Source organism: Mya arenaria, chromosome 7 (genome assembly GCF_026914265.1).
Source record: "Mya arenaria isolate MELC-2E11 chromosome 7, ASM2691426v1".
NCBI lineage: Eukaryota > Metazoa > Mollusca > Bivalvia > Myida > Myidae > Mya > Mya arenaria.
The window spans coordinates 30,669,146-30,813,324 of record NC_069128.1 but is presented as its reverse complement, the minus strand read 5'-3'; the positions used below and the strand labels follow the sequence as shown (position 1 = coordinate 30,813,324).

General features: G+C 35.8%; 6 protein-coding genes across 10 annotated transcripts; all 6 read left to right on the top strand.

Annotated features, from left to right (window-relative positions):
* The first annotated feature begins 5,915 nt into the window (after nucleotides 1–5,915).
* LOC128241067 (heat shock 70 kDa protein 12A-like) lies at nucleotides 5,916–7,664 on the top strand. The gene has a single exon (XM_052958051.1). It carries the CDS (start codon nucleotides 5,916–5,918, stop codon nucleotides 7,662–7,664), a length of 1,749 nt encoding a protein of 582 aa, XP_052814011.1.
* Nucleotides 7,665–35,232: 27,568 nt separating this feature from the next.
* Nucleotides 35,233–36,303, top strand: LOC128241066 (heat shock 70 kDa protein 12A-like). Its single transcript, XM_052958050.1, has one exon. The coding sequence runs from the start codon at nucleotides 35,233–35,235 to the stop codon at nucleotides 36,301–36,303; it is 1,071 nt and encodes a 356-aa protein (XP_052814010.1).
* Nucleotides 36,304–49,872: 13,569 nt separating this feature from the next.
* On the top strand, nucleotides 49,873–51,618 carry LOC128241065 (heat shock 70 kDa protein 12A-like). Its single transcript, XM_052958049.1, has one exon. The coding sequence runs from the start codon at nucleotides 49,873–49,875 to the stop codon at nucleotides 51,616–51,618; it is 1,746 nt and encodes a 581-aa protein (XP_052814009.1).
* A 5,371-nt stretch (nucleotides 51,619–56,989) lies between these two features.
* Nucleotides 56,990–63,009, top strand: LOC128239784 (uncharacterized). 2 transcript variants are annotated; one of them, XM_052956220.1, is made up of 3 exons: nucleotides 56,990–57,147; nucleotides 60,532–60,664; nucleotides 62,069–63,009. In XM_052956220.1, the coding sequence occupies exons 1-3, from the start codon at nucleotides 57,145–57,147 to the stop codon at nucleotides 62,263–62,265; spliced, it is 333 nt and encodes a 110-aa protein (XP_052812180.1). In that variant the 5' UTR covers nucleotides 56,990–57,144; the 3' UTR covers nucleotides 62,266–63,009. The 2 variants fall into 2 exon arrangements, with proteins under 2 accessions (XP_052812180.1, XP_052812179.1); XM_052956219.1 differs by lacking the exon at nucleotides 56,990–57,147 and having other exon boundaries at nucleotides 60,523–60,664.
* A 2,042-nt stretch (nucleotides 63,010–65,051) lies between these two features.
* On the top strand, nucleotides 65,052–130,218 carry LOC128240685 (uncharacterized). 4 transcript variants are annotated; one of them, XM_052957405.1, is made up of 27 exons: nucleotides 65,082–65,136; nucleotides 65,969–66,066; nucleotides 66,954–67,073; nucleotides 71,332–71,499; nucleotides 80,956–81,051; nucleotides 86,063–99,360; nucleotides 100,004–100,185; nucleotides 100,921–101,049; nucleotides 101,231–101,282; nucleotides 101,690–101,766; nucleotides 102,739–102,940; nucleotides 105,299–105,396; nucleotides 106,265–106,415; nucleotides 107,194–107,328; nucleotides 109,477–109,587; nucleotides 110,019–110,786; nucleotides 110,995–111,106; nucleotides 112,778–112,865; nucleotides 113,490–113,631; nucleotides 114,228–114,354; nucleotides 114,818–114,921; nucleotides 115,355–115,450; nucleotides 123,084–123,262; nucleotides 123,640–123,736; nucleotides 127,763–127,858; nucleotides 128,169–128,270; nucleotides 128,634–130,218. In XM_052957405.1, exons 4-27 carry the CDS (start codon nucleotides 71,346–71,348, stop codon nucleotides 128,796–128,798), a joined length of 16,761 nt encoding a protein of 5,586 aa, XP_052813365.1. In that variant the 5' UTR covers nucleotides 65,082–65,136; nucleotides 65,969–66,066; nucleotides 66,954–67,073; nucleotides 71,332–71,345; the 3' UTR covers nucleotides 128,799–130,218. The 4 variants fall into 4 exon arrangements, with proteins under 4 accessions (XP_052813363.1, XP_052813365.1, XP_052813361.1 ...); XM_052957401.1 differs by having other exon boundaries at nucleotides 80,956–81,060; XM_052957403.1 differs by lacking the exons at nucleotides 65,969–66,066; nucleotides 66,954–67,073 and having other exon boundaries at nucleotides 65,052–65,136; nucleotides 80,956–81,060.
* Nucleotides 130,219–131,961: 1,743 nt separating this feature from the next.
* On the top strand, nucleotides 131,962–134,493 carry LOC128239897 (uncharacterized protein SCO4629-like). The gene is made up of 3 exons (XM_052956341.1): nucleotides 131,962–132,046; nucleotides 132,865–132,988; nucleotides 133,912–134,493. Exons 1-3 carry the CDS (start codon nucleotides 131,987–131,989, stop codon nucleotides 134,376–134,378), a joined length of 651 nt encoding a protein of 216 aa, XP_052812301.1. The 5' UTR covers nucleotides 131,962–131,986; the 3' UTR covers nucleotides 134,379–134,493.
* Nucleotides 134,494–144,179: the final 9,686 nt, after the last annotated feature.

The following is a 144,179-nucleotide window of genomic DNA, read 5'->3' as shown; positions in this document are numbered from 1 at the left end:
TGTAACAATAATTTTATAAACCATCTGTACTATGATTAAGTGAAACATGTCGATACGTCCCATTGTCATATAGCTCTTCGTGGTTCTATATCTTTAACGTATATAGCAAACGTGATTAAAACCTTTATCACTGTATACAAGCTTAGTCCGTATTTTCTTTTCGATTGATTATAAATGGGAGATAACCGTGTTTTCGGGTAAGTATGAATGTACCTTCTACTTACCTGCCTTGCGCATATACGGATGTATAATGTCAATATGAAAAGAGATATCATTGTTTAATTTTAGTTTTTTTCTCAAGTTCTTACTGTGTATGTGTATTTGTTTATATTGATTAAACTAACACTTCACCAGCAAAACTATTGTCCATACGGTAAAAAAACTGAATATTATGTAATTTGCTGACGTCCAAACGCCTACTTTCTTGTCACACGTTTTGTGTTTTTTCATATAATATTAAGACCGAGCAATGACCGAGCAATGGATATGCACTTTCATACTAAATTGAAGGTATATGACTATGAACAATATAGTTGTGCATTAAATATACCGTTGTCTAAATGAATTCAAATTATGTATCATTGTTTTCTTTATTATCTTCATTATTTTATAGACCATATTAATCGAGGAAAACTACATCATTGTTTTCTTTTGGGCCTTGATTTTAATTAATATGAGATTGCAAACAATATGCATTAATACTTTACGGATCAGTTGAATACCTGTTTATATTTTCGTTTTCTTTCAAGAGAGGACTTGTAAATCCCCAGTCCTTAACATAAACTGATATTTACTTTTAAATTGACACGATCGATCTCGGAGAATAAATTATAAAGTTTACAATTTGGCAAAGGCTCAAATCGTGAATCTCTTGAATACCATACTTCTTTTCTGTGGTTTTAAAGCTTCGATAAATAAACTGAGCCTAGCATATATTCTAATTGCTTGCTTTTATAAACAGCTTTTGTAAGGAAACTCTATTAAAATACATTCGTGTGCTTCATACCACGGTGTCAGATTTCTAAATCATATAATTGCTTTCAATAAATATATTCTTCTATTTTGTATAAACCATATTTGAATAAACCATAGACTCTACTCAGTTTAAGTAATTTTTTCCACCTTGACTCTTGTATAGTATTGCTATCGTCACTCAAATAACAAATACACATTAAACACCTTTGTGCGCTTTGAAAACATCTTCAGTAAGACAGGCTTTGTTATTCAATTCGTTTTAAGACCTAAAAAGAACATAAACTGTATAAATGAAAAATACAAAAAATGATGTTCATCAATCTTTTAAGAGTTTCAACAGAACGTCATTTTTAAACGAAGAATATATTAAAGTATCAATGGTCAATTTGCTCTTTTATTTTATGTTGCAAAACATAAACCCAAATGACTGAAATATTGAGAATAAGAATATTAATATTTTCGAAATGTTAGACTAACACAAACAATAATGCTTCAATCGTTGTGGAAGTTTAAAGAAAAATTCTACGGGCCTTCGTTTTGAAAGAGTAAAACGTATAAAAGAGAGAAATGATTTTTATGGGATATACGATGAAATCTTCTTTCGTAAAATACGCTCAACTCCGATTTACAGCTACACATTTTGCAACGGATATATGTATAATGCCTGCTCAATATTGAACTTTAAACTAATTTAAAAAAAAAAATACGTTTTTAAACATTCTTTTGTTTTGGACCTTCAAACTTCGAACAAACATACAATACAATACAATATCACGTAAATATCATTAGATAATAATGTTCTTTCGATGTTCCTTCAACATTCAATGCAAATTACAGACTCTGTTAAGAGGCATTAGGCAACCCATCTAAAACATTTTTGCAACATGATAACCTACAACTCACCTTTCTTAACCTCGACGTCAAACAAACTGGAACACGCTGAACCAAAAGAAATAACGTTTTCTCAATGCTTTGTATCGATTCACCAAAGAAGACCCAAAATATTGCAAGGACGAGGAGTGAAGTGAGCTAGTTTGGGGAATGGTTTTGAACCCGATACACTTGAGTTTGACAATCACCTTATTGTAGATGAAACTGAGTTTACTGTTTAATCTAACAACAAAAGAACTAAAGACAAAGCTTGCTTTCTTTGATCATAATAAGAGTCGCAACGCTCAACAGCAAAAACGACGACTACTTGTGTAGAATTCTTTAGCCTGTAAATGGATGGTTGAAGTAATGAAAAAAATTGTAGGCTATTATTTGTTTTATATCGGTTTCAAAAATATGTGTGATGAAATTTGCTTGAATAAAGTTAGCTAACAAAGATATGTTATATCGTTTGATAAAGCTAAGAAATGAATGCAAATATTTGCTTATCTGTATGCTGCGTAAATAAGCGAACATTTGTCAATCAATATTACAAACCCGGTTGGAGTTTAAACGCTTATTCAGATAAATGATTACATGTTTAAGTTATTGTTCATTTGCAGATACATATCAAATATAATTGTTTAAGTTCTATATACCTTCAAATAACGTTTAAAATGGTTGATATTATTTGTCAGTGACAAAACCCAGACTCCTTGACCGCTTGTCGTTTATATATTTTGTTTCTACCACTAAACATGTGTTAGTTTAAGAAACGATAAATTAAGATCTTAGGTATTTATCTAACATGAACATGAACCCTGTTAGTGTACTCGTTAGTTTTTAACGTTACATTGTTATACGTTTACCCTGTTACACGTTACGTTGTTATACGTTTACCCTGTTACAAGTTACATTGTTTTACGTTTACCCTGTTACACGTTACATTGTTATACGTTTACCCTGTTATACGTTACCTTGTTATACGTTTACCCTGTTACACGTTACATTGTAATACGTTTACCCTGTTACACGTTACATCGTTATACATTTACCCTGTTACAAGTTAAATCGTTATACGTTTACCCTGTTACAAGTTACATTGTTATACGTTTATCCTGTTACAAGTTACATTGTTATACGTTTACCCTGTTACAAGTTACATTGTTATACGTTTACCCTATTACAAGTTACATTGTTATACGTTTACCCTATTACAAGTTACATTGTAATACGTTTACCCTGTTACAAGTTACATTGTTATACGTTTACCCTGTTACACGCTACATTGTTATACGTTTACCCTGTTACACGTTACATTGTTATACGTTTACCCTGTTGCACGTTACATTGTTATACGTTTACCCTGTTACACGTTAAATTGTAATACGTTTACCCTGTTACAAGTTACATTGTTATACGTTTACCCTGTTACACGTAACATTGTTATACGTTTACCCTGTTACACGTAACATTGATATACGTTTACCCTGTTATACGTAACATTGATATACGTTTACCCTGTTACACGTTACATTGTTATAATTATGTTTTGACCGTTTAACGTTTACCCTTTTGTATTTTACCTTGTTATACGTTTACCCTGTTATACATTTACCCTGTAATAAATTTACCCTGTTTTGTGTTTACCCATTTTTGTGTTTACTCTGTTTTACTTTTGCCCTGTTATTTCTTTACCCTTTTTTTACGTTTACCCTATTTAACGTTACTCGTGTTTTACCTTTACCCTGATATACGTTTACCCTGTTATACGTTTACCCTGTTATAATTTTACTCTGACAAACAATTAGCTTGTTTTACGTTTACTGTGGTATACGTTTACTCTGTCACTTGGTATGTGCATCTATACATGTATAAAAACACTTAGAGTAAAATGTTTTTGTCAATTTATTCATTAAAGCAATTATGAACGAAAACCTACAGAGCCTTAAATGTTAAAACTTTTGTGAAATAAAGCTTATCTATGAGAATATCCAACGCTCTTGAAACAACAACTACATATACTTTCCCGTCCATCTGTTCCATGGTTAAGCAGGTCTTTTGTTTGTTGATACATCGCATTGTTATATAACACTTTGTGAAGTATATTAAACGTAATAGGCAAACGTAATAAAAACCTATTAATGGTAGCATTGTTAACAAGCTTAGTACTTGTTGTTTTCTTCGAAATGAATTGGGGGGAGGCTAACAAATTTAACCTCAACTTAAAATATGATTTAAAGATCTCAAAATGTAATCAATATTCAATATGTATGACATCAAAGTAAAATACATGGTTATATCACACGAAGCCCTATCAATCAGTTGTAAATAAATTTAGATTGCGTGTCCTTTACTCGTTACGATACTTATGAGTTGATAGACATTGAATATAAATTGTGTAACTAACATTCTGTTTTCTTCTTTGTCTTACAAGATTTCACTATACTATTCTTTATTTTCGAAACAAAGGGTTAACATATAAACTTTAGTGGTTAAGCCATTGTTATGTAGTTTGTGCAAATAGTAGGTTTTAACCCATAATATCTGATTCTCAGATCATCATGTACACCAGACTTTCAAAATTGCCAATATGGTGTGCTTTGAACAACAGGAGTTTGTAGATGATCGAATCCAGAAATTCTTCAATAACACTATGCTTGATATTTTGCGAAATGATAAACCGGATAGATGTTAAAGGTTTTTGGAGTTTTTATAATGATCATTTATAATCGATCATTTTATATGCACTTCTATTCAAAGTAAACGTCTATTAATATGAACAAGATTGCAACTTTGCATTTTGATATAACCCTTTCTTAAATAATTGAAGAAATAAACCAGTTGTTTTTTATCTTTATTTTGATTAATCAATCGACTATATTTATGGTAAATGTGAAACACTGCTTATTCTTGTGCGAAACTAATTTGTTCTCATTGTACATAAGATATCATAAGCATACTGTTACATTGATGATTTGGAGAGGAAACTATTAGGTTACACATTTCTAATGTCCCAAATCTAAACCAGCATTTAAAACCGTGAAATGTTTGATTACATGTTAATCATTTATTTGTGTGGTTTCAAACTTAAATGTTTTATTAAATATTTGATTGAATATTTGAACAACGTTTTCCTTGAAACGTTATTGTTTTGTAAGGACATGTATCGTCACTAAGTTTGTACTGAAACTATATATAAATCCATGTAATTGTCGTAAAACCATGGTGTCATATGTCCAAAGCATTGCTCTCGTATTGATCGATAACACCTGTCGACTATATTATGTTAAAGGTAGTTTTTCAACTTAGACTTAAGTATAGATTTTCTTTCGTCTCTTCACTAGCCAGAACGTATAAAGTAACCTTAGTGCGCTTTGACACCGCATTATGTCAGACATATTTTTGAATTTGTTTTAAGAGATAAGTACATTAACTAAATAAATGAAGAATACAAAAACTTGTAGACGACCTGTTTCACCAAGCTTATATAAGTGTTAAAATGTCCGGTTTTTCTGGGGGGTTTTTTTAAAGAAGCAAAACAAACTACATGGTAAATCAACAATATCTAAAAGTTTCTGTAGTATATTTGCTCGTTTTTTTGTAAATGACCAAATAAATTGTGAATTTGAAACTAGTAAATAAATAATGTCTTTTTAAGTTATAATTATAGAATATATCAAAGGAAATAAGAAGGAATACTTACAACTGCTATGTATAGATATTTGACTATGTTTTATGAATACGTATCAGGCACGAATAAAACATAGCAGATAGACATCACCAATGCAGATATTCACGCGAAATCTCTTTCAATTATTTAAACTAAAGAAGAATTATAAAGGTCTAAACACAAACAGTTGTTATCTGTGAACATACCCCAATGTAGACATAGATCGATCTCGGCATAAGACATGATAATGCTAATTTTTTAATATTTAAACCATGATAGGCTGTTTATTAAGCAAAACCCAGAAAACGCGATATAGAGCCTTTAAGATATTCGCATTATCAATTTGGGCACGACTGAATCATTTTGTGTTTTCTTCATAGGGGATAAGGCGATCAAAATGGCGTCGGGAAATAAGTGTAAAACTATTCCAAATATTATTGTTTCTTTGGATTTCGGGACAACATATTCTGGATACGGGCTTGCATTTCCTGTGGAAAATATTGATTCTCGAAATGAACTTACAATCTATACAAATCCAAGTGAAGAAAAGGTTCCGACGTGTGTTTTGTTAAACGAAGACAAGAGCTTCCATTCCTTTGGCAGTCAGGCTTTAGACGAATACATCGATATGGACAATGACGAAAGAGAAAACGTATATTTCTTTCAAAACTTTAAAATGGCATTATACGAGAATCGGAATTTGTCTAGAGATATCGAGATAGAGGATGAAAAGGGGAAGAAACTGCCAGCCAAATTAGTATTTCAGCTTGCAATTTCAGGTTTAAAATGTATTGTCATGCAGAGAATTGATGAGCACCATCAAATACACAAGGATGAAGATATTAGCAAGTTAATTCAATGGATGATCACCATCCCTGCAATATGGACAGATTCTGCGCGTCAGTTCATGCGAGAGGCTACTGAAGGCGCAGGAATTCCAAATAACCGCGTCCGATTGGTCCTTGAGCCAGAGGCCGCATCCTTGTTTTGTCGGAAACAGAAAATAGTTCTTACGAAATCTGGAAGAAGAACGTTTGCTGAAGGACAAAAGTATATAATCGCTGATTTGGGAGGGGGGACGATTGACATATGCGTGCATGAAATTTTAGAAGACGGTCATTTGAAAGAACTGTATAGAGCTACAGGTGAGGACGCGGGAGGAACAAAAGTCAACGCGCAGTTCGAATGTTTCTTGGCATCCTTATTCGGAAGAGATGTTGTTGATGATTTACGCAAGACGTGTTACGAGCGATTTATTACGCAGATGAGGGATTTTGAAGAAAGAAAAAAAACGTTTAAAGGCACTGAGAGAAATATCAAAATTAGACTCGATACCATTCTGATGAAACGTTTCGAAACAAAATCTGGGAAAAGTTTACAAAATGCAGTCCAGGAATCAGATTTCAGTACAAAAGTGAAGTATGATAACAATAGCGGTCGTATGACATTCGATACATCCGTGATAAAAGCATTTTACAATGGTTCTGTACAGAGTATTATAACAAAGGTAAAGACGATCATCAAAGAATGTGCAGGTGACGAATTAACAACAATTCTTTTGGTTGGCGGATATGCGGAGTCTCACTATTTGAGAAACAAAGTTAGACAAGAATTTCCGACCATTGACCTTGTGTTAGTAGAAGATGCAAAGTTGGCTGTGATCAAGGGCAGCGTTATGATGGGCCTGGAAGAGAGGAACATTGTACAGAGAAGATCCAGATTTACGTACGGGTTTAGTATTGCAAGAACTTTCATTGAAGGTGTTGATCCCGAACGTTTAAAGTTCTATAGAGATGGAGAAGTTAAGTGTTCGAAAGTATTTGACAAATGGATAACGAAAGGGCAAATGCTTACCTACAACCAAACTTTCAAATGCTTAACGTCAAACAAACTGGAACAAGCTGAATCAAAGAAAATGAAATTTTCCACTGCTTTATATCGCTCCACCAAAGAAGACCCAGAGTATTGCACGGACGAGGAGAGATGTGAGCTGGTTGGGAGAGTAAATATGGAACCTCCAACTGACGGGTGGCCAGATTTACTGGAGGCTGAAAGCCACCTGATTGTGGGAGAAACCGAATTTACTGTTAAAACTTACAACAAATACTCGGGAGAAGAACTACAGGCAACGCTCGATTTCCTTTAAAAGTTCAATTAGTTTGAGTCGGCCTAATTTATGTTACAAAACAATGCAGGCGAGAGAATTATGGGATACAAAGACAAATGAATGGTTGGAATAATAAAAAGTCTATCAAATGTTTGGTTTGGGCATTATGCAATGTGTATAGTGTGAACAGTGTATATAGTTATTCGAAGCAAGGCGGTAACGGTCAATTGTTTGATTCTTACACCATTCACTGATCTTATAACAAACAGTGTGTATCAGATTTGGTTATGTTCTAAACTCTGTGTAACAAGTGTAAAAGCAGTATACGAATCTCCGTCATTTGGTTTCAAAATAAATTTTAATCGCTTTATGTACTTTTCTCAATAAAATGTAATTATCATATTTTGTATAATAAATATGTGTCATGTACGAGTGATGTGTGATTCAAAATTGTTATGATCGTATATGCTAAAGAAAGAAATAAAGTAATCTAATCACAATGTATCACTTATTACTTTTAAGGGGCTAGAAACCGGATGGTCAAAAAACGGCAAAAACAGTATTTCCTTAAAACAAGCATAGAATTGTCAAAGCGAGCTAGAATAATAGGGCGATAATACATCATTTTACATGATTGAATTGATAAACGCGACAAATATGTTTCTGTCTCAGTTATGCTTTTCTCGTTTAAAATAGCGCATAATGGTTTCCCAGTTTAACTCACATCTGATTATGAGTAAAGATAATTATACCGAAGCTATTTTTAAAATTACTGGGATTTACGTGATAGACAACCTCAGTAAAATTCGAATTGGAACAATGCGCAAAAACCATCAGCAGTCAATTGTATAAAACTGGATAAGTTATCCTCAGCAATCAACAGCTAATTGTAACAAACTAGATAAGTTATCCTCAGCCATCAACAGCTAATTGTATCAAACTAGATAAGTTATATAGAGCCATCAGCAGCCAATTGTATAAAACTGGATAAGTTATCCACAGCCGTCAGCAGCCAGTTGTATAAAACTTGATATGTTATCCACAGCCATCAGCAGCCAGTTGTATAAAACTGGATAAGTTATCCGCAGCCATCAGCTGCCAATTGTATAAAACTTGATACGTTATCCTCAGCCAATTGTATAAAACTGGATAAGTTATCCAGAGCCATTATCAGCCAATGGTATAAAACTGTATACGTTATCCATACCAATCAGCAGCCAATTGTATAAAACTGGATAAGTTATCCTCAGCCATCAGCAGCCAATTGTATAAAACTGGATAAGTTATCCACAGCCATCAGCAGCTAATTGTATCAAACTAGATAAGTTATATACAGCCATCAGCAGCAAATTGTATAAAACTGGATAAGTTATCCACAGCCATCAGCAGCCAATTGTATAAAATTGGATACGTTATACATTGCCATCAAGAGCATAATGTATAAAACTGGATAAGTATCCACATCCATCTACAGCCGAATGTATAAAACTAGATAAGTTATACACAGCCATCACCAGTCAATTGAATAAAACTGGACAGGTTATCCACATCAATCAGCAGCCAATTTTATAAAAAGGGATAAGTTATCCATAGCCATCATCAGTCAACTGTATAAAACTGAATATGTTATCCACAGCCATCAGCAGCCAATAGTATTAAACTTGATTAGGTTATCCATAGCCATCAGCATTCAACTGTATAAAACTGGATAAGTTATCCACAGCAATAAGCAGTAAGTTGTATAAAACTGGATAAGTTAGTCACAGCCATCAGCAATCAATTGTTTAAAACTGGATAAGTTATCCACAGCCATCAGCAGCCAATTTTATAACACTTAATTAAGTTCAGCAGTAAACTGTATAAAACTGGATATGTTATCCAAAGCCATCAGCAGCCAATGGTATAATACTTGATTAAGTTATCCACATCCATCAGCAGCCAATTGTATAAAACTTGATTAAGTTATCCATAGCCATAAGCAGTCAACTGTATAAAACTGGATAAGTTATTCACAACCATCAGCAGCCAATTATATAAAACGTAATTAAGTAATCCATAGCATTCACTAGCCAACTGTATAAAACTGAATAAGTTATCCACAGCCATCAGCAGCCAATTGTATAAAACTTGATTAAGTTATCCATAGCCATCAGCAGTCAACTGTATAAAACTGGATATGTTATCCACACTCATCAGCAGCCAATTGTATAAAAATTGATTAAGTTATCCATATCCATCAGCAGCCAATTGTATAAATCTTGATTAAGTTATCCATAGCCATAAGCAGCCAATTGTATAAATCTTGATTAAGTTATCCATAGCCATAAGCAGTCAACTATATAAAACTGGATATGTTATCCACAGTCATCAGCAGCCAATTGTATAAAACTTGATTAAGTTATCCATAGCCATAAGCAGTCAACTGTATACAACTAGATAAGATATCCACAGCCTTCAGCAGCCAATTGTATAAAACTGGATAAGTTATCCACAGCCATCAGCAGCCAATTGTATAAAACTGGATACGCTATACATAGCCAATAACAGCCTAATGTAACTTTCAAATACTCTACGTCAAACAAACTGGAACAAGCTGAATCAAAGAAAATGGAATTTTCCACTGCTTTATATCGCTCCACCAAAGATGACCCAGAGTATTGCACGGAGGAGGAGGAATGTGAGCTAGTTGGAAACGTGCTCAAGAATCCTCCACCTGGAGGCTGGCCCGATGTCCTGGAGTTTGAACATCACCTGATTGTGGGAGAAACTGAGTTTACAATTAAAGTTTACAACAAACACTCAGGTGAAGAATTACGGGAAACACTCGATATTCTTTAAACAAATTAGTTTGAGGCGGACAGAACAATTTAACATCAACCCCACCACACGAAAGAATTTGTGTTGCAAATTAATATCAATGGTTGAATTGATGACAGGCAGAGATGTTAATCATGCTTTCGGTTTAGGAAAATGATACAATGTATTTACTGTGCACAATACTTTTGATGTGTAGTCGAAGACGATACAAGTCACTTGCTTGATTTTAACACCTTTCATTAATCTTAATACAAACAGTGTGCATCAGATTTAGTTTTTGTATGATTTTCTTGTTATTCTACACTCTTTTTATAACGTTAAGTTAATATTGTTGCAAATCGCCGACTTTGAATTAAAAATCGATTTAATTCATTTCATGTACGTTTCTAAATTAATTGTATATATATCGGTATAATAATTATGTGTGATGGATATACTAGAAGATTTAATAAAGAAATCTTACAAAACTTATTATTGTTTACTTTAAATACATTTTACAAACGAATTATAAAATGCTTATCTATATTCAGCATTGCCCCAAAACAGTTTAGGATTTTCGGGATTCCTTTCTTCTACTTTTATGTTTATGTAAAACTGTGTCTAGATGAGGTTTCCACAGTTCAAACCGGTGCCATTTTGGTCTGGATTTACGGTAACTTAACCGTTCATAAACACAGAACATATACGTTTATCATATATCAATACACTTACAAAATAAGATGTTTGATTTGCTGACTGAAAAATAATTTTCCACATTGATAATCTCCACCTGCTGTTGGGCTTTTATCAATACACACTACATCAAAGCACTGAACGTGCTGAGGGACGGTACTGCTTAACGCTGGCTGCAGTAATACACACTACAAAATGTGGATCGGGTGTCTTAAATGACATTAGCGGGTTCAAAGGATAGCGAATTCATATTGCGAATCTCAACTCGCGGTTTGGCTTTTATAAATACACACTACAAAATGTGGATCATCTGTCTAAAATGAAATCAGCGGGTTCAAAGGATAGCGAATTCATATTGCGAATCTCAACTCGCGGTTGGGCTTTTATCTATACACACTACAAAATGTGGATCGGGTGTCTAAAATGACATAAGCGGGTTCAAAGGATAGCGAATTCATATTGCGAATCTCAACTCGCGGTTGGGCTTTTATCTATACACACTACAAAATGTGGATCGGGTGTCTAAAATGACATTAACGGGTTCAAAGGATAGCGAATTCATATTGCAAATCACAACTCGCGGTTGGGCTTTTATCTATACACAGTACAAAATGTGGATCGGGTGTCTAAAATGACATTAACGGGTTCAAAGGATAGCGAATTCATATTGCAAATCACAACTCGCGGTTGGGCTTTTATCTATACACAGTACAAAATGTGGATCGGCTGTCTAAAATGACATAAGCGAGTTCAAAGGATAGCAAATTCATATTGCAAATCTCAACTCGCGGTTGGGCTTTTATCTATACACACTACAAAACGTGGATCGGGTGTCTAAAATGACATAAGCGGGTTCAAAGGATAACAAATTCATATTGCAAATCTCAACTCGCGGTTGGGCTTTTATCTATACACACTACAAAACGTGGATCGGCTGTCTAAAATGACATAAGCGAGTTCAAAGGATAACAAATTCATATTGCGAATCTCAACTCGCGGTTGGGCTTTTATCAATACACTCTACAAAACGTTGATCGGGTGTCTAAAATGACATAAGCGGGTTCAAAGCATAGCGAATTCATATTGCAAATCTCATCTCGCGGATGGATTTTTATCAATACACACTACAAAATGTGAATCGGGTGTCTAAACTGACATATTAAGCGGGTTCAAAGGATAACAAATGCATATAGCAAATCTCAACTCGCGGTTGGGTTTTTATCAATACACACTACAAAACGTGGATTGGGTGTCTAAAATGATATAACGGGTTCAAAGGATAGCGATTCATATTGCGAATCTCAACTCGCGGTTGGATTTTAATCAATACACACTACAAAACGTGGATCGGGTGTCTAAAATGACATGAGCGGGTTCAAAGGATAGCGAATTCATATTGCGAATCTCAAATCGCGGTTGGACTTTTATCAAAACACACTACAAAACGTGGATCGGGTGTCTAAAATGACATGAGCGGGTTCAAAGGATAGCGAATTCATATTGCGAATCTCAACTCGCGGTTGGGATTTTAAACGATTATTGGGCATATAATGTGTTAAGCCGACCAGTCATTTCATTTTATGTACAACTATTTATGACCTCGTATACGTTAAGCTAAACAATAGCGGTATAACAGCTCCAGTTGACAGTAAGCTAGAAACACTCTTTTGAATCAAAAGAGGCTAAAAATAAGGGACATGAGTACTGAGTACTTCATAGGTAAATACCCTGTACTCAGAAAAACGAACAAAACTCGGCATTATTCGGTTTGCTGACTACATAACCGGGGGCTATTTCTGTATAATTTGAATTAAAAGCGTTTGTGAAAATTCTGTTCAGTGGATTGCTCTTCCTTAAAGCAATTGCATTACAAAGTAAAGGAGGTAGGTCAAGAAAGAGAACCTTAATGCTGCCATGTTAAAAGATTCTCGTTGTAGATACTAATGTCCTTAAGCTCGATTCGGAAAACAGCTAAAAGATGATATGAATATCTCTATGGTAACCAGTATATACATCATTACATAAATCATTTAATATTTGGAAATGTAATAAAGGCATGTTTCAAACACCATTTGCAGTAGTAAATAAATCATGTAACAAGTGAAAATGTATAAAAGGAGTGTTATCAAACAGTAAACAATGTATACATCATAACATTAATCATTAAGCATGTTGAAATGTTATAAAGGAATGCTACCAAACAGAATTTATAGTAAAGCATTAATCATTACGTTAATCATGTAACATTTTTGGAGTATTGAAGAATGGGTTAATTGCCAGGAGTATCCATAAGGGAAAGACTTATTTGATTTGCCTTGTTATTACAATCTATAAATTTTTATATATATTATTGCATACAATTGTATACATAATTGTATTATTTGTATCATTTAAATTAACGTCAAAAGAATGCAAACACTACTAAATATCGAGCGCAGATTTTTACAGTCTTGTTCGCATTGCAAACCTCAAAGCTTAGTATGAAATAGTTAACTTGAAAAGTGTTGTTTTAGAGAAGTAAAAGGAAAGCTCAAAATTGGAAAAAGAACTCAACGTAACATAGATACAAACAGCAAGCTTAGCATAGGCAAGATCAGCATTTAAAACTATAAAAAAACCTCGTCATTTTATGTTTAACCGATGATTGAGTTTACAATAAAAAAAACTTCCTATTGCATGTAATATAACACACAATTTTGTCATGAATATTACAGTTTAATGGAGTACTTTAGAAGAAGTTATTTAAAACGACCTTTTTAATATTATGGTTAAATTACTTCAATGGTTTGGAGAAAAACTATTTAGCAAATGCGCACATGCGGATAAAACGTGCACACGATTTTAACCTTAACATAGTCACCGACATTGTCCCTGTACGAACATTCTATGAACGTTCATATTTTGGCGTTCTATTTTTAGATAATTCTTTATTATTCGAAAAACCTACTTAGCAAATGCGCACATCAGCTGAAACATGCACAAGATGATGGCCTTGACCAGGCCACCGACATTGTGCATGAGCGAACATATTATAAACGTTCGTGTCTAGCCGTTCTACCTTTATATAATGCTACATTTCGCCATTGATAAAGGTTAATACTTTGTTTTCAAATTTGTTTTACTGAAGCCATTTATTTTATTGATTTGCTCGCAAAACGTTACTCCAGCTCATAGTTGAATTTGTATTGGCATATATAATATGTTCAATACATAAAAATATTACCTGTTTGATAGACACAATGATTATAAATATACAACACATGTAATCTTCAACATTAATGTTAATCGTGGCCTAATTGCTGGAAGTAGTATTTTGTTTTACTCTTTTTTTTTAATTCTCATTATCCATGTCATCTTATTTTGTGAATGAAATTATAATACCACACTAAATTGAAATACAAAGTGTTTTCAACATCTTATATGAAAACATGAGCAAAAATGTGATGGTGTAACATAAACGCCTTTTTGAACACTGAATTATTTGATACGCAACACATCGCAAAATATTTAAGCAAGAGAACGTGCAACATGTAATTGTCTTAAAAGCAGATGTCCAAGTCAGAACGTAAATTGTACAAGTTAGAACACTAGATGTACAAGTCACAACGCAATATGTACAAGTCATAACGCAAAATCTACAAGTCCGAACGCAAGCTGTACTAGAAAAAGTTAACAAGTAAGAATGCAGGATGTACAAGTCAGATGGCATAATTTACAAGTCAGAACGTAAGATGTGCAAGTCGGAACGCAAGATGGACAAGTCAGAACCCAAAATGAACTAGTCAGAACGTACGATGTGCAAGTCAGAACGCAAGATGTACCAATCAAAACCCAAAATGTACAAGTCAGAACGCAATATGTACAAGTAAGAATACAAGAAGTACAAGTCAGAACGAAAGATGTACAAGTCAGAACGCAAGATGTACAAGTCAGAACGCAAGATGTACAAGTCAGAATGCAATATGTACAAGTCAGAATACAAGAAGTACAAGTCCGAATGCAATATGTACAAGTCAGAATACAAGAAGTACAAGTCAGAATGCAATATGTACAAGTCTGAATGCAATATGTACAAGTCTGAAGGCAAGTTGTACAAGTCAGAATGCAAGAAGTACAAGTCCGAATGCATGATGTACGAGTCAAAACGCAAGATGTACCATTCAAACGGCAAGATGTACAAGTCAGAAGGCAATATGTACAAGTAAGAAGGCAAGATGTACAAGTCAGAACCCAAGGTGTTTTCGTCAGAACGCAAGATGTACAAGTCAGAACGCAAGATGTGCAAATCAGAAAGCAAGATGTACCATTCCGAAAGTACGATGTACACTACAGAAATCAAGATATGCAAGTCAGAACGCAGGATGTACAATTCAGAATGCAAGATCTACAAGTCAGAACTCAAGGTGTTCTAGTCAGAACGCAAGATGTACCATTCAGAACGCAAGATGTACAAGTCAGAACGCACGATAAATAAGTCAGAACTTCTCTACAGCTACCAATCCGGTTTTAGGCGTGGCTTCTCCACAGACACATGTCTTACCCATTTATCTGATTACATTCGTTTTAAGATGGATGAAGGTAAAATGGTTGGAATGGTTCTACTTGACCTTCAGAAGGCCTTCGATACCGTCAATCATGGTATTTTACTGATGAAACTTGAGGCTATAGGTCTCCATGCTGACGCTGTTAGATGGTTTCAATCCTATCTCTCAGATCGCCATCAGATTGTCGACGTATCTGGCACATTGTCCTCCGAGGCCACTGTCACAGGTGGTGTCCCTCAGGGTTCCATCCTTGGCCCTCTTCTGTTTCTAATTTATGTTAATGATATGGCCGCTGTGGTTAACAATAAAATATTACTCTATGCTGATGATACGGGCATCTTAGTAGCTGGTAAAAGCATATCAGAAATTCAATCCATTCTTTCAAGTGACCTGGAACTCATTAGTGAGTGGCTAGTGGACAACAAACTGTCTCTACACCTTGGCAAGACAGAATCAGTATTGTTTGGTTCAAAGCCCAAACTTAAGTCTAATCCCCAGCTTAATGTGTCTTGTAATGGGGTGCCAATTACTCCATCAAGTTTTGTCAAGTACCTTGGTGCTAAAATAGATCAGAGTCTGGCTGGTGAGTCCATAGCCAAGTCAGTTATTAGTAAGGCAAACTCCAGGTTGAAGTTCTTATACAGAAAAAGTAAATTCTTAAATATGCACACTAGAAAACTCTTGGTTATGTCCCTTATACAGTGCCACTATGACTATGCTTGTTCCTTTTGGTATCCAGGTCTTACCCAGTCACTTAAAAATAAACTCCAGACTACCCAAAATAAGATGATCAGGTTTGTTTTAAAGATGGATAACATGTCTCATGTTGGTCAAGAGCAATTTCTAAGTTTAGGTTGGCTACCCGTGTCAAAAAGGGTAGAGCAAATTATGCTTTGTCATGTTCATAAGATAAAGAATGGCCTTGCCCCTGAGTATCTTGGTGAACATTTTAAACCGCTAAGTGATGTGCACGGTTGCTGTACAAGGTCTAATAAGGTAGCTCAGCCAGTGTCTGATCATTTTGCGGATAGTTTTACCTTTGTTAACACTGGTCGTTTCTCCAAGCCTAAGGTTGGCAGTTTTGGGGCAAAGACATTCACAAATAATGGCATAAATTTGTGGAATAGTCTTCCTCAAAATATAATGAATATTTCAAAACCTAACCATTTCAAGTCTGCCATCAAACAGTACCTATTGCAGTCTTAAAGATCATTTTAATTTTTTATATTTAGCTATCATAATAATTTCATTTTTATTAGCATGTAGGGTTCTTATTCATACGTATTTCTTTATATCTTATCATATCTCATTGTGATATTAATAGAATAAATTTTTATTTTTAGCTATCATAATAATTTCATTTTTATTAGCATGTAGGGTTCTTATTCACACGTATTTCCTTATATCTTATCATATCTCATTGTGATATTAATATTGATTTACAGTATTGCCATTTTGAATGGCATTTATTTATTCCATACATTATGATCTCAAGTCTTCTGTTACAATACATAGGCCATGAATGCAGTGTAATAGGCTATGAATGCAGAGTAATAATGTTAATGAGTTCTGTGATATAATTTATGCAATTAATTATCTGTGATATAAGATTATAACTTGTCTAGATTTATTATCCTTGTACTTAACAATTTTGCTAAACTACATGACTATTCCATGGTTACTGCCACCAATTTTTCAAGGACCACAATGGAAATAAGTGAAAATCATTTTTCTCTTTTTTGTGTCATCCTTGGTATTGTGTGTGCATTTCATGGTTTCTATTGTCTATGCATTGATAATGATATGTTATAATTTGTCTGCATTATGACGTGCCATGTAATGTTCATGTCTTTTTACCGAATAAACCTACTACTACTAACGCAATAGGTGAAAGTCAGAAAGCAAGATGTAATATTTGCTTCAATACCCTTCTAGAAGTTTCCATGTCAAGAGTTCGAAAAAAACACTTCAAATGCTTATATCTAACCAGAATGTATGAAGTGTCGTTAGGATATTTAATGTTGAGCCGCATTAAAAAGAAAACACTGAAACGAAAACGCAGCAGAAGTTCACTGCTTGACGTTTATAACGCAGTTTCTTTTCCGTGTTTGTGTATTATACATGTATTATATGTTTGCTGTGAAGTTAACAATAAAATTCGGGTGTCCAACAATGGTAACCTTCATGCTTAGAAACTCAACTAAAAACACGTACTAGTACTTGATTACATCCGGTTATCATGAAATTGTTAACAGACTTACACATTTAAATGATGATGGAAGGTATGCTATTCACGGCCGCTATTAAAGTTAATTTAGACTTTAGTATCAAGTTTAAAAGTGGTCATCAAAATATTTCAGGAGTTAGCGGACACATTGATTATTTTGTTGACGCCCTACGGCGACGGGTTTGCTTAATTACCATCGCCACTCGGCGAGCAAATAGCCTTTATATGTGTTGTCGTGTTTATTACACACTTAAAGACTATGTTTCTTTTATTGCAATAAAGCGTAGTCTGAACCACCGCAGATGATAAGACATATGAAAAGGTTATTACCCTCTTTCAATCGAAAATAAGATCATCACTTACTAAACAAAAGGTATATTTAAGTCTGGGTACCAATGAATTGATCTGCCTACGATCAGGTTGAGTCCTAGATACTCTATTTAATGTCTCAAGTAAAGTTTAAGAACTTTGATATAATATCTTTGTATGCTATCAAAGCTATAAAAATTAGAACGAACAAAATCGAGTTGAAAATGTTATAGTTCAGGGCAGTATCGAGGAGTGTACGCAGTAGGTCCTTTCTAATGCATGGTCCATATATATATATATATATATATATATATATATATATATATATATATATATATATATATATATATATATATATATATATATATTACTATATTTATAGTTTTGTTTAATAATTCGCATGCATAGTCTGCATGCGCTGTTCATGTGCATAAGTTAGATGCATGCAATATGAGAGGCACCGCATTAAAGCTATTTTAAAAGACCATAAGTTCTCATATGTTATATTGCGTTTCCTTCAACTCATTCAATGTCATATTTACTTAACTAGGCACGTTTTGTCGCAATATGCAGACGATAATGTCATGGTCATGGTATGCAATCAGTCTCCATGAACATGTAAATAAGCTGTTTTTGTCCAAACTGCTGAAATACTTAAACGCATTAAATGTCACCTGATCTCCTTTGTCGTAAACGGGCATGCAATCATGGTATCAAAATACGACCCAGTTAGTTTTCTATAACCTTATATAAATTATTCAAATAACGTGGGCCGATATTTAAGTGCACCTGAGCAGGTACTCTTAGAAAACTAGATCCGTTTTCGTGCGTAAAATTCCCTGGTGATATTAAATAGATTTTTTGCAATCGTAATACCATGTCGAGTGGTGAAAGCGAAAAGGTTCTATCTGCTTCTTTATTTAATGTCACTTAGAACCTTTTCGCATTCACCCCACGATGTTTTCATGCTATTGTAACAACGATAAATGGGAAATTTTCAAGTTAACAATAAATGTTCGGTTCTGTTCTATTATGTTCTCTTATTACACAGTAATAATAAATACCCGTACCCAACTTATATTCTTCCTAAATATCTTTTCACATCCTATTTAAATATCCTTTATACAATAACCTGTGTTTTTTTGTATATATTACATATCGTGTTTGAACTATCGAACCTATATCTAAACACACAATCCTTGGTTATATTTTTAACATTAGTAACATTCTTTCTCGCATAAAACATGTGTATCGTCCAAACGTCAATCATAGGCGTTTTTTTGGTAAATGAGTAGCTTATTCCTACAGGAAAGAACTCTATTAGCTATGTTTTCGTTCCAATCCATTTCAATATTGTAGACTGACTACTTTTGTGTGTGTGCATATTCTGTGTAGTTTGTTTGTATTTGTTGAATAAAATATGTTTAAATTAAGAGGTAATTAATTTGTTTTAAAAGTGCTAAAGCTTGCTCTTTCCAATTCAATTGGTTATCTCCTACTTTTACGCATTGTAGACGCATTAGTAAGTATGAAATTATAAGCTAATGGCTAGAATCAGAAAGATGGTATAGTTTCAAACAGTTAATAATGATTATTGTATACATATTGACCAATCAATAAATGTTTCTGCTCATTTTGACCAAACCAAACGATTTACCAGTTTTAATCAATTGAGAGTAAAACACTCAAGTGTGCTGAAAAAATTGTGTTCGTGTAATCGGTCTCTATTCACGAGGTATGTTGTCTAACCAGGTGTTTCCGAAATAAATACACCTCATGTCAAATAAAGAATTATGTGTTTTAATGATTTTGATATACCTGTATATCGCTATGTCATGTTCCTCATTATATTAAGTAATATATACTTAGAACTATTCTGCAAAAATGAGAGTTAATATTAAAAACTAAGTCAAAATGTGTTTGGCCTTTATATTTCTTTCATTTATGTGAACATTTTAGTGCTCTGTGTACTCTTGTTTGATAAAGCTACTGCGTCTTACCCTTGTGTCCTAAATCAATGCCTCACGCTAGGCAAGTCACGCAGGTTTCTATTTCAGATTTGCAGTTTCATGTTAACAGCATCCGGTATAAGTTTTTTTATTATTTAAGATATTATCTTCAAAAGTGGCAAATAGTAAGGACAAAGTAAATAGTGCATGGTAAATATAAAACAATCAGTAGATTCCAAAGAAATGTTTTAATATCTATGAAAAATTTGATTCCAAAATTACTTTCTCCCGTCAGCCACTAATTGGATTTTTGTTCCCCGCGGGATTTCGGAGATTTTTTAATATGAGCTGAAATTGGAGATATAATCAATATATGGAAAAAATTATGAAATATTTGAATTTGGAAAATAATAATTATATTCAATTTTTAGTACTGAATTATTTAATTTTATAAAAAAGTAAGCTGTAACCTGATTTCGCGTATTCCATCGGCGTTTTAACTCGTGTGCAACCTAAACCAGTTTCAATGCAAACAACTGAGTGAGATGTATGTTCTTCTTATCTGTTTTCTTTCAACTGTTGCTCATTTAACTTACAAATTTAAAAAAAGTAAACTTCTTGCTGTGAGTTTTGAATTGTTAATCAACGTCCTGGTATACTCGCTTCTAAAATTAAATTGATTATAATTTAGAGGATAATAAATGTACAATATCTTTAGATTTTGCGGTCAGGGAAAAACATGAAAGAACAAGCACTTGTTTATAACAGGGTCCTTTGCACTAGCGGATCTAAGGCCTGAGTAAGTGCACCCGGCACGCAAAGCCCCTAAAATCGCCCAACTTTTCAATATATGTAAATTTCAGTGAAAAATATGAAACGCGCTCAAAATGCATAATTCCGGACTAGAAATTGTAAAACCCGAACCCCCTTGCCAATATATTATACTATTATTTATTTAATTTCGGTTCGGAGTGAGAGGCAATGTGAAAAGGTTATGCCCCTACGTTTCGCCCCTGTAACGCCATTTCCTGGATCCGCCCGTGCCATGTATTGACTATAGGAAGAGCAAGCGGAAGGAACAGTGGTGGGATGCAAGATAGTCCGGGTGCGATACTCTAGTTCTTTTCGAAGAAACCCCTTTATTCTTTAGCTTTCTTGCTGTAAATCACCGATACCCGGTGAACTACTTACCTGGATTTAATCAGTACTGAATAAACTACTTTTCCATTCACTGCCCTTTGAATGCCAAACGTTGTCAACGTATTTCGGTATGGTGCGGCCACGGATCGAACCCACGACCTTCCGCTTTGTAGGCGGACGGCTTAACCACTAGGTCACAGTTACGGTATTAATGCATGACCTCGCTAGCGGATTCGGTGCAGGGGCCGCAACCATTGCCCTCCACTCCTATCCCTACACCATCCATATTTTTTCAATGTCACTATGGGATAAAAGGGTAATAAAATAATCAGAACATGTATAATTTAAGTCTGGAAATTGTTAAAAATGCTCGGGGATTACCTCTGTCAACATTTTAAACAATTTAATATTTGGAGCTGAGGGCGGTTATAATGTCAAAATGTTTTGTTTCTAAGTTACGCACCCTCTAACGTCCATTTCTGGCTACGCCTCTGGTACTTGTAATGCGATTGTTGAGTCATAATTGGCCAGTTTTATGGTATCAAATATCGAAATAAACAATTTCGTGTGAAATATAAACGTACTCTGTACACAACGTTTTAAAGCTCTGATTTATAAAGTTATGATCAACTGTGTATCTGCCAAAACATTGCCGTTTAAAGGAACGCGCTCATGTTTTGGCATCTAAAATAATGTTCCCCGTAATGCATCTAAAAACACTTATAATTATTTGACTCGTTCATACCAAAATTGTAGCAGGTACAGTTAAGAAAAGTTAGAAAACTGATCTATTATTCAATCGCCCACAGGGACTCATACTAAGATAATGGATTATTACATTTATTGAAAATATTGGTAGCATCACGTTTTAAAGTCAATCAACAAATCATGCTACTCCCTTTGCAAAAGGTTATATATACTCACAATAGTGCTGCAATGGACACATAAATATAAAACTAGTGTTTAGTTAGTACAGTTAATCAATGGAACTGAGCATAATTGTTTAAGAATGTAGACGTAGATACTCGTCAATGCTAAGACTCATAAATCCTGAAAAAAACTTTAACAACCGAGAAATGGCTCCTTTTTACACAACCATTTGAAATGGGCAAATTCTAAAATAAAGTATGACATTTTAGCTTCGTTTTTTCACGAAATATTGAATGATTACACATTTGAATAGAACACTCATAAACTACATCAGGGACCTATACAGGTTAGTGATAGCATACATATGTAAAAACTTCAGGGATAGGGCAACATATAAAAAGGAAAATAATATACCGTAAGTGATGAAAAGAGAAAGATAAAAAGAGGCCACTACTGCTTAGGTTTAAAGATACTAAGTTAAGTCGGTTTGGCCTTATACATGTCCGTAACCGACTACATAAGAAAACCAGGGTTAGTCGGTATGACAAGATACAGTTCAATAGCCGACACAACAAAACTAAGGTAAGTCGCTATGGCTTAATACAGTTCATTTAAAACATTATACTAATTAGCATAATAGCTAATCTGACATTGAATATCTTAAACAAAGGTTTATATCAAAGTCAGTATTAAATATAAGACATAATTCCTTTTATGTTAAACGTTACAAATATAAACATGGAAAGGTCATACCGTAGTTTGAGCATACTTACATAAACTTGTAATGTTACACCCTAGAACGTGATTTCGCAAGTTAAATGTAAAGAATATTTACCTATCTGTTTCATATTTACACTAGACAAGCGGGTAAAGAGTAAAACGAGTAAAAAGTATCTCGTTTAGAAATAAAGTGTAAAGGGAGGAAACTAGATTGTATGTAAAAATATGGATATAATGAGTAATATGCCCTGTAATCATTGTATTATTTTCATCTACACATTCGAGTATGTATCAGAAGAACCGTTTTCGTGGGGTTGTAAATGATTCATTTCCTCATGATATTAAAAACGTGCTTACCGTTCATAACAGCGTATGCTCTTATACAAAAAGACTGGGGTAGAGCTACTGATATTTAACTGATTGGATAACATAAATAACAGTAAAATATATAGGATATATACACTTATAACCATCAAGGTTGGCTATTGTTTTGAAATACAGTTTAACTAATATATATATTCATTTCTATGAATGAAAAAATGATCGTTGTATTGAACATGCAATGCTTATAAAGAGTGTTCGACAATAAACTTGAACCATATATAATAGGTAATAACACAAAAACAAGCATACAAACATTAAATATTATTGCGAAATTTGCGAACATTAAATGTTATATCTATACACAACTTTTAAAACATTGAAATCGAATTCATAGCAAGTTCAAATGATAATATATTGGTGCTTTATACTTAAACTTGTTAATGAAACGTCGTCTCCCGTTACTGAAATGACTACACTCTAGCAAATAATGAACCTACGATTAGTTTAGTTTAAACTTAAACTTTATTTTGTTTAGAACGATTGTGAAACAAGCTTTTACAACTTATAGTAATCACTCTCGTTGGCACGATGTTGCGCGAGAGTGTGGTCTTGTGTTGTGGGGGAATTCGGAATACTCGTAGGAAACCCACTTGTCCGACTTGGTGACCACATACTCACATACGCCTTGGCCGGGAATCGAACCCAACACGATTATCTTCACGGAAATAAAATTTCCTGTCAATTAAGTATATATGTCACCCACTACCTATTCCGACTAGCAAATGGTTGTTTCTTGATTTAAATATTCTAGAATTATTTATCGATATTGGCGTTTTTTAATAAAAAGGATTATTCTTCAAACAATATTTAACCATAATTGTATAATGCACACATTAACTTTAAGATTTGACAGTAGGGTACCATTCGTTCAAAATCGTATTCAGAAAGTTTCTGCTTCACACTCTTGCATTACTATTAGATATATTTGGCCATATACTAAGTTTTTTTTTATTCAGAAATGATATTATTCACATTATTTGTTAAAATAAGATCAATATGGTCCAGGATTTGAACTTTTCAATACATACAAGATATGCAATTAATTACAAGTTATGGACAAACAAAATGACATAATGATATCTTCAAACTTGATATGTACAACCTAATATGTTGTTTGTCAGATCTAGTCAGGAATTATCAATAAGTTATACAGGTTATGTAAGGTTGTTTTCATTTATGTAGTTCATCATCTACACTTTTGCGCACAGTTGTCAGAAAATGGCTCATGGTGAGCATTATTTAATAAGCTTATAGAGAGCTGAATTTTCTACCTTCTGTACCCTGTACGTAGGAATGTCTAGTTATATTAAATTCGATCTTACAATCAAACATTCTAATATATTTCAGACATTTACATACAGTAAGTAGCGATTACAATTATACATTTCACTACATTATACAATATGTTCATTTAAAATACATTGCATATTTCTTTATCGATACTTAACCTACAATTTGTTAACATGAAATGATATCGACCCCTTCTAACAATGCTGCGTCGAATGGAAGGGGGGGGGGTACCCTTCCATTTAATCAAGCCGTTGTCCAATATAATTATGTCGATTTACATCCCATTCACTATAGTCTAAATTTGAAATCGAAAGAGTTTTAGACTATTACATGACTCGTTAAATAACTTATTTTGTAGGCATTGAAATTATCCCCTTCTGATCTTAAATAACGTTTTCTAAATATATTATTGCGATAAATTTAATAGTTGTACAATGAAGAAGGATTTATTCGTTCATATAAATTTCTGGTAAACAATTTAGAATACAGTAACATTCCGGCAAGTGTGGTACTGGAGTTTGTTTTGAAGGCGATTATTCAGCAGTTGAGAATTATATATTTTCTTTCTATGAATGAACAACGGTTTAATATTTAAAGTGCATTATGTTGCCAGGTAGGCAATGATACAGATCCCGAGGTCATCGAAGCAGCTGCACAAACCGTGGGCCCATTCACCAGACTGTTATCTTTAAGATGTATATTTAAATCAGTTCCAAGTACAGATACCGCTAACAGTCGCTCACGTGCGCAAACAATTTTGTTGTCCATCTCTGTTGCATCGCAGCGCATACGCTCTAAGCGGGAAAACAAAAAGCAACACCTCTAAATAGCTTTGACTGAACCTAATGCAGATGCGATATTTGTTTTTTTTGTAAGGTTCTAAGTTTATTTTGCGCATGGTCACATGCATACTACTTACATGGCAGGCTTTTTAGAAATCCTACAAATAAGCTGTCCTGTCATATCCCATTAACGATCATGTAAAGTTTTGATGCCTGGATACCCTTAACAATTTTGGTGTTATTTAAATGGGTATTGCTAGCTGACTACTTACATGCTGAATTAATGACAAAAGGTACATTAGACATAAAGATATTACAGATATTTTCGGCTCAGCTATAACCAGAGCCGTAACATAGTTCAACAACGCCCAATAGGGTCATCACCCAATTTAGGATCGGCTTAGGTTCATGATCTGAGTGATATCGACGGTATATAGTTCAGCACTAAACGATCAAACTCGTGTACGTCAATTTTACAATGTTTAAGAGCGTTTTGTGTTTATGTTCACTCAATGTAAATCTTGACAAAAAAGTCAGATAATATTCTTTATCAATGATTGCAATGTATTTTGCAAAATTTAATTTCTTTATGAAAGTAACGTTGTATTTTAATTTACTCTGCAATTAACAATATCAAACCATATTTAAACATACTGACGAAGAAGTCCTTGTTTAAGCATGGGAAAAGAGAATGTTTCATTGTTATACTTTACCCAAAAATATAACTAAATCCCATTCCATCAAGTCGTCATTCAATAGCTTGTAGTCCTTTATTACATTGACGTTTGAAAATGAGTTGCCTCTAATAGCATTATTATGTACTGATTTTATAGAAGGTTTCGGGGAATTCGTTACTTTACACCAAAACGTAAGCTCCCTTGTAAACATATAATGAGAATTTCACTTAAAACAACCGTTTTCGTGACGGACACCCAACATATATGTTCACAATTTGTAATGTAACTTGTCAACCTCATTTATATATGCTTCACAGCTAAATGTCATAAGAATTCTTAAAATAACATATTATTCGAAATATCAAGCTTAACTATGTTTTATATCGATATGATAATGTAAACACATTTAAGGTTTTTATAGTGTTATTTGAAGGTACCATTGTAGTTAAATTTGATTGCTAAGTACGTAAAACGGTCAACTAATTCAGTAAATTATCATCATTTAAGTGACCATACAAAATTTACAACGATTGTCTTTCTCTTCTGTAAAAGCGATCTTTGGGTTAATTAGCATTGTTGTTAAACTCCACTAACGTGATTATTTGTTTACACAGTTGAGTTAAGACCATTTATAATACTCTGTTTATTCAACAGCAATGTTTTTTTCTATCAACAAAATTAATAAGCGTTTTTCAAATGATATCTTAACTGCATAACGAACAGCTCCTTAATACTGAAGTGCCACTTTTAACTGACGATCGGAATACATTTGCTGTTTGTGTGAGTATTCTGTAAAAATGAAATACTCATTTTAAGAAAAACGTTATCTTATTATACTTGGCCTGTATTCATCTTATAAATGTCCTTTGATTGTGCGCTTTCCCATAGATATGTCTCAGTGAAATAAAATTAATATTTCACTGTTTCAGGTGAGAAAAAACATTTTGACATTTGAGCCAGTTCTCTCATTTAATTCAAACCTCAGCACGTAAACGGCTTTTAAGCATAACATAGAAAAATAATGTTAAATTTATGTGTAAGATTGCAATATATTTCACCTCGTTACCACCAAAAGCAAAATCGTGAGATATTGCATTTGGTGCTCAGTCGCTGAAATATATTGCGATCAAGACTTAAACAAACAATAACCCTATGATAACCCTTTTGAAATAACAAAATAAGGGTATATCAATTGCAATACTCTGTCGATAATACGCTATATAAACACAAATGTAACCTGATGGAATTCACCCTGAACAGTTTCTACAACTTCAAAAAAGAGCGTTTTGTCCGATTAATTGTTTAAATTTATTTCAACATATTCATATCATACAACCCGATTTAATTCAAATTCTTATTTTTTGTCGCGCCAATGACTGGATAAGTTGAAGAAATATTTGTGGTTTGTCATATTCATTTATGAATTAACAAGTTATGCTTATAAAACGTAAATTGCTGAAATCAGATATAACATTTATACATTGCTATGTCTAATTTCTCGAAATATTTTAAGTGGACTCGGATATATAGAATCTGACACAAGTTGCCATTTAATACAAGATTTTATTAAACGAGTTCATGAAATTTGTCAGTAAGCGAGGGAGTTGATTAGATATTTATTTGACTATAATCGTAATAAATCTACCTTAAACTGACTATCGTGAGTGTTTAAGGTTTTATACAAAATAAAATAAATACATTCATTAAAAAGAAAATCAATGATTTGGAAATATGACACCATGGTTTGAAACACAATAATATGTTTAAATAGAGTTTCATTACATAAACTGTATAGGAGAGCAAAGCTGTTACGATACATACAGTCTGTGGTAATGGGCACAGTAAAATATGTGAAATGTCCTCACCCGAGCTCACGCGGAATTTCAAATTGCAGACATTTACAATTCAAAAAAAAAGTTAACCGATGACCCGCATTGAGCACAATACTTACCATTTGCGAACTCCATACACGGTGTGCATGTTAAACGTCATATAACAGTTCACTCCACGAAATCGATCTTTGCAATAAAAAAGGACGGCAAACGAACTAAGTTCACAATAAGGGCATACACATGTTTTCTCCTGAAATAATACATAATTATACACATATATTCAACCGATGCGCAACTTATAAAACATATTGCTTTTAAATAAAAACAAATGGTTCATGTATTTAATTCTAAAGTACAATAGTATTTCCAATTGCACAGTTATGTGTTGTTCATAATAATTGATACTCACGTATATATACAAGATATGAACAATAAAAAATAATGATAATTCACTGTTTCAAACAAAGGATATATCAGTTGGCCAGTTTTCACAGCCCACTATGACTTCAAAATCGAACGTCAACGCGCACAGGGTTGGGACAAAATTCCAACTAAGATATTACACAATATGACGTCATTTTCATATACGATTGGGCGCGCCTTTACGGGAAAACGTTTTTTTATCCTTTAAGGCATAAAATGAAAAATACATAAGTTTTTATCATTGCTCTAAGGTGTGTCTTGACGCAATGTGCTAAACGACCTCTCTGTGGTGGTTGTTGTGACTGGCATACACAGCAAAATAGCAATACACAAACAATTGTTAAGATATAAAGCTCTGTTGATAGCATTCAGTGTAGCCATTTATTTCGTTCGTGTTTCCTGTTGTTTTTTAATGTCCACATGACCTTCCATCCGTCCACCTCCCTCGCAAAGTTTGGTTCATCAACGTACAAATTGCGGCAATACGTATTGTAGATAAATGCAGTATCATCTCGGATCAGTTGTTTCACATTCAAGAGCATCAACTTTTTAACCATGAACCTGCCCTGTCCATTCAATAGACTGGTTTCCATCTCTTGTATGAGGTGGTCGACGAATTGAAGATACATGTTGATTCTCGAGTCCGTGGATGGGTCTTGTGCGGGTGCGTTTGGCCTGTTCCGCTACCTTCCATACATACTAGACAAGCCCGGTTCCACATCCACACCTCTGGCGATATAAACACCTTGTTTATACAGTGCCTCCCATACAACCTTGTCTTCGCGCTCACCCTGAAACATGTTAAAGTTAGTGTATAGAAATATGCAGCAAACTCATCAGGACATCCTTATGTATTGTAACAATAATTAAATAAACCATCTGTACTATGATTAAGTGAAATATGTTGATACGTCCCATTGTCATATAACTCTTCGTGGTTCTATATCTTTAACGTATATAGCAAACGTGATTAAAACCTTTATCACTGTATACAAGCTTAGTCCGTATTTTCTTTTCCATTGATTATAAATGGGGGATAACCGTGTTTTCGGGTAAGTATGAATGTACCTTCTACTTACTTGCCTTGCGCATATACGGATGTATAATATCAATTTGAAAAGATATATCATTGTTTAATTTTAGTTTTTTCCTCAAGTTCTTACTGCGTATGTGTATATGTTTATATTGATTAAACAAACACTTCACCAGCAAAACTATCGTCCATACGGTAAAAAAAATGAAGATTATGTAATTTGCTGACGTGCAAACGCCTACTTTCTTGTCACACGTATTGTGTTTTTTCATATAAAATTCAGACCGAGCAATGATCGAGCAATGGATATGCACTTTCATACTAAATTGAAGGTCTATGACTATGAACAATATTGTTGTGCATTAAGTATACCGTTGTCCGAATGAATTCAAATTATGTACCATTGTTTTCTTTGTTATGTTTACTATTTTATAGACCATATTAATCGAGGAAAACTAAAGCATTGTTTTCTTTTGGGCCTTGTATTTTATTCATATGAGATTGCAAACAATATGCATTAATACTTTGCGCATCAGTTGAATAACTGTATATACTTTCGTTCTATTTTAAGAGAGAACATGTATATCTCCAGTCCTTAACATGAACTGATATTTACTTTTAAATTGACACGATCGATCTCGGAGAATAAATTATAAAGTTTAGAATTTGGCAAAGGCTCAAATCGTGAATCTCTTGAATACCCTTTCATACTTCTTTTCTGTGGTTTTAAAGCTTCGATAAATAATTTGAGTCTAGCATGTATTCTAATTGCTTGCTATTATAAACAGCTTTTGTAAGAAAAACTCTATTAAAATACATTTGTGTGCTTCAAACCACGGTGTCAGATTTCTAAATCATATAATTGCTTTCAATAAATATATTCTTCTATTTTGTATAAACCATATTTGAATAAACCATAGACTCTGGTCAGTTTAAGTTATTTTTTCCACCTTGTCTCTTGTATAGTATTGCTATCGTCACTCAAATAACAAGTACACATTAAACACCTTTGTGCGTTTTGAAAACATCTTCAGTAAGACAGGCTTTGTTATTCAATTCGTTTTAAGAGCTAAAAAGAACATAAACTGTATAAATGAAAAATACAAAAATTGATGTTCATCAAGCTTTTAAGAGTTTCAACAGAACGTCATTTTTAAACGAAGAATATATTAAAGTATCAATGGTCAATTTGCTCTTTTATTTTATGTTGCAAAACATAAACCCAAATGACTGAAATATTGAGAATAAGAATATTTGTATTTTCGAAATGTTAGACTAACACAAACAATAATGGAATCGTTGTGGAAGTTTAAAGAAAAATTCTACGGGCCTTCGTTTTGAAAGAGTAAAACGTATAAAAGAGAGAAATGTTTTTTTATGGGAAATCCGATGAAATCTTCTCGTAAAATACGCTCAACTCCGATTTACAGCTACACATGTTGCAACGGATATATGTATAATGCCTGCTCAATATTGAACTTCAAACTAATTTAAAAAAAAATACGTTTTTAAACATTCTTTTGTTTTGGTCCTGCAAACTTCGAACGAACATACAATACAATACAATATCACGTAAAAATCATTAGATAATAATGTTCTTTCGATGTTCCTTCAACATTCAATGCAAACTACATACTCTGGTAAGAGGCATAAGGCAACCCATCTAAAACATTTTTGCAACATGATAACCTACAACTCACCTTTCTTAACCTCGACGTCAAACAAACTGGAACACGCTGAACCAAAAGAAATAACGTTTTCTCAATGCTTTGTATCGATTCACCAAAGAAGACCCGAAATATTGCAAGGACGAGGAGTGATGTGAGCTAGTTTGGGGAGTGGTCTTGAACCCGATACACTTGAGTTTGACAATCACCTTATTGTAGATGAAACTGAGTTTACTGTTTAATCTAACAACAAAAGAACTAAAGACAAAGCTTGCTTTCTTTAATCATAATAAGAGTCGCAACGCTCAACAGCAAAAACGACGACTACTTGTGGAGAATTCTTTAGCCTGTAAATGGATGGTTGAAGTAATGAAAAAAATTGTAGGCTATTATTTGTTTTGTATCGGTTTCAGAAAATATGTGTGATGAAATTTGCTTGAATAAAGTTAGCTAACAAAGATGTGTTATATCGTTTGATAAAGCTAACAAAATGAATGCAAATATTTGCTTATCTCTATGCTGCGTAAATAAGCGAACATTTGTCAATCAATATTACAACCCCGGTTAGAGTTTAAACGCTTATTCAGATAAATGATTACATGTTTAAGTATTGTTTATTTCCAGATACATATCAAATATAATTGTTTAAGTTCTATAGACCTTCAAATAACGTTTAAAATGGTTGATATTGTTTGTCAGTGACAAAACCCAGACTCCTTGACCTCTTGTCGTTTATATATTTTGTTTCTACCACTAAACATGTGTTAGTTTAAGAAACGATAAATTAAGATCTTAGGTATTTATCAAACATAAACATGAACCCTGTTAGTGTACTCGTTAGTGTTTAACGCTACATTGTTATACGTTTACCCTGTTACACGTTACGTTGTTATACGTTTACCCTGTTACACTTAACATTGTTATACGTTTACACTGTTACACTTTACATTGTTATACGTTTACCCTGTTACATGTTACATTGTCATACGTTTACCCTGTTACAAGTTACATTGTAATACGTTTACCCTGTTACAAGTTACATTGTTATACGTTTACCATGTTACAAGTTACATTGTTATACGTTTACCCTGTTACAAGTTACATTGTAATACGTTTACCCTGTTACAAGTTACATTGTAATACGTTTACCATGTTACAAGTTACATTGTTATACGTTTACCCTGTTACAAGTTACATTGTAATACGTTTACCCTGTTACAAGTTACATTGTAATACGTTTACCCTGTTACAAATTACATCGTTATACGTTTACCCTGTTAAACGTTACATTGTTATACGTTTACCCTGTTACACTTTACATCGTTATACGTTTACCCTGTTAAACGTTACATCGTTATACGTTTTCCCTGTTACACGTTACATCGTTATACGTTTACCATGTTAAACGTTACATTGTTATACGTTTACCCTGTTACACGTTACATCGTTATACGTTTACCCTGTTACACGTTACATCGTTATACGTTTACCCTGTTCAACGTTACATCGTTATACGTTTACCCTGTTACACGTTACATCGTTATACGTTTACCCTGTTACACGTTACATCGTTATACATTTACCTTGTTAAACATTACATTGTTATACGTTTACCCTGTTACACGTTACATTGTTATACGTTTACCCTGTTACACTTAACATTGTTATACGTTTACCCTGTTACACGTTACATTGTTATACGTTTACCCTGTTACACGTTACATTGTTATACGTTTACCCTGTTAAACGTTACATTGTTATACGTTTACCCTGTTACAAATTACATCGTTATACGTTTACCCTGTTACACGTTACATCGTTTTACGTTTACCCTGTTACACGTTACATCGTTTTACGTTTACCGTGTTACACGTTACATTGTTATACGTTTACCCTGTTATACGTTTACCCTGTTACACGTTACATTGTTATACGTTTACCCTGTTACACGTTACATCGTTATACGTTTACCCTGTTACAAGTTACATCGTTATACGTTTTGACCGTTTCACGTTTGACCTATTATACTTTACCTTGTTATATGTTTACCCTGCTATACGTTTTCCCTGTAATTTGTTTACCCTGTTAAACGTTTACCCTGTTATTTTTGTACCCTATTATTCGTTTAACCTTTTTACCTTTACCTGTTTTACGTTTACCCTGTTATACATTTAACCTGTTATAAGTTTACCCTGTTTTTTGTTTACTCTGTTTTACTATTACCCTGTTATTTCTTTTCCCATCGTTATACGTTTACCCTGATATAAGTTTACCCTGCTATACGTTTACCCTGTATAATTTTACTCTGACAAACAACGCACAATCTGATTTCTTCTACTACTCTGGAGTCTTATCTTACAAGATTTCATCATACCAGTCTTACTTTTCGAAACGATAGGATTATATATAAACTTTAGTGGTTAAACCTTGTTATTTATTTTGTGCAAAGAGTAAGTATTAACCCAAAATCATCATGTACCACAGACTTTCAAAACTGCTAATGTGTAGTGCTTTGAACAATAGGAGTTTGTAGATGATCGAATCAAGAAATTCTTTGATGAAACTATGCTTGATAACTTGCGAACTGATTAACCAGATAGATGTTGAAGGTTTTTGGAGTTTTTAAACATGTATGATCGATCATTTTATAATTGATATGCATTTTCATTACGTTATTTATTATGAACGAGATGGCATCTATGCATTTTGAAATACCCTTTTCTTAGAAAATTGAATAAATGAACAAGTTGCTATTTTTATTATTCAAAAGACTATATTTATAGGGGGGTTAATGTGAAACATTTTAAAAAAATTTGCGAAACTGATTTGTTTCTCATGTATATATGAGATCATAGGAATACTTATATATTGATGACTTGAAGAGTGAACTAATTCTAATTTCTCAAATTTAAACCAGCATTGAAAACAGTGAAATTCTTGATTCCCTGTTAATCATTTATTTGTGTGGTATTAAGCTCGGCGTTTTATTAAATATACTACTGAAAACTTTGGCAACGTTATTGTTTTGGTATGACATGTATCGTCACTGTTTTTTGTACTGAAACTATATTTGAATACATGTAAATGTCGTAAAATCATGGTTTCATATTTCCAAAGCATTGCTCTGTTATTGGTCGATTAAACCTTAGATAAAGAATAAAGCCTTCGACTATATTATCTTAAAGGTAGTTTTTTGGCTTAGTCTGTCTCTAGTAGAGTTTTTCTTTCGTCTCTTCAATAACAAGAACGCATAAAGCAATATGTGTGCGCTTTGACACCGAATTATGTCCGACATTTGTTTTACTTATTTTAAGAGATATGACATTAACTAAATAAATAAAGAATACAAAAACTTGAAGACAACCTGTTTCAACAAGCTTATATAAGTGTCAACATGTCCAGTTCTTATGTTGTTGTTGTTGTTGTTTTTAAAGAAGCAAAACAAACTACACTGTAAATCAACTCTATTTAAAAGTTTCTGTAGTATATTTGCTTGTTTGGTATAGGTTGTATATGACCAAATAAATTGTGAATTTGAAACTCGTAAATAAATATTGTCTTTTTAGTTATAATTATAGAATATATCCTAGGAAATAAGAAAGAATAATTACAACTGCTGACATTTACACAAACCAATTCCAATTATTTAAATTAAAGAGGAATTATAAAGGTCAAAACACAAACAGTAGTTATCTGTGAACATTTCTCACTGAAGAAATAGAACGATCACGGCATTAGACATGATAATGCTAAAACTTAAATATTTAAACCATGATAGGCTGTTTCTTAAGCAAATCCTAGAAAACGCAATGTAGAGCCTTTAAGATATTCGCATTATCAATTTGGGCACGACTGAATCACTTTGTGTTTTTTTCATAGGGGAAAAGGCGACCAAAATGGCGTCTGAAAATAAGTGTAAAACTATTCCAAATATTATTGTTTCTTTGGATTTCGGAACAACATATTCTGGATACGGACTTGCATTTCCTAGGGAAAATCTTGATTCTGGAAATGAACTGGCAATCTATACCAATCCGAGGGAAGAAAAGGTTCCGACATGTGTTCTGTTAAACGAAGACAAGAGTTTCCATTCCTTTGGCAGTCAGGCTTTAGATGAATACATCGATATGGATGATGAAGACCGAGATGGTTTTTACTTTTTCAGGAATTTTAAAATGAAATTATACAAAAAACGAAAATTATCAAGAAATATCAAAGTACAAGACGAAAAAGGAAAGAAGCTGTCTGCAAAATTAGTATTTCAGTTAGCAATGTCAGGATTAAAAGATATTGTCATGGAAAGAATTAAACAGCATCATAAAATAGAAAATCTGCAGAATGTCAGCAAAGCGATTGAATGGATGATTACAATTCCCGCGATATGGAGTGACTCCGCACGTCAGTTCATGCGAGAAGCCGCCGAAGGAGCCGGAATACAACACGATCGATTAAGATTGGTCCTAGAGCCAGAGGCTGCATCTTTGTTTTGCCGTCAACAAAATATTATCCTCACAGACTCCGGTACAAGACAACAATTTGCAGAAGGACAGAAGTACGTCGTTGCAGACTTAGGCGGAGGAACGATAGATATTTGCGTGCATGAAATTACTGAAAATGGGAATTTGAAAGAATTATATAGAGCTACCGGTGAGGACGCGGGAGGAACAAAAGTCAATGCGCAGTTCGAATGTTTCTTGGCATCCTTATTCGGCAGAGAAGTTGTTGATGATTTACAGAAGACGTGTTACGAACGATTCATCACACAGATGATGGATTTTGAAGAAAGAAAGAAAACGTTTAAAGGCACCGAGAGAAACGTCAAAATTAGGCTTGATCCTATTTTGATGAAACGTTTCGAGACAAAATCTGGGAAAAAAATACAAAATGCAATCCAGGAGTCAGATTTCAGTACAAAAGTGAAGTATGATGATGATAGCGGTCGTATGACATTCGAAACATCCGTGATAGAAGCATTTTACAATGGTTCTGTACACAGTATTATAACAAAGGTACAGACGATCATCGAGGAATGTGCAGATGATGAATTGAAAACAATTCTTTTGGTTGGCGGATATGCGGAGTCTCAATATTTGAGAAACAAAGTCAGAGAAGCATTTCCGACCCTCGACCTTGTGTTAGTAGAAGATGCAAAGTTGGCTGTGATCAAGGGCAGCGTTATGATGGGACTGGAAGAGAAAAGCATTGTACAGAGAAGGTCTAGGTTTACCTATGGATTTAGTGTAACAATACCATTCATTGAAGGTGTTCATCCTGAACCTACAACCAAATTTTCAAATGCTCTTCGTCAAACAAACTGGAACAAGCTGAATCAAAGAAAATAAAATTTTCCACTGCTTTATATCGCTCCACCAAAGAAGACCCAAAGTATTGCACGGACGAGGAGGAATGTGAGCTAGTTGGAAAAGTGCTCTTGAATCCTCCACCTGGTGGCTGGCCCGATTTTCTGGAGTTTGATAATCACCTAATTGTGGGAGAAACTGAGTTTACAGTTAAAGTGTACAACAAACACTCAGGTGAAGAATTACAGGCAACGCTCGATTTTCTTTAAAAAAATATATAGTTTAAGCCGAACATAACAATTTAACATCAAAACCAACCACACCAGAGAATTTGTGTTGCACATTTAAATGAATGGTTGAATTGATGAAAGGCAGAGATGTTAATCATGCTTTTGTTTTAGGAAAATGATACAGTGTTTTTACTGTGCACAGTGTACAAAATACTTTTCATGTGTATTTGATAACAGTAATTTGCTTTATTTAAACACCATTCATTAACCTTTATACAAATGCAAACTGTGTGTATTAGATTTAGTTTTCGTATATTGTGTTTGTTATTCTAAACTCTTTGTTATAACGTTATGTAAATATGTGTGCAAATCGCCGACATTTGGTTTAAAATCCATTTATTGCATATGTACTTTTCTCAATTAATTGTATTTATAATATTCGGTACAATAATTATGTACGATGTATATACTAAAGGTTTTAATAAAGTAATATTACAAAACTTATCATTGTTTACTTGAAGTGACACTTTTAGTCAAAATCAATACGTACACATTTATAACAAAAATAAACTTTGAGTGATTAAGCTTTCAACTACTTTCTAAATACTGCATTTATGGAAAATATTAATTACTGATAACAAGATTGTAACCGTGAATTTAAAAGCTGTAAAACCCAAAAATGTTAAATGATTGGTGAATGCTAAAATATTTACAGTGATCTACTATCGTGTCATAAGGTCGGAATACCGTGCTTTCTGCACAATTCTTTCAAATTAACTCTGTATCCGTTATAAGAACCATTGTTTTCGACATTTATTTAGCCTTTCTGGTATATTCAAACAATAATATTAAATCTTCTTTTGGAGTAATAGTGCATCTTTTCATACATTTTACAAATGAGTTCAAATAGCTGCTTACCTCTTTGCAGCATTGCATCAAAACAGTTTAGGATTGTCGGGATTCCTTTCTTTTATTTTCATTTTATCTGTGTGTAAATGGTGTTTCCACAGTTAAAACCGGTGTCATTTTGGTCTGGATTTATGGTAACGAAATCGTCAAATAAACGCATAGAAAATACGTTTATCATATATAAATACACTTACAAAATAAGATGTTGAAGTAGTTGTCCGAAAAATATGTATTCCCATTGATAATCTCAACCCGCAATTGGGCTTTAATCAATACAAACTACATCAAAGCACCGAAAGTGATAAGGGACGGACTGCTTAAAGCTGGCAACAGTAATACACACTACAAAATATGGTTTAGGTGTCTAAAATAAGTTAACGTGTTCAAAAGATAAAAAAAATCATATTGCAAATCGCAACTCGCGGTTGGTGTTTAAAACGTGTATTATGATAATATATAATGCGAGAGCAATGTTTCATCTTTTTAACATATTTGTGATAAGCCTGTTAATAAACTTGTATACGTAAAGATAAACAATTGGGGTAAAACAGTTTGGGTGACAGTATTGACCTAGAAGCAAATACTCTTTTGAATCACTTCATGGGGCTAGAACTAAGAGAGAGGAGTACTGAGCACTGAGTTAGTACATTGATCTCAGAAAACCGAACAAAAGTTGGCATTATTCGGTTTGCAGATTACAAAACTTATGGTGGTGGAAGGGATGATTGGGGGGGGGGGGTATTGGGTACACCCTCATTATCTCTGTCTCGAATAAGTCAAATTAAATAGAGTACTTTTTCGTCACCGCACGAATGTAAATAATAAGCCATATTTGTATCAGTACCGGAATTTAGAACATTCGGGTTGATCCAGAATTGCATGGACTTTTTGCAAAGAATTAACGTTCTCGAATATAAACAGAAGTGCTCTTCCTAAAAGCAATTTCATTACAAAGAAAAGGACGTATGTCAAGAAAAAGAACCTTAATGCTGCCAGGTTAACCTCAATACTATAAACTAAGTACTTGTAACACGATTGAATGATCATATTTGAACACTTTGCTAAACGCTTTATGGGGGAAATAGCTTCATTTTGACTTCAAATATAAATATATTCGACTAACAAAATACTTGAGTTCCATAGTTAGGCATGTTTCTACAAGTCGACAAGTGTTAGTCTATTTATTAGAATAATCACACAAATAGGCCGACCCATTAAAAGAGCGTGCTGTTGATATTATTTTCCCCATTAGCTCTATACTTATTTCCTAAATAGCTCGGTTGTGAAGACAGCTGAAATATACGCAATGCCGTTAGGGCAATCGCTTGTGAATTTGTTGATCTGATCGCGATACTCGATAGAACGATGATGACAGTACGATAACGCGACAGTACGATAACGAAAACGCGATGATACGACAGTACGATGATGATAATGTGATAGACGTAATTTCGTGTTTTTGCGGTTTCATCATCGTAGTATCGTACTGTTGCGTTTTCATCATCGTTCTGTCATGTTATCAAGTTTATTAACTACTACTTCTACTACTACTCCTACAACTACTACTTCTACTACTGCTACTGCTACTGATACTGATACTAATACTGATATTGTTACTGCTACTGCTACTACTACTGCTATTGCTACTATAACTACCACTATCAGCAGCCAATTTCAGAAACTGGATAGGTTATCCTTAGTCAATTTTATAAAATTGGATAAGTTATCCTCAGCCAATTGTATAAAACTTGATAAGCTGTCTTTAACCATTAACAACCAATTGTATAAAACTGGATAAGTTATCCTCAACCATCAGCAGCCAATTGAATTAAACTGGATAAGTTATCCACAACCATCAGCAGTCAATTGTATAAAACATGATTAAGTTGTTCGCAAGTTATCTTTTGGGTAGGGTAAATATTAAGTTTTGGATAAATATTGAACGATCACTAAACGTTTGGGCTAGCTATGACTAGACCAAGGAATAAAACCAATTGGCTGCTGGTTCTCTATTGGCTAATTTGCACTTTGATTGGAAAACAGTAATAATTGAAAACATATTGACCAATCAATTATCAGCGTGGCTTACTTCAACCAAACGAAAGAATAAAAACATATGTATAATTTTGGCTGCCGTTGATGGAGACTAATGCTGACTGGCGGAGACTAATACCAAAAAATGATATGTGATGTACCTCTGTTCCAGAAATAACATTTATTTCTTTTAAAATGGCCATTTTTGGCAACATCACCGACGAATAATACCAAATTGTATAATCTATGCTATTCTCCAAGTAATCTTTCTTGCTTAACGATTGTCTGCAACGGCATTCCCTCGTGGTCGTGTTTGAATTTTCCCATGTTTGTGTTCTAAAAAATGCCCATGTCGTATAGCTTTGCCATCTCTGTTTTTTTATCATGTTGCATAACTCTTATCTTTAGTTTGCCATCCAATTAGTTCTGTCTCATGATCAGACCAGATCCTGTTGTTACTTACTTAAAAGGACTAGTCAAGCCAGATTCTCTTATTGCAACAGTTGCACCATTAAAGGCCAATGACTGGTTGGAAAAATTACGGGGACTGCTCAGTAACAGGAGCTGACAAAGGAAATTTTGTCTCATGGTCTGCATACTATGCTTCCATTCAACAGATTAAAACAGCTCTTAGAACGATTGAGGCTTTGATGTCCCTGTTCCTTGAATTAGCACATTCGGATACCATAGTAAAACACTCGATGAATGTAGTTAAGGCTGCAACGTAATACCTCAACACTGGACAAAATCCAGTGCTAGTAATTGATCAACCACTGTTTGCAATACAATCAATACAGTGCAACACATGAAGAAGATGAATATCTTATCATGGTTGATACACATTGAGATGACAGCATGCAATGTCATTGGCGACTGACTTGATGTAAGTGGTTAGGCAACTGCCATCTTTTATGCCGGGATTGCAGCAAGTGGAGTCGATCACTTCCCATTGTAGCCACAGATTTAACCAGGACAAGGCATGCCTAACAGATAGCAGTTGCGGACTGTTGACTGATTCCTGCAACATGATGCCTACGACAAATACAAAGACGCTATCCTAGCGGGAGAGTACTTTACTGAATTTTAGGGAGATTTACTTGTAGAACTAACAGCTTTGGCGTGACCAGTAGACGCAAACCCATAAGGAACTGCAAAAATACTGGGTGGCGCAGTAATAGTTAAAATTCTGCCTCCAAGAAACTCCCAAACAGTTGATGACTATTCTAGAACAGTATTCATGACATACATTAAACAACAGCTGGAACATGCCGATATGATTGATATCATGCTGTATGTTTACACCAAATTGAGTAAGGAGCAGAGTGGAGCTTAAGTATGCCAGGTAACAAAGTTTTATTTTTGTTAGTGAAAGCAAGACATACTTGCTTCACCTGTTGTTGACAGAAGAGGCTTTAGGCAGAGACCTTCTACATAAAATACAAGTCTTCAGCACATACGGGGTCAAACTGCTTACAGCACCAAGGAGTTGATATTTATTGCAGATTTGCAGATTAAAACAATGCACGCAATGGCGCACCAGAGTGGTACATAACTCTGGTCATGATTAGGACATGCGACTCTGATGTAGTCGTGTACGTTCAGTCAAAACTAGCAAGCAAAGCATGGCACATGCAATCTTGATATTATTTGGTGTAGGGGGAACTATAGGTTAATTGGGGCACATTCTACGGTAAGCATACCTCAAGAACCAGCATTGACCTTATGCTTGCGTTCACGGGAAGTGACGCAACGTCCGTCATTGTAGGCAACGGGAGGAAGACAGCATGGAAACGTGGAATGTATTTCAGGATGATACATTATGGTTGCTCCCTGTTGCCCCTCCAAATTTACCTGTCAGTACAATTGAATTCTAAAGAAATATATTGTTCTCTTGTACGATAAAACATGTCAACAGACTGAGGTTATTAAAGCAAGGCATCATCATTTTACACATCAATCTAGCAGGGCATGTCTGGGTCAATCATTACAAACATTACCCATATAACAAGTGCTGCAAAATGGGAATGGTACCAAAGTGATGGTTCATTGACACAGAAATGGACAACCATTGATCAGGCAGAAGACATATGTAATGTACTGATACACTGAAATTGTTGCAATGCATGCAGGGGTTTGTGCAAATGCAGCAAGGCTAGCCATCAGTGCAGGGCCATTTGTCCTTGTGAAGGCAACTGGTACCAAGAGTGACTATGAATGGTAGATTTGATAGTAATATGAACCTTTATTCGTGATTCTCATGTTAGACGTACAATAAGCGACGAATACCGCTAGTATGAAAACCTTTAGTATTCATGTTTTATACTCTAACGTGCAATGGCACTCGTATTTGACATGTATAGTATTAATTCAAAACTGCTTTTTGCTGTGGTAATACAAATGCTTTAACTGTTATAACATATTATACATATGTGGGTTAATTGGTTGGCACAATTCGAACATTCGCTTCCATTTTTATTACCGACAATGATACACTGGTTGTATAAAATTGCCAATTTAAATGATATAAATGATTATTAAAAAGGAAATACTTTGTTTATCAAATTATTTATGTGCCCAACGGCTTTCTTGGCCTAAAATCTGTATATTTAGACACCAAGAGCATGAGTCTATAACATATAGTAACAAAGATAAAAGCCTTTGATGTTTGTTTGTTTTTTGGCCATTTCGGCAGCCATTTTGGAATATGGCCACCACGGTCACTAGGGGGCGCTGCAGACTTGGGTTCTTATCTAAATATTATCAGTAGGGTATGTTTTATAAATGTGCCAAGTTTCATACGTTTAACCCAAAGTGCACGATTCTACTAAAATTTGCCCTTAACAGCCCCACTTGAAGTAATTGTTATTTATTTAGTCTAATAATAATAACTTAACAAGTGGAATTCAAACAAACACAGTACAACCCCGATGGCTCAAACTCCAAGGATCCGGCGAAAAAAAACTCAAGCCCCAGGAAATTTGAGCCAAGCGGGAATGCTTTCCATCAGTACAGACAGTAGATAGAAATGGGTCCTTTACATCCAGTTTTTGCGGATGTTTTGCAATTGAATATACCCATACTCTGTGGGTGCTCAATTGTGACATAGAGGATAAGTGTTTGTTAAGGTGTACGATCACAATATGTTTAACCGAGTGAGCAAGAAAAGTCAAGATTTAATTATTTCCTTTTGGTGTTCACGAGAAAAGAACGTCAAATTGTATACGAACGGAACGTCATTTCGACAAAGAAAGTCGTTACAATTGTGTACCAGTCCTATGCTGCTGACAATTGATTTGGATGTGAAAATGGGATAAAAATTTAAAAAACAACTCCAAATGATCAAATTGATAATTTTGCTGTTTGAAACAGTGATATATCAATTTTGTGTCACTGATAAAAATCGCATAGCTGGCCCAGTATCATGAGATTAAGGTTATCTTAGGAGGAGCATTTTTCATACGTTGTAAAAACATTACCATTTTACAAATTATGCACACTGACGTTTAATTTATCTAAATTGACAGTACAAAAAAATTGGCACTTCATTATTTAAGAGCTGGTTTACTTAGTTTAGATACCCTTAAACAAACCTCCGGGACGCTTATCAAATCAAGGGATTTTGTTGAACAAATATTTTGTCAAGAATACACATAGCCCACATACTACTACTACTACTACTACTGCTACAGTCATCACCAGCCAAATGTATAAAACTGGATAAGTTATCCACAGACATCAGCAGTCAATTGTATAAAACTGGATAAGTTATCCACAGCCATCAGCATCCAATTGTATGAAACTGGATAACTTATCCACAGTCATCAGCAGTCAATTGTATAAAACTGGATATGTTATCCACAGCCATCAGCATCCAATTGTATGAAACTGGATAAGTTATCCACAGTCATCAGCAGTCAATTGTATAAAACTGGATATGTTATCTACAGTCATCAGCAGTCAATTGTATAAAACTGGATATGTTATCCACAGTCATCAGCAATCAATTATATAAAACGGGATAAGTTATACTCAGCTATCAGCAGCCAAATGTATAAAACTGGATAAGTTATCCACAGCCATCAGCAGCATATTGCATAAAACTGGATAAGTTATCCAGAGTCATCAGCAGTCAATTGTTTTAAACTGGATATGTTATCCACAGTCATAAGCAGTCAATTGTATAAAACTGGATATGTTATCCACAGTCATCAGCAGCCAAATGTATAAAACTGGATATGTTATCCACAGCCATCAGCAGCCAATTGTATTAAACAAGATAAGTTTTCCACAGCCATCAGCAGCCAATTGTATTAAATTGGATAAGTTATCCATAGCCATCAGCAGCCAAATGTATAAAACTGGATAAGTTATCCACAGCTATCAGCAGCCAAATGTATAAAACTGGATAAGTTATCCACATCCATCAGCTGCCAATTGCATAAAACTGGATATGTTATCCACAGCTATCAGCAGCCAAATGTATAAAACTGGATAAGTTATCCACAGCTATCAGCAGCCAAATGTATAAAACTGGATAAGTTATCCACATCCACCAGCAGCCAATTGTATTAAACTGGATATGTTATCCACAGCCATCAGCAGTCAATTGTATTAAACTGGATATATTATCCACAGCCATCAGCAGTCAATTATATAATACTGGATATGTTATCCACAGCCATCAGCAGTCAATTGTATAATACTGGATATGTTATCCACAGCCATCAGCAGCCAATTGTATAAAACTGGATATGTTATCCAGAGCCATCAGCAGTCAATTGTATAAAACTGGATATGTTATCCACAGTCATCAGCAGCCAACTGTATTAAACAAGATAAGTTATCCACAGCCATCAGCAGCCAATTGTATTAAATTGGATAAGTTATCCACAGCCATCAGCAGCCAATTGTATAAAACTGGATATGTTATCCACAGACATCAGCAGTCAATTGTATAAAACTGGATATGTTATCCACAGCCATCAGCATCCAATTGTATGAAACTGGATAAGTTATCCACAGTCATCAGCAGCCGACTGTATTAAACAAGATAAGTTATCCACAGCCTTCAGCCGCCGATTGTATTAAATTGGATAATATATCCACAGCCATCAGCAGTCAATTGTATAAAACTGGATATGTTATCCACAGTCATCAGCAGCCAATTGTATAATACTGTATATGTTATCCACAGCCATCAGCAGTCAATTGTATTAAATTGGTTAAGTTATTCACAACCATCAGCAGCCAATAGTATAAAACTGGATAAGTTATCCACAGTCACCAGCACCCAATTGTATAAAACTGGATAAGTTATCCACAGTCATCAGCAGCCAATTGTATAATACTGTATATGTTATCCACAGCCATCAGCAGCCAATTGTATTCAATTGGATAAGTTATCCACAGCCATCAGCAGCCAATAGTATAAAACTGGATAAGATATCCACAGTCATCAGCAGCCAATTGTATAAAACTGGATAAGTTATCCACAGCCATCAGCAGCCAACTGTATTAAACAAGATAAGTTATCCACAGCCATCAGCAACAAAATGTATAAAACAAGATAAGTTATCCACATCCATCAGCAGCCAATTGTATAAAACTGGATATGTTATCCACAGCCATCAGCAGCCAAATATATAAAACTGTATAAGTTATCCACAGCTATCAGCAGCCAAATGTATAAAACTGGATAAGCCATCCACAGCCATCAAGAGCCAATTGTATAAAACTTGATATGTTATCCACAGCCATCAGCAGTCAATTGTATATAACTGGATATATTATCCACAGCCATCAGCAGTCAATTGTATATTACTGGATATGTTATCCACAGCCATCAGCAGTCAATTGTATAATACTGGATATGTTATCCACAGTCATCAGCAGTCAATTGTATAAAACTGGATATGTTATCCACAGCCATCAGCAGTCAATTGTATAAAACTAGATATATTATCCACATCCATCAGCAGTCAATTGTATAATACTGGATATGTTATACACAGCCATCAGCAGTCAATTGTATAATACTGGATATGTTATCCACAGCCATCAGCAGTCAATTGTATAAAACTGGATAAGTTATCCACAGTCATCAGCAGTCAATTGTTTAAAACTGGATATGTTATCCACAGTCATCAGCAGCCAACTGTATTAAACAAGATAAGTTATCCACAGCCATCAGCAGCCAATTGTTTTAAATTTGATAAGTTATCCACAGCCATCAACAGTCAATTGTATAAAACTGGATAAGTTATCCACAGTGATCAGAAGCCAATTGTATAATACTGGATATGTTATTCACAGCCATCAGCAGCCAATTGTATTAAATTAGATAAGTTATCCACAGCCATCAGCAGCCAATTGTATAAAACTGGATAAGTTATCCACAGTCATCAGCAGCCAATTGTATAAAATTGGATAAGTTATCCACAGCCATCAGAAGCCAACTTTATTAAACAAGATAAGTTATCCACAGCCATCAGCAGCCAATTGTATTAAATTGGATCAGTTATCCACAGCTATCAGCAGCCAAATGTATAAAACTGGATAAGTTATCCACAGCTATCAGCAGTCAAATGTATAAAACTGGATAAGTTATCCACAGCCATTAGCAGCTAATTGTATAAATCTTGATTATGTTGTCCACAAGTTATATTTTTGTTTGTTTGCACACTCACATGATTTGACTGGTTAATATCATTTTTTGGATAAATATTGACCGATCAATAAACGTTTCAGCTAACTTGACCAAACCAAAGAATAAGACCAACTGGCTGCTGGTTATCTTTTGGCTCATTTGTACGTATAAGCAATTTGATTGGGCAACAGTAATAATTGAAAAACTATTGACCGATCAATAAACAGCGTGTCTTACTTTAACCAAACCAAAGAGAAAAAAAACAATAGTTTTACCCAATTCGTTGTTGTTGATGCTGGCGGCTTGAATTAAGAAACCAGCTTTAAGTTTCCAGTAAACATGCTTTTATGGGTGCACTACATGCCAAACATTTCAGAGTTTCCATTCTTTACTAAGGTCATTTGTTTGCTTTTGTATCCCCGTCGGGTGTTTGTCTACTAGCATTATGAAACGATTCATTCCACGTTATCCAGTTTGACCATGCGTCGTACAAGTTATCAAAATAGCAATGGCAACTTCTATTTCATTTTATAAAAGAAAAGAATGTTCAGTATATTCTTGAACAAATTTAGTTGATGTACTCTCAGTCAGTTTTTATTATCATGGCATTAGTTTCTAAGTTTTTTTTTGCATTCCAAATCACGGCTCTGTATAAGAGTATGTGACATGGAATACACAAACAAGCAGAAATCCACACATAAAGGAATGGTTTCAGTGTGAAAACCTTATTACATAAATCATGTTACATTTCATTAAAGCGAAGGGAGACCGATTTATTTATAATGACTGAAATTTAGGGAAGGTTTCAGTTTTGTTTATTGTTCATGAGATATTCAAACTCATAAGGATTTGGGTGATTTACAAAGTAATTTGTTATTTATTGAGTCTAATAATTATCTCTTAACAAGTGGAATTCAAACAAAAACAGTAGAACCCCGATGGCTCGAACTCCAAGGTTCCGGCCAAAATACCTCGAACCCCAAGAAATTCGAGCCAAGCGGGAATGCTTTCCATCAGAAGTTAGAAATGGGTCCTTTACATACAGTTCTACCCGAAGTTTTGCAAATGAATAAACCCATATTCTGTGATTACTCAATTTTTAGAGGATAATTATTGTGTTAAGGTGTATGATCACAATATGTTTAACTGAGTGGGCATGGAAGGTCACGAATGAATTATTTACTTTTGGTCTTCACGTGATGCAATAAATTGCGATTCTAAACTTAAATGAAAAAATGTATGCATAAAAAAGGACATAAAATGCCATTTATTTGCTGGTCATTTCAGAAAAGAACGTCAAATTGTATACGAACGTCATTTCGACAAAGAAAGTCGTTGAAAATGTGTCCCAGTCCTGTGCGCGCTGACGTTTGATTTTGACGTGAAAATGGGATAATAGTTTAAAACATCGAAAAAAGTCAAATTGATAATTTCACTATTTGAAACAGTGATACATCAAATTTGTGTCAATGATAAATCTCATAGCAGGCCCAGTATCATGAGATTACGGTTATCTTTTTATAGACGTTTTTTTTCATACAGGACAGGCGGCTAAATGTACGCGAAATTAGCAGCCTAGCGGCATGAAGTTAGCGGCCTTGAGCGTGAGTAGTTGGCGGACTAGTGGCCTAAATTTCTTATCTATTTCAAGGTTATTGTTCATGCGTTTAATTGGGAAATATGATAAATCAATGTTTATTTTTAGAACATTAGCATAGCGGCCTTAATTTGTTTTCTATTTCAAAGCATTTTTATATGAGTTTTCTTCTAAAACAATGCTAAAATAATAATCATCACGCTGGAGAGATTGTTTTCTTCAAAAAGTCGATCAAGCAGTCCAGCGGCTTAGCGGCGTGAAGTTATAGGCCTGGTGAACTAGCGGCCTAAATATCATTAAAACTCAATCCAGCAGCCCAGAAAAAGGGGAAATGCTGATATTCGCTAAAGGATGTTGATTTATGAATAGAAACATTTAATTTATCATTGTTTAAGAAAAGAACGCATATAAAATGCTTTGGAATAGGAAACAATTTAAGGCCACTAGTCACATGAGGCAGCTAGGCCGCCAGGCCACTAACTTTACGACGCTTGGCCATTTCAGAGCGTGGTCAAGGAAGTGATATGTATTTTGAAGCCTACGTTCAGTTGGATTATCATTATTATTATTATTATTATTATTATTATTATTATTATTATTATTATTATTATTATTACTATTATTATTATTATCGTCATCTTCATCCATTTTCCCCTATATTTCTTGAGTTGTTTTTCACTCCGAGGTGTACTTTCCCCATACGAAGTAGATTCATTCGCTAATTCTATCCATCTGCTATTTTTTATTCAGTGTTTTCAACTTTCATATTTCATTTTCAAATGCCCAAGACCGCTTTATGCAGAATACAGAAGCAAGATTATATATGAATGCATATTTAAATTACGTAATACAATGGAAAACGGCTACATAATTAAAACAACAACAACAACAACAACAAAACACGCATTTAATCGCATTTTGCAACAGTTATTTACAATCCAAAACGTTTATTTCTATTTATCAATTGTTTTTAAATGTGAATTTCAGTTTCAGAATAACAATTATTGTTATTTGTTTGTCGCCATATCTAACAATATGGTACTGAAATCTCAAATAAACATATGTTTACAATGTATAATGTAAACACCACCATAGTCAAACAGAAAATCCGATATGATCATGTAAACATACATGTATATATACTGTATTGGTCACTTGATGAAGTGGAGTGTTAGCGAGGCGTGTGAATACGAACAGATCACTTGAGGGTCACTCCCCCTATTCCACTCAAGTGATCACTTGAGTGTCCCTTACGGGAATGTGGTTGGAGTGTGAGTGAGAGTGGATGTTCTGAATACGGCCTATAGTCAGGTTAATATTTTTTATGAAAGTATAATGTTTGTTTTATCGATTTCGTTCTTGCTTGGCGACTCAACGATGTAGTTTTTGCTTTTCGGTCTTTCGTCTTGCTAAAATGCAACTTAATATATGTATAGCCAACCAATGCAATCGTTTTTAGAGGACATGCTTATTTAGTTATAGGCACTGCACCAACAACCCGAGGTATAGAAATTATTTTTGTACCTTACTGGCTAGTTCAATGTTTAATAACTAGCGTGCAATATACGCAACGTGAATGGCGTTGTAATTCATCCGCAACGTGAACTGGTGTTGTAATTCATCCGCAACGTGAACTGGTGTTGTAATTCATCCGCAACGTGAACTGGCGTTGTAATTCATCCGCAACGTGAACAGCGTAAAATCGACCATGCTAGCCTATGACAGCTCTTCTTTTTAAACATACCTATTTTTGTTCAATATAAATCAGCTTCAGTAAAGAGTAATATAAAAAAAAAACAGAAGAGTTAAATATACATTAAGCAAAAGGCATAATTGATTTTTTTTTTTTGATTTTTTTGTTTATGATAATCGAAGAAACATTTTTCCGGCCTAACAAGTTCCCTGCATGATTTCAGAGTGGGTGTCTGTATTTGCCCAGTCAAAAACTAAGTTGACTAGTTACTTAAGGGTCATAACACAAACAGTAGTTATCTGTGAACATTTCCCAGTGAAGACATAGATCGATCTCGGCATTAGACATGATTATGCTAAAATTTTAATATTTAAAATATAATAGGCTGTTTCTTAAAAAAAACCTAGACAACGCGATATAGAGCCTTTAAGATATTCGCATTATCAATTTGGGCACGACTGAATCATTTTGTGTTTTCTTCATAGGGGATAAGGCGACCAAAATGGCGTCGGGAAATAAGTGTAAAACTATTCGAAATATCATTGTTTCATTGGATTTTGGAACCACATACTCTGGATACGGACTGGCATTTCCCGGGGAAAATATTGATCCTCAAAATGAACTGACAATCTATACCAATCCAAGAGAAGAAAAGGTTCCTACATGTGTTTTGTTAAACGAAGACAAAAGTTTCCATTCCTTTGGCAGTCAGGCTTTAGACGAATACATCGATATGGAAAATGACGAACGAGAAGCTGTTTATTTCTTTCGAAACTTTAAAATGGCATTATACGAGAACAGGAATTTGTCTAGAGGTATTGAGATAGAGGATGAAAAGGGGAAGAAACTGCCAGCCAAATTAGTATTTCAGCTTGCAATTTCAGGTTTAAAATGTATTGTCATGCAGAGAATTGATGAGCACCATCAAATAAACAATGATGATGATATTAGCAAGTCAGTTCAATGGATGATCACCATTCCTGCAATATGGACAGATTCTGCGCGTCAGTTCATGCGAGAGGCTACTGAAGGCGCAGGAATTCCAAATAACTGCGTCCGATTGGTCCTTGAACCAGAGGCCGCATCCTTGTTTTGTCGGAAACAGAAAATAGTTCTTACGAAATCTGGAAGAAGAACGTTTGCTGAAGGACAAAAGTATATAATCGCTGATTTGGGAGGGGGGACGATTGACATATGCGTGCATGAAATTTTAGAAGACGGTCATTTGAAAGAACTGTATAGAGCTACAGGTGAGGACGCGGGAGGAACAAAAGTCAACGCGCAGTTCGAATGTTTCTTGGCATCCTTATTCGGAAGAGATGTTGTTGATGATTTACGCAAGACGTGTTACGAGCGATTTATTACCCAGATGAGGGATTTTGAAGAAAGAAAAAAAACGTTTAAAGGCACTGAGAGAAATATCAAAACTAGACTCGATACCATTCTGATGAAACGTTTCGAAACAAAATCTGGGAAAAGTTTACAAAATGCAGTCCAGGAATCAGATTTCAGTACAAAAGTGAAGTATGATGACGATAGCGGTCGTATGACATTCGATACATCCGTGATAGAAGCATTTTACAATGGTTCTGTACAGAGTATTATAACAAAGGTAAAGACGATCATCGAAGAATGTGCAGATGACGAATTAAAAACAATTCTTTTGGTTGGCGGATATGCGGAGTCTCACTATTTGAGAAACAAAGTTAGACAAGCATTTCCGACCATTGACCTTGTGTTAGTAGAAGATGCAAAGTTGGCTGTGATCAAGGGCAGCGTTATGATGGGCCTGGAAGAGAGGAACATTGTACAGAGAAGATCCAGATTTACGTACGGGTTTAGTATTGCAAAAACTTTCATTGAAGGTGTTCATCCCGAACGTTTAAAGTTCTATAGAGATGGAGAAGTTAAATGTACGAAAATATTTGACAAATTAACGAAAGGGCAAATGCTTACCTACAACCAAACTTTCAAATCCTCAACGTCAAACAAACTGGAACAAGCTGAATCAAAGAAATTAGAATTTTTCACTGCTTTATATCGCTCCACCAAAGATGACCCAGAGTATTGCACGGAGGAGGAGGGATGTGAGCTAGTTGGACAAGTGCTCAAGAATCCTCCACCTGGAGGCTGGCCCGATGTCCTGGAGTTTGAACATCACCTGATTGTGGGAGAAACTGAGTTTACAGTTAAAGTTTACAACAAACACTCAGGTGAAGAATTACAGGCAACGCTCGATTTCCTTTAAAATATATAAAGTTTAAGTCGGACATAACAGTTTTGCATAAAAACCGACCCCACGAGAGAACTTTGTGTTTCCAATTAAAACGAATGGTTGAATTGATAAGGCAGAGACGCTTTCGGTTTAGAACAATGATACAATGTCTTTATTGTGCACAGTGTACAAAATACTTTTAATGTGTACTCGAAGACGATAACAGTCACTTGCTTAATTCTAACACCATTTATTAATCTGAATACAAACTGTGTGTTTCAGATTAAGTTTGTGTCTATTTTTGTTATTCTATACCCTTTGTGATAACGTTATGTAAATATGTATGCAAATCGCCGACATTTGGTTTAAAAATCCATTCAATTTATTTCAAAAGTACTTTTCTCAATGAATTGTAATTAAAATATTCGTTATAAAAATTGTGTGTGATGTATATACTAGAAGTTTCAATAAAGTAATACTATAAAATTGTCATTGTTTACTTTAAATACATTTTACAAATGAATTCAAATAGTTGCTTTTCTCTATGCTGCATTGCCACAAAACAGTCTAGGATTGTCGGGAATACTTTCTTCTATTTATTTTATGTAAAACTGTGTGTAAATGGTGTTTTCACAGTTAAAGCTGCACTCTCACAGATTGAACGTTTTGACAATTTTTTGTCTTGCAACGAACCAATTTATGCGGAAATGCATGTAAACCAGTCACATAAGACTGCTGACAAAAAATAGATCGCAGACTTTTATATTTAAGTTCAAAAAATGATGTTTATGCATTTTTCTTGATCCGTTAGTAACGCTTTAAGCCATAAAACATTAATTTCCAAACGGAAATATGAAACTCTGCGATCGGATCTTTTGTCTGCAGTCTTTTATCACTGGTTTAAACATATTTACGCAAAAAATGCTCATTCCAAGACAAAAATAAAGAAGTTGTAAAAACGGAAAATCTGTGAGAATGCAGCTTTTAGGCCGGCGCAATTTTGGTCTTGATTTACGGTTACGAAATCGCTCAATAAACACATAGCATATACATTTTAAATTACCATATATTATTAGGCTTACAAAATAAGATATTGGATTGGTTGTCTGAAAAATAATTCTTCCCATTGATAATCTCACCCAGCGGTTGGGCTTTTATCTATACACACTACATCAAAGCACTGGAAGTGCTTAGGGACGGTACTGCTTTAAGCTGGCAGCAGTAGTACACACTACAAAACGTGACTCGGGTGTCTAAAATGACATTAGCAGGTTCAAAGGATAACAAAGTCATATTGCAAATCTCAACTCGCTGTTTGGGTTTAAAACGATTATTGAGATATTATATAATGCGAGTACAATGTTTCATCTTTTTATTGTACATGTATAGCATAGTGACATTTTAACACGTGCTCGGGCTTAAATGGGATAAGCCGACCTGAAATTGTTCTACTGTTTATAAAATTGTATACGTTAAGATAAACAATCAGGGTAAAACAGTTCCACATGACGGTAAATTAGAAGTAGATACTCTTTTGAATCACTGCATGTTACTAAAACTAAGAGAGAGGAGTACTGAGCACTGAGTTGGTACATTGGACTCAGAAAACCGAACAAAACTTGGCATTATTCGGTTTGCAGACTACAAATCTGGTGGTGATGGAAGGGGTAATTAGCGGGTGGGGGTATGGGGTACACCCTCATTGTCTCTGCCTCGAATATCCGCCTCAGCACGCATGTGAACAATCGGCCGTCTTTGTATCAGTGCCGGAAATTAGAATATTCTTCTATTCACTGGACAAATCACACAAATAGGCCGACCCGTCTCGTTGTAACAACTAATTTCCTCATTAGCTCGATACTAATTTCCTCATAACCTCGATACTAATTTCCTCATTATCTTGATACTAATTTCTTCATTATCTCGATAGTATCTCGATACTAATTTCCTCATGAGCTCGATACTAATTTCCTCATTAGCTCGATACTAATTTCTTCATTCGCTCGATACTAACTTTCTCATTAGCTCGATACTAATTTCCTCATTAGCTCGATTGTGAAGAAATATAAGGAATGCCGTTAGAGCAATCGCCTGTGAATGTGTTGATCTGAAATGTGATACTCGATGGAACGATGATTACGGTACGATAACGCGACAGTACGATAACGAAAACGCAATGCTTCGACAGTACGATGATGATACGATATACTATCGTGTTTTCACCATCTTATTGTCGCATTTTCACCATCGTTGTTTCGTGAATTCGCGTAGTCTTGTTTTCAGTATCGTATTGTCGCGTTTAAATCATCGTACTGTTCGCCTTTTCATCATCGTACTGTCGCCTTTTCATTATCGTACTGTCGCCTTTTCATCATCGCATTGTCGCGTAATCATCTTCGTACTGTTGTGTTATCATCATCGTACCGTCGCGTTTTCACCATCGTGCTGTAGCGTTTTCAACATCGTACTATCGCGCTTTCACCATCAAACTGTCACGTTTTTACCATCGTACTGTCGCGTGTTCACCATCGTACTGTCGCGTTGTCGCGTTTTCACCTTCAAACTGTCGCCTTTTCACCATTGTACAGTCGTGTAATCATCATCGTACTGTCGCGTTTTCACCATCGTACTGTCGCGTTTCACCATCGTACTGTCGCGTTTCCACCATCGTACTGTCGCGTTATCATCATCGTACAGTCGTGTTTTCATCATCGTACTGTTGTGTTTTCATCATCGTACTGTCGCCTTTTCATCATCGTACTGTCGACTTTGCATCATCGTACTTACTGTCGCGTTTTCACCATCGTACTTCTACAACTACTACTACTACTACTACTACTACTACTACTACTACTACTACTACTACTACTACTACTACTACTACCACTACCACTACCACTACCACTACCACTACCACTACTACTACTACTACTACTACTACTTCTACTACTACTACTACTACTACTACTACTACTACTTTTGTATAAAACGAGATAAGTTATCCACATACATCAGCAGCCAATTGTATAAAACTGGATAAGTTATCCACAGCCATCTGCAGTCAATTGTATGAAACTGGATAAGTTATCCACAGTCATCAGCAGTCAACTGTATAAAACTGGATAAGTTATCCACAGTCACCAGCAGTCAACTGTATAAAACTGGATAAGTTATCCACAGTCATCAGCAGCCAATTGTACAAAACTGGATAAGTTCTCCACAGCCATCTGCAGTCAATTGTATGAAACTGGATAAGTTATCCACAGTCATCAGCAGCCAATTGTATAAAACTGGATAAGTTATCCACAGTCATCAGCAGCCAATTGTATAAAACTGGATAAGTTATCCACAGCCATCAGCAGTCAATTGTATGAAACTGGATAAGTTATCCACATTCATCAGCAGCCAATTATATAAAACTGGATAAGTTATCCACAGCCATCTGCAGTCAATTGTATGAAACTGGATAAGTTATCCACAGTCATCAGCAGCCAATTGTATAAAACTGGATAAGTTATCCACAGTCATCAGCAGCCAATTGTATAAAACTGGATAAGTTATTCACAGTCATCAGCAGCCAATTGTATGAAACTGGATAAGTTATTCACAGTCATCAGCAGCCAATTGTATGAAACTGGATAAGTTATTCACAGTCATCAGCAGCCAATTGTATGAAACTGGATAAGTTATCCACAGCCATCAGAAGCCAATTGTATAAAACTGGATAAGTTATCCACAGCCATCAGAAGCCAATTGTATAAAACTGGATAAGTTATCCACAGTCATCAGCAGGCAGTTGTATAAAACTGGATAAGTTATCCACATCCATCAGCAGGCAATTGTATAAAACTGGATTATGTTGTCTACAAGTTATATTTTGGTTAGTTTGAACGTTCACATGATTTGATTGGTTAATATTATTTTTGGATAAATATTGACCGATTAATAAACTTTTCTGTTAACTATGACCAAATCAAAGAATAAGACCAACTGGCTGCTGGTTATCTTATGGCTCATTTCCACTTATAAGCAATTTGATTGAGCAACAATAATAATTGACAAACTATTGACTAAGCTTGAATTAAGGAACCAGCTATAAGTTTCCAGTCAACATGCTTTTATGGGTACATTACATGCCAAACATTTTAGAGTTTCCATTTTGTATTAGTTCATTTGTTTGCTTTTTATACCGTCTGTTGTTTGTCTAATAACATAACCAAACGAAGCATTCCACGCTATCCAGTTTAACCATGCGTCGTGCAAATTATCAAAATTGCAGTGTATCATTTCTGTATCATTTTATAAAAAAAAAAGAATGTTAAGTATATTCTTTAACTTGTTAAGTTGATGTATTCTCAGTCCGTTTTCATTATAATGCCATTAGTCAAATAAATAAATTATATAAAAGTATGTGACATGGAATACACAAACAAGCAGAAATCCACACGTACAGAAATGGTATCAGTGTAGAAACTTATTACATAATTCATGTAACATTTGATTAAAGCGAAGGGAGAATGATTTATTAATAATGATTGAATATAGGAAAAGTTTAAGTGTTGTTTAATGTTCATGAGGTATTCAAACTGGTTAGGATTTGGGTGATTTACAAAGTAATTTGTTATTTTTTGAGTCTAACGATTATCTCCAAACAAACAGAATTCAAACAAATACAGTAGAACTCCGATGGCTCGAACTCCCAGGGTCCGGCGTTAATAATTCGATCCATAAGAAATTCGAGCCAAGCGGGAATGCTTTTCTTCAGTAGAAAGAAATCGGTCCTTCAGCCCACTTCGAGCCAATGATGAAATCGAGCCAAACGAGTTCGAGCCAACGAGGTTCGACTGTAGTGGAATGCATTCCCAATTGAATGTAGGTTCTTTGATATCATTTAGTATAGTAAAAGGGAGCATTTGTATTATGTTAGTTATAAAATTAAAGTTTTATAGGTGTAGCTACACCGTACAACATTCAATGTCCTGGGTAATGCACCAGTCAATTGTAACCACGCCCCCCCCCCCTCCAGGTCCGGGGGTATACCGGGGATAGCCGAGGAAATGGGCCGTGTTTTTACCTTCTAGGTTTTCCCGCAGTGCCGGGTGAATGTGTTGGTTTTGTCCTCGCGCCCAAAAGTAGCGGAGAATGGGCCTTACCTAGGGTCCCTGGGGTGCGGGGGAATTTGGTGGTGATTTTACCAGCAGTTCGTCCCCGCAGGGTGGGGATTTTACCCGGAGTTGGCTGGACTGAAAGTCAAAGTCCCCGCTATTCCCCGGACCTGGAGAGGGCCGTGGTTACAATTGACTGGTGCATAAAAAATCTTAATATTTTTTTTCAAAACAATGCTCAGTGTTGCACGTAGGATAAAGTTTAACATTGTAAAAGATGTATTAAGATAAAGATGTATGAAGATAAATGCCGAATACTTGAAATCAACTTCCGTGTTTTACGGATTTGATGTATGCAAAGTTCATAATCACTTCCTGTTTATGAAAGCTTTCAGTTTCATTGTAAATTTTACACAATCGAATGTACTTGTGTTAATTGTGTGAATTTTCAACGATGGTAAGAGCATCTTTTTTATTTATAAATATTTTAACAAAAATAACATGTAAATTTGTTTTTAATTACGAGTCAGTATGATTACATTAACTGCTTTCGTTTGAAATGCATCATATAGTAATATAGATTTAGATTGTCCTTAATCATGTTGTATTTTTAAGCGTACAGGCTACTGGAATATAATAATGTTATTGGTGTTGTAAGCTTATTTATACTCGCAATCGGGTCTTGTCCATTCGACGAGTGCTCCGTTAAGATTGTTAGTCATTTGAGGTTTTTGGAGCATAATGCACAGACAATATGTAACCATGGTTAGAGCTACCCTGATTCTTTAACGTGCACCAGTGTAAAGCACTGTCACACGGGGCCCCCATTTAAAGTCCCTACCGTAAGGAATTAGTATGTTTTAAGTGATGTGACGAGGAATCGAACCTGCGAGCCCAGAATTGATAGTCAAGTGTGTTACTACTATACCACGGATCCGTCACACCGGTAAAGCAGATTTCAGCAACTATATATCACGCCTCCAAACTGAATGTCACAATTGGTCAATGGTCCATGACTCTCCACACTGGATCACTAATTTTTATATCGTACCAAAATGGCATCTTTTTTTCCGATTCCGATGGATAAATGAAACATTTTCCGTACTGGGTTGGCTTCTTGGTCAATGTTAACAGGTTGTCGACGGGATAAATAAGTTGCGGGGTTAGTAGGTGACCTGGTATATGATATACGGGGCGCAAGAAACAATATTCGGGTTCGAGCTTCGCTCTCACTCGCTATGGTTTCCTTTGCGAAATAATAGGCATAAACTAGACAGTGGTTGATCATATATATATTACAAACCACAAACTTATGTAAAACCTGTGCAGTAATACGTTCGATTGCATTAAAAGAATAAACATTATACTTTAATTAATAATACCGGTTTGATTGATAGAAATTGGTTTCAAGTAATATCAATCACTAGCGGATTCAGGGCGGGCGCACCCCCCCCCCCCACCCCACAAAATCGTCTAAGTTTTCTTTTTATTTCCATATAGGAGAAGAAAATTAATAAAACACGCCCAAATGCACCATTTCGGACTAAATACTGCCAACACTTGAAACCAAATAAATTTCGTTTCTGAGGGAGGGAAGCAAGTCAAAGGGGAACGCTCCTAAGTTATGCCCCCTCTAACGTCGAAATTTGCTTGTTAAGGTGTAAGAACACTATATATTTTACGGAGTAAGCACGAAAAGTCACGAGTTAAATATTTCCTTGTTGTGTTCACGCGATGAAAAAATGCGATCTGTCATTGAAATGAAAAAAATATGGCATAAAAGGACATGTAGGTTGATAGGTTGGTGTTGTATGCGAACAAGAAAATCGTTGAAGCCCTATGCGTGCTGACGTTTGATTTAGACGTGAAAATGGCCTTAAATTTAAAAACGTAATAATTTGATAACAGTGAAATGTCAATTTAAGTTCAACGATTAATCTATAAACCACCGGAAAGTATATCATCAAAAAGGAATATAAAAGGAAGTTATAAAAAGAAACAACAGGCCCAAGATCGTGATTAAGTTTATCTTAAGAAAAGTAATTTCCTCACTTTGTCGAATCCGTATCTTTTTACGAAATACGCAAATACATATACAACTGATTCATCTGGATTGTCAGTTAAAGTGGCACTTAAATATTTAAGAGCTGGTCGTTACGCAGCTTAGTTATAATTAGAAAAAAGTCCGGGACGCTTATTAAACCGATGATTTTTGTTTAAAAAAAAATGCATTGTCATTAAAACACATAGTATTGTTAATAATCTTTATGAATTATTTATAGTGATGTTTTTTTCTCCTAACAATTTAACCATGCAAGCAATTCTTATCGTGCCCACGGGCAAAGATAAAACAAGTACCCGTATGGAACTCCTTTTTAATGGTCATTACATTGTAATTAAACCTCGTTTCCGCAAAACACCCTACGCTCGGGTCGGGATGAACCTGTCTTTACACTCTCATGGAAGATACTTATAATCTACTAGTATTCCGTGCTCGCTTGGCGACTTGACGTGCGATTTTTTTTCTTTTTATCGGTCTTTCGGCTCGCTATATCTGCAACTTAATTTCTTTATCGCCAACCTGCGGCGAAATATGTTAAGCTTTTTATATGCTCTAATCATAGCAATTATTGAAATACTATTCCAAAACAATGATAAAAACATCAGACAAATTTCATTTAAGATCCGGCTTCATCCACAAAAAATATACTTTCCATATAATCGTGAAAACTGTAAAAATAAATGTATCCTAAATGCGTCAAGAGCCACATGCATGTAAAAGGGATTTGCTTATGTTTTTGTAAAAATGCACTTACTGTATGACGAAATAAATTATTCCAAATCATAAGGGTTTTTAAAACTATGATACTGGCGACTGGAAGCCTTAAACACATGTTGATATATGCTCAAATTTTGTCTTTGAAGTCCTCGATTTTGAATAGCATTGAGGACGCGATAACAAACTGCTTTACAGTTAAGTTATTCTTAAGTTTGTGTTTGAGTCCTTGTGAGCGTAAGGTTTTGTTGTCAGTATTCTCTTTTGTCCTTTACTGTGCCGGCATGGGTTCCCTCCCTATTAAAAGCATAATATGTGTTTATACTGTAAGTGTATTTTTTTCTTCAATATCGGTATCAAAGAGTAAAATAGATATAATATATGTGGGGTTTTTAGATGCTTTACCTGGAAAAACAAATGATGCCAAAATTTGAGCGAGTCCCTTTCAGTAAAAGTAACTGTAAGAAAAACAAAAGTTTTTGAAATTTTACGTGGTAAAACGATTGTTTAATTTGAATAACAAAGTTAGTGGGTGGTGTAACTGTTTTGTATTATATGGTATTGGTATGTCAATGTTCAACTAGCGTTCATTTATTTTGATAGCGTTGTAATTTATCCGTAAGCTAGTTATTAAACGCAGAGACTTATAACAGTTCGAAAATGGGGGTTATTGAACTAGTCGATATTAGTCAGGTGTTGACCCTCGGTGGAACAGAATTACAAGACAAAAAATATGTTTACGTGGTAATACAAGTCTTATCCTTATCCTTGGACATGCCTTATTGGTTTCATTCAGTATATTTGTCAACTGATTAACTGCCCAATCAAAGCACTTGGATTCTGATCTTTAATTCAAGTTAAATTCTAATTTAATATCGAATATGACGTCAATATAATATCGTTCTTATCCTTTGACACGCCTCGGTGATCATTTCAGTCCATTCGCCAGCTATTTTTACTGTCCAATCAAAACACTTGGATTCTAATCTTAAAACTAAGAGAAACCAAAGAAAAGTATTGAATACACACCCACGTATTAATTAAACATATAATTTTATGTTCAAGTCTGGTGACTGGGCCCATGGCTTGTTCAACTGCTTCGATGACCTCGGGATCTGTATCATTGCCTACCTGGCCCCCTGCGTCATCTTTGGGCAAAATGCGGAGAAAATTGGAGAAGGAAGCTGCGTGCTTTGTGGTAATGTTTTGTTAGAAAGTTGTCGTTATTTTAGCTTTACTGTGCGTGAGTGCGTCTCATTGAAGGTATCCGATGTAAATTTGGGACGCCTAGTGATCCAATGTTATTAAAGTAGCATTTGAAATGATTTTTATATACATAAAGAACCTGTAAAATAAGTTAAGAATACAAATAAGCTTTGAAGATTGAACAAAAGTAAAGTTAACACCCGACCTTCAGTAGAATTAAAGAACTAAAATTCAAATAGCAATACTTGTTTTAACTATTTAACACATTTATTTTACATATTTGTAATCAGTATTCAATTCCATTTTGAATGATACAAAGATTCAAAATGGAACATGGTTATCAAAAAGATCATCTTCAATTTAAGTACAAGATTTCGACATAAACTGAACATATATTCGTGATACGTACAGACTAAGTAGTGAATAGAATGTTATTTAAACTGAAATAAAATTGGTATTGAGAAATTGGATCAATTATACAATGAAAATGATGTTAAAAAACTGCAAAGAATTATGTACTTTTAAGTTCATGTATGTCTTTAATTTTCCCTTGATTCAAATATTTCAAGTCTAGTCTACTTTATTCCCATTCTGAACCTGGATCATTGAGATTACCATCTCTTTACCTTATTTATATGTTTCAGGTCTAGACTACTTTATTCCCATTCTGAACCTGGATCATTGAGATTACCATCTCTTTACCTTATTTATATGTTTCAGGTCTAGACTACTTTATTCCCATTCTGAACCTGGATCATTGAGATTACCATCTCTTTACCTTATTTATATGTTTCAGGTCTAGACTACTTTATTCCCATTCTGAACCTGGATCATTGAGATTACCATCTCTTTACCTTATTTATATGTTTCAAGTCTAGTCTACTTTATTCCCATTCTGAACCTGGATCATTGAGATTACCATCTCTTTACCTTATTTATATGTTTCAAGTCTAGACTACTTTATTCCCATTCTGAACCTGGATCATTGAGATTACCATCTCTTTACCTTATTTATATGTTTCTGGTCTAGTCTTATTTATTCCCATTCTGATCCCCATTCAGGTTGAAAGTGTGAGAGGGAAGATGGTCTTTTCTTTACCTCAGTTATATGTTTCAGGTCTAGTCTACTTTATACCCACCCTGAACATCGTTGAGGCTGTTTGTGTGAGGGGAAAAATAATATTCTCTTCAACTTATTAATATGTTTCAGGTCTAGTCTTATTTATTCTCATCCTGAACCTGATTGAGGCTGTAAGTTTGAGAGAAAAGATTATCTTATCTGTACCTCATTACTATGTTTCAGCTCTAGCCTTCTTTAAACCCACCCTGAACTTCATTGAGGCTGTTATTGTGAGAGGGAAGATTATATTATATGTACCTTATTATAATGTTTCAGGTCTTGTCTACTTTATTCCCATCCTTAACCTGATTGAGGCTGTTAGTGTGAGAGGGAAGATCAGAGAACAGAACAGCATAGAGGGAACACCGTGCAACGACTGCCTTACCATTGCATTCTGTCCACTTTGTGCTCTCGTACAGGAGGCTTTGGAAATCCAGAACATTCCGGGACTTATGTCAATGGCCAGGGAATAGACTAAGGAACCCGATGTACAGTGTTGTTAATATTGGACGCCTGGTGATCCCATACTATTTTTGTTTCAGTTAAATGGATGTTATGAGTAGAAAATGAATGCATAAAAAGTAGACCGACTTTAATGTTGCAAACGGTCTTTTTCAGTGTTGGAAGATTGCAAAATTAGCAAGCTCACATTTGATTTCAATTGAAATAAAGAACAAACCTACAGACTGCTATTAATCTATCAGATATATTTTTGCAGTCATATGTTTCACATATTAGGATAACAATCAACCTTTTGAAATGATATTAATGTTGTTTGGGGTAACAGGGCATCGAATTTGAACATTATTTGATTTACCAATGGTTCTATGAAAGTAAAGATTATGTGTACATCGGATACTTAAAGAAGGGTGATGATTTCAGATAACTGTGTTTCACAAGTGTTGCCTTATAGTGTTTAACAAGTCAAAATATATTGACACTTTACTCATTGAATAACAGTTAGAGAAGAAAAGACATCTCAAGAGTAATGAAAACTATAATACGATCATTATCTACTAAATACATATTATAACAAATTGTTTTTGTAGTCAACTTCAATTATTGTTTAATTAGTCAAACCATATTGACACTTATTATATTATAGTTAGTATAGATCAGAGACCTTGAGAGAAATGGCATCTATAATACGATAATTATCTACTATATCTTATATTGATTGTTATTGGATTTTAATATAAATTGAGTATGATATATTGTCTTGTTGTTGTTGTTTTTTCTTACCTATAATCATTATCCTTTGTGTCCATTAGCAGGACCCAGTTTTTCAAAACATGTGAAGACACTTATAATAGGATTCAGCTAAGTTCACTATTTTTGTTTTGATTTGATTTGTATAATATTTAAACTCTGTGGGGGTTTTGCCTTTAAAGGGAAACTGTCTTTATAACCATCGCGATATTTTTATTTAGTAAAATTAAGTTCTAGTAAGAACTTTGGCTTCATGGAATAAGCTACTTAAGCTTGTTTCGCTTAAGATTTTTTTTTTTAAAAATCTCGGATAGGAGTCTTATATGTGTATGGCTTTGAATTGAGGCGCGGTTAATGTATATTTAAACATTTTTGCCCAAATCCATTTGAAGCCACTTCTTATCCGACACTAAAATAATTCGGTATGGCTAGTTTATTGATGCGCAGATAACGTCCAAATAAATAAAATTGAATCAACACATCATACGAACGTTATTGCAATGTTTTATTGAAATTGATTAACAAATACATATAAAACTTACAAATAAAAAAACATTACTGTTAAATCCAAATTCAGAAAATGACATAACGATGTGAAAAGGCACCGAATCACAGTCAAATCCGTACATCAGAGTATCTTATACCTTGTATGTCCTCCCGTGACTCAAAAGACGTGCCCTCACCTTTGTTTCATTTGACATAATGTAGTTTCGTATGAAACCTTTGGAAATATTCCGCCATTCGTGCACAAGGGCCTGTTCCAGTTTAAGCAGATTGCGAGGGGGTGCCAATCGCCTCCGTACTCGCCTGTCTTGTTCGTCCCAAACATGCTCAATAATTCTGAGATCTGGCGATTTGGAAAGAAAGCTGGACTCCATCGGAAGTTCATCTGGTCAAGTAACGCCTGTGCTGCGCGCCCTGTATAGGCCGGTGCCCCGTCCTGAGGCAATACGGTACAACGTTCACCGACTCATAGGTGTGGAATTGTTACTGGGATCAAAATATCATGCTGATATCTCACAGCGTTTAGGTTTAGAAAACACATGCACCAAAATAGTCAACACATAAAGTATCTTAATTTTGCATAAAAATAATTATTCCGCACTCAAAAGCGATGATGCTTTAATTATTGTTTTAAACATATTTTATTTCAAGAAAACGTTAAAATGACATCGTAAATTACAATACAAATACTTAAGAATTTTATCGAAAGAAAACAGAATTGTGTTGTAATACTTGCGGTTGCTTAAGATGCTATATTCGACAATTGTTAGTAGAGCAACAATTATTCTTTATGGATATATAATTGTGTATTCTTCCACTTGCACTATTATGTAAGATGTTTGTACAGACATACAGTTTATCATTATATATGCTCTTTATAATGCATGGAATTAATACGAGTTAAAATAAAATGTTTAAACACTTAGACTTAGTGTCTTAACATAGAACATTCAATGTTTATGACGTGCGAGAGCTAACATTATATTATAATATTTAGATGCGGAAAATACACGCAGAATGCATCATGTATGATACCAGCCCGTTAATGTACGTTAAGGGAACATTTTTAACATTTTAACATATATGGACCTTTAATATGTCCCGTAGAGTCGACCAAACAGAAAATTGACTCTGAAACGGCTGTTTATATGGACTACTATTATACTGTCTATATTATGTGAGATTAAATGGAGGTATGTTTTAGCAGACAAATAATGTAAATTTTCATTAAAGTACGTAAAATGAACCCAGCGGAACCTTTTAGAAGAAACATAGAAATATAGGAATACACTTATGGAAGTAAAATATCTAGGAATTTATAGATTATTATAACTTCATGTACTCTACAGCACTCTCCCTGAAGGACTCTGTCTGTGTTTTGTTATTTAATATATAGAAATATTCAACATATAATTCACACCATAGTATATCAACTTTGTATCTCAAAGATAAAAGGGACATAATCATCACTTATTTTGACGTATATAAAATAGTAGTGCGTAGCCTTTTTTCTTTGACAATAATGTCCGAATCATTCCGATCATTCGCGTCTTCAAGATGGCGGATAAATCGATGCAAATTTATTTCAAGAAACATCTTGCCGAATAAAACCACAGCGGAGCGTTTTGACTGTAATTGTCTTGTTTATTTCAATGTACAATTATACTATGCTTTGTTTTATTGTATTCGTTTTACAGGTTATCCCCAAACAGAGCCATAGAGGCAGTTTAAATTATCGGCACGTGAATCGCCATTTTCAGAATATTCGACGACGGAGTGAAACGGACGACCTGCTCGAAATCCACTTTCGTTTGTTCCCCAGGTTACATTATATTCATGTTAAATATTGAGATCCTATACAACAGTTCCGACATGTGCCACAGTGCTGCAGTGAAATGGCTAGGACATGGTTTTTAAAAACTATTTTATAGATTGTTGCTTAATGTGCAGCCATTTGCAGGTACTGTATGTTTCTTTTTTATTGCATGGCAAATACCCAAGGTTGCTCTTGACAGCAGCATTTTGCAAAATTGCAAGTTATAATGTTAACAGTAACTTAATTTCTTTCATCTCCCACAACTTCTATTTTGACTTGGCCGGGGATTGAACCATCGATATTGTAAGTAGTATTCGTTATCATACTATGACTATGCCAGGGATTTATTGCGGTCTTCAAGCTGAACTAGACACTCCATCAGAACACTTGGTAGTAATCTTGTATTGTTTTAAGTTTTTTTAAAAACAAATCGCAATACAGTTGTCCACATATTACATTATACATTAGCAATGACATTCCACTTAACTCCAATATTACAAATTATACTGGTGCCTTTTGATCACCATGGCATGCCTTCTAATTAAGTGATAAGCTTTGTATAAAATATATATATAGCTTCTCTTATCAACACACTAGAAATTCTTACTACTATCATTGATGTATTTATTTATGTATGGCATTTTCAGATGGTCAGCAGTTCTTGTAATGACAATGATTTCTATAAGTGCGGGTTCCATGTTCCTGACATTTGACTCTTGTTTTGAGGGTTGTAGAACATCTACAGGTAGGTTGTGTTGGGGCAAACAAGTTTGCTTTGTTGATATTTAACAACAACAAAAAACGTCAGTTCAATTTAGACTATACAAAATCATTTACACATAGTTTTTAAATGAAGGAGTGCAGTGATCATCATATAAGGTAACATGCCCAACAATAGTATAATATAATAAGGGCCTTTTCAATATTAAGGTCTTACAAACTAAAAACAAGTTTATACAAAACTGACAGAAGAGGAATATGGTAAAAACTTGATGTTATTCAGTTTAAAAAGCTGATGAGTATCAGATAATTTATTCACTTTTGTTGATCGGAATTCTTATAACTTCAATTGTGCTGTTTGCATCACAAGAATATTGGTAAGTAGAAATGCACTGAGCAGGGCAGCTCCAGTGGTCAAAATAAGTACAAGCCCGCAAGCCCTGCACTGGTAAAATGTCTTCTGGACTTGCTCAAACTCTGAATTTTATGAAAAGTCTAATTTTGATGATTGCAGTGCTGGGGTTGTATGTAAAACATTTGTCATTTTAAAAAATCAAGATTTTGTTAGAAAAATCTTCATGGCTTTGTTCACTGAACCATAATGTTAAGTACAGTTAAATGCATTTGCACTGAGTCTCATTTAGTATATTATGCTCAGCAATGTCTTAAATTTATTGAACACTGTCTAAGAAAATAAAACATCAATTCTGAGCAAATGCTGACAGTGGAACGAGTTCATGGCCATGTAAGGAAGACCTATGGGGAATTATGTTCTCTGATATCCTGTGTATCAAGTAAGTAAAACCTTGTCAAAAATAATTACTACGTAGTTATGTATTTCTGTTACCAACTTAAGTATGTATCATGAAGTTTGGAAATAAACACTGACCTTCAAATGAAACTGATTTTCAGACTATAAAGACATCAAAATGAAAGCAGTGAGAGTACTGGGCATTGTAAATATTGTGCGGGTTAAAAGACGTGTCATTTCTACGGACCATCGATTTACCATCTGGCCGGGCAGATGTGTTGGTATGAAAATGGTGAAGAACATGTGAAATTTAAGGGTCACTAGATTTTAATTTATTCGTTGTTACTGGTATAGTGTTTTTATTTTTGCGTGTATAGGGAAAGATAAAAATGCAGAAATAATATGTCACAAAGCATTGCTTTACCAGTTTTCCTCGTAGCACTGTTATTATGAAAGATTTAATGACATAAATAAAGAAAATCTTTCATTTTCACAGTGTTACATAGCAAGAAGTTTTGTAAAAGTAAGATATAAAAAAAAATACATCTAGGGAAATGTTCAATGTTATGTATCACACATCAGAAAAAAAGTGTGAAAAAAGGTTATAACGAAGACCTAAAACATTGCTTATTTACCGATTAAGCTGCAAGGTATTTCAACATATTTCAAATCACGTTTTAAGTGTTGTTGACACAATATGATGCAATATCTTATAAATATATTTATACATGCTGTGGGGAAACCGGAATACCCAGAGGAAATACACTATTCTAATGGTGATTACCAGAAACAAACTTCCACGTGCCCTGGCCAGGATTTGAACCAAGGTTACCTTTATGAGTTGCAAAAAAAAGCCCAACTAAACTCCTTAGTGACACAAGAGACATTTTACTCTTTTTAATATCTGAAAACTAGGAATTATTTGATTAATTTAAAGATGCCTATTACTCAACAGTTTACGCGTCGATGGTTGAAAATGATAAGTTCAGCTTGCTTTGAGTATGAACAGTAAATGAGGTAAGTTTTTAACTGTATGTATTCAGTCTTGTTTTAATCCTAAGAAACAGTACATTGATCTTTTTGTGGAAACCCTGTAGACAGTTTATCAAAAATTTGGATAATATGACTTTCTTTTATATATGTTGCCTAGAGGTTGTTTTATTTTTTAAAGCTGCACTCTCACAGATTTACTACTTTGACAACTTTTTTATTTTTTGTCTTAGAATTAGATTTTTTTGCGTAAATATCTACTAGCCAGTGATTAAAGACTGATGACAAAAGATCAGATCGCAGATTTTCATATTTCCATTCCAAATTCAATGTTTTATGGCTGAAACCATTACTAACGTTTTAAGAAAAATGCATAAAACATCATTTTTGGGTTGGAAATATGAAAATCTGCGATCTGATCTTTTGTCATCTGTCTTTAATTTTTTTGTCAGCAGTCTTTTATCACTGATTTGCAGATATTTACGCAAAAATTTGCTTGTTCCAAGACAAAAAATAAAAATGTCAAAAGTTCAATCTGTGAGAGTGCAGCTTTAAACGACTTATGAATGGGTTTACACGAGAAACTTGTTGTTTTAACAAGATAGGTAAGTTGTTTTAACGAAATAACAAAATATAATATGTAAGTCTTTATATTCTAACAGTTTACATCATAAATTCAATTTTAAATCTTAATTTAAAATAATGATTTTAATTGAAAGGCTTGTCGCAAAACTCCAGAAATCCAAATCCCCCTTTAATGGAAATGTTGAATGTCAAAAATACAATTGAAAATAGCTTCGTCAGTTTCAGTTGTACTTTTGACATTTGTCAATTTCTATGTTTTCAAATTACTTTTTGTAACATAAATTGTGGAAAACTGTGTTACACTAAGTCACTGAAGTGAAGCTTAAAAACTGTGCAAAGATAAGGACCACAGTTAAAGGTAAGATTTGTAAGGAAATGTAGAGATTCATTTACATTTGTATATAATGGTTACTATTATTAATGTGTAGTGTTATTTTGTTTCTATTTTTGTTCCTGAAAGACGACTTATTAAAACCACAGGTAGGTTGCTCTTTTTATCATTTCTAGCTAAATCCTATAACATGTACATACCGGTATGTGATTTATATGAAACATATACACATGATTGTATATGTTGGGTATTTCAAACTATTTTTATAAGGAGATCTCTGTATTCTATTATGATATTGTATATATTACTAATTCAAGCTTCTTTAAGTACATGCAGGTAAAATATAGTCTTAATAGGAATCATTGAAGAAAATAAGTTGATGCATTTCTCTTGAACCTCATAGGTAACTGGAAAAGACATCATTAACAAGGCCTAAAAAAAAAAATACATTTGGTTCGGGTTACCCGACCCTACCTACGGAATAGGCGCCGACCCTAACGTTTTTATAGTCAGTTTGAAAAAAAAATGAAAAACTAAAAAAAAAAAAAAAAAAAAATTTTTTTTTTCTTTTTTTTTTTTGCTTTTCAATATGTAGTTTAAAACCTTAATTGCTTATATAGAAGATAACTTTAACACCATTCTCCAATGATGAAAATGACATTCGTATATAAAGCCTAATAAAAAAAAATAAATAAAAAAAATAAAAAGCCTACCTACCCTACCTATTTTTGAAAAGGATGTAACCCTAACCAAACAATTTTTTTTTTAGGCCCAAGGTAGGTTTGACCATTGATGTAATGGTTTGGCTTTTTTACAATATGAAGCTAGTCAAGATAAAAAAAGCAAGCTAGATATTAACAATTTTAAGGAGCAGTTTCCTTAAGTTTATCATACATCATTTAGGCTTGGTAGTAAGTGAAATAAAAAGATATTTTACTCTATTGATAACTGGCCTTGGAGTACAGCTGTCAATGATCAACATGTAATTCACACAGTGATCAATGAGTGTTTAGCAAGATAGAAAGTGAAATAAAAAAAACTTGACTCTTATTGATATCTGGCTTTTGGACACTGCTGTAAGTGATCACTCCATGTTTAGCCAAGGTGGTAAGTGAAACAAAGAACCTAAACTCTTACTGATATTGGCTGGAGAGCACTGATGTCATTTATCAATTAGTGTTTTAGCCATGATGGTAAGTGAAATAACAGACCTTGTCTCTTGATGATTGGCCGTGAAGCACTGCTGTCAGTGATCAATCAGTGTTTAAGCCAAGATGGTTCGCGATATAAAGAACCTTAACTCTTATTGATACTGGCCGTGGAGCACTGGTGTCAGTGATCAGTGTTTTTACCAAGATGGTAAGTGAAATAAAAGACCTTGTCTCTTGATGATTGGCCGTGAAGCACTGCTGTCAGTGATCAATCAGTGTTTAAGCCAAGATAGTTCGCAATATAAAGAACCTTAACTCTTATTGATACTGGCCGTGGAGCACTGGTGTCAGTGATCAGTGTTTTAACCAAGATGGTAAGTGAAATAAAAGACCGTGTCTCTTGATGATTGGCCTTGAAGCACTGCTGTCAGTGATCAGTCAGTATTTTAGCCACGATGGTTAGCGATATAAAGAACCTTAACTCTTATTGATACTGGCCGTGGAGCACTGGTGTCAGTGATCAGTGTTTTAGCCACGATGGTTCGCGATATAAAGAACTTTAACTCTTTTTGATACTGGCCGTGGAGCACTGGTGTCAGTGATCAATCAGTGTTAAGTGAAATAACAAGACTTTTATTGATAACTGGCTGTGGGAAACTAATGTCAGTGATCAGTCCATGTTAAGCCAAGATGGTAAGTAACAGACCTTGGGTCTTATTGATGCCTGGCCTTGAAGCACTGCTATCAGTGGTCTACCAGTGTGTACTCATTTACAAAATGAGCCATTGAAGAATTTTTGTTAACACACCTAATCCTTTGAATTCTTTTTTTAGAGAAATACCCTAGCAGACCTTCAGTATAACTTCTGAAATAACTGGTACCATCTTAAGTTCTGTGTTATATATTTATTTTTGAGCGTGTGTTTCTTTCCACAGATTTATAGAATTTTATCTAGGTCAGGTGGCAATATGATGTTAACTCCCCACTGCTGAGATGATGTACTGTTTCGTTTGCATGGCTGGACTTGTCATCACAAAAGGATGGATTGTTTACTGCAGGAGTTGATAAATGCAGTTTTGATACTTGTTTATTGTAATAGACTGTTTTCAATAGGCTATAAACCAAAATAGCGATGATTTTTAAGAACTTTTTTTGAGAATCTACAATTAAGTATTGCATTTACATAATGTATGTAGTTGTCATTGAATTATATCTTAAGTCAGCATATATATCAAAAGGAACAGTAAGTTACTAGTTTGCTGTGAAATGGTGCCTTGGTTATTAAATCGGTCAAAACAACCTACAACAAATTACTATAAAGTAAAAGTATTAACCAATTTGTAAAAAGATGAAATAATAGATGAAACATATAATTTGTGGAAATGAATAACCACCATTTCATTCAAATGAAAAAATAAGTCAATAGAATTATTTTATATTAGAATTTTACCAGGCTTCATGCAAGATTTTGTATATTTTCAGACTGATGTCTTGATATGCATAGAGCGAGTCCAGAAATTGAGGAAGTTGCCATGGAGATTGATGATGGACCCCAGACAGGAAGTGATGTCAGAGGTGATGTGGCTGGGGGCGTTCAGAAGGGATCACGACGAGGAGGAGATCAAGGGGCCACTGGCGGTGGTGGGGAAGGTAAGATTCGGATAGTGTGAGGTAGCGATTATATGAGACATTCATCTTGTTGGAGTACTATTAAACGGAATAAGGCCAAAAAAAATGTAGGGTAAGCGTTTCTTCTAGTCCAAAGTAGGGTTGGTAGGATTATTTTTTAATAATAAGATTAACTTGTGTAAGAACTCTGTTGTCATCATTAGGGAATGGCATTAAGTAACCTTCAGCAGTGTTTTTTTTTTCACTTTTAAGGGAATGATGTTCGGGCCCTTTGTAGGGGGAAAAAAGCTTCATTTAGGCAAAAAAGGGAAAATACTAACATGAATGTTGAACTTGTTTTCAAACCCTTTATTCAACAAACTTAGAATGAATGTGTATGGAGTGGATGGCACTATATTGGGACACTTTTTAAATATTAGGGATGGCAACGAGTAGTAAAATTAATACTCGAGTACTTGGACGATCGTTCGATCGAGTACTCGGGTACTCGATTACTCGGAAAAATTGAATATGTGTTCGCAATGACAAGATTCTGTATACATGTATCTTTGACTTGATGACGTATTGTAACGTTTCTTCCCTAACTAGCTCGGCCATGCTACCTTAAATTATGTCTCCCCCTCTCTGGGGGAGACATATTGTTTTTGCCCTGTCCGTCAGTCCGGTAGTCCGTCAGTCCGTCCGTACGTCACACTTCGTTTCCGATCGATAACTGGAAAACCGCATGACCTAGGATCACCAAACTTGGTAGGGAGGTTGGTCATGAGGTGTAGAAGATCCCTATTGTTTTTGGGGTCACTAGGTCAAAGGTCAAGGTCGCGGCGACCCCCAATGTAAAAAACATTTCCGCTCAATATCTTGACAATGGTTTGACATAGGTTCACCAAACTTGGTAGGGAGGTTGGTCATGAGGTGTAGAAGATCCCTATTGTTTTTGGGGTCACTAGGTCAAAGGTCAAGGTCGCGGCGACCCCCAATGTAAAAAACATTTCCGCTCAATATCTTGAGAATGGTTTGACCTAGGTTCACCAAACTTGGTAGGGAGGTTGGTCGTGAGGTGTAGAGGATCCCTATTGTTTTTGGGGTCACTAGGTCAAAGGTCAAGGTCGCGGCGACCCCCAATGTAAAAAACATTTCCGCTCAATATCTTGAGAATGGTTTGACCTAGGTTCACCAAACTTGGTAGGGAGGTTGGTCGTGAGGTGTAGAGGATCCCTATTGTTTTTGGGGTCACTAGGTCAAAGGTCAAGGTCACGGCGACCCCCAATATAAAAAACATTTCTGCTCAAAATCTTGAGAACGGTTTGACCTAGGTTCACCAAACTTGGTAGGGAGGTTGGTCATGAGGTGTAGAAGATCCCTATTGTTTTTGGGGTCACTAGGTCAAAGGTCAAGGTCGCGGCGACCCCCAATGTAAAAAACATTTCCGCTCAATATCTTGAGAATGGTTTGACCTAGGTTCACCAAACTTGGTAGGGAGGTTGATCATGAGGTTTAGAAAACTCCTATATTTTGGGGGGTCACAAGGTCAAAGGTCAACGTCGCTGTGACCTCTAATGTAAAAAAATATTTCCGTGCAATATCAGGAGAATGCTTTGATCTAGGTTCACCAAACTTTGAAGTGAGGTTGGTCATGATGTCTAGTTGATTTTGCAATCAGTTGGTCAAAGGTCAAGGTCACTGACCTTGAGGTGAAGAACCGGTTTCTGCTCAATAACTCAAGAACGTTTACACCCAGGAACTTCATACTTGGTATGCCAGTTAGTCATGACTAGTTGATGGCCCCTATTGATTTTGGGATCCATCATTGATTATTTCTCACCTACGACCACACAATGGGGGAGACATGCGCTTTTTCAAAAAAGCAATCTCTAGTTAAACTATAAACCTATTCTCGGACTGCATTGTCCCAAAAATTAAGTATGAAATTAATATTATATACACGTGATTGACAATGATTGCTTACAAAAACCGAATGATTAGAAATAATTGGTATGGTTCAAGAATCAACGTTCAATTATCCCAAAAGCAAGAACGAACAAACAGAAACACTACAACAACTATGCTATAACTTCAAACAGGACCAGCATACAAAACGCTTATAAACCAATCACAATATATCAGCGAAACCCACAGTCCTAAATGTATAGCTTTTAGGGGGAATCAAACCATTGACCCTTTTCCGTCTGTATCGCAATGATCCAGGCTTACTAAGAGGCCAAAAAGAAACCCCACGGATGTCCGAACCTAGAAACTAGAAGCTGTAGCGCAATGCTTCACTTTAATTCTCCTAGCCTCCAATAGTTCAGAACCCGCCCTAAACAGTACAAAAAGATACTTCAAAGCTTCCCTATATATTAACTTGATGTTTTCACATCGGCGTCGAAACACAAACTAACTAATTCTATGCATTTCGCTTCTTATATACCCTAACATCACGTGACCAGAATGGAATGGTCCATTTTAACAAACACGATGGGCGAAACCATTATATATAACTAACGTTACAGAGTAGGGGTGTCAAGTTTGTCAAACTTACGAAAAAGTAGAAAACTATTAAGAATACAACTTAGTTCGTATTAATTAATCATTTACTAGCTAAATTTAGACATTTAATACTAAAACCATAACATAAGTATTAAATACAAGAAATCATCATAAAGACCTCATAGCGATAAAGCGAAAATCAAATACTTTATAAAATTCACTAAAACAGAAATGATTATTTTCCGGGCTCCGGACTACATGATTCCATGAACATTACAGTATATTGTGCGTTGGTCGTATTATTGGTCATTTTCACCTTTAAAGTAAACTTTCATTACGTATTTTAACAAAAAAAATGATATAAAAAGAAAACAAATGTTGTTTCAGGCCTTTAATTTGTCTTATTCGTTTCATTGTATACAAGTATGCATTGCAGAAATGAACAACAATCAGAATTACAATGAACGAAAATTAATAGCATACATAAAAATAGTGAATGAAATTCAATACGAAGTTCAGTTGTTTACTCTACAAATTATTTTTTTAAATGATAGTTTTTCGTACTGTGTAATTGTTGTTTACCTCATTAATATTCATAATTCTCGTTAGCGGCCATTGTTTGGTGAAAGGTCTCTACATTGGTATACAATAGGATTGTGTAGGTGAAAGTACCGCTATCAAAACTTCGCTAATTGACATCAGTGCTAATTTGAAATAGGCGTCATTTGTTGACAGTTTGCAACTATCACAACAACAGTCAACTAATTGATTGAGGTCAATTGTGTACACAGCGGGGATTAGAGGGACCGTAAATTGTCCTCTTGGCAACTAACCAGATCTGATATTTTGTCTGTAAATCGTGTATTTGGTGGTATTTATCTATTATTTTTTCTGAGTACTCGAGTAGTGATTTGGTACTCGAGTACTCGGACGTTCGATCGAGTACTCGAGTACTCGGGTACTCGTTGCCATCCCTATTAAATATTAACCTGTGAATGTTCCTCTAAAAAAAGGCAGGGGATGCTTTTACCTTGATAGCAGAGAAATGTATACTTTTTCAGTAGGGGAGCTCCAAAAAAGCTATGCGTATTAAAAACATAAGGTTTTGTAACAAAAAGTGTTCTTTTAAGTGACAAGACTAAAAATGGTAGGGTCACCGCTTATTTTGTAGGAAGGTTCATCTGACCCGAACCAGAATTCTCTTAGGGCTAAGTTATGTCTCATATTTATCTGTTTTATATTTTGGTCATTAAATGGGGGAGATATATTGTTTTCGCTCTAGCTGTCTGTCTGTTACAAATCTTGTCCTCTCCATATGTCTCAAACCCCGTTGAATTATTTTGAAACAACTTGCCACAAAAGTTCAACATATTAAGACAATGTTTAGAGCGCACGTTACAACCAACTCAGATCAAGGTCACACTTAAGAGGTCAAAGGACGTATGAGTACTTTTCATGTCTGCTCCATATCTCTTGAACCACTTGAAGGATTTGAAATAACTTGCCACAAATGTTCACCATATTGAGACGATGCGCAGAGTGGAAGACATCAGTTTTTGATTACAAAACGAGCGTCTTGTTTTGTTTTGATAATAGTTTAAAAGCAATTTTGGAAACAGCTCTTATAAGTTGTTCAGGGTTCGAATTTAGGCTCGCATACTCGCAAAATGCGAGCGACATTTGCAAATTGCGAGTAACTTTTATTCAAGCTCGCGAAATTCTGCGAGTGGCTTTTTCTAGACCACAAAATGTTAAAAGGAAAGTAGAATAAACATGAACGTAACTCTGCTACGTAGTCCAGTGTAAACAGCCTATAAGTGGCATGTTAACACTACCAGTATAAAGAAGACAGTACGGAGTCAGGCTCTAGTAAGTTTTCAAAAAAAGAACAAATAAGGAAAAGGCCGAGTTTTATCTCGAATCTTTCCGGGTTGCTCTGAGGCGTGCATAATACATAGTGAATACAAACGATGTAATCACCTAGCTCAATCATTGGCTAAATTTAGCGCTTCCACGCACTATATGTAAGCCCCATCAACCTTGGAATATATTTCCGCCCAACTGTCAAAGTGAATAGACTTCGTTGATCGATATATTTCATGGTCCAAAGCATCCACGCTACATTTACTGTTGCTTTTATTTCTTTTAAATTTATAATGCTATTGTTTTTAATACCATAATGAAATCTGTAGCGTGCTTGCCGAATGGGTATTACCCGATGGCGAGGGTAAATATACAAAGTGAACAATGCCAAATTATTGGACAGCTTTGTTATCAAAACGCGGCCAGCATCTGATGAGTCTTTCCTTACCCCCACCCCAAAAAAGCCATCTTTAAGTTCTAGTAGTCGAGTCACTCAAGCTTGATACTTTTTAATATTCATAATATGTCTTGGGTGTAAATTACTACTGTAATTAGACAATATTATAAGGGAATAAAGCAAATAATAAAATTGCAAGTTGAATTTTCATTTTGCAAGTTGCTTCAAAAAGCACTCGCAAATTTTTGCAAGTGCCCCTCAAAGTTACATTCGAACCCTGTTGTTAATATCCTGCTAGTCTGATCGTTATCTTAAGTATTGTGTATGCTTTTGCGTTTGAATGTTCTTGGAAAATAAAATATGTTTAAGCCAAGTAAGCAATACCCTTTTTAATGATACCAAAATTATATGGGGTCACAAGGCATAAAAATTTTAACACATTACCGCCAATGGCAGGATGGAATAGTTATGGCCAATATGAGTTGATTGCTAAATTTTCTTTCAGTTATTTTTAGCTCGACTATTCGAAGAATAAGGAGAGCTATCCTAGTCACCCGAGTGTCGGCGTCGGCGTAACCACGTAAAGTTTTTGTGAGAGTTTTTTACCACCTCAAATATTTTCCATAAGTCCATTTACATATGGCTTTGAAACTTTGCATTCTTGTAAAGTCCATTGACATCTGGCTTTGAAACTTAGCACGCTTGTTCACCATCATGCCCACAACCTGTACACAGGAGGAGGTAACTCTATCAAGCGTTTTGACAAAATTATGCCTGTTTTTCGACTAAGAATTTATGTTAAAGTTTGCGTACAACCTCAAATATTTTCAAAGTCCATTTACATCTGGCTTTGAAACTTCGCACGCTTGTTCACCATCATAACCCCAACCTGTACACAGGAGGAGGTAACTCTGTCATGCATTTTGACAAAATTATGCCCCTTTTTCAACTTAGAATTTGTTAAAGTTTGTGTACAACCTCAAATATTTTCAAAGTCTATTGACATCTGGCTTTGAAACTTAGCACGCTTGTTCACCATCATGCCCCCAACCTGTACAAAGGAGGAGGTAACTCTATCACGCATTTTGACAAAATTATGCCCCTTTTACGACTTAGAATTTACGTTTAAGATTGCGTACCACAAATATTTTCAGATAAAATTTATGTAAATTTCTCAGCACATCATGTTTTGCATTGAAATCTCATTTAACAGTGATCCATGCATGTTTTGCCAAAACTTTTCAATGCCTTGTCTCTGTGACAGGCTTGTTTTAAATGGTTGGGGGGGTAACATTTATTTTTATGCCCCCTTTTGAAAAAAGTGGGGTATATTGTTTTGCACATGTCGGTCGGTCGGTCGGTCGGTCGGTCTGTCTGTCTGTCGGTCGGTCGGTCGGAATACCAAATGGTTTCCGATCAATAACTTGAGAACGCTTTGACCGAGGGACCTCATACTTGGTATGTGTATTGGTCATCACCAGCAGATGAACCCTATTGATTTTGAGGTCAGTGGGTCAAAGGTCAAGGTCAGTGTGACCTTTACATGAAAAACGGTTTCCGATCAATAACTTGAGAACGCTTTGACCCAGGAACCTCATACTTGGTAGGTGTATTGGTCATGACCAGCAGATGAACCCTATTGATTTTGAGGTCAGTGGGTCAAAGGTCAAGGTCAGTGTGACCTTAACATGAAAAACGGTTTCCGATCAATAACTTGAGAACGCTTTGACCCAGGGACCTCATACTAGGTAGGCTTATTGGTCATGACCAGCAGATGAACCCTATTGATTTTGAGGTCAGTGGGTCAAAGGTCAAGGTCAGTGTGACCTTTACATGAAAAACGGTTTCCGATCAATAACTTGAGAACGCTTTGACCCAGGAACCTCATACTTGGTAGGTGTATTGGTCATGACCAGCAGATGAACCCTATTGATTTTGAGGTCAAAGGTCAAGGTCAGTGTGACCTTAACATGAAAAACGGTTTCCGATCAATAACTTGAGAACGCTTTGACCCAGGGACCTCATACTAGGTAGGCTTATTGGTCATGACCAGCAGATGAACCCTATTGATTTTGAGGTCAGTGGGTCAAAGGTCAAGGTCAGTGTGACTGTAAGCTGAAAAAAGGTTTTCTGATTGTCCATATTTTATTTTCTTATATAGTAGACAGTAGAAATTTATATGTCACTAAATGCATGAGTTGAAGTATCAGTTTTCAGTGAACATCTAGTTTAATTATGCCCCCCTTCGAAGCAGAGGGGTTATATAATTGCTTTGCACATGTCGGTCGGTCTGTTGGAAGACCAAAGCTTGTCCGAGTGATAACTCAACAATTCCCGGACCTATGGTCATCAAACTTGACATGAAGATTAGGTATGACCAGTAGATGACCTGCCTCATATGCATCCAATGACAAATCAGCTGTCATTTCAGTCCATGCATATTTCATTCAATTGTCCAAATATTTCTGGCAACTTGGCGCTCAGGGGGCATAATGTTTGACAAACATCTCTTGTTTTATTTTTGTTAGTTGACTGTTTCGAGTGTTGAATATATGTTCAAGCTCTTTTTTTTGTGCATTAGAAATAATAAACATGTGTTTCTTGATGAACCATGAACACTATCGTAACAATTCACCATTTTTACATGTTAATGGTTCAGGGATGTGATTTGTCTGCGGATTTGCGGAATTCCGCGGATCTAATAGCCCAAGGGACCCCCCCCCCCCCAAAAAAAAAAAAAATAATAATAAATAAATAAATAAAAAAAAAAATATTTTTTTGTTTTTAGCTGATTAAAAAAGTTACTAGTGTGCTTTTGTTAGAGTTAATATCCCAGTTTGCTTCAAATTTAAAGTCAGAAAAACCCTTAAAAGAGCTTCTAAAAAGCCAAAAGTGCCCCAAGAACCCATGACCGAAATGGTTTCAGCCCTTCAACTGCCAAGGTAATCACATTCCTGTCAGTTTACATTGTCACCGGCTGGTATGAATAGACCCCAAGTTCAACCATTTTATTTGTATCAATAAAATTTAAAGGGTAACGAAAGAAGAGGGGGCAGGGGGTGATAAAAATTGAGCAATAAATTCATAGTCCCCTTAAAGCTGCACTCTAACAGATTTACCATTTTTACAACTTTTTTATTGTTTGTCTTTGAAAGAGCAATTTTCTGTGTAAATATCTGCAAACCAATGATATAAGATTGCTGACAAAAAATCAGAATGTAGATTTTTATATTTCCAAAAAAAAGGGAAAAAAACATAAAACATCATTTTTTGAACTTAAATATGAAAATCTGTGATCTAATATTTTTGTCTTATTGAACTTGTTTCCATGGGTTTTTGCAAAAATTGGCTCGTTCCAAGACAAAAAATAAAAAAAAGTTGTCAAAACATTCAATCTGTGAGAGTGCAGCTTTAATTATACATTGGATACCAAAAGTGAAAAACCCTTTCATTCTGATTTAGTTATTTTGTAACTTTAACAGGGCTCTCACTAGGCTGAAAATTTTGGGAGAAGTGACTTCTCCCTTCAGTCAATTTAGGGAGAAGTGGGGAGACTTTAGGGAGAAGTGATACTTTTCGTAACACCTGATACAAAAGCTATGCCATACCACACACCTCAGTTTATATTCACATTCAAATTGATTGCTATAACTATATAAAATGTTCATAAAATAGTGTATCATACATATCATTTTTGGCTCAGCAAAAGTGTATTTGTCAATGTCACATAGTTTATCTCCAAATAGTATCTATATGAAACAAAAACCAAGACAGCTAAGGATTTGAAACAATCAAAATGACTAATAAATTAACTGTCAATATAGTAGGGGGCAAATCTTATTTTGGTACGTTCGGGATAGGGTACGAATGTCACATTCAGCTATGCTGTTATTTACTTGTCTCTGGCTTAATAATTTTAAATATGCTGACATTTAAGAACCAAATGACATTTAAATCACTGTCCTTTATGAAAACTTTACCAATACATAATTGGAGGTTGAGAAATTAACTCGGAAAAATGTTCTGACAAAATGGCGATCTCGCCGATTTTTTTTTGACATCGTAAACAGGAGAAAAATACTGTAAGTATTAAAACTCTACATAAAGCAAAAAAAAATAATATTTGTTTGTGTTTACAAATCAATTTTTTATCATGAACATTTCACTAAAACCAATCAAATATTTGGTGATACGTCATGTTATTGATTTTCTTAGCGCCACCTTGCCGATGGCCCGAGATGGCTATGACCGTCTGCTTCAAAAGCAACAATGTTTAAAATGTCTTGCATTGTTTGTTCAATACATATATCAATTACTTTTTAACTTCATTAATGCTTCACACGATTTTTTTTATAATTATGTGACCTTTTCTATCTCATTTTAACGAACGTATATCATTTTATCACGGTCTTCTCAATGTACATTCTGATTGGTTAACTTTCAATAGCTCCGCCTACCGGCGATGTTTTGGTAATTGAATGACACCGCCCAATTATCGGATTAGGAGATTACCAAATTTTATGAATGGCTAATTGCGATGTCTTGACTAATGGGACAGTGGCCAAATATTTACTCGCTGATTGACAGTATTACAATGTGTTGTAAGTTCGGCGAAGTCAATGTCGCTTTGATGATACAAATGGGCGAAGTCTGGGAATTTTAGGCGACCACTTCGCCCAAGTCGCCCCCTCGCGAGAGCCCTGTTTAAAGACATAATGATGAATTTTCAGACTCGTTACCCCCGGCGCTTGTGCTGACAGGGAACCAGTTTGGTATGAAGGTTCCCCCACCGGAATACTCGGGCATACCACATGAGCAGATCGAAGGTAATACTGGTAGGTCACAATTGGAAGATCTTTTTGTTTATTACAGAAGAAAAATATAGGAATTTAAACCATCAAGCTCATATGCTTGATAAATGAATTGTAGTGTCACGATTTGGACCTAAACTGAGATTGTTCAAATTATCTCCCCAGGGTCAAAGCTGGCCCTGTCCCATGGGTCACAGAGGCCGGAAAAGCTTATGCGTTGACATGATGTCTGTATGTCTGTAAAACAATGGCTTGTGAATGCGATAAAGTTTTTTCATCTTTGCATGACTGGATTAGTGCACTTTAAAATTGGCAAAGTCGCTATAGTTGACGGTGTGAACACAAACAAGGACAATTTATTATCCAATGTTTACAAAACTTAAACAGCACTAGATATCCATGAAAGCTTGGTTCCTTTCGAAAATCAGTCCGTTCCTTCCATGTGTGACTTTATTATGGCACTTAAAATAGTCAAAATTGCAATAATTGAGCTGGTGAAGACAATAGAGCCTCGAGTTATAATCTGAAGCTTACCCAGCGCATAAAGAAGAAAGATATCCATGAGAGCTCAGTTCCTTTTGATCTGATCTGTTCATGCATGACTCAAATACATGTACGGCCCTTTGAAATTGACAAAATTGCTAAAATTTAACTTTTAACACAATAGCGCCTACATTTATTATATGATGTTTACCAAACTTTTCACAGTACCTTGATATCTTTGAGAGCTCAGTTCCATTTGAAAACCAGCCTCATTCATCCATGCATTAGAAAATTATGGTTGTTTAAATTACAACTAGTGAAACAGTTTTAATTTATTTCTCAATAAAATAGCGTCTTGATTTATTATCTGATGTAAATTAAACTTATAAGATGTTTACATATCTATGAGATATCGGTTCCTTTGTTCAACCAGCCATATCTGTCTATGCATGACTGGATTATGGCCCTTGAAATAGTCACAATTAACAATACCATAAATGATTGGGTATAAGGCGATGGGGGTTATAAGACGCAGGCAAAAAAATATGTGAAATATCCGAGAGAAAAAACTTAATCTATGTTGTGGGTTAAAGGATGCATAGAAAAAATGTTAGAATAGTCAGCGGCGACCAACCACCATGTTTGTTGACAGTGATGAACATTTTTTTTTTTCGTGAAAATGGTGATGGTTATTTTTTCTTCGAAAAATTACGGGTTATAAAATGGCGAAAACCGGGCCAGCGTGCATTAACAATTTTGCGTTAAAGTTTTCATTTTATGTAATAAAATCAAGAGTTTTTATCCAATGGTAATCAAACTTCATACAATGGTAGAGCATAATGAGAGGAAGTGCAGTGTACAATAACCATAACTCTATTCTTGCTTATTACTGAGTTATTGCCCCTCGTTACTTTTTTGTCTGGAGTATTATTTGAAAAGTACTGGATGGAATTCATTGGAACTTCATACAGTGGTAGAGCACAGTGAGATGAAGTGCAGTGTACAATAACCATAACTCTATTCTTGCTTATTACTGAGTTATTGCCCCTTGTTACTTTTTTTGTCCGAAGTATAACTTCAAAAGTACTGGATGGAATTCATTGGAACTTAATACAATGGTTAAGCACAGTGAGAGAAAGTGCAGTGTTCAAGAATCATAACTCTACATAAACTAATTACTGAATTATTGAATTATTGCCCCTTATTTGTTTTTTTTTGCTGTCAATTTTTTTTCCAGACATTCACTTGCAAACTACTAGATGGAATTTATTAAAACTTCATACAATGGTAAAGCACAATGATAGGAAGTGAAGTGCACAAGAACCATAACTCTATTTCAGCTTATTACAGAGTTACTGCCCTTTGTTACCTTTTTCTTGTCCGGAGCATAACTTAAAAACTATTGGATGGGATTTAATAAAACTTCATACAGTGATAGATCATAATGAGAGGGAGTGCAGTGTTCAGGAACCACAATTCTATTTCAGCTTATTACATAGTTAGTGCCCTTTGTTACTTTGTTATTTTTCCTCACACAAATGGAATAGTTTCTGTTCATCAGGCTATTTGTATGAACAATATCTCCGATTAGTATAAATATGGGTCGTTTTGGATAAAAATACTATGTCACTAGCTCAAATCCTCGGTTTTGCAAAATTTCATTGTCAAATAAAAATCCGGCTTTAATGCGGCATTGCCGCATTGGCGTCTTGTTTTTAAAACCATACAATACTAATACAAAGCAAAATATGTTTCATTGTTTATTCGTTTCATTTAATATATAAAACATAAGAACTTATTTAAAATTTGTACCTATCCATTTGTAGCTGGATAGCTCTGTAAAATATTCTTAATGACAATTTGTGAGATACTGTCTTTCTGGCAGTATATCATAAACGATAATGAAAAGTTTAGTAATGCAACAACAGCCCTTTTTTATGGCAAATTTGGGGCCGATATTGGGCCCCATTCCCCATGGAGTAAAGTATATATTTTTCCCCAGGTTGTGTCAAAAATTCCCCCATTGTGGAAATTTGATTTTACTTCTATCTGTAGAAGTCATATTTTCATTGTCAAACTGTGAAAACAGGTAAAGATCAGGTGGGCACCATGTTAAGTTTCAAACAATCAATAATCTAGCTCGCATGATGGTAACATGATTTTTGTAAATTCCCTAATTTTGCAATATACAAGTTAAATTTTCCCTGTCAAAAGTGATGGTAATGAGTACGTAGTATGTGCATCCCTGCGTTCGTGGGTCTGTAAACAATTGCTAGTGAACACGATACAGTCTTCAGTTTTGATTGTATCTCGATGAAACTTGTATAGTATCTAGATATCCATTAGAGCTGGGTTCCTTTCGAAAACCAGCCAGATCCGCCCATGCATGCCTAGATTATGGCCCTTGATAGTATAAATAAATGCTATTGTGTAAACACTAGCTTGTGAACTCGATACAGTCTTCAGTTTTGATTGTATCTTGATGAAACTTGTACAGTATTTAGATATCCATTAGAGCTCGGTTCCTTTCGAAAACCAGCCAGATCCACCCATGCATGCCGAGGTTATGGCCCTTGATAGTGTAAAAAAATGCTATTGTGTAAACACTAGCTTGTGAACACGATACAGTCTTCAGTTTTGATTGTATCTCGATGAAACTTGTACAGTATTTAGATATCCATTAGAGCTCGGTTCCTTTCGAAAACCAGCCAGATCCGACCATGCATGCCTAGATTATGGGCTTTGAAAGTATTAGAAAATCAGTTCGTCTGTAAACAATTGCTTGTGAACATGATGCAGTCTTCAGTTTTGATTGTATCTCGATGAATCTTGTACAGTATTTAGATATCCATTAGAACTTGGTTCCTTTTGAAAACCAGCCAGATCCGCCCATGCATGCCTAGATTATGGCCCTTGATAGTATTAAAAAAAATGCTATTGTGTAAACCATTGGTTGTGAACATGATACAGTCTTCATTTTTGATTGGATCTCGATGAAACTTGTACAGTATTTAGATATCCATTAGAGCTCGGTTCCTTTTGAAAACCAGCCAGATCCACCCATGCATGCCTAGATTATGGCCCTTGATAGTATAAATAAATGCTATTGTGTAAACACTAGCTTGTGAACTCGATACAGTCTTCAGTTTTGATTGTATCTTGATGAAACTTGTACAGTATTTAGATATCCATTAGAGCTCGGTTCCTTTCGAAGACCAGCCAGATCCACCCATGCATGCCTAGGTTATGGCCCTTGATAGTATAAAAAATGCTATTGTGTAAACAATTGGTTGTGAACACGATACAGTCTTCAGTTTTGATTGTATCTCAATGAAACTTGTACAGTATCTAGATATCCATTAGAGCTCGGTTCCTTTCGAAAACCAGCAAGATCCGCACATGAATGCCTAGATTATGGGCCATGAAAGTTTTAAAGAAATGCTTTCTATTTTTAGCAAGGTCTGCATGAGCGAATTCTGTTTTTAGCCAAGTTTACATGTACATGTAAATTCAAGTCTAGAGTTAAGGGAGACAATTTGCAAGTCTAGGATTTTGAGAGACAATTTGCTTTTTGCTTCTGCAGTTGATTTTGTGAATTACTCTGCCTTTTTCTTGTTGAAAGCCCAAAGGCCATTTTTTAGCTTTAAGTTCTGTAGTTTGCGCATTCATCTTAACAAAATTGGTTGTGAATGTTAAAGTTATGCACCTGGTGTCATTACTGGCCACACCCAGGGTTCACAGGTTTGGTAAACATAAATCTGGAAAGGTTTGAAAATCTTTTTGTGTTGTGCATCCATCTCAGCACAATTGATTGTGAATGTTTGTTCAAAGTGATCAATGTTGTCCTAGGATGCCCTTGACTTTGACCTTTTGACCAACTTTTTTTAACTTTTAAAACTACAGAAATGTTTACTATGAGTACAGTTTTGAAAGCATTTTTTTTTTGTCAGATGACTTTTACTTGGCACATATTAAAATAGTTCATGCAACTAATCTGCTTACAATACTTTCTGGGCTCAGATGTTAAACGTGCTACATTTTCAGGTAACCCAAAAACAAAACATAAACTGTATGTCTGTTGCCTTTTACCTATACATACATGCTCTGGATTGATATGACCACAAAAGCCATGCCAGTAGAGCATAGGCCCTTTTGGACCTCTTGTTTTTAATTATAAACGTCTTACGATATACCGTATCGATCGATATTACGCGAGTAACATCCCTTTCTACATAAACCTAAACAAACGCTTGGCCTGAAATCGACCTCAGAAAAAAAGTTCAAAAGCATGTTACTGACATAAGATGCAGGCATTTTCTTACATTGAAATCTGAGGGGAAAAAGTGTCTAAATCCCAGTCATTTACGGTAATTGAGCATGTGAACACATAAGAAAGCGAATGAATCGGGCAAGCCAGTAGAGCACAGGCTCTCATGGGCCTCTTGTTTCCAAATTCTACACAATCTGTACACAAACATGTCTTTTTTGCATGTGGAAAATTGTTTATTATCTCATCTTTTTATCTGTCTGCATTTGATTTCAGTTATCAAGAAGAAGGGAGCAGAGCAGATAATTGGTGAGCTTGTGAAAGCGAGAATTGATGACATGATGATAGAATCCCCACCAGTGGAGAAACCAGCCTTTGAAGACAAAGCACCTGTAGAAAAACCTAAATCTCGCATCACTGGGCCAATTGAATTGGATGATTTTCCTCCAGAAGGACCTGATGGACCTTCAGAGGGCTTTAGGGGACGAGGAAGGGGCCGTGGAAGAGGACGAAGAAGAGATTGGGAAGAGAGAGGTGATTATGATGATGAGGGGTCAGATCGAAAGGGTTCAGGGTTTCAAAGAGATAGGCCTAGGCATGGAAAGTATAAGTATCCTGATGACTTTGATGAAGAAGATTTTGAAGATGAGGGTGGATACTATCGTGACGATCGTGATCGTGATGAATTCCCTCGTGGTAGACAAGATGATGAGTGGGGCCCACCAAGAGAGCGTAATTTTGGCAGGGGGAGGCCAGACTTTGGACCCAGAGGATCACCTGGATTTAATCCTAGAGGGCCACCAGAAAGTTTTGGACCAAGAGGACCTGGTGGACCACCAGGAGGAGGACCTGGCTGGGATGGCCCACCAAGAGGTTATGGGCCATCAGGGCCGATGGGATTTGGACCACAGGGAGGGAATTTTGGACCAGGGGGTCCAGGGCCAGGATTTGGACCCGGGCCAATGGGACCAGGCCCTATGGGTTACGGCCCTCAAGGACCAGGTCCAGGATTTGTCCAACCAGGATCAATGGGGCCTCAACATGGCTTTGACAATAATTATGATGGTTTTAATCAACAGGGTCCTCCAGGATTTTCTCAGCCAGGACCCCCAGGGCCTGGAGGTTGGAATCAACCTGATGCTTTTCAACAGGGTAATTTTGGTGTTCCTCCTCAGGGCCCACCAAATCAAACTCAGTCTTTTTCTGGAGAAGTGTTTAACCCCCCTCAGGCTCCAATGCCACCTTTTCAAAATATGCCTGCCCAATCGATGCCTACACCTTTACCTGAACCCATCCAGCCACAAGAATCAGCAGAGAAACTTATTGCCCAGGGTATGAACCCAGATCTTGCCAAAATTCTTGATGCTGGTGGTGGTAGAAAGGTTCAAACTAATGATCTTGGAACGCCCAAGTCCAAGAAGAAGAAGAAGAAAGCTAAAGATAAGGCATCCGAAGACATTCTGTATGAAGAGGCAGCTGGCCCATCCCTACCAATGTCAATTCCACTACCTGAGGATGTACCATTGCCACCAGAGCCTAAAAAGAAAAAGAAGAAAAGTAAGAAAGATAGGGACTTAGAAAATGTTATGTTCCCGCCTTTGCCAGGCCAAGTTCAAGAAATGAAAATGGTAGGACCAGCTCCTAAACCTGAGTCACCACAGCCTGCTTTGCCGGTGCCATTACCTTCAGAAACTGAAGAGGCACCTCCACCATTGCCACAAGAACCACCAGTTCAAGCACCGACCTGCATGCCACCTACATATGAACAGCAGGCAGACGCTTATTCACAAAATCAGCTACTACAAAATCAGCCAATGGTATCTGAGGGGAACATGGGTATGCAGCAACCCCAGCAGCAAATGCCCCAACCACAAATGGTAGGCCAAACCCAGGTTGTTGGTCAAGCACAGATAATTGCCCAGCCACAAGTTGTGGCCCAGCCTCAGTTGATTGGACAACAACAGCAGCAGAATGTTCAGCAACAGCCAATGCAGGCTCAGTATGTTCAGCAACAAGTAAGTCAGCCTATGGAGCTTCAGTCACAACCACAAATAGTTCAGACTCAAATGACTGGGGGACAGGTTCAAGCAGGTGTTCCCATGTATCAGCAGCAAATGCAGCCTCAGGTCACTGTTGTTTCACAGATGCAGCCAAATCAGCAGCAACAAATGGGTACTCCTCTTGTTTCTCAGACAATGACAGTGGTTTCTCAGCCTCAGATGATACAGCAAGTACCTGTACAGCAACAAATGCATGTTTCTCAGCCAGTGCAGATTTCTCAACCAATGCAGCAAGTTGTGACACCCCCTGTGTCAGTGCGAAGATCAAGATTTGACATGCACTGGACTCCTGAAGCAGTTGCACCAGTGCAAGTTCAGACAACACTTATTCCTGGTATGCAAATCCAAGCCACTCAAGAACCAATACACCAACAGGGTATGCCAAACCCTGCTCAGCAGCCGTTCATTCAGCAGCAACAACATGTTCAAGTGATGACCTCCAAAGTAGATCAGCAAAATCCTCATGTGCATAAGCAAATAGTTCCTGATCAGACATTGATCCAACAGCAACAGATCCAGCAGGATATTGTGGAACCTTCATTTGACCAAGCTCCGGTTCCACCACAGCAAAGTTCAGAGGCTGAAGTTACACCTCAAGCTGCTGAAGTTGAATCATCAGAACATAACCAAGATGCTTCTGTAATGACGACTGCAGATTCAACCACCCAGCCACAAGCAGAAATGGTATCAGAGACTGAGAGCAGTCCTTCATTAAATGATGTAAAGCTTGATAAACCTGAAGAGACAAGTGTGAACATGGAGGTTGATAGTGAAAGGAGGATGAGTAAAGATGATTCAACTGCTAGTGATACATCTAATCCGCCATTTTTGTTTCCTAAAGAGCCAGTCACTGCTGCCCAATTGCTTGAAAAATTCAAACTTAAGAAGAAGAGTGACACAAAGCCAGAAATGTCCAAGTATCCAGTGGCTCTTCCCTCGCCAATTACACAGATGGTTTCCAAGCCAGCTCTTAAGGAAGATTCTAAGGAGCAAAGTGGAGGGAAAGGTTTTACTTTTGCTATTAGAAAACTTAAACAGATTGAAGCAGAACAGGAAGAAGAAGAGAAGCAAGCTCTTACAACAATACCTTCCGAACCAAAAGTTCCTGAAATGTCAAGTTCTTCTCAGAATAAAGATGCACCAATGGAAACATTTAAGAAAGACAAGGTTTCAAAAGAGAAAGACACGCGGTCAGAATCTAAATCAAAGGACAGAAGCAAGAAGTCAAAATCACGATCAAGGTCTGCATCAAGGACTAAGTCGAGACGTAACAGAAGTAGATCAAGAGACCGAAGCAGGTCAAGAGATAGAAGACGATCAAGGAGAAGTCGTTCAAGAGATAGGAAAAGCAGATCAAGAGAAAGAAGTAGAAGATCGAGGGATAGAAGGAGCAGATCCAGAGACAGAAGTAAATCTAGAGATAGATCAAGAAGGAGCAGGTCGCGTGATCGGAGAAGTAGATCCAGAGATAGATCCAGGCGATCAAGGTCAAGAGACAAAAAACGATCAATATCCCCTTGGAGAAGAGATCGAGAGTTTTACAAAAGACATGGTAGACTCCCTAGATCTGGTGAAGCGGATGATATTAAAGATGAAAGTAGAAGCTCAAGGGATCGAGGTAGGTACAGAGACAAAAAGTCACCAAGCATAGATAGACAGTCAAGGAGTCGAACAAGACGTTCAAGAAGTAAGGGTAGAAACTCTAGAAGCAAAGATAGAAAATTGAGCAAGGAAGGAGATAGGGGAAAGAAAGAAAAGAAACACAAAAAGAGTAAAGATAGAGAGGAAAATGAAGAACTTAAGGATTCGAGGAGTAAACAATTGAAAGAGAAAAAAAGCAAGGCAAGGAAAGAAAGTGAAACTGACTCAAGTGAAGAAAGTGAAGATGATAGAAAAGAAAAGAAAAGTAAGAAAAGTGTTAAGGAGAGAAGTCTGAGCAAAGAAAATATTCATGTAAAAACAGAAGATGAACTGCCAGTATTAAAACCTGAGGGTAAAACATTGGAATATGAAACCTTGAAGGAAACTGTGCCAGCTGTTGAATTAAGGAAAGAAACCATTGAAATAAAGAAGGAACTAATTGAAGATAATGAAATGGAATATGGACCTCCGGTTCTTCAGCCTGAGATGGTTAAAGAAGCTACTGCTCAGAAGAAAAATGATAATGAAGACAGTAAAGAAGAGGGAGAGGTTAGCGATGGAAGCCAGCCTGAACCAGACAAAGGGGCATTAACTATTGAGAAGATGGACACTGGTGAAGTTTCAGACCATTCTGGCAAAGAATTCGTTGGAACAAAGAAAAGTCACGTTGAAGATGAAAGCTCTCCAAGTGCAAGTGATGTAGAGCAGAGCTTGAAAGCTAAGAAGAAGGAAAGCAAAAAGAAAGATAAAAAGAAGAAAAAGAAAAATGTTGAAAAAGAAAGTGTCAAAGTTGCAGAAGATGGAAAAAGAAGAAAACAAAGTGTAATGCAGGAGGAGGTGGATGAAGCGGAAGACAAAGCAAGAAAACAGAAGGATAAAAGGAAGGTGGAAAGTGGAAGAAAGACTATTGACAATGAAGAAGATATTTATGAGCGAAGGGATACGGCTGCCAAGAAGAAAGAAAAGTATGGGAAACATGATTCAGGAAGTGACTCTGATGGTCAAAATGAGTTAACAAGGAAGCAAAAATCAAAACGTAATGCTAGCGAAGAAAGAAGTGGATACTACAAAGAAAGGCAATCAGATAAAGGTAGAGATAAACATAGACGTAGGGAGGAGCAGGCAGACCCAATCAAACAAATGTCTAAGTCTAAATGGGACAGTGAGAGTGAAAGTGAAGATGATTTCCAGAGAGCTATCATTGCAGAGATGCCTGTTCATAGAAGTGTTGAAAGAAAACAAAGGAAGGAAGATGAAAAGCAAAGTACAAGTAAAGCTAGTTTAGAGAAAATTGAAATTGATATCAGTAAAATTAACCAAATGAAATTACTTGATAAAATTTTGAAAACGCAGAAAAAGAAACATAATGACAGTGATGACTCTGAGGACAGTTCTGATGATGAAAAGAAATCAAAGAAGGGTAAAAAGGATAAATTAAAGAAAAAGAATAAGAAAGATAAAAAGAAGAAGAAACATGCCGACTCTGAGAGCGATGATGAAGACTCACCTGAAAAGTCAAAGAAAAAGAAAAAAAATAAGAAAAAGAAGAAGCATAGAGATGACGACAGTGATGATAATGAAAATGAAGTTGATATCAAGAAGAAACATAAACACAAGAAAAACTCTTCTGATACCTCTGATTCTAATGAAGACGTCACCCCAAGAAAGAAGAAACAAGTCGAAGAAGAGAAGAAATCAAAGAAAAAGAAGAAAATTGATGAAAGTGATGACTCTGATCATGACTACAAGGTTCATGCGAAAAAAGAAAAGGCAAGGGGGAGACGCTTGTCAGAAAGTGATGAAGATGATGTTAAATCAAGAAGAAAGGGTAAACAGAAATATGATGACAGTGATTCAGATGCAGGCAAGAAGAAGAAGGGTAAAGGAGTGAAGACTGGTCGGTTCTCTGAAAGTGACAGTGAAAGAAAAAGTTCAAGGAAAGGTAAAGGTAAAAAGAAATATGATGATGACAGTGAAAGTGATGATGGAAAGCTGTCAAAAAGATCTGTGTCCAAAAAGGGTTTCAAGTCTAAAGCAGAGAATAGTGACAGTGATGAAAATGTAAAAATGCCCAAGCGTGTGAAAGGAAGTAAAGATAGAAGTAGATATGAAAGCAGTGATGAAGAACCATACACAAAGCGTGTAGATAATAAAAAATCCAGGAGAGAAAGCGACAGTCAAAGTGTGTCAAGTAGAAGAAAATCTAAGAAAGGTCCTGATTTAAGTGCTGATGAGGAAGTAAGGAAACCCAAGTCTAAAGAAAAGATGAAATATGTTGAAACTGATGATAGTGATAGAGACTCAAAGAAACAGAAAGCAAGGAAAAATAGGGCAGAGGAATTCAGCGATACTGATAAAGGTTTAAAACGTAGATCATCAAAAAGGCACGAGGGAAGCTCCGATAATGAATCCTGGGCACCGGGAAGTGTACGCTCAAAAGGAAAACAAAGTGTGGCAGACTCTGATAGTGAAGCAGAGATGACAAAAGGAAGGAAGGACTCAAAGGAAAGACGGATTAAAGAAGAGAAAGTAAGTGTTAAAGAGTTGCTTATTACAAAAAGAAGCATCAGCAAAGAGAAAGGGAGCTATGAATCACCTAGAGTGGAAAAAAGGTCCAAGCGTGAGAGAAGCATTGACTCCAGAAGTAAAAGTCGAAGCCGATCCAAGTCGCGCTCATCTAACTCGCTCAAAAAGAGACAGAGAACATATTCATCTGATGTTAGTGGTTCTGATGAAGAGAAGCCCAAAAGGACTGAGAGGAGGAGAAGCTTTTCCAGTGAGAAAGAAATATTTTCACGTACAAAAGATAAAAGAAAAGATGCGAGAGAAAAACAGACACGGAAGGAACAAAGAAGTCGAAGCAGAGATAGCTTTTCACCAGAGCAGAGAAAAGGGGTGGACAGAAAAAAGAAGCAAAGGGAGAGTATGGAGGTTGATTATGATAGTTCTGAAGAAAGAGAAAGAGCAAGAAAAGCCAGGTCAGAGAGGTATGATGATGATTATCGATCTAGGAGAAAAGGGGAAGCAGTTGACGAACAACCAAAAGTAGTAAGACAGAAGAAGTACAGCACTAGCTCAAGTGATGACTCAACTAGTGAAAGTTCTAGCTCAGACGGGTCTGCAAGTGTTTCTGATAATGGTAAGGGGAGAAATTCAAAATCCACCGTTCAAAAAAACGTGCAAGCTGGGGCAAGTCTCAACAAGGGGCTTGTCCCAGGTACTCCAATGGTAAAAGATACAAGTATTCCGACTAATGTTATTGATGTCAATAAGATAAATTTAAAGGACAAAAGCTCTGAGCATGGAATTAAAAAATCATCTTCAAATGAAAATATAAATGATGATGATAATAAAATGAGTAAAAAGAAAAAGAAGAATCAAAAGAAAAAGAAGACAAAGAAAAGTAAAAAATCCACTAAGAGTAAGGGTGATGAAAAGGAAGAAACTGAAGTTGACACTTATGACATAGTTACAAGTACAATGAAAACAGAAAAACCAAAAGTTGTTTTGGAAATCGGACCAGACTTCAGTACTGATGATGTAGGGCTTCAAATGAATGCAAAGGGTCCTGTCCAATTAAAGCATGCACATCAATCAATTGTTGACTATGACTCAAATGATGGATCCAGATCTGATGGTGACATGGACAGATTTGCCCCCAAGCTTTCACAGAAAGAAGTGCCTATTGAAAAGTCAAAACTATCCAAACAGAACCCTGCTCTTGAAAATTTGAATAAGCAGCAAAGTAAAATTGATATCAAAGAAAATAAACTGAAAGACAAAGATTTAAATGTAACTAAAAATGCAGATGAGAAAAAAGAATGTTGTGATGAACTTTATGATCCTTTTGAGGGGATGAATAGTGATTCTGATGATTCAGACATAAAGATTTCCAGATCAGAGCCATCTTCTACAAGTGTTAGCACTTCATTTAAGGTTGTACTATCAAGCTTGCTCCCAGACATAGCTGTGGGACCAACTGCTTCTCAGGCAGAGAATCAGTCAACTGTGTACCCTTATCAGTCAGTTCATGGGACAGTGCAGCCAATGGTGAACCCATTTGGTCAACCTGGTATTGTGCCCTTTCAAACCCAGACACAACTTTCCGCAGTAATCCCGCCCTCCCCAATTACACCAGCATTATCTTCTATACCAGTGTCAAGTGAGATTCCACTTCCAGGGCCATTGCTTGCTACAGCATCAATAACTCCACAATCCATGGGAACATTAGCAAGTCCAGGTGGGGTTGTTCAATCAGTGCAAGATAAAGCAAAACCAAAGGTTACTAAACCTGTTCTTGTTAAGGAAATTATTCCGACACAAAAGAAGGCAGTTAAAAAGGGCAAGTCAAGGTGGGATACAAATGAAAATGAAGAGGAGATGTATGATCCCTTCAAAATTGACTCGGAAGACTCGACTGAGGAATCTTCTAAAGAAACAGAGGATAGACAATCAAAGGCTAAAGATACTAAGACAGAAATATCAAAAGCATCTGATAATAAAAGAGAAAAAACAGAAACTTCAACCATAAAAGAGGCAGATGTAGCTACAAAATCGAGAGAAGTAAAACCGGAAGAAGTAGTACAAGCTAAATCAACTTTTTCCCCAGTTAGACCCTTTATTATATTTCCGAAAGTGTCTAAAGTACAAAAAGTTGACGAAACAACCATTGCAAATGTTGTAAGTGAACCAACAGATAATGACAATAAACCATCTGATGGTAGCAAAGGTAAAATATCAATGAAATTTGCTTTAGGACGAAAGCTTGTTGGCAAATCTGCCATAGCTCAAGATGATGTTGAGGAAAAAGACAGTTCAGAAATGCCTAAGCTTAAGCTTCCAAAGCCGTCTGAAGATTTGAGTGTAATAATGAGTCTCCTTGGTCAAACACAACCGACTGCATCAGCTAGACAAGCAGCTGCAGTAAGGCAGACTAAAGCTGAAGCACAAAGAAGAGAAAGATCACCTGAAAGGAGACGCAGATCAAGGAGTCGTTCAAGAAGTAGAAGATCAAGAAGAAGCAAGTCTAAAGAGAGAAGACAAAGCTCTTCAAAAGAAAGAAAAAGGTCTAATGAAAAAGAGAAGTCTGTTTCAAATGAAAGAAGCAGGAGAAGCAAATCGAGAGAGAGACGAAGTATATCCAGAGAAACAATGGATAGTTTGACCAGAGATCAGGACAAAAAAACTAAAAGAAGTTCCTCAAGGGAAAAGAATAGAAGCAAGTCTAGAGAGAGAAGCTTGTCCAAGAACAGAGAAAGAAGAGCTAGAAGAAGCACTTCAAGGGACAGACGGAGAAGTTTGTCAAGAGATAGAAGAAGCATATCAAGAGATAGAGAGAGGAAGGGTAGAAGAACGTTATCCAGGGAAAGGAGGACAGAACGTAGTCGAAGATTGCCAAGAACTGATGGAAGTCCTTCAAGAGAAAGAGCAAAAAGAAGTATTTCCAAAGACAGAAGAATTGAAAGAAGTAAATCCCGTGACAAGAGAAGCAGGTCAAGAGAAAGGAGGAGAAGAAGTAGATCCAGAGAAAGAAGGTCTGCGAGAAGTTCATCAAAGGATCCACCAATTAAAGTGAAAGACTTCAGAGCTAGAAGGTTCCGAAGGAGTGAGTCAAGAGACAGGAGAAAAAATAGAAGTGTATCACCAAGGAGAGGTAGTGAGGATAGGAGAGGCCTTAGACGAAAATCCCCCAAAAGAGAAAGAAGTTCTTCAGAAGAAACTGACCCAAAGCAAAGAAAGGCCTTGAGACATGAAAGTACTAGCAGTAGCAGCAGCAGTTCAACCTCATCTTCTTCAGACACAGACTCCCCAGAACCTCCTGCGTCTAAAGTTCCAAGCAAAGGTACTGAAAACATAGTGACTGAATCAAATAAAGCTAAACAAGCAGACGATAAACAAGGGAATGAAAAACCCAAAGATTCAAAGTCGGATATGGTTGATGGACCAGATTGTTTGCAGAATGTGGCCAGTTTTGATATGTTTATGGGAGTTGAAAAGGAGAGTGTTGCAGAAGCACCATTACAAGAGATACTTTCTGGAGATATATCAGACATCTCGAAACAGTCAATTCAGTCCTCTCCTGTAAAGTCTGTTGAAAGGTCAAATTTGTTTGAAAAATTTTCGCCTGAAAAGATTAAAATTGTTAAAACTGAGGACATTGATTATTTTGAATCAGAAAATGAAGTTAGTGTCCGCTCTGAAGATAGCAAAATGATAGCTGATGAAAAAAATGAGGAATGTGACCAGGAAAAAGGAACATGGGAGAAAACACCAACAGGATTGTTCAAATACTCTCCAAAGAAAAGCACTCCACAGGACCTTAGTCCTGTTGTAAAACTGTTTGACATATCTCCTAAGAAAGGTGTTAAGTTATCAGTCATGGATATGATGGAGCAGGTAAAAGTTATTGAAGCCAAAGAATTTGCTACAAGGCAACGAAGTAAAAGTCCTTCGAATGAACCTTTAGAAAGAACTGAAAGAAGTGTCACACAACGAAGTAAAAGTCCTTCGAATGAACCTTTAGAAAGAACTGAATGTAGTGTCACACCTACATATGAAACAGTTGATGAAGATGAAAATAGTGTTGAAGACTCAGAAAAAGAGAAATCTGGAAAGAGTCAACCTGAACCAGCGAAGGAATCACCACCAAAGAGACTGACAAGAAAGAAGGCAGCTGAGAAAAAAGTTGTTTTGCCAGATGTTATGAGCAAAACTATGCCTGTCAGAAGTAAAAGGAAATCTCAGGATATTGACTATGAACTGATAACAGAAGAAAGTGCATTAAATGGACCAGAAGAAGAGGAGAAAGAATCTGACAAGGGAAAATCAATTGCATTTAAAGAAAGTGGTAATTCAAAGGCCGATTTGCAAGGAGTAAAAATCCATTTTCCTGATTACCGTAGATCTTCAAGTATTGAAGATGTTGAGAAGAAACTTAATAAGATTGTGGAATTAAAAAGTGCAGCAAGTTCCATTTCAATAACAGATGCCATGATTGAAGACATTCCAATGCCTCCGTCAACAACAGATGAAAATAAGAATGTGTATTCTTCACAGGACAAAGGTGCTGACTCTAAACTGCAATTATTTGACACAAAGACAGTTCTTAGCAATTTTGAAGAATTGCAATCAACGGAGGTTGTAGATATGGATTTAGATGATTCAAATTCCCCTCAGCACATTGAAATCATACAGCCATCTGAAACTGCTACTGATAAGACTGATATTTCTCAGCTACCAGAGAAACATCCCGAAAAAGCAATAGAAGAAAAAGCAAAAGAAGAGAAGTTTGCAACTTCAAAAGATACATCAAAAGAGCCTGTGAAAGGATTTTCTTTGAAATTAATTCCAAATGTGTTGAAGAAACCTCTGTTGGGTGATGTCTTTGACACCTCTGATAAACCATTGCAGAAACCATTAATAAAACTGAAAGACAAAATTTCACCACTGTCTTTTGGACCACCTGAATTCAGAATTGCCCCTGAACCATCAAAGAATATTATAACCACTGCAGTGGCAACAACTTCGTTTAAGCCAATTCCTATTGAAAGTGAGGGTGATCAAGACAAAGATAGGGTTGAAACCAAAGTGAAAGGAACAGTAGAAGAGCTAGGTGCTTCAAATGTATGCGATGACTCCAATGGAATTAAGGGTAATAAAGATAAAGCTGAGAAAGCTAAAAGGCATGGGGAAACAAGTAATTCATCAGCAGTTAGCACAAATGATACTGTAGATAATGCTGACTTCAATCAGGCACACTCAACCTCCGAGTTACAACCACCTGTCTTAGTTAGCAGCACACCTGTGACTGTGCAGCTATCAAATGCCCCAGTAAAGGTACCTCAAATTAGCCCAGAACAGATTGGAAGAGCCATTCAGGTTATTGGACAAGAAAACTTGAGAAGAATTGAAGTACTCCAAAGAGCCAGCAGTGTCGGCATTGTCCAAGGTAGAAACATTGAAGTAGTAGGCCAAAGTGTTAATCCAAGACAAGAAAAGAGTAGTCAGTTTGCACAGGGTGGTACAGAGGAAGAAGAGCTGCAAATACTTGAGCAAGAGAAAGAACAACTTCTAAGCATGCTACAAGGTCAAGACAGTGAGTCTGATGTTCAGTTAGCAGTTGTTGATAAATATGAAGGAAGTGAGAAGAGTTATGGAGATCAGGGAAAGTCTGAAAAAGATGGAGCTGATGATAATCGACATTCAGACAGAAGCAAAAGTCGAGACAAAAGACAGAGAAGTGGAAGAGATGATGATGATGATAATTATGATGATGATAGGAAAGCAAGTAGAAGAGATAGAAGGAGAAGTAAGGGAGAAAGAGAAAGGAGTAGAGATAGGGAAAGGAGTAGGGAACGAGATAGCTTTAGAGGCAGAGGAAGAAGTAGAGAAAGGAGCTGGGAGAGGGACAGAGAAAGAGATAAAAGTAGAGAGAGAAAGAATAGGAGACCAAGGGATGAAAGAAGATTCAACAGACGATCAAGAAGTGTGTCCAGAGATAGGGATAGAAAGAGAAGAAGCCGTTCTAGGGATCGTAGAAGTTGGAGTAGGGATAGAAGAAGCCGTAGTAGAGAAAGACTGAGTAGAAGCGGAGGAAGAGTTAGAAGAAGTAGGTCTCGAGATAGGAGAAGCTGGTCTCGAGATAGGCGAAGTAGATCAAGAGGAAGAAGGAGTAGATCTCGAGAAAGGAGGAGTAGAAGTAGAGACAGACAGCGTAGAAGGAGGAGTAGATCAAGAAGTAAGGACAGAAGATCTCTGTCCAAAGACAGGGATGGCGATAATAGGAAAGAAAAAGATAAAAAGACCAAAGAATCGGCTCTTGAAAAGTTTGAGAGAGAATTGGCAGAGAAAAAGAAGTTATTACTCCAGCCTGTTCAGCAAACTGAACATAATCTGCAGAATCCTGCAGTTAGCCAGCCAGTACAACAGATGCAAGGTCAGTTCCAAGGTGTTGATCCAACGTCTGGGGCCCATTTTCTTCCACAACCGTTTCCAGTTCATCAACAACAAATGCAGCAAATCCAGCAATTTCCGATGCTTACACCTGAACAGCAGATACCACCAGGGTATGTGATCGATCCCAACACAGGAATGATGGTTCCAGCAAGTCCGCAAGTTTCGCAACCAGGACAGTTCTACCCAGAAAGTCCACAAGTTCCTCAGTTCTATGGAGAGGGAATGATGCCACAAATGGCTCCTATGCCAATGCCTGGGCCTCTTTTTCCTGGACAGATGGGACCTCGATTTCCACCTGGCATGTTCCCCCCAGGGCCTTATCCAATGGATCAGAATTTCATGCCACAAGGGCATCACCCACAATATGGACATGATGATGGATACATGGGGCCACATGGACCAGAGTATCAGGATTATGGGGAGGGTGATTATAGAGAACCTCCAGCTAAGAGGAAGGGAAGAAGGATTTCTTCAAATCAGCAACAATATCAAGAAGAAACTGCTAAAGTTGAAGATGACAGAGCTGCTAAGCTAAAAGCAGGAATTGGTGGACCTGGAATGCCGGGGTTTCCAGCTATAAAGCTAAAAGATGGATCAAGCCTGGCGTGTAAGTCCAGGACAGAGAGACAAACTAGTGCAGAGAGTGTACCTCAAGAATCAACTCAAATCGCAACAATTCTAGGAAACCTTACTGAGATCAAAGTTGAAACCAAAGTTGCAGTTGATGACAAAATTGAAGAACAGAAGACTGAAGGTGGTGATGTGAATGCAGACAATAAAAACATGACTGGTTTTGGTGAATGGGGAGCAGTTGCAGATGAGAAGAAAGATGATGAAGATGAGGGAATACCACCTTCAACACCTACATTGTCAGAGGATAACTCAGAATCAGACTCGGCATCTGGAAGGCTAATGAAGGTATTGATGATAGCTGTTTGTTTATTACCGGTACATTTATTATATTTTCCGATTTTATATTTCTCAATAAGGTTAAACCGATTTCACATTGTTAAAGCTGCACTCTCACAGACATTTTGACATTAATTTTTTTCTCTGTCTTGCAATAAGCAAAGTTTGCGCTAATGTCTGAAAGCCAATGACATAAGACTGCTGATTTCATACGCAGTTATAATTTTTACATTCAAAATTTGATGTTTTATGGCTAAAAGCGTAACTTAACCTTTAAGAGAAATGAAATTTTCGGATATTTTCCAAGTACTTGAGATATGTTCTATGGTAATATGACTGAATTGAAAGGATTGATGACAAAATAAGCTGATTCTGAGACAAAAAAAAATTGAGTTAAATCTGTAAATCTGTGAGAGTGCAACTTTAAAGAATAAGTAGTCTGTTTTCAAGAGTCTAAGTTGTTTAATTTCATTTGTTTCCAGGGCAGGTATTCATTTAACATCTGAAGTCAACACCTCTTTTTATCAGGCTGAAAAAAAATAACATTAGAAGTTGAGAGAAATGATAAGGATTGTGTTTATTTGAAGTTATATATTTTACATTAACAGTAATACAGAAGTTTATTGCTTATCGAAAACCTTATTTTCAACAGGTGAAGTCTCGCTGGAGGCGGGCCAGTGAAGCAGAAACCCCGCCCCCTCCCCCACCCCCCAGCAGGAAGAAGTACTTTAACCCGGAGGGTGTTGTCCATGAGAAACTGGATACAGAAGCCACGGAGGATGATATACCGCTGCAGTTTGAGCTGATAGCAGAGAATGATTACCTGGCTGAAAGGTGTGTAATTGCTTTATTTACATGCGTCATCTTTGTCATTATGGTTTTTACAAATTTACTTTTATCATCATAATTTCACCAATCTTTACTCTTGTCATCGTAATTTTATCAAATTTACTTACGTCACCGTAATTTCAACAAATTTACTTTTATCATCATAATTTCATTAATCTTATTCTTGTCATCGTAATTTCATTAAATGTACTTACGTCATCGTTATTTCAATGGTCTTACTTTTGTCATCATTTCTTCGTCCAGGGTTATAAAGTGACTATTATTATTATTTATTTGTTAAGAACATTTATATTCATGAGGTTTTGATGGCATGTCAAATAGGCAATTGCCCAATTGTTCAAAGTTTTGTTAAAGTTAACAATGGGATTAATGACATAATTGTTAACCTTTATATGTGAAATATTTGATGAAGGCTCATGTATTTAAATAAAGCATATACAGTTTATTCATTTTCCCAACTCTTTGTATGAAAAACTACAGATCATATCAGTTTATCTGTGACACTTACAGAGCAATATTGATTTGAAAGTTAACAACGATGAGGTTAACAATGCTGTTAACAATTTGCCTTATGTGTTATACTGTTGTACCAAGCATTAATTATTCTCAAATTAAACTTTGCAACTCCAAGAAGATTCAGACAAAAAAGTTTTCTCATGTATCATAATGTATTGCAGTATAATTATCATGTAATATCTTGCATTCATGTATAATTTGCAGGAAGAGGTCCAAGCAGATGCGCGAGGTTCGACGTATGGTTTGTGACTGTACGACCAGCAAAGAAGAACGTGAAATGGGATATGAGCCGTGTGGGGAGGACTGTCTCAATAGAATGCTCTTCATTGAATGGTAAGTGTGTGGAGGGGCACAAGACTGTATCAATATAAAAATTATCTTAAAAAACACATTTTTTGAAAACATTTATAAATTTATCTGTTAATCAATTTGTGTTAGATTCCTTGAAATTTTTAAGATTATAAAAAAGGAGAATTCAATTTAATGAATGGATGTATTTTGTGTATGTTTTCAGTGGTTCGAAGTGTCCGTGTGGGGAATATTGTACAAACAGGAGATTCCAGGGGGTAAGTCATGCTCTGACTGTATTAAATGTATAGTGTTACTTACAGGAATTACATATAATCATTTTGAGGAGTTTCGCTATACAGCTATGATCGGCAATATTGAAATTTAATGTTTTATAATAATCATATTTTATCAAAATATTAATAAAACAAATATGAGGTTAACCTATACTTGTAATAATGATTCGTTAAATTAGTGTAGTGCAATATTTGTTCTTTTTCATTGGTAAAGGTTCTATGTATAGACAGTTAAGGTGTTGAAGTCCATAGATTTTTATTTTTTTAAAGGGGATTTTTTCCCCAAACGGGGGAAAAATACTTTACAGATGGGGAGTGGGGCTGAATTTTGGCCCCAAATAGGGTTGGAAAAAACACTGAACACATATGAAGTTTTACCTTTGTTTTAGAAACAAAATGCTGACGTAGTCCCATTCAAGACAGAGTGGAAGGGCCATGGGATGAAAGCACTCGAGGACCTTCAACCGTAAGTATAATTATAAATGGTCGAGGGGTTTTCCTGTTTTGAAGGGCTCTTCAGGGACTTTTTCGCACTCATGAACAGCATGTGATATTTTTAGGGTTTGATATCCAAAATATATCATTTTCGATTGCTGATCCCAACTATGAGTTTGATCACAACTTTAAGTGAAAAATTGTTATGGGCTTTTCTGATTGAACCCTTCAGGCCTATGTTCAAGTATGGCTTATGAAGGGAAAAATTTGGTACCAAAAACATGTGCATTTCCCCAGCAAACTCAACGTCGAAAATGATTGTTATATCAATTGTGGTATAATAAATGTGTACCATTTACAAATTCAAATTAAATTTTCTGTCTGGGTTAATAAGTTAATAACCAAAATCATGCAAGTCAGAGTTTTGATTGAATATATGTGTAAGCATACTGAAGAATCAGTGGTGAAAAAAAGTGCAAGCCAGTAAGCCAAACAAAACACATGTATAATGGTTTTTAACAGTGTTTATATTTTACATAGTCTTGCTTTGTGTTATTTTCACGCCTGTATTTGTGGGGTTTGACTTTTAATATAAAGAAATGATTCAGTAGCAATAGTTTAGTGGTCAACATTTTATTTTGTCTAATTTAATTTGTCCAATAGGATAGCAGTTTATTTCAAATCTGCCCAGCTTTTATTTTGGTAAATCAGCATGTAGTCATATTTTATTTTAATCAGGTGAATGGGTAGATTTAAACAGAGGGTGGTCCAGTAGACAAAATATAATGACAACCACTTTATTAGTTAATGGTTACTAGTTTGTAGTTACCAAAATAAATGTTTTTGCAACCAAGGCACATTTAACAATTTGTAAATACATACGAATACACTTTAATCATATGTAATTTAATGTCTTATTTTCATTTTAAAAGAAAGTGTTTTAATTTTGGCATCTTAAGTATGATAACACTATCCGAACAAAGGAATGGTCCTTAATTTTCAGGGGCCAGTTTGTCATGGAATATGTTGGCGAGGTATTAGACTATCCAATGTTCAAGAAGAGATCGAAGCAGTACTCGAAGATGGGTCAGCAACATTTTTACTTTATGGCAGTGAACCCAGAGGAGATTATAGATGCGACATACAAGGGGAACATATCGCGATTCATCAACCATAGCTGTGATCCGAACTGTGAGACACAGAAGGTGTGTAACATAAGATAATCTTAAATTTGAGTTTGCAAGACATTTACCTGTACAAATTAACCAAAAGATAATCTTTGAGTAACTATACTATATCCTCTATATTCAGAGTTAAAGAATTGGCCATTTGAGTCTCATTAGGCTTTTTTGGGAGCTTAAGAACCAATTTTATTTGTCAGGGATGATAAAATTCCGGATTAATCCGGAATTCCGGATTTAAGGCCTCACGGATTGATTTTGAGATTAATGTAAATCCGTTGAGTTTTTTTCTAGGGGGGGAGGGGTACAGGGAGCGATTCGAGCTCAGTTCGAACAATATGGGTACGAAAGGTGAGTTTTCCGGAAGTGTAAAGCCGGAAATTAACGAACCTATTTACGTCTTGGCAATCGAGCTATATGATTGGTTAAGATAGCATCCGGCGATTACGGAAATTACCGTTGGGACTAGAAGACAGTATCCGGATCGTCGTATCCGGATATGACAGACGACGAAGACGAATGAACAGGTATTGGAAAATTGGAAAAAAACAACTACCACCAACTTCTAAAAACATCGAATCGCCGATTTTAAGGGTATATTTGCCATTTATTGTTAAGTGAAATTCCCTAAACGTTTCTTTATAAATTTATAGAAAGTGAGAATGAATTTTGCGCATGTAGCATTATTTCGGACATCCCGATTCGGATTGTGTCATAATTTATTTGGCCGATTGAAGTTTACGTTATAAACCGTTTCTTTATTATTCTCATGTTTGAAGCATTGTTCTCAATAAGAAGTGGCTGTTGACCATAATGGGAGGTTAAAATGAAAATTGGTTTGGTTAAAAAAAAACAAAAAAACATGAAGAAATATTTTGTAGTAGTGAAATGAATTACGTAGAGGCAGTCATTTTATTTTCTATTTGAGACAGTTCAACAAAACTTCTTGAGGAACCAGTTTGAGTGAGATTTAAATTCTATAGTTGTAATTTGTATTTCCCCATCCAGGTATGTTGATGGATACAAAAGTCAGGGATGAAAGACACCTCAGCCAGTGCATCCAGTTGTTCCTGTCAATGACTGACAATTCAATCCAGAGGCCATGATACTTGGACTTATGGCTGAACATGCTCCCTGGCACCACAGTAGTGTGTCTTACTTAAGACACTTGCCAAGATACAAAAGCTCTCAGCGAATTAAAACTTCAAAGGTTTACAGCATCATACAAGATGACTTACGGAGTGGCTAGCCATTTCAATGATGAACATGTAGAGGAGTTAATGGATCTCGGTTTTGTTTCAACTAAGACAAGTCAACAAACACAAACAATGAGAAAACTGTTGAAGCTTTTTTTCTGCTAAAGAGAAAGAAATAGTGTTGAGACATTTGGCCTCCTTAAAAATCACAAGGGCTGATTTTAAATCAATTTTCATAGAATTTGAAAGCCTGTTTGAGATACCTGAACTGCCGAGGGACAATCTAGTTTGTGTGCTACTGGACTCATGTAACACCATGAGGGGGAAAATCTGGCTTGAGGACTAGAAGACATCAATGTCCACCATGTCCACAACGGCCACGCTGCCAAAGCATTTAAGTCCCGTTTGGATATTAATTTGAATAATATATATAATAATTAATAACATTATATTCTCATCAAATGTGCAGAAAATGGAATAAATACTCTAATGATACATAAAAATGGAATAAATACCACTTTTACAATAAACATTTGCAAGCATGATAATTGATATGTTGTTCATTATTATAAATCAAACATCCCACAGTGTAGACTGTTCATACACAGGCATTTGATCATAGCCAGTTGAGTTTTATGGGAAGTGGACAACTGAACCAAAATGTCAGGTACTTGTCTAATGCCTGTGACTTCAGGTAAAAAAAGTAAATTTAACTTTGTTTAAAGATAAAGGTGTTAAACTTCACTGCTAAGATTCTTGATAGTTGTTCTGATTGTGGATGTCTCGTGTTGAACATGATTATATCTACCAAACCGAAAGGTGTACTCCTTGAACACTTTTCTTAGGCAAAAAAGGGTATTAGAATCCCTGAAATATGGAAAGCTTCGGGGGGCTTTGCCCCCCTTGTCCCCCCACCAGGGCTTTGCCCTGGACCCATCGGGGGCCTTTAGCGGCCCCCTGAACCCCACGCAGACATTTTCAGGATTGGCAACTTGGCTCTGTTATCATCCCTGTTTGTGCTGCAATAGGGACCATGGAGTATCTCACAGATTTAATGGTTGGAGGACGAGCCCTTTAAGAGGCTTAAAAGGCAGTTTTGCTTTTATGACGGGATGTTTCACCCCCTTTGACCCCCTAAGAATTTCTAACTGTAGGACGAATGTAGATGCTTGATTTTGTTTTACAGTGGACAGTGAATGGTGCTCTGAGAGTTGGTTTCTTTGTGAGAAAACCCATCAAGAAGAATGAAGAAATCACATTTGACTACAAGTATGAAGTGTATGGGTAAGTAAATCATTATTATGTCTCCCCCATTCATGGTTGAATGGTTTCTGCTCAATAACTAAAGAACGCTTGTACCCAGGAACTTAATACTTAGTATGCTGGTTGGTCACGACTAGTAGATGACTTCTATTAATTTTGAGATCAGTAGGTCAAAGGTCAATGTCACTGTGATATAAACCAAACATCACTGTTGGTTCATCTCCAGTCAAAAATCACAAATTTCATGTCCATCTATTTTTTCTCACCTACAACCACACAATAGGGGAGACAAGCACTTTCTCAAAAAAGCAATCTCTAGTTATCACAAGTCAGACATAACAGAATGATTTAATGTTGTGGTTCTGGTTACCTTACCGTCCCTTGTTTTAAGTCCCGAACCTAATATTTTTTTGGGAAAATCGCTAAAAAATATATGAAAATTGCTTGGCTGAATACAAGATGTAATAATAAGACAATGAATATTTTTTCATAATTTTTGTTTCCCTACTTGCCTAGTTTTTTTGTCAGCATGTTATTAGAACCACAACAATATTTTTTTCTATTGCTAATTCAGATTTTGATAATAGTTAAAAACATATTGCTCATTTATTATGTTCAGCTAAATATCAAATTTAACTTTTTGGACTTGTCTTGTAATTAAAATAATGGTTTACACAAAATGACTACATATTTCAAATAGATGTTTGTCCTGGGAATGTTTTATGTGACAAGACACTGAAATGAGGCTCATACATGTTAGTTTCTTAGACACATAAGGAGTGGTGTTTGTGCAGAAGACAAGAAAATGGAGTAACAATCTACATGGCTAGCAACTTTAGTTGAGGGATTTTTAAATACCGCAAATTGATATAGACTTTCTGTTTTGCAGTAAGGAAGCCCAGAAATGTTATTGTGGCACGTCGATCTGTCGAGGTTGGCTTGGCGGAGACAAGAAGATAGAGCTACGATCCACTCGTCGATCAACTTCTGTGGAGGAAGAGGAGAGAAAGAGGAAGGAATTGTTCGATGACAGTGATAAGGTAGGCAAACAGAGTTATGCCCCTTGAAAGTCTAAACAAATATTCATGAATAAATCTTTAACTTTGGCGGAAACTCAAAAAATTGTCCAGATACTTTCATTATCATAAACGTGTTACCAGGGATCCTAATTTTCGTATTTTCAGCTCATTTCCTCTTCTAAGCTGCAAAACTTAAGAATTATTTTAATTAATTAATAAGGTGCCTTTTATCTGATTTATACAGATTTTTTTACTTTCTGTATATAATGTGAAAGGGGTACTCCTATTTCCATAACTTAACATTCAATATATTCAAATTTATCCTTGGTGTGTGTGGGGGGGGGGGGGGGTTGAAGAGGGAAATGGGGCCGATTTTCGGCTGAAAAAGGCTGAAAACTCTTACTGCACTTTGTACACATGATGCCAGAGACAATATACACAACAAATAGCAAGGCACATCACTCTGGCTGTTATGTCCCTTGTTGGACTGGTTATCACATGCAAGTATGAGCACTATGGTTGTCCCTTGTTGGACTGGTTATCACATACAAGTATGAGCACTATGGTTGTCCCTTGTTAGTGCAGTGTTAAAACTTTGATAAGTTGCCTACATGTTATCTTTTGGCTAGTGTGCTTATTTAAATGAATTGATTGGTTGATAGTAATTATTTGACTAATATTAGCCAATTAAAAAATATTTTGGCTAACTGGGGCCAAACTAGAAAATTATCAAGTTTTATAGAATTTGATGCCGACTCACTTTGTGACATGTATTCTCATAAAATGATCACTATTTCAGCTTGAGGAAGAGATTGAGCGCATGTCAGAGCTAGAACAAGGCCTGAGAAACAAGCACGATGTCCTTAGTATCTGCCGTCTCATGGTGCGAGCAGAGGACGCGGAACACAGGAGACAGATTCTGAAAGTGCTCGAGGTATGTTATTTTGAAATAGGGTGTAAAAAAAATGACATTTGTTTCTGGTCCCAGCCTACCCATTTTTTTGCTCTAACCTAACACCTTTTTATGCCCCCAAAGGTGGGCATATTAAAATCGCACCGTCCGTCCGTCCGTGTGTCCGGCTCAATAACTCGTGTCCGGGCTGTAATTTTCCCTTGTATGGACAGATTTTAAAATAATTTGCCACATGTGTTCCATATACCAAGACGACGTGTCGGGTGCAAGACCCGTGTCCCTACCTCTAAGGTCAAGGTCACACTTAGTGTTTATTCACAACGGAGTGCTGCATATAAGGACATAGAGTATATGTTGTCGTGTCCGGGCTGTAACTTTCTCTTGTATGGACAGATTTTAAAATAACTTGCCACATGTGTTCCACATACCAAGACAACATGTCGCATGCAAGACCTGTGTCCCTACCTCTAAGGTCAAGGTCACACTTCATGTTTATTCACAATGGAGTGCTGCATATAAGGACATAGAGTATAGGTTGTCGTGTCCGGGCTGTAACTTTCCCTTGTATGGACAGATTTTAAATAACTTGCCACATGTGGTCCACATACCAAGACGACGTGTCACGTGAACGACCCGTGTCCCTACCTCTAAGGTCAATGTCACACTTAGGTGTTTATTCACAATGGAGTGCTTCATATAAGGACATAGAGTATAAGTTGTCGTGTCCGGGCTGTAAATTTCCCTTGTATGGACAGATTTTAAAATAACTTGTGACATGTGTTCCACATACCAAGACGACGTGTTGCATGCAAGCCCAGTGTCCCTACCCCTAGGGTCAAGGTCACACTTAGGTGTTTATTCACAATGGAATGCTGCATATATAAGGACATAGAGTATAGAATGTCGTGTCCGGGCTGTAACTTTCTCTTGTATGGACAGATTTAAAAATGACTTGCCACTTGTGTCAGACATACCAAGACGACGTGTCGTGTTCAAGACCCATGTCCCTACCTCTAAGTTCAAGGTCACACTAAGTGTTTATTCACAATGGAATGCTGCTTATAAGGACATAACAGTGTATGTTGTCAAGTATGGGTGGTATTTTTTATGTTTAGAGGCAATTAAAAATAACTTGCCATATGTATTTGACACGTAAAGGCAAGATCAACCTTGTTCATAGGTCAATGTCACTTTCGGGGGCATTCGTCACATACTGTGACAGCTGTTGTTATTGATTACTTTTAAAAGATAAAAATAAAGTGAATTTTTGCTTTTAATAATATTAGTAATGCTATACTGATTGTAAAGACGTTCTTGAGTATATAATTTACAGTTTTGAGTAATAGAAAAATCTCAAGAAACAGTTTGCCTAATAAAAAAATAAATAAATAAGAAAATATTTTGGGCATGAACGCCTAGTCATTATGACTGTATCTTAGTGTATAGGGTTAAAGGGGCTTAGTATAGGTTTACACTTGATAGATGGACAAAAGAAACATATTAATTTTGATGCATTATTATGTTTAACTCATTTGACTGTAATTAACACTAACAAAGTATGATTTGTGTACAGATAAAAACCATTGGCATTATTTTGGCGCTTTTTTAACTGGAGATTTGTGGCCACATAGCATTTAAAACAAAAAAGGATATGATTTGCTTACAGATAAAAATATTGGCATTATTTTGGCGCTTTATTAACTGGAGATTTGTGGCCAAATAGCATTTAAAACAATAAAGGATATGATTTGCTTACAGATAAAATAACATTGGCATTATTTTGGCTCATTTTAAATTGGGGAATTTGTGGCCACATAGGTATTAATTGAAAACCATTTAACCACTTTTAAAAATCGCTAATATATTTTTAAGTACTGTAGCTATGAAACTATGATGTAAAAGAATTTTGGGTGCATCTTATAAATGGGCAGAACTTCAAGAATTTTCAGTTAGATATTTAGTGTGTCACAAATCAAAACAAAGTTTAAATTCCAAAGTATAATAAACTTTTTCTAAAACTGAATAATGAGGCTTGTGGATTAGAAATAGAAATAGAAATCATATATATTACTACTCTCAAATATTAATTTGAAAATGTGATTAAATTATATATGTGCGTTTTTAAGATTGTTGCCTTGTTCATAATTTAAATATAATTCCTACTTTTAGAACACGACGGAGACAGCATGTCTGCGATTGTTCATCGACTATCATGGTCTTCCACTTCTCTGGTGCTGGATGGCCGACATCAAACAGCAAGTGTCGGATCTCAAAATTATAGTAAGTAGCCTTTTACTCACTGACCGGGAAGAAAGTTTTCCTGATTTGAAATTTGGCAAGATTATTTTTAGTTTAAAATAAGAAAAAGGCTTTGAAAATTAATAACATAAATGATTTATTTTATGTAGTTTTATTATATAACAAGTTTACTAGGAGAATTATTAGTTGAACATGGAATGATTTCCTCATTCAAAACGTTCATCATTAATTCTAAGTCAATTACAGAAAATTCCTGTTTGTGTGCATGTTGCTTTATTGCTCTATTCATGTTTATTGTTATTTGTGATACTGTCTCTTTATCGATCTTTTGTTAATAGATGCAAAATGTGGTTAAAAATCTGTTCTACCATTCCTTTTACCATTTAAAATTGTATATTCATGTCATGCACAGTCAAAATATAACAATAAATCATTTATTTGTGTTATTTCAGATTCTTAAAATACTCAAGACACTTCCAATCACAAACAAGACAATACTGCAGGACAGTAAAATCCTCGATATCGTCACAAAATGGGCCGAACCGCAGGAAGGGTTGGTCATGTTGGACTCAAGTATCGCTGAAACAACTGACACAAACACTGAAGATGACAGTGAGCCCTCTTTACTGACTCCACCTATCTCTTCGTACAAAAGCCCTGTCTCAATTTTGTCCGCTATCGGTAAGAAAACAGTGAAAAAGAGTGTGAAATTTGCTGACGTTGAGTCCTCGTCGGATTCTGAATCTCGAGCAAGCGCTAGTGAAAACGAGAATCCATTGGAAAGTGATGTATCTAGTAGCTCTCAGACTGAAAAGAAAAAGAAAAGATATGGGTTACGAAGAAGACTGTTGGCTAAAGATGGTCCACCGATGGTTTCTAGTGCAGATGATGACATTGCTGAGGATGAAAATGTGACACAGTCTGCTGATGCAGATAGCTCAACTGAGAACCAGTCTGAGCAAGAGGAAGTAGCTCTTCAAGAGAAAGGAGGGGAAGATAGTACTGAAGATGAGAAAAGCGAGGTAATTGAGGGTGAATCTGATGAAATTAAGGAGGAAAAGAGTGATGAAAAAGAAGAAGAGGGGAATGATTCGCAGAGTGAGAAGAAAGATATGGAAGCAGAAATGATGGAAGGGGATAGTGAGGAGGAATTGAGACGGAAGGCTGTGGAGATTATAAAACTGGCTCAGGAATTGTTGGAACACTGGTCCACTCTCAAGGTATGTGAAATATGTTTATATATATATTATTTAGAGATTATAGAATCAGTAGCGAAATATAACTTCTGGTGTGTTCAGTTAGACTGAGTTCAAAGTTATTTTTCTGTAGGAGAAGGAAAAAGAAAAATTTGGAATAAATCGACCATAAATATGTTTGGGAAACACGTGAAAGTTGAATCGATGTTAATTTTTTCTCTCTATATTTCAGGAGATCTTTAAAATCCCCAAGAAACAGGTTCTGGAGAACAGAAAGAAGGTTGAGAGGGAGCTGGACTCCAACTATGAGATACTCTCTAAGCTGGAGAAGAAAAAGAAGAAAGGTACGTTGAATGGTGCCATCTCTTTTTTTAACATGCGTATTATAAAATATCATAATGTCAAGAATTTCAACTTAGGGCTATTCCAGTAAAACATAACCCACAGGTAAAGGCATTTATTTTGACAGTATATGGGTGGGTGTTTTCTTTGCTTATTTGGACCCCAAAAAGGAAAATTTGCTTCTGTAGGGGGATGGCATAATTTAAAAGTGCCTTCCCCCCAGGGGTAATACGTTTAAATGGAATAGCCCTGAATATTATGTGGATGTCACAAATTGATTTGAAAGATTTTATTTCAAAATAAAATAAACTTTGCTTAAACAGACCAATAAAGCTATAAGTTTTGAAAAATATATTTGAACTACTCAAAAATAGTGATCACACAATACATGCTTTTATAGACTGATGTTTTGTTGTAAAGAAAAATAAGTTTTACAGAATTTTTCCTATCAATTTTTATGAATGTTTACAGCTTATTGGGAACTTCATTTCCACATAAAAGGTAAAAGCAACTAGCATTGAAGGCTTTTAGGCGATCAAACCCAAAGTCTCACAGTTATGGGGTTTTTTTTTTACAAACCCTGCTACATACATTTATAAATTCCAAAATTTAGGAAACCTGCAACTTAGATTACCAGGGCCAGTATTCAATATTGATCTTATCCTTAGACATGCCTCATTGATTCCATTCCTCCTATTGGTCAGCTTAATATACCAGCCAATCAAAACACGTATATTGTACAGTAATGTTAAACTTAAGGTCAATCTAAGTTGGTTATTAATTACAGCCCCAGTGCAGGGTTCACAAGCTTTTGCTTATTTCAACCATTGTGCTAATAGTTGACTTGTGTTATTTACATTTTATGCAGTATAATTGTCTTTAAGGAAGCCTGAAAATAATTTTACCGGTGCAATGCTTGCAGGCTTTGTGCTAATTACAGCCACTGTGGTTATAGAAGAGATCATCCTGTTTTATGTAATATAACTGTCTGTTAAGAGCTACTTTGATTTTAGTGTCAAGAGTATACAGAAAAATTTATAATTAATATTCCCATTACTTTTTACACTTTTCAAACTACCTCTTTACTGTAGAGAATGGAGGCTTAGTATTCATTCATATAATGGAGCAGGTGCGCTCAATTAAGAAAAAAACAATAAGTGCATTTAAAAAAATACCTATCACTATGGTGTGCATGGATTGTGCTTTAATTATAACCCTCAATCATTACCAAAAAAATTTTGGCTCATAGTATGGGGTTGTTAGGTCCTAAAAGTTGAAAAATGTGTCTCGATATTGACGAATTGATGGAGTACAATTCTAGAACTGACAGTCAGAAAACTTTTTTGACTTTTAAGACCTAATGACAAAATTCATGGTGACGAAAAAGAAACGGATTGAAAGGTTTAAATCAATTGCATCATGTGCTCAGCATACTTATTAAGATATCTATAGATTATCTTTTAAAATACGCATTTTCAAGTTTGAACGCACCTGCTCACGTGAATACTATGGCTTGATTCTGCAACGAGATCCTATAGTGATTCTTGTATGAGATAATATTTTAAAAAAAACTACATAGGCATCAAAGATCAATTTATTATACTAGAATGCCATGTTATGTAGTCTTATTGTTATGAAGACAAAAAACCTCATGTGTTGTTTCCCTGCTTCAGAGTCAGGCTGGGACTCGGACAAAGGTCGGAAGCGGAAACGGGAACTGAGCTATCGAGAGGATACAGATGATTCAGACCAGGGTAGCAGGTGAGGCCAGAATGTTGGTTATGTTTTTACATGTAGACTACTTAATGCCCCATGCCAAAAAAGGATAAAAATCAATAGACACAAAGAACCAATATTATTCTCTGAATGGTTTTCAAAATAGTTTTCATTAAGGTTAAGGTAGTTCGCGTAGAGTTTTGTTTCTGCAAGTACTATGCATAACCAGCATAATTTTCAATGAATTATAAACATAGCAACTTTTGTATTCATTCCAAAAGCGTTAACTTTTTATATTACTTCAAGCACAAAACATACTCGATAGCGCCACCACTACTCGACAGCGCCACCACTTTAATATATATGTGCATTTTTCCTTTTTAAGAAGTGCTTATTAGTATTGTTGTGTAAATCATACTCCAATTGTTCATGTAAACATAGGGAACAGCTCCACCATGGAAGTGTCGACAGCTCTTTTTCTTTGCACCACCGTAAAGTGGTGGAGCTGGCTTTTAGAGGCCGTGTGATTTGAGCTTAAATCCCTTCAAAATTTCTCAATCTCTTTCAGATATTTTCGATTGAAGCATGTTTACTTACAGCCATGTATTTGTATAGCTATGTATTCTCTTAGCAATGTGTTTTTATAGCCAGTCGTTTTCACCCTTTCAGAAAGTCATTCCTGGTAACACCTCCACGTATGAGCAAAGTGGAACGTCGACAGTTGTTTGAGGCCCAGGTTAAAGCCCAGGATGAAATGGCTGCTGATTATGCTAGAAAACAGGAACAGTTCCAACAGGAGCAATTTGAACAGGTGGGTCTATGGGAAGGGTTGGGTAATGATTAAGGTGCTTTCCTCTCAGTTTGGGTTATCCTGGGTTTAAATTGTCAGTTGTTTGAGGTGTGAAAGTGAAAGACAAGGTTTAAATGGCTGCAGAGTACGTAAGAAAGCAGGAACAGTTTAAAAAAAGCAATTTGAACTGCTGAGTGTAAGAGGTGGTGGGGTAATGATGACTCTCAGTCTAGAGGTGCCCTGGGTTCGAATTGACAGTTGTTTGAGGCCCAACTGAAAGCCAGGGAAACGTATGTGAAATGAAAGCAAACGACATATTTGGACTGACATTTTGTCAGGTTTTTAGAAATCTTACGATATTAAAGACGCTTATATCAAATACAGATTGAAACAAAACAAATCTGGTTCTCAAAAGTGCTTATGAACAAGTGAGCAGGAAAAATACTAGTGAGCTTGAAAATATCTTGCATTTACATATTTTCAATACGATTTAGACAATTTTTATGTGTAAATCTTGAAAATTGCTTAAGAGAATCCTGACACATCAAATGTATGTTGCAGATGATATGCATCACTGGCTGCCACCATATGTCTAACATCTCTCTTTGCCTTTACAGGAGCAGTTAATTCAGCACCAACATCAAAGGGAGTTAATGCAGGACCCGGGTTTCTGGTACTACGCAACCAACGATCCAAACTTCCTCCCGTCCATCGGCATAGATCCGCACACCTTCTTGCAACAATGTAAGATGCTTGTAATACTTTATGATATAGATAAAGGCATTGAAATATTGTGTAATTTGGTTTCTGATACTTTGCAACCAATGATCCATAGTTTCGACCATCCACACACCTAGAAACAATGTAAGATTTATATTTAAATGCACTTTGACATTAATCTTCTTGAAGATGTGATGAATCAGTTCAAAGCTTTATGATTTTGTCAAAATTTACATGAAAGTCCGGCTTCTAGTATTCTGTCACCAATGATCCAATCTTCCAGCCATTGACAAAGCCAAGCACCTTTCTTCAATAGTGTAAGACTTCAGTCAGTCATGAATGTCAAAAATTTCACTTAAAATCTTATCTCCACTTGCATCAGTTCTTAATTTGCTTTTTGGTTTGTGAAATCAATTTCATATGAAGAGACAATATTCAATAGAAAGTTTGTTTAGATTTTCTTAATGTCTTTTGCTATTATTTTCAGTGGCGTGCGATCCAGTGCTTCTTCAGCAGCTAATGTCAACTGTGCCCAACTTCCCCCAGCAATTGGAACATCTTACTCTCATGTATCAGCAAGCCGTTCTGCAGGTATAGTTTAATGTAAAATATTCATCTACACCCGAATTTACTGGCATATAAGTACAGCGTATGTATACCACGTGATAAATTGCATCATAAATGCTACGTCAGAATGCAATATTTTACTTTGAATGAAGACTTTAAACAAGATAACTTTACTATATTTTCATTCGGTCGTTTACCATAGTTTGATTGAGAGTTAGGTTTTTTAAACACTTCGACAAAGTCGGATGAAGCACTATCAAAACCATAGTTTAAAGATACTAATCACCTTATCAACCCCCAGTAAAACACAAAGGCAGTGCTTTTAAAGCAGCGTAGACTGCCCTTTGTTTTGTTTTAAATGGTGAAGAAAAGGAAAGTTATCTTTGTTTTCCAAGTTCAAGAGTTAGCACCACCTTAAGTTTCCAGCTTTCAAATGTACTGAATTTTCTCCCTACAGGCAAGCCAGCAGCAACAAGTGCAAGTCCAGGAGTTGGCGCCACCTGAAGTTTCCGATGAACCGATGACAGATCAACACCTGGCCTTCCTACAACAGGTAAATGATCATTTATATATACATTCTAATTGCTTTTACATTAATATACCTATCATAATTATTGTTATGCTATAGGTATATACATGCTCATTGATAAAATGATCTTTTTTTTTATATGTTTTTGACATAAGCTTATACAGTCGAAACTCGTTGGCTCGATATCTCATGGCTCGATATCCTCGTTGGATCGAACCAAAATAAAAGGACCGATTTTTATTTACTCTCTGTTCATATAAATTTCGATTGGATGGCTCGATATCTTGAGGGTCGATATTTCTCCACGCTAGAAGTCGTTTCGCGGCCCCAAACAAGAATTTCACACTTTGATTTGTATGCTTGGGTCGATGTCATTTTCGCGGGTTCAGTTAAGAATCTCACACCTTGATTTGTTTGATTGGCTTCATTTAGCACAAGGCGCTAATCGATTAAAATTTCTTGACTGATTTTATTATCGAATTTAAATGGTTTAACAGTTTGAATAAACATGCCATCACTTTAAGTTCTGTCTCTAATTGTTATCCATCCCTAAATTACTATGCATTTTGATATAACTTTTAAGCTATATTTGTGTAACCCACTGTTTACAATTGCTTGTTTTCGCATAAATGTATTTTTATTATAAATAAAAAATAAAATGATATTTTCTAATAATTGAATAAGTCATATTACAAAATTTAGGGTGCGTAACTATGCCCAATAAATACTCTTGCTATGGCGTAGCCAATAACAAACGAGGTAAATAAGACTTTATGTAACAAATGAAAAAATATCCCGCTTGGCTCGATATTCTCGAGGCTCGAAGTACTTTGGCCGGTCCCTAGAATTGTCCTTTCCGATAACTCGATTATCTTTCCCTGAATACTCTTCAAGTGGGCATGCGCAAAAAGCGGAAATTTACTTCCGGGGACTACACAAACCAGGAAGTAAACAGCAACAAGTGAAAATGGAAAGTAAAGATTCAAAACTAATAAAGAAAACGGGCAGGAAAACCCCTAAGTACTGTTGTATTTGTAAAGGAATTTACAGAGGAAAGGTTATTGATGGGAGAAAAGTGTCATTGCACCGTTTTCCTCAGAACAAACGTTTAAAACGTGTGTGGGTGCAGCGATGTAAAACGGTCATGAGATCGTTCCAGTGGAATGAACACAGACGATTGTGTAGTGAGCATTTTGTTGGCTTCAGAGGACCTTCATTCCAGCATACACTTCCATCTATGTTTCCAACTGAGACTGGTGCTACCAAAACCTTCCAGCCAACGGTATTTTTTATTTCTTATATTAGTTTAAGTTCTTCCTTACATGCACCTCAAAATGAATTATGTTATATCAACGGTGCTTAAAAACAATGTCACAGCACTTATTTGTAAATTTTGTAATTTAAGAAATGATTAAAGAATTGTTTTCAAATACAGCCTGGAAAAATGTGTACCATATAGCCTGGCAGATTTTGTACTAAAACATTTATCTTATACAGTTTCATTTGCAATTTCAGCTCCTTGATGAAGACGTAGGTGATGATGATGATGGTGATACGGTCAATGACGATTTAGACCTAGAACTGTCAAATGATGATAGTATACAGCCACAACTGTCATTTGTATCCCCTTCCGGGCATGCCATTGATACCTCTGTCCACCTGCATGATTACTGCATGGGACCAGTACTACAGCCACAGAATCAGTCCTTTAGGTATTGTTCAATATATATATATATTGCTTCTTGTGCTATGAAATCGATCTGATAAGTTAATTACTTCTGATCATTTTTCTTCATTCTTTAACAAAAATAGGAAAATTTAAGTGTTTGTAAATGTTTAAGGCCAAAAAAACAAACATTTGGTTAGGGTTACCAGACTGTACATGTAAGATGTGGTAAATGGGTACATGATCAATTTGTATATGTTTCAGATGTTGTGACACACAGACTGAGAACAACTGTGCAGTGATGGAAGTACAAACTGAAGAAAGTTTCCTGGGAAAAACAGCAGACTTCAGTTCACAAACAGAACATTCTACTAGAGACTTTGGTGTACAATGTCAGCTACCTATGCTCACATATGATGACGTAAAATACAATGACGATTTGGTCAGTTTTTACACCGGAATCCCTAATCGAGTTGTGTTTGAAGCTTTGTTTGATGAAATCAAGGATGAAGCTGAAGTGCGGACATCAAGGCGGAAACTTAACTATAAAGATTCAGATGGAGGACGGCCAAGAACTCTAAGTGTTCTGGATGAATTTTTCATGGTGCTGATGCGCCTACGTCTAGGTCTGTTATTTGAAGATCTAGGTACTAGGTTTTGCATATCCACTTCACAATGTAGTGACATTGTTGAAAGATGGATCAACTATTTACATGTACAATTATCCTTTCTTGTTCAATGGCCATCTCGTGAGGTAGTGAAAAATAACATGCCTGAACAATTTAAAGAGAAATATTCTAACACTAGAATTATTATCGACTGCACTGAAATTTACAGTGAAACATCCAGTTCTCTTTCTTTGAAAAGTTTAATGTACAGTGATTACAAGTCTCACATGACTCATAAGATTTTGGTGGGTATAAGCCCAAATGGTGTTGTAACTTTTGTTTCTGACTGTTGGGTGGGCTGTACCAGTGACAAGAAACTCACAGAAAAATGTGGACTCTTGGACTTGCTTGAAGAAGGAGACGCCATAATGGTTGATAAGGGTTTCACTATTACAGACCTTACTACTCCAAGAGGCATTCATCTCATTATTCCACCATTTAAACAGAAAGGAAAACAATTCTCTAAACGTGAGGTTCTCCTTACAAAAGATATTGCAAGTTTACGAATACATGTTGAAAGGCAAATGGAGAGAATCAAGAACTTTCGAATATTGCATGGCAATATTCCTATAACACAGTCAAGGAGAATTTCTAAAGTGTTCAAAATATGCACATATTTGACAAATCTATGGCCACCACTTGTTCAATAATAACTCATGTGTCAATGAAAGCGTTTGTATATATCAAGCATTAGATTTAGGGATAAAAACTTGTATACTTCTAACTAGAACAATGAAATTACAATTTTGTTTTAAAATCATTTTTTCGAGCAAGTTATATGATAACATATGAGATTACACATTTGATTCAGGTTTGACAAAAATGGATAAGGAAATATGCTCATGTGAATGGATTTCAAGATTTGATTTGAAACATGTATGCATTAACTGATCAATTTATTGATATAATTTTTTGTTTGTGAAACATCTGCTTTGTATTTTGTGGTTTTATTATTTGTAACATTTCTAAGAATAAAAGTCAAAGATCACTTATTAAGTTTGGCTCTGAAATGAGTTTTTTTTTATTTGCCATGTGTAATTGATCTACCACGTACTTCAAATCATTAGTATTGAATTGCTTAAAGGATTTTTCAGTATGAACCATTTTCATATCAGTTTCATAATTGAACTAAGTGGAAATAAGAATAGGCAAGAGTGCCATAGATCAAACTGAAATGCCCGACAAATGTTAACTTTAAGATACATTAGATTAAAAAAACTAGCCCCATGCTAAATATGTCCCAATGTTTAAAGGGACTGTACACCAGATTGGCACCAATAAAGTTTTTTTCTGTAACAAATCTCAGGACAAATTATTTAATAAAATGTTTTACTCTTCTGATATGATAATGGTAAAGAAATACCAAAATGTAAAAGAAAATTGAGCTATGGATTGAACTAGTGTCACCAAAATAGCTGTCCAGTGTTGTATCCACTTTGCTACGAAGGCTTATCCGAAACCATATGAATGCTTAAGCTAATATACCTTACTTGGTTATATCCCATGATATCATCAACTAGCAAATCACGCATAAGAATGAATTCTACTAGGTATACATACCCAGTAAAAAAAAATTAATGGAGAAATATGGAAAAAATAATGCGAAAATAAATTAATTGTATACTACGGTATGTGGTACTTCAGTTAGTTAGTTTCAATGCATTGTACACATTGATACCAAGTTTATGTCAGTTTTTGACAAGTTTCTTTTTTTTTTCGATATTTCATCACACGGTGTATAGCCCCTTTAAGTTTTGCACCCTGCAAACATAAGAAAGTAACACTCATTTGTTGTTTTTAATTAGCAAGTCAGAAAAGGAGAACAACTCGACAGTCTTGAGTTATGGGCCGTGCAGTAGCTACATGCAAACCAATATTCAATTGAACATCTTCAATTGTTTTAGAGTAAAACTCAGCTACTTCTTTAAACAATGGCAATATAAACGCTATCACTATCCTGCACACAAAATGCAATAATAACACACTTGAAAGGTTAAACATATGTCCATTTATTAAGCTCAGAAATACATCCCTGAAAACTAGATAAATGGAAAGGAAAAGTAGAAAAGGTCAAACATAAAACAAGGAAATAATTAAAGTAGATTTACAGCATCGCATAATCACAATATGTTGACAAAAGTACACATACTTTCAAAATACTGCCCAAAATTTAGATTTACAACTTTTTTATTCATGGTTTCAAATTATAGTAACAATACAGTCATTTTGGAGTTTCATTTTGAATATAGTTATGAAAATAACTGAAAGCAAACAAGATATTCACATAAATTGCCATTATTGATCATTCAAATGTACATGTATAAACAACACATAACTAGACGATGTACAAATCAATTGAACAGACTCATTCCCCTTTTAACACGTTGTGCGTACAGTTCAGGAATGTATGATTCAAGGCAAAATCTGTCAAGTTGACACAACATTTTCAGCCAAAATGATTCACAAAATGCAATTCTCTGTATAGAAAGACCTACACATGTCCAAACTACAAAATCACACCATTTCCTCCCGGTGATTCCCATCTGCCCTTGGACCTGGTAGTAATATTTGTGTGTTTCCTTGAGTAACACCTTGCCATTCTCTAACTGACAAAAAAAATCATTGTCTTCACAGCATTCCTCAGGCGTTTGCATCCTCCATTTCTTAGAGGCAGGACACTTAATCTCAACCAGACCAACACTTTCTGTACAATGTGAACAGAACACAAGCCCATCTGGACTGGCACCAAGGTAGGGTCTGTCGGCACATACAACTAGACCACTGTCTTTAACTGCTAGTCCTTTGTGGTCAGTTTGCATTGCTTTCGCATACATTCTCTTTGCAGCCTTCTCATGTTTAATTCCATATTCTGTGTACTTGCTTGTGAAATTGGAATACAACATCTGCCGCAGGAGTCCGTCAGGTTCAGTTGATTCTTTCCTACGACAGATGCTGCCAAAGTTTGAAGCTGTTAGGCGTTCTTTTCTGGCCTCTTGCCATTTCCCACTTTTTTGGCCCCTTGTTAAGATTTCAGTTAATTGAATTTCTTCAGCGCTTTGCTTCAAAGAGTCAAAATGATCCAAAAACACTGTCTTACTAGAACTGTCCCTCAAGTTTACACTATCATGGTAGTTGAATGGCACAGAATGTAACACAGGGAGATCTGGTTCATTTTCAGTTGTTTCAATTTCAAAGTTTTTTAACCAGCCTACATTCAACTTCGAACCAACCAGTTTCTGCCTAAATCTGTCAATGTTAACAGTGCATCCATTGATAGAGTTCAGTTCATGGTTTTTGTTTACAGAAACTTTACGTACTGACACGTTGTACAGTTTCTTCTTTGAGAACATAAGATCTTCAGATTTCCTAGGCGACAGCTTACGTTTCCGTGGTGCAGACAGCATGCTGAAGTTGTTCCAGGCACAGGGTTTGGATGTTGGAGCAAGGGTTTTTTTACGCGTCAGGTCTTCAAGTCCATACAGCAGGGCACCAATATGGTTGCAGCATTCACCTTCACTAGATGAAAATAAAAAAATTCATTTACATGTGTGCCTTTTTACTTGTTATACTTACATGTATATTCCAAAACATTAAAGTTTGAAAATGGAGGTGAATACACAGTATTTTACACTTAGTATTTCCTGGTAGGCCATGAACATACAAAACACAAACAGTGCCATAAGTAAACACCAACACGGTGAAGGGAGTTCATTGAATCAATACATAAGCTCGCCTGTTCTTTCATTCAGAAAAAAATAGCAAAACTCAGCTAACCATGAAAGCCAAAATTATGACAGTTATAACATGTGCTTTTTTGTCTCTTGTAACAAGTGTACCAAGTTTGATAAGAAGATATGAAATAGTTTGAAGAATGCCCCAAGTTTAAGTATTTGATAATACTGACAAAATAGCCTAGCGTGTGTGGGTTTGACACCTTTCATCAATGCAGATCAGAGACTTTGATTTATCACAAATTAATTCAACTTACCCAGCTGGACAGTTGCAGAACGCGGAGTGTATGCAGCCAGTCACTTTCGACAGAAGGATCCAGGGTTGGTACTCTGGTGACTTTCTTTTGTCTGCAGTTGGAAATGATGGCAGCACGGAAGCTTGAACATAACAGTGGCTGCACTCTTCGCTTATGAGATGGACCTGAAGAATAAATTATAAATAATATTTTAATTTAAATGACAATAAATAAACAACATACATCATAGAACATATGAAAATTGTACAAAATACATTATTTTTTTTAAAATTAAGATAAGTATATAGTCAGTGTGGTTCGACACATACATGTGCTTGCATCCACCACACCCCCCTTAATTGTGGCTAGCCCCGCCTACATAAAAATGTTGAGTACATTTTTCACACCAAATTATTTTTATGTCCAAGTCAAAATAGTCCCCTTGAGCTAATTATATAACTAGATGAAGTAAACATGGCAGAAAAAACAGCCTCAGACTTATTATAAACTCACTATTTGACATACCTCAACTTTCTGTACATGTCCGTCCACATAATAAGTCCTCGCCTTCAATTGACGTTTCGAGTCTCTTTTCAGTACAATGTAGTTGTATATATCCTTTTCCTCTACAGCAGGAAACAGATCAATAGTGGACTTCCATGCCTTCAGTGTTGATGGCGGTGGAAGACCCTCGCCACATGGGAGGATAAAGCGTTCGGTTGCTCTTCTCTCTCTTTCTTCCCGATCTCTCTCCTCCAGCACGCGTTTGTCAGTTATAGAAAGTCTATATGCGCCTTTTATCCTCTCAATCAATTCGCATTTAAGACCTGATACATTCAATTTCCGGTTCGCAAGGTATCTTTTCAAATCGACGACCTTAAATGGTGTCAACTCATTGTTATTCATACACGCCCCAGTGATCTCATTGTCTACGTCGGCCATCTTGCAAAATGTATTCCCCGGAAGTAGGAAATGGAGTAGCCTCCCTTAGAAATCAGGGGAAGTAACCAAGTTATCGGAAAGGACAATATCGAGCCATCGAGTTTCGACTGTATAGTAACTTTAAAAAAAATAATTATAAATGATGACTTTAACATTGTAACATGAAGTCTAATAACAAAGAAAATATCTTACCTATCTAACCTAAACTATTGTTTTTGGACAAGATTTAACCCTTACCACACATTTTGTTTTGTAGCCTTATTGATATAATATAATCCTTTAATTGGTGAATTGTTTTAGTGGCAACCAGCATTGTGTTGAATTTTTCCAAGGTTTCTTGTTGGGCAGACCGATCTTATCCAGATTAAATGTATTCTCTCTGAGATTTCAATTAACAGTTATTTTCTTGACCAGGTTGAGGCTTTTAAACAGCAGCACCTAGAGACCGCACTAAAGGTTGCCAAGCAAACAGAGGAGGAAGATGTCCCGCCACCCCCGTCCCCTCCCAAGGGCAAGGCCGTAGTGCTGCCTCCCAATTGGAAAACCGCAAAAGATGTTGAGGGGAAAATGTATTACTACCATACCGTTACAAGGTGGGCTTTGATGTTATAAAGTTGCCAGTGTTGTCTTGAAATTGATATGGAAATAAGTTTTTCTCAAGTACGCTCCACATTCATTTCCCAACTAAATGGTTAAGCCATAGTTTGCCCCTCAAACTAGAAACTGCCCCAGATGTTGATGGAAAATAGCAATACTACCATATCATTATTAAGAAAATCAAATTTAGAAAACTGCCAAAGATGCTGTTAAAGGGAAATAAGTGTAAATTCCATGCCATTACAACGTATGCTGTAAGTTTTAGAAAGCTAAAAGAAATTAAATTCTCACCCAAGAGTGTCCCTCTCTGGCCCCCCTACCCCCCACCCCTTTTCTCTCCACGCCTTTTTTTATTCCTTCTGTTTAATTTCAGGCAAACCCAGTGGGACCCTCCCAATCTGGATACAGGAGAGCACAATGATGATATGGACATTGACACCCCCACACAGGATGATACCACCACTTCTAAGGTGAGTCCATTCTCATTTATAGGGTGTTTGTGTGTACACATGTAGGTAATTCTGAAGCCCTTTTATGAACAAGTATATAGCAATAGTTTATGCCCCCTTTTGAAAAAAGTGGGGTATATTGTTTTGCACATGTCGGTCGGTCGGTCGGTCGGTCGGTCGGTCTGTCTGTCTGTCGGTCGGTCGGAATACCAAATGGTTTCCGATCAATAACTTGAGAACGCTTTGACCGAGGGACCTCATACTTGGTATGTGTATTGGTCATCACCAGCAGATGAACCCTATTGATTTTGAGGTCAGTGGGTCAAAGGTCAAGGTCAGTGTGACCTTTACATGAAAAACGGTTTCCGATCAATAACTTGAGAACGCTTTGACCCAGGAACCTCATACTTGGTAGGTGTATTGGTCATGACCAGCAGATGAACCCTATTGATTTTGAGGTCAGTGGGTCAAAGGTCAAGGTCAGTGTGACCTTAACATGAAAAACGGTTTCCGATCAATAACTTGAGAACGCTTTGACCCAGGGACCTCATACTAGGTAGGCTTATTGGTCATGACCAGCAGATGAACCCTATTGATTTTGAGGTCAGTGGGTCAAAGGTCAAGGTCAGTGTGACTGTAAGCTGAAAAAAGGTTTTCTGATTGTCCATATTTTATTTAAGTGTCCAAATCCTACTAACAATTTGGCTCCCAAGGGGGCATAAATGTTTCACTAACATCTCTTGTTTTAATATATAATGCCAAACCTTCCATTCCTTTCACAAAGCAGAAATACTTTCCTTTCTTTGTTAAACTTTCTGCAAAAAGGATTAGATTTAAAATTGTTAATATTCCTTTTGTGGAAGAGAATGGTTTTAGATAATATGTGATTGCTGTACACTTGTTCCTAGTGTTTGCAGATAGAAATTAATATAAGGGTAGTTTAATGAAATTAACCTCATCTATCAATACATTTAAAGCAGAGGAGAAACAAGCCTGCGTGTGAAAATATTGATAGGCAGTGTAAAAGTAAGGTTTTTATTTAAATTCACTTAAGAAGATTTTTAGTATACATAAATAAAAGAACTTTAAAAGAACTTCTATTTTATCTACTAAAAATCTTCATATGACCTAGAAGTCTTATTTTGAGTTTGTTTACATGGAGTTGAATTGGTAGGAATGCAGTTTACACTTAATGAAAGCAATACTATAGAGAATACAACTGCTTTTTAGCTTGTCTGTTTTAAAGAAGAAAAATAGAAGTGTTTTGATGGTGTAGTTGTTGGCGTCGCCATCGTCATAGTGCAATTCTTTAACATCGGCTATTACTTTAAAAATGGGTCAAAATGTTCAAATAAAACTTGGTACACAAGTTGCCCGAGTCTGTACACACATGTACAGCAAAGCCCATAACTCTGGCTTTTATAATTATTGAGTTATGTCCCTTGTTTGACTGGAAGGGACTGATGAGGGTTAGGTCTTCCCTCTGCCTTGCTCATTATGAAGTATAATTACATTAATTTTAACCAATGTAAAATTGTTCCCATATAAATACTGCATTATGAAATAGTGTCACTCTTAATATTACAAAGAATATGATAAGAGGTTTGTTCTGTTGTTGTAAAGAATATGACAGATTTTGTTTTGCCATATCACACATTTCATGATCATCCACGTCATTTATCTGCACCTCTGTGTGTGTTTATCTAATAGCATTGCCTCTTTCAAAAACAAGTTGATCAACCTGTTTAACAGCTTGTCCCCTTGGCGGGAGTTTTAGATTTTGAGAAATCATTATTTTCATGATCATCCACGTCATTCACATTGCACGAGTGTGTGTTTATCCTGTAGCTTTCCATCTATCTACTAAAGTACGCTCACACGGAACCTGTACTTCAGTATACTAACCCTACAACCTCTTTCACCTCGGTAAGGATAAAACCATTTGTTTGAATTTGTTCGTTTGACATATTTTGTTTTTTTCTTACATTTTGTTAACAGTCTGTGAAATATATATCAAATTAGGCCAGAGAAAAAAATCTTAATGATTTGAATGTTATTTTTAGAGACCAAATACTTTAAAAAAAATTAAACAAGATCAATTTACTTTGTGATAATTCTAAATTGAATAAGAAAGTCATATTGTTTACAATGGTATTTGGTCTCAGAGTCTTTTCACTTTTGAACTGACCAGTGTATGCCCCAATTTCATGAAACATCGTAAGCAAAATGGAATAAAGATGATTCTTTGTAATTTAATTGAAATGCTTGGTTTTATAATGACTTGCGACTTTTGGTACTCATAGCCACTGGGTCTATATTCACAATCGTCCTGAGTTTTGTATTTATGCTTAGAAAACTGAATTCTTTCAAGTTTCAAATATCTATAGTAATTCTTATTTAGCAAAAGATCTTTGATCCTGTTATAGCATTTTGACAACAACTTAAAAAATTTGTTCAAGACTCAGAAAAATCTAATTTTTAAATTTATCTTTAATGTACGGTAATTGTTTTGTTTTTTGCATTAAATGAGTTCATAATTGTTAGACATCGTAAATGTAATATATCGCCAGTTTCACCATTATTGCTCTTATAATGATAGCAATTGTACAATGAAATGAAGAACTGTAGTTTTGTGTCTTAAATCTCAGACTCAAGACTTTACTAACCCTGCATTAAGTCGATTGGGTCTGGTTGAAATTTCGATGGTCTTGGCCATTTGGTTATTTTGCAGACTGTACATTAAAACATTAGTTATGTTTGATTTTGATTTTTTCAATATTGTTGTATTTTTTGCTTTGCTTTAACTTTTATTCGGCTTCTTTTCTGTTTAAGTTATGTTTTGCCAGTTACATGTACTTTCATTTCTCAGCGCTGTTTTTCAACGTTTAGTAAATGGGGCTGGGGTCCTGAGAAAAGGGAATTTAGTGTTATTTTTTGCTAAAAAAGGGAATTTTGCAAGATGACGGGAAAAAAACAACACATTTTAATGGAAGTTGATGTAATATACATGTATCAAAACACAGTACACAATGTCGTGTCAATAATTAATGCTCTTTTTTATTTACATTTGACACGCAATTATTTAGTCACAGGTTAAAATTTTTGGGATTATGTTGGGGAAAATAAACATAATTTTTGGGAAAATGTATATTCCTTAGCTTGGGGAATGGGCCCTTATATCGGCCTCAAATTTTTTTGAATGACAGCCCTTGGACCATATTCATTAAGGTTTTAGTAAAATTTTCAATTAATTAAAGTTTCTCAAAATTTTAACTATGAATACTTAATAAACCATCTGTATTTCATCAAAATAATTAATATGCCTTTATTATCTAGATCTGTTTCTTCCTTGTTATCATATTTTTGGTATAAAACATTGTTACAGTTTGGTCTGTAGTTTCATCAAGAATTAGAAAGGATAAAATACATGTATATAACAACAGTAATATTGCGCTGTTTTAAATCCTTCCTGTCAATATGATTGTTGTTAACTGTAAAATCTATATTGATATAAAAGTTTGGTGGATATACTTGTAATCTGCAGTATTCCTTACAAGATTTGAGACAACTGTTTAGCTATACTTGTTTTGTTTAAATCCATGATCACATCATTAAATATTTGACATTTAAAAGTAAACAACGATGTCGTTAATTTTGTTGTTAATTTAACAATGTTCTGAACAAAATTGTTGTGATATCTTGTTTCACAACATTGTAAATTACTGGTAGTTGAAACAGAACTCTGGCATTTAACAAGAAGTTTAATTAATAAGTCATAAATAAATAGAGGATATTTGCTGATTTTGGTCGAAGATCAAATTTTATTTCATGAGTGGACAATAGAAAATATATTTTCTCAAGCTATTTTACATGTTATAAACCGAGGAAAATACTTGCACATACTTTGAAAGGGGCCTAAGCAGGGTAAAAAAGTAGTTCCTCATAATCAAAAACAGTGAAAAGTGTCAAATTAATATTTTCACTGATTCATCTCTATAAATCACTGGAAAGCATGTACTAGTAATAGACATTTATCTTACATTCCAGCCTGAAGTCATAGAAGAGAGGGAAAAGACGACCACTGCCGCGGCCGACACCTCCAGTGAGATGTCAAAGAAACTGAAGGAACAATTTAAATCCAAGGTAAGAAATGGTTGCCATAGATATTATAGAACTTTTTTACACATTCAGAGATTTCTTTATTTTTGTCAAGCAGATATATATGATTATTATTGAAAGGAACAATTAAATTCCAAGATAATGGTATTACCAGCAAGAAAGAATAAAGGTTGAGAGAGTTGGGTGTTTTATTAGTATAGGTGTCGGCCCCTTGGCCATGGGTTGCAGCTTAACTAAGGGAACATTATAGCCTAAGAATGAAAAAAGTGTATAAGATGCCAACACCCTCTCCCCCTCTCCTCAAATCCACTAGTGATGATTGTTTATATTTCAGATGTCAATATGGATTGTGGACTGTCTGAACCCATACCGCAAGTCAGACTGTAAAACCGGGAAAATCACAAATAAGGATGACTTCAAACACCTCGCAAAGAAGGTGAGTTTGAGACATTACTGTTTGTTTTCTATATTTTTTGCACAATATGACTAAATCTCAGTAGACCTGGGTTCAATTTTGGGCCTAGGCCCATGTGAGTTTGGTTTGTTTTCACAAAGCCGGACAAGTGGGTTTTGTCCAGGTTCCTCAGTTTTCCCCATAATACAAGACCAAACTCTCTCGTAACATCGTACCAATAAGAGTGATTAATATAATGTCGTAATAACTTGTTTCACAATCGTTGTAAAATAAATAAATAAGTTTCAAACTTAAATAAACTTAAATGCCTCAAAGGGGAAAATATAAGGGATTTCTGTTTTCATCCAAAATACATACTTAACAAAATTGAATATCGCTTTTCAGCTGACGCACCATGTAATGGCGAAAGAGTTGAAGCATTGTCGACATGTAGAGGACTTGGAAGTGAATGAAAATGTGAAATCCAAGGCCAAAGACTTTGTGAAGAAGTACATGGCCAAGTTTGGGGCCGCCTACAAACGCTCAGGGACTTCACCATCATATGATTAAACCAGTCTGTATGCTTATAACGTTTAACCAGTGACAATCAGAGAAACTGTATGTTAAGATTGCTAAGCTAATCTGTGAAGGTGACTGAATCGGTCATGCATGAACGCTGAATGCTTAAATGACTTGGTTTTAAACCAGGCTGTGAAGGTGACTATGTCAGTCATGTATCAACGCTGTATGTTTAAACGACATAACCGGAAATAAAAGGAGGCTGTGGATTTATGGCTAAACCAGTCTAGCTGTAAAGCTTTATGATTGAATATCTAAACCAGGCAAAGATTTTGAAAGGTTAAACCAGTCGAGCAATTCAACTGTAAACATGAACTATTAAACCAGTCAATTATTGTTTAAGGACTGAACCAGTCAAGTAATTTATGACAAAACCAGTCAATAAGTTAGAAATTGTTTGCTGTGAAGGACTGATCTAATTTACCATGGCAAAAGCTTGGTCTAAAATGACAGAACTTTAGTTTCAGGCGTGAAACAGTGTTTTTTTATCTGTAATGCAGCCACTTTTAAATCTTGTGCAGTTTTATGCATTGCTGCTGTTTTAGTGAAAATGGCATTTATATGAAGTTTAAATGTGTGAATATAAAATACAGTTCAAGATCAATTGTTTTGGTCTGGTTCACATTTTTCTACCTGTATACTGTGACTAATCATTCATTGAAGCATTGAATTACACATGTGTACTTAAATTTGTTCTTTCGTTGGACATCAATTTTTATAGAACAGACACATCATGATAATATTGTTACTTTTGAATTTTTTTGAGTTAGAGTATTTTATATACATGTATGTGTGTTTTTAATTCTATAAATCGTTTTTGTATTTCATTAGATTATTCTGTAAATTTATAAAATTGTTAATCAGTGAATCTTTATAAGTCTTAACTCATTACGTGGCATTAGATTCCAAGATATCAGACATAAAATTCCATAAAACAACAGGTTGTTTATGCATCTTTTGTGAATCAAATGTTGCTTTGAGTCATAAAAAACTAAGAAAAGGGCCTTGGTCAGAACTTTGTTTAGTTAACAGCATGTGCAGTTTTGTTAACTTTGAAAGGTGGAATATTTGATGATGTTCTAATATATTTGAATAAAACAATTACGGGTGAAATATTTATCTCAGATCTTCTAAGAAATACTGCAGATCATAAATGTATAAACTATTCATGAAATGTCTAGATATTTAAAAGTTAACAACGATGACGTTAACAACGTTGTTAACTTGAACAAAGTTCTGAACAACCAGCCCAATTCTCTTTAAATGTTGTTACACTATGTTAATTTTTGCACTTATCATTTTGTTAAATGGATATCATGTCAGTTGTTGTGTAAATATTTTAAATGTATATACATGTATATTTCTTGTAATGTTACTGAGAACTTACAATAAAAATTATGAGAAGGTTCAATGATTCAATTCCTTGGTTACATATCATTTGCTACATTGTTCAGTAAGGGTGGAGATGGCCGAGTTATTTTGAATTCAATCACCAATCCAGAGCTTCGCCGATATGAACTGGCCCCGTCTTCTCGAAAAGAAATATGTCCCATATAAATATAACGGGATAAAGTTAAGCTTATTTCTCCGTTTTGGTATAGTTCGTGTAATATTTACATGCTTAAAGATTGATTGGACCTTTAAATGAAATATTATCATCAATAAATCTTTTAAGTAGTAAAATCAAAACTGCATACGAAATTTGGCTTAATAAGATAAGTTTCTTCAGCTTGTTATGTGTATGAAATTTCGAGAAAATGGGGTGTGGTACTACCATCCTCCAGGAATGGATTTTACCCCGCCCCCCCTCCCACCTTCTCAGTTATGAATTCCTGGAACCAGCGCTGTCCATGTATTGACCGAGACGAAACCGCTTCAACAGAAGGACCAGTGTCATAAGAAGCACCCAGTTTTTCAATTATAAACGTATTGATATTTTAACTGATGTAACATTTTTGTTGATTTTAAGTAAAACCTTTTACCTTAGAATACAACCTACATTTTCAGCCAATTAAATGGCATAAAGGCAATTACGCACTAGGCTTAATCATTTAGAATTTTAACTTTCGCAGTTGTTTAAAGGTCCGCCTACTGTAAGTCACCCGCTAAAAATCCCCACGGGAAAATGTGTTTGCCAATGATGTTGTATTCGCTACGCTGACTCCGCCTATTCTTGATCATTAAAATGTTACTTCAGGCAATCTAACTATTACTTAATTCACGTTTTGGCTATCTATAAGTGCATGTGTCTGTCTTCTCAAGTGGCAGACACATACAATTATGTAGAAAAAAAACCGACGTCAGCGTGATTACAGGTAATGTCCTTCAGATTTGGTGTCCATGGTTACAGTGTCCATAAAGTGTAGACCATATTCCGATCAATACCCAAGTTGCGAATGGACTAGTACCATTACGATATTGTTAAATTTGAAGTTAAGTTTGCGAATTCGAACTTATATTTCGTAGGCTCGTTAAGCTCACATAAATCATTTTGCTAGTGTTCTTGAACATGCCATTCAAATTGTACATTGTACATGCCTGGATGGTGCACAAAAAGTAATCCACATACTCCTACACCTATCCGCACAAGTAGTGTTCTGCAACCTTTCTAATAACTTGTAGATGGCAATGACTTGTAGAGTTCGTACTTTGTATGCACAAGTCTGATTTAAAAAAAAGAGTACTTCATATTTGAATTTCAGTTTGCCTTTATACTATTAGACATCCCCAACTACAGTCGAACCCTGTTGGCTCGAACTCGCTTGGCTCGAATTCCTCGTCGGCTCGAGCTAGATGTAAAGGACCGATTTCTTTTAACTGAATGTGAACAATTCCGCTTGGCTCGAATTTCCGAGGCTCGAGGTTATTTTGCCGGTCCCTGGAGTTCGAGCTAACGGGGTTCGACTGTACATCAGTTTAACGAAATAAGAAACAATATGTTTTTAAAATGATTATAAACTAAAACGGATTATTTTAAGAGCACGCTCAGTACGGGGAAAATTTGTTGGTGGTAAGATACAGATACGCTCCTTATAAAAACAAATTGTCCACAATGAAACATCGGAACAATACATTGATATGTCATTTGGTGTAAATTTATGTAAAGCTTTGTGAGTGCTCGCCCTTGATCACGTGACAATATGGCGGCCAAAGATGGACACCTTGTTTGTGGTAAAGATATGGCTCTTGCTGAAACCATTTGGGACTACATGAGAATGGATCATACAGTTACACAAAAGGTTAACATTTGTAAAACTATAAGGTTGCATTTAAATCGTGTTTCTGCTTCAAACAAAACGCTATGTACGTAGTTTTCACATGCTATATGAAATTGGGTCAGTATTCAAGTAATTTACTCTATTACAAAAAATGTGAGTAACGAAGTGAATTGAGATAATGAAGGAAATACATAAATGTCTTATCAATATATGGACGAGTAGAGTGTGCTTTAAACCAGTGACGATATAAGGGTGACCTATATTGTTAATGTAAATCTATAGATGTGTGTTTTACACCTAAATCTTATAGTAGTATGTGCCCTTACCGACATTTATTGACAGACCATACACACATAATTTATGTATGTACAGCGTGTTCGACTCCATACAGTTATATTACACTAAATTACAATGAATTTCACGTAGCAATGCTGTGTCATATCACAAAGTTCTACGGTGGTTTTAAATTACGCAGTGAGCCCACTTATTACTTTCGTCTTTGTTAGAAGCGTAATCTTTACCTATTATTACTTTCGTCTTGTTAAAGAAGTCGTATTCTTAGCCATATTTTTACTTTCGACTTTGTTAAAGAAGGCTTACCCTTTATCTTATTATTACTTTCGTCTTTGTGAAAGAAGCCATTATCTTAGCCCTATTGTTACTTTCGTCTTTGGTAAAGAAGCCATGATCTTAGCCGATGTTTATTTGGAAAAACAATTAACTACGAATAATGTGTGAAATGCATTTAAATATATAAGACTCATGGTGTACGCATAATGTTTCCCTCCTTGTTGTAGCAGATGATGTATTTTTCATTGGCCGCTTGTTTATTTCAATAGTGTGACGTGTTACTATGCCTCGGAAGTTACGACATTCGAGTAGCCGAGAAGTCTGCGTCACTATGGTTACAGGGCTTTGGTGACGTCATAGTGTTTTCAGGAAACACTGGAAAACTCACTGAAGGTATTTTGCTCCGTTTCTATGGTAATTTTGTTAACCAAAACAAAATGATGATGATTATTGAATTCGAATAACAATAAAGTAATAAATGTAAGCAGGAGCTAATCCAGGATTTGACTTTAGAGGGGGCGTATCTTAGGGGCGTAGCCTTTTGACTTGCCTATTGACCAGCCCCCTCCCATCCAACTGAAATTTATTCAGTATAAAGTGTTGGCATGGGGGTAGGGGTAATACCCTATTTTTTACAATTTCTAGCTCAAAATGGTGCATTTTGTGCGTATTTTTCACTTAATTGAAATAAATAGTAAAACGTGGACGATTCTTGGAGGAGGTGGCGCCGGGTTATGTTAACGTATAATTCTGACCAGGACAGTTGCAGTTGACGTTACTGCTTTGTACCACATTGTCTATGACAACGTTCATAAACTCACGTGCGTATAAGTGAATTACGTTGTAATTTATCCGCACGATAGTTATAGCATGATTAAGATCGTCTTAGTTACCGTTCCGTTGTGTGAGTAAATGTTAGACGAAAGCAAAAGAGACTCATTTAAACATTGTACATATCTTTTGATATATCATTTATTCAGTTTAATCAGATGACGTATTTTGCAGGCCTATGGGGAAAACCATTTAAGCAATGAACCCGTGCAGGAAGGAATACCACTGGTTTGAAGCTCGTCAAATACAATTTTATTTTGTTATTAAATATACAGTCGAATCCCGTTGGCTTGAACTCACAGCGACCGGCGAAAGTACCTCGAGCCTCGGAAAACTCGAGCCAAGCGATTGTTTTTACCTTCAATTTAAAGAAATCGGTTCTTGAAATCTAGTTCGAGCCAACGAGGATTTCAAGCCAAGCGAGTTCGAGCCAACGAGGTTTGACTTACCGTCCAAATAGTTTGTTATGATGCCATATTTTACAGGCATTTGGGATAAACCTGAGGCTGAGGTATTCAGAGATAGAGCAGTAGAGTTGGGCGTCCCTGCAGGAAAATGTCTGGTAGAAAATTCTTCAACGAACACGGGTGAAAATGTTCAACTATCCTACAAAATTTTAAAGGAAAGACATTTGTTACCCACTTCGGTATTAATCGTTCAGAAACCGTACATGGAAAGACGCGCTTATGCTACGTTTTTGAAACAATGGCCCGGTGACGTCAGCAGTATTACGGTGTATGTGACGTCACCGGAATTAAATCTGGCCAATTATCCAAGCGAAACCACTGGAAGCCTTCAAGATGTTATAAGTGTTATGTTGGGGGACATGGCGAGAATTAAGCTGTATGAAGAGAAGGGGTTTCAGGTTCACCAAGATATTCCAGAGAATGTACAACAAGCGTTTGACCAACTGGTCGCAACCGGAAAATATCTAAGTCACATGCCGTCTTGATTATGATACAATTGCGCATGAAACACTTGTGTATACACGTCTTGCGTTTCAGTATACGAGTTTAAGATTCCATTGCTATTTAAGGTACTACATCCATTATTGGTACAAAAAATGTTTCTGGTAAACTTTCATTTTAAGCTTAAAAAAAATGTTTGAAATCTTTAAGTTTTTACCATGACTTTCATCTATATGTATATTATGTTATTTGTGAAACAACTTAATAAAACTGCGAAATAATCATAGTAAACTTTTGTTTTGTTACCTCTCTTTAATGTATCTTATCATAATTATAGCGTATTTACAGTGTTAATAAAAAAAGTAGTCCACGCAATTATAATTTAATGGTTAATCAGTATAAATTAAAATAAACATAGCAATAATCTCTATGTTCGATCCCGGGCCGTGTCATGCCGAAAGACGTTAAAAGTTGGTACAAGTAGCTCCCATGCCTAGCGCTCGGCATTTAAAGGGTAGTGCTTGGAAAAGTGGTGTACTCAGTAATGGTTCAATCAAGGAAAGTTATACCCCGTGTATCGGTGCTTTACACTGACAGTGTGTGTATACCACGTGATAAATTGCGTCATAAATGCTACCTCGGCAATATTTTGCTTCGATTGAATACTAAAAACAATGATAACTTTTTATTTTCTTTACCATTTTAAATGAAACATAGCGCAGTCTATGCCGCTTACGGAGCCACGCCTTCGGTCTTTTACCAAATTTTGATTGTTAGTATAGTTTCTTATAACACTTCGACAAACCTTTTCACGATACGGTCGTCTGACGGAGCACTATCAAAACATTGTTTTGGAAACAGATTTGTCGAAGTGTTTGATGAAACTAATCACCTCATAAAACTCCGGTTATAAAACAAAGGTGGAACTCTTTAAGCGGCATAGACTAGCCTTTGTTTCATTTAAAATGGTGTAGTGAGCGAAAAGTTATCTTTGATTTAAAGCTTTATTTAAAGCAAAATATTGCCTTCCGACGTAGCATATATGACGTAATTTATCACGTGGTATACACACACTGACCGAGCACGTTAAAGAACCAAGAGGTCTCTTCGCAAAGAGCTATGGTATCGCACCCGGATCTTTTGTATCTCACTCTATTGCTCCAAGTCTTCCAAAGTCTGGATTTGACTGCGAATTGCTGTCACTTTTATCTCATGTCACTTATGGCATTTAAACACAATTTATGCAGTAATGGCGTCACGGCGGGGTCAAGCCATAATGCAGCCAATGGACGCGGGCAGACCTTGATAAACAAACAAACATCTGTGCATTCTTATGACGGATGGCTTACCTTAATGCACTAACACATCTTATTTTTACGAAAAAGATAAAAAAAATGCACCAACACATGTTTACATCATAACGATGGATGGCTTACCTTAGTGCACCAACACATGTTTGCATCCTAATGGTGGATGGCTTACCTTAATACACTAACACATGTTTGCATCCTAATGGTGGATGGCTTACCTTAATGCACTAACACATGTTTGCATCCTAATGGTGGATGGCTTACCTTAATACACCAACACATGTTTGCATCCTAATGGTGGATGGTTTACCTTAATGCACTAACACATGTTTGCATCCTAATGGTGGATGGCTTACCTTAATGCACTAACACATGTTTGCATCCTTATGATGGATGACTTACCTTAATGTACTAACAGATGTTTGCATCCTAATGGTGGATGGCTTACCTTAATACACTAAAACATGTTTGCATCCTAATGGTGGATGGCTTACCTTAATGCACTAACACATGTTTGCATCCTAATGGTGGATGGCTTACCTTAATGCACTAACACATGTTTGCATCCTAATGATGGATGGCTTACCTTAATGCACTTACACATGTTTGCATCCTACTGGTGGATGGCTTACCTTAATGCACTAACTCATCTTTGCATCCTAATGGTGGATGTCTTACCTTAATACACTAACACATCTTTGCATCCTCATGGTGGATGGATTAGCTTAATGCACTATCACATGTTTGCATCCTCATGATGGATGTCTTACCTTAATTCACTAACACATGTTTGCATCCTCATGATGGATGTCTTACCTTAATACACTAACACATGTTTGCATCCTAATGATGGATGGCTTACCTTACTGCACTAACACAACTTTGCATCCTATTGGTGGATGGCTTACCTTAATGCACTAACACATGTTTGCATCCTAATGGTGGATGGCTTACCTTAATACACTAAGACATCTTTGCATCCTCATGGTGGATGGGTTAGCTTATTGCACTATCACATGTTTGCATCCTCATGGTGGATGTCTTATCTTAATCCACAACACATGTTTGCATCCTAATGATGGATGTCTTACCTTAATATACTAACACATGTTTGCACCCGCATGATGGATGGCTTACCTTAATGTACAAACACCTCTGCATCGTTATGATGGATGGCTTACCTTAATGTACTAACACATGTTTGCATCCTAATGATGGATGGCTTACCTTAATACACTAACACATGTTTGCATCCTAATGATGGATGGCTTACCTTAATACACTAACACATGTTTGCATCCTAATGATTGATGGCTTACCTTAATACACTAACACATGTTTGCATCCTAATGATGGATGGCTTACCTTAATACACTTACACATGTTTGCATCCTAATGATGGATGGATTACCTTAATACACTAACACATGTTTGCATCCTAATGGTGGATGGCTTACCTTATTGCACTAACACATGTTTGCATTCTAATGATGGATGGCTTACCTTAATCCATAACACATGTTTGCATCCTAATGATGGATGGCTTAGCTTAATGCACTATCACATGTTTGCATCCTCATGATGGATGTCTTACCTTAATCCAGCACACGTGTTTGCATCCTAATGGTGGATGGCTTACCTTAATATACTAACATATGTTTGCATCCTAATGATTGATGTCTTACCTTAATCCATAACACATGTTTGCATCCTAATGGTGGATGGCTTACCTTAATGCACTAACACCTCTGCATCCTAATGATGGATGGCTTACCTTAATGCACTAACATATCTTTGCATCCTAATGGTGGATGGCTTACCTTAATGCACTAACACATGTTTGCATCCTAATGGTGGATGGCTTACCTTAATGCACTAACACCTCTGCATCCTAATGATGGATGGCTTACCTAAATGCACTAACACATCTTTGTATCCTAATGGTGGATGGCTTACCTTAATACACTAACACATGTTTGCATCCTAATGATTGATGGCTTACCTTAATACACTAACACATGTTTGCATCCTAATGATTGATGTCTTACATTAATGTACTAACACCTCTGCATCCTAATGATGGATGTCTTACCTTAATGCACTAACACATCTTTGCATCCTATTGGTGGATGGCTTACCTTAATGCACTAACACATGTTTGCATCCTAATGGTGGATGGCTTACCTTAATACACTAACACATCTTTGCATCCTCATGGTGGATGGATTCGCTTAATGCACTATCACATGTTTGCATCCTCATGATGGATGTCTTACCTTAATCCACAACACATGTTTGCATCATAATGATGGATGTCTTACCTTAATACACTAACACATGTTTGCATCCTCATGATGGATGGCTTACCTTAATGTACAAACACCTCTGCATCCTTATGATGGATGGCTTACCTTAATGTACTAACACATGTTTGCATCCTAATGATGGATGGCGTACCTTAATACTCTAAGACATGTTTGCATCCTAATGGTGGAATGCTTACCTTAATGCACTAACACCTCTGCATCCTTATGATGGATGTATTACCTTAATGTACTAACACTCTTACCTTAATGCACTAACACATGTTTGCATCCTAATGACGGATGTCTTACCTTAATGCGCTAACACATGAGTGCATCCTAATGGTGGATGGCTTACCTTAATGCGCTAACACATGTTTGCATCCTCATGATGGATGGCTTGCCTTAATGTACTAACACATGTTTGCATCCTAATAATGGATGGCTTACCTTAATGCACTAACACATGTTTGCATCCTAATGATAAATGGTTTACATTAATGCACTAACACATGTTTGCATCCTAATGATGGATGTCTTACCTTAGTACACTAACACATGTTTGCATCCTCATGATGGATGTCTTGCCTTAATGCACTAACACATGTTTGCATCCTCATGATGGATGGCTTACCTTAATGTACTAACACATGTTTGCATCCTAATGGTGGATGGCTTACCTTAATGTACTAACACATGTTTGCATCCTAATGGTGGATGTCTTACCTTAATGCGCTAACACATGAGTGCATCCTAATGGTGGATGGCTTACCTTAATGTACTAACACATGTTTGTATCCTAATGGTGGATGTCTTACCTTAGTACACTAACACATGTTTGCATCCTCATGACGGATGGCTTACCTTAATAATGAAAACATGAAGTGTGGTATTTTTATATTGATTATATTTCAATTAAACTTTGAATGATCATTATGGAAGAGTATATCGTTCATACAGCTGATATGACAATATATGAAGTCATGTCGATTTGTTTTACGTCGATGTCAGTTATAAAATGACCTGTCGCGTTAATTATGTCTTCTTGTACACTTTTTAAGTTGTTAAACCGATATAATTATTGCGACAATTCGTGTTATTACTCGCCTGTTAACATCAAACAAGTCGACTTGTTTATGTCGACTTGCGAATTATAACACGATTTACTAGATAAGTCGACGTAAGAATTACCACATGCCCGACAATGTGTTATAATTTGCCAGTCGTCGACAAAACTGCATGATCACATCATTAGAAGGTACGATATACGCTTCCATAAATTAGTAATAAGATACACGTGAATGGAAAATGATTGATTGCGAAGTGTACTATAAACATTTGCAAAAGGTATTTATATGTAGGTTATTTTTTGTATATGTAATAAATAAGTTGGTGTATTTTGTACGTTGAATTTAAGTTTTAGTAATTGGTATTCGGATATAAGTAAGCCCATATAATAACTATTGAAAGCGATTCTATTTTAAATACAACTAATTAAAACATGAAAGGGAAACTTCTAAAGAGTTTTTCAATGACCTGTTAGGCATTTATTCATACCAAAATCGTAATGGATCTACGATAAGGCGATTGCGTATGAAAGAAGTAGATTTTAAGTATACAGCAGCGCCATACATCATACATAAAGCCACGCTCTTGGGCAGAATACTAATACAAAATAACTTGTTGAATGATGGCTCTTATAACGATCGCTTGATGGTCGCTTCTATCGAACTATAACTTTATAACAAATTTTGTCGACAAAAATAGCTTAGTTTTAAAAAGGTGTTCTTAAGTGCAATATTAGTCTTTAACTCAAAACAAGTGTTCAGTTGTTAAGATTGTTTATTTGCTTGGACATTTCCATCAAAATCAGTGGGAAATACTTCGAAAATGAATATATTTGATTTCGATTTTTAATGGTTATAAACCCTTCGAATCTTGTGATATTGTAAAAAGAAATGCACATTGAGTTAAAATTTTGAAACTTGGTACACTTGCATAAAATATGAATATTATTGAAAGAAGCTTAGGACCCACTCTGGATTCATCCAAAATGGCCGCCAAAATTCAAGATGGCCGCCTTGCCATAACTATGGTATTTACTGTAACCTTAAAAAATGCCTTGTTAAGTGATGTTTTATGATATTAAGATCTTGGAAGTGATCTTTTTCAAATTTAATTCAAAGTTCCTAAAAAACAAGACTTATGTTGCCCAGGCTACCATTATTTCCATGAAAATGATTAATTTATCGATTTTAAGGGATAAGAACCTTATTCTTTCATAAGTTGATGCTTATTACAAAGCAGTTAATGTGTTGTAGTATTGAACAGTTTTCGAACTTAATTTCGTGTAATCTATTTATAATGAGGACCAAGAAATCCAACATGGCGTTCAAGATGGCCGCCATAAATAAGTCATTGAGGGTTTTTTTTATCTCTAAATGTCACACATTTAAATTAATAGAGACTTGTATTTCAGTGAGCCCGTCTGAGGCTTGAATGATAATGCGTCGGCTTGACTGTTACCACAATTAGGACAGAGGGCTGCTGGAGACATATTTTGTCTACAAGAGACCATTTGAAATTGCGTCCTTATGGGGTTTGAGGAATTCAGTGGACTAATAGAAGCACATTTTGGCTATCTAATTACTGTTTCGACTTGGGGAAAAAATGTTTATTGGGTTATTTGGTACCAGAATATTAACATATTAGGTTGGAAAAACACAAGATGGACTTAAAAGGTGATACTTCCGGCTGAATGGGCTTACAAAACTATTTTTCATGTGGCTTGCAAATGCGCTAAAGTTGGGACATTGTATAGTTGACTTGACTTTTAATAAAGGAAAAAGAGCACACCTTTTTGTGATTTTATAAATCTTATGACTTTTTTTCAAATAAAACGAAGATATAAGTTACAGCGCTGTCGATATCGGTCATATTTGCATGTTCAAATTCAAATGATTTTGACCTTGATTTTGAAATTCGTAGTTATGTTTGTCAGTATGATGTACATTATGAAACGGTTTCTATCATATCATCTAATGCGTTTAAATGCCACGTGTGTAAATTTGCACCTGGGGTATTTATGGATGCCTTTATATGGTAATTGATGACACTGATTTTTATGTCTCCCCCTCTCTGGGGGAGACATATTGTTTTTGCCCTGTCCGTCAGTCCGGTAGTCCGGTAGTCCGGTAGTCCGTCAGTCCGTCAGTCCGTCCGTACGTCACACTTCGTTTCCGATCGATAACTGGAAAACCGCATGACCTAGGATCACCAAACTTGGTAGGGAGGTTGGTCATGAGGTGTAGAAGATCCCTATTGTTTTTGGGGTCACTAGGTCAAAGGTCAAGGTCGCGGCGACCCCCAATGTAAAAAACATTTCCGCTCAATATCTTGACAATGGTTTGACCTAGGTTCACCAAACTTGGTAGGGAGGTTGGTCATGAGGTGTAGAAGATCCCTATTGTTTTTGGGGTCACTAGGTCAAAGGTCAAGGTCGCAGCGACCCCCAATGTTAAAAATATTTCCGCTCAATATCTTGAGAATGGTTTGACCTAGGTTCACCAAACTTGGTAGGGAGGTTGGTCGTGAGGTGTAGAGGATCCCTATTGTTTTTGGGGTCACTAGGTCAAAGGTCAAGGTCGCGGCGACCCCCAATGTAAAAAACATTTCCGCTCAATATCTTGAGAATGGTTTGACCTAGGTTCACCAAACTTGGTAGGGAGGTTGGTCGTGAGGTGTAGAGGATCCCTATTGTTTTTGGGGTCACTAGGTCAAAGGTCAAGGTCGCGGCGACCCCCAATGTAAAAAACATTTCCGCTCAATATCTTGAGAATGGTTTGACCTAGGTTCACCAAACTTGGTAGGGAGGTTGGTCGTGAGGTGTAGAGGATCCCTATTGTTTTTGGGGTCACAAGGTCAAAGGTCAAGGTCGCGGCGACCCCCAATATAAAAAACATTTCTGCTCAAAATCTTGAGAACGGTTTGACCTAGGTTCACCAAACTTGGTAGGGAGGTTGGTCATGAGGTGTAGAAGATCCCTATTGTTTTTGGGGTCACTAGGTCAAAGGTCAAGGTCGCGGCGACCCCCAATGTAAAAAACATTTCCGCTCAATATCTTGAGAATGGTTTGACCTAGGTTCACCAAACTTGGTAGGGAGGTTGATCATGAGGTTTAGAAAACTCCTATATTTTGGGGGGTCACAAGGTCAAAGGTCAACGTCGCTGTGACCTCTAATGTAAAAAAATATTTCAGTGCAATATCAGGAGAATGCTTTGATCTAGGTTCACCAAACTTTGAAGTGAGGTTGGTCATGATGTCTAGTTGATTTTGCAATCAGTTGGTCAAAGGTCAAGGTCACTGACCTTGAGGTGAAGAACCGGTTTCTGCTCAATAACTCAAGAACGTTTACACCCAGGAACTTCATACTTGGTATGCCAGTTAGTCATGACTAGTTGATGGCCCCTATTGATTTTGGGATCCATCATTGATTATTTCTCACCTACGACCACACAATGGGGGAGACATGCGCTTTTTCAAAAAAGCAATCTCTAGTTTTTAATATAATGCCATAAGTTTGTTTTGAAAAGAATATTAGATATAATGATGAAGTTAATATTATTCATGTAAGACCTAAATATCTATATTAATATAACTCTTATTACAAAATATTATGTTGCAGTAATTTTAATAAGAGAAATAATAAATGTAATCCTGCCAGAAAAGTGCACGTTATCACGTATTATTTTATCCTGATAAAAATGAGAATCAAGTATGTGTTTAAAGGTAATAACTTCCAAAGTATCATCTGAAATAGGAGTGTGATAGCTGTTATAATTATTTTAATGTTCTTAAATTTATATCAAAATGTTATTTCACTGTCTGAAGCAGTGAAATATCATTTTTATTTCACTAATAAATCTCTATTAATCACCAGAAATAATATACTAAAACTTTTTTTATTTATGACAGTTCCTCTTAATAATATTAAGGGTGATGGCGGCCATCTTGGATTTTGGCGGCCATCTTGGACAAAATTTAGGTGGATCTTGAGCTATTTTTACATTAACATGCATATGTGTCCACAGACAAAATTCCATAATTTTTACCTAAAGTTCACAGTTTTGGAAGTATTTTGTCACAATATGACTGCACTATTTAACTTAAAGGGTGCGAATCCCCCATACCCCAGCGGAACCGCGGCTCTTTTTCAGGATTGCAATTTCCACCGCATTTTTTTATATGTCACATTTACTCATTTGTGGCGGATCAGAGGTCTTGTGGTAACACACTTGATTGTCAATCTAGGGGTCGCAGGTTCGATCTCTGCTGCACTACTAAACAAATACTAATCGTCTTCAATGGGACGTTAATTGGGTGTCCGGTTCGGGAGCACTCGACGAATGGGCAAGGCCCGAGTGTGAGTACAAATAAGCTTACACGCCACCCATTTACCCAGAGAGAACGTGTATATCCAATATGCAGTGGATAAGGTCCCCGACTGCGGGCCAAGGGTTTCCCCGTTTATTTTTGTCTGCAAGCACTGATTTGCATGAGTTCATTTACTATTTTTCTTTTATATTCACTATTTAATCAAATGTCGAAACTTCTTACGCCCCATATTGTATTATTATGAGTTCGTGTTTTTCAGAAATGTTTTATATTTGACCACAACGGAACGGCGGGAGGGGGGGGGGTGTATTCATAAAACAGCTTAAGGCATTTTTTAGCTGCCATTTTTCGAATATATTCGTAGCCATATTAAAAAAATGTACAACTGCTGTTTTTTACATAAAATATTTATTTAAAATCAAATCAGTGAAAATTAAGTATTTCAGATATTATGAAGCGATTTTATCAAATGAAAAGCGTGTAACATAACTTGAGAAAATGAATTAAGTTATGAAAACCGGCTTTTAACGTTTGCAGTTTATCGACCTTCGAAACTTGAACTAATGTTTTAAATGGGCATTTCGACTTTCAAGAGTACAGAAACGTTGAATAGACTATTGCATAAGGTCGTATCTCGATGCAAAAGGATACAAAATAACCGACGTAATCCTTGTCAACCAGTAATCCTCGCCATTGGTATTTTGTCTGCATTCAAGTTTATGAAATCTTAAGAATGTATCCTCACTCGCGGCTCCCGGGTGGGAGGGTGGTAGCGCCCTACTAAAGTTGTCCAAGTTTACTTTTTATTTCAATATTGGAGAAAAATATGTACTAATA

Bases quoted from the DNA above. Each gene is read 5' to 3' on its own strand.
- LOC128239784 (XM_052956219.1), top strand. From the start codon at position 60,523: ATGTTCAAGTCTGGTGACTGGGCCCATGGCTTGTTCAACTGCTTCGAT. The intron at 60,665-62,068 runs GTAATGTTTTGT...ATAATGTTTCAG, and splicing joins AGGAAGCTGCGTGCTTTGTG to GTCTTGTCTACTTTATTCCC.
- LOC128239897 (XM_052956341.1), top strand. From the start codon at position 131,987: ATGGCTCTTGCTGAAACCATTTGGGACTACATGAGAATGGATCATACA. The intron at 132,047-132,864 runs GTTAACATTTGT...TTATTTCAATAG, and splicing joins ATCATACAGTTACACAAAAG to TGTGACGTGTTACTATGCCT. The intron at 132,989-133,911 runs GTATTTTGCTCC...CATATTTTACAG, and splicing joins CACTGGAAAACTCACTGAAG to GCATTTGGGATAAACCTGAG.
- LOC128241067 (XM_052958051.1), top strand. From the start codon at position 5,916: ATGGCGTCGGGAAATAAGTGTAAAACTATTCCAAATATTATTGTTTCT.
- LOC128241065 (XM_052958049.1), top strand. From the start codon at position 49,873: ATGGCGTCGGGAAATAAGTGTAAAACTATTCGAAATATCATTGTTTCA.
- LOC128240685 (XM_052957403.1), top strand. From the start codon at position 71,346: ATGCATAGAGCGAGTCCAGAAATTGAGGAAGTTGCCATGGAGATTGAT. The intron at 101,050-101,230 runs GTAAGTGTGTGG...GTATGTTTTCAG, and splicing joins AGAATGCTCTTCATTGAATG to TGGTTCGAAGTGTCCGTGTG. The intron at 101,283-101,689 runs GTAAGTCATGCT...CCTTTGTTTTAG, and splicing joins CAAACAGGAGATTCCAGGGG to AAACAAAATGCTGACGTAGT.
- LOC128241066 (XM_052958050.1), top strand. From the start codon at position 35,233: ATGTCAGGATTAAAAGATATTGTCATGGAAAGAATTAAACAGCATCAT.